General features: G+C 44.7%; 1 long non-coding RNA gene and 2 pseudogenes across 2 annotated transcripts; all 3 read left to right on the top strand.

The window, feature by feature from the left end:
- The first annotated feature begins 13069 nt into the window (after nt 1–13069).
- Nucleotides 13070–76693, top strand: LOC148161309 (uncharacterized). 2 transcript variants are annotated; one of them, XR_015767669.1, is made up of 5 exons: nt 13070–13151; nt 13690–13821; nt 54962–55055; nt 74980–75126; nt 76590–76693. It is a non-coding gene; the product is annotated as an uncharacterized LOC148161309 (long non-coding RNA). The 2 variants fall into 2 exon arrangements; XR_015767670.1 differs by lacking the exon at nt 54962–55055.
- Nucleotides 30824–32616, top strand: LOC148161311 (cationic amino acid transporter 3 pseudogene; annotated as a pseudogene).
- On the top strand, nt 64303–66218 carry LOC148161310 (cationic amino acid transporter 3 pseudogene; annotated as a pseudogene).
- Nucleotides 76694–101674: the final 24981 nt, after the last annotated feature.

Here is a 101674-nt window from a genome sequence, read left to right as displayed (position 1 = left end):
GCAGAAAAGGAGGTGAGACTCTTGGGGGGATCTTTGGCTTCCAAGTGGAGGCAGCAATCCCGACCCGCGCACACACAGGGTCATTGCTAAAGCGTGCGCCCTCTGCTGGGCTCTCAGCTGTCATTGATCTGCGGGGCAGAAAGATGCAGAGGCTGTGCAGGGTCCTTAAATCTGCGCTGGGAGCTGAGGGGGAGTCTCCCTCCAGCCGGAGGGGAGGCCAAGGTGGTGGGACGACCCGATGGGGAACAGTCACCATTTGCCTCTGTCCTCTCCTGAGACGGAGTGGCTTTGGGGTGACCAGGTCATAAAGCCATTTGGAGGTCCCAGGGGTGTCAAGGGTCCCTTCCTAACTGCGGCAGAGCAGAGCTGCGGGCTGGCGAAGCCTTGCCCCCGGAGGCTACTCAGGAGGGGGCCGGGCTCACGGTGGTGGGCGGGGCTTCCCCAGGTGGGCCTGAAGTGCCTGGCAGGTTGTCCCTGTTCAACCTCTTCCTCTGCGCACCCCCGCCCATCACTCTGCTGACGGGGAGATGTCTCTTCAGCTCAGCACGCGACCTGGTCTTCCTGTAGGAAGAGGGGGGAAGACAGGCAGAAGGCAGGAAAAGAGAGAAGGGGGCAAATGTCTTTCCTTTCATTGGGCTCCGAGACCTGCTCTAGTCCCTAGATTCTGAAGGGTGGGAGAGGTGTGAAAGCAGATGTAGAAATGACTCGAAATGGGGCAAAGTGGTAGCATGCAGCAGGCTGGAGAGATGGAGGTAATGGAAGGTGGAGCCCACTGGGAGGTGGGGTTGTCTGGGGAAGCGAGCCAGGAGGGGAGGGAGGCAGGCTGGGTTGGAGGGAAGGTTGTCCAGGTGGAAGGGGACGGAGTGGGAGGTGGGCAGGGAAGGGGTCAGAGGGATGGGGGTGGGCAGGAGGGGAGGTGGAGGCACCAGGATGGGGCAAGGCCAGAGGGAAACTCAGAGATGGTCAGGGCGACCAGCTGTCTGGAGGGAGGCCTGCAGGAGGATCCCACTGGGGGGAGGGGAAGCAGACAGCAGTTCAGCAGCAGTCAGAGCCTGGGAGGATGTGGGGAGTCAAGGCTGTGGCAGGGAAACAAGGGTGTTTGTGGGTCCTTGGAGGGTCCCAGGAAGGTGAAGGTAAGACCTCCAGAGCCACTTCCCGCTCAGGCTGAGGCCTGACCCTGGAGGGGAGCTGAGGAGGCCACCTGAGCAGCAGCGATGGGTGCGAACCCATCTCTCCCTTAGCTCAGGGCACCTGCAGAGGGTGCCCACCTGGGTGGGAGCAGGCTGGGCGCCTTCCCAGCTCTGAGCTCAGAATCTAGTGGGGTTTCTTTGGAGCGATTGTTTAGTAATCATGGGGTGACTCAAGCTCCCACATCGGCCTAGCAATCCCTGTCATATAACTGTCTCCCACATTGTCCATGAAGAATGTTTTAAAAGTGGTGTAATTCAAAGAAGTGAAGTAGGACTTTCCATGGGACAGCTCTGTGGAGGCTGATTAACCCTTCTTGGCCGTCTTATGTGCAGATACAGCGCCCCATCGGGAACATTTAGGCTCTGGTCAAATAACATTAAAGGTTATTATGGCAAATGAACCCTGTAAAGGGGCTAGAGGCATGATGGAATGGGAGGGGAGAGGTCAGTTTTAGGGCAGGGGAGTAGAATGGAGCTGGCCAAGTCAGAGATCAAGTTTCCCCAGGTTTGGGCCCCTGGGGTCTGAGGCTGAAGGAGATGGGGTTTCCATATCAGGGACAGCGGGACTGGAAGGGTGTTGGGGAGACGCTCACCACAGGGGAGGGGCGATGGAGTGGGGTGGCTGTCCACGGTGGCCACACTGCGGATGGAAGCTTTACCTGTCTTAATCTCACACATTAGGCAAATTTTATTAATCCCACTTTACAGGTGATGAAACTGAGTCTTAGAGAGATATGTCAAGGGCCCAAAGTAACAGGGCAAATGAAGAAGCAAAGGCAGGATTTGAACTCAGGTCCTTCACTCCTGAGCTCTTGCTCTTTCCCCCACATCACTGGGCAGCAGAACTTACTCTTTTATGCATCTGCCTCAGCCGCAGGCGGGGGGCGGGTGAGGTGGGGGGTGGCAGGTAGGTGCTCAAAAGTGTTTATTGTGTGAAAGACTGAGTTATGTCTGCAGGTTGCACTTCCGCGGTGTGGGCCACAGTCCCAGAGACTCTGGTGGCAGGAAGGGGATAGAGCAGAAGAGTGCCAGTGTGGGCCAGGAAAGTGGAACTAGCTTTCCTGCGGGTTTCCATGATTTCCCTGGACATTCTAGACCTCCAGGATCTAGAGCACTGGGCTCTGGCTCCTAGGAAGGCATAGAGTGGTGTGTATGTGTGCACATGTGTGCTTAAGGAGTGTATGAGAGTGTGTAAGTCTGGGTGTGCATGCCTGTCTGTAAATGTATGAGTGTGTGAGGATGTGTCTTTGTGTTGCATATACGTGAGAATGTTTGTGATGTGTGGGTGTGTATATGTGTGTATTTTGAAGGTATGTGTCTGTGTGTATGTACGAGTGTAAGCATCTGTGTGTATTTGCGTGTGTGTATGAGTATGTGTGTGTGTGTGTGTGTGTGTGTGTGTGTGTGTGTGTGTGTGTGTGTGTGCTGTCCCAGGGGAGCCTGAAGACTCCCAGCTGCAGATGTCTTTGATTTGTGCACATTTCCAGCAGGTTCCAGGCTGTGCTATGGGGTGGGGGAAGAGCGGGGCCCGGAACAGGAAGGCTGTCAGTGCTGGGGGCATGGGGGATGGGGAGCCTGAGCAGTGGGTGTCTCTGTCCTGCCAGGCACAGGGGGATGGTGTCATGGTCCTGGGTCAGAGGCTGGGTGGAGACTGGGTCCTGAGGCCTGTGCTCAGGGCTGTATTTGAAGAGCCCAGAGGCCCTGCTTTGACCAGGGAGGGCCATAAAGAGGGGGGGCCAGGGTGGGAGGGGGGATAGACAGTGGAGGGTTCAGGCCTTCTCTCTCCCTGCTCCCACCCCCAGGAATTGGGAATGATGGAACCAGGCTGCAGTCCCTAACTCTAGACAGCACCCATTCTGCCTGAGGGCCTTAGAGTCCCCAGAAGTCCCTGTGTGCCCCCTGCTGAGGCCGGGATGACCAGAGTCACACTGAAAACCTCTGTCTCTGGTCAGTACTACCCAGACAGGTCCAGAACAAGTCCTTGTCTGTTGGAGGCCTCTGGTAGTGCCATGGGTGCATTCTTCCTGAATGTCACACAGGCTGAGGCTTTCAGATCCATTGTGCTGGGAAGTTCTTACTGAGTCTAAATCAAGTCCTCTTGTTGCACTTTGTGCCCTATAAGCCCAAGCTGAGTTTCTAAAATTGGAGCCCAGCACCACAACCCCGAGCATGGAAGTAGTTTCTTCTGGACAGGGAAGAGGGTCAGAGTGTAGGGACACTGAGAGGATGTGGGGGAAAGCCTGGTGGATCACAGATGGTCAGACCTTTCCTGCGCAGGAGGGTGGTGATCAGCAGAGCAGATTCAGAGAAGAGAGCTCAGAGCCCACTCCAGAGGCTCCTCACAGCTGCAGACAGGGACGCCCTTTCCCTGTTCCAATCTGCTCCCTCCACCCACAGCCCCTGTTTCCAGTTCCCCTGGCACTGCCTGGAGTGACAGGGGAAACAGGGGGGAAACTGAACACAGGGCAAAGAGCAAATGATGAATGAGGAGAAGTTCCTCTCACAACTCAGGAAGAAGCAGGAGAGGGGCAGAGGCTGTGGGACTCTGAAGAGCAGAGGGGGGTGTGTGCCGAGGAAGGGGGTGTGCACAGCACGGTGTGCGTGGCCGACATGTCTGTGCTCCGTGGTGAACAGTCCTCTGTGCCCCAGTTCTGTGTGTAAGCATACGTCACATGGGGAAGGGGGAGCTCTGACATCGGTGTGTAAACCCAGGGCTGTGAGCTGGCTTCCCGCTGGGGCCTACGAAGTATGCTTTGCCCTTAGGAGCAGGGGTCAGCACCGATGGGAAGACCCTGGACCGGGAATCAAGAACACGTGGGTTCCAGTTGGCTCTAGTTCTCAGCTGGGCCCCTGTGAGGCATCACCTCTGGGGGCTGGGATGTCACCTGCTGTCCAACCATAAGGAAAAGCCAGGTGGCCCTTCTGTGTCAGCAGCCCCAGGGCTGGGGACCTGGAAAGGGAAGGGGGCCGGAGCGGGGGATGACAACCCAGGGAACGAAGGGAATAAGGGATACCAGCGGGAAGGGCGGCAGGAGGGGTTTCCTGAACTGGAAATTCCTGGGTTCTTGCTGGAGCCCCAGACCCCCCAGCCTGGGCAGCCCAGCCCTGTCTCAGCGCCCAGGGCCCAGGGTTGGCTCTGCAGGGAGCGCCGTTCTCTGCCGCCCTCTTGTGGCCGCCGAGCCCTTCGCAGGTGCTGCTGAGAAGTTTCCCCTCAAGTCCTCAGGGCTGAGTCTCTTGCCCCCAGACGGAAATTGCATTTATCAGGAAAAGAGATCTTTGGTCTCCCAAGTCCACCTTTTCCCCCATCTCCTCTGGTTTCTGGGGGCACTCAGGACCTCCTTAAAGCTAGGAAAGTCTTCCTGAGATTTCACCCCCTTTGCCATTGCCTGAAGGGTTAAGTTGTGGTTTTGAGGATGTGGAGTAGAGACAAAGGGTTGAGATGCAGATATTGAGCTGAGAGAGCAATTTCTCTTCCTCCTTGGGTTCCATCTACAACCTCAGCTCCCAGGGTCGTCGGGAGTTTTCAAAGAAAGCGACAGGAGTATGACAGTCCTGGGGAAAGTGGGTCTGGAGCAGACCAGGCGTTATGAGTCTAGGCTTCTGCGAATTTGCACCCGAGCTCAGTCCATCAGCCTCAGCAGGAGATGGATTGGCAGGAGGCGGGAGGGAAGAGACAGTGATGCTGGAGGGAGACGGCATATGTGACAGATGCTGACAGGACTCCTTATCTCTAGCTCTGGAATCCCTTCCCCCTCACCAGGCTGCCCTTGGCCCTCCCCTGCTGGTGCTCAGTGCTCATTAGTGATAGGAGGGACAACAGGTAGATGAGGGAGGAGGAGGGGTTGGTATGACTGATACTTGAGCTGGGGTCCCATGATCACTGGGTGCTGGGAAGGCTTGGCAGGGGACACTGTCCTGGGCGCAGACACTGAGGGGCTGGGGGTGAGGGAGTGGGGGTGGGGGTGGGAAGGAATATCGAAAAGGATTGAGTTGTACTGATTTAGGTCCTTAATTTGGGAGATCTGGTGAAATAGGAGCCACTGACTTTATGGAGAGCTTCCTATGTGCAAGGAAGGGTTACAGGTGCCTTGAGGGGATAAAAGAGGGACACACATATTTTCTGTTCCCCTTCCTGTACTTGAAGACCTGCTGCATCTCCTCCCTGGACTGGTGGCCCCACATGTGCCTGTCTGAGGGGGGTGCAAGGAGCCACTGGGCACCTCTCTTCGAGGATGAGGAGGTAGAGCTCCCATGCTTTCTGTTCTGCTCACCCCTGCACCCCTCTGGCAAAGCATCTCCAGTGGGCTTCCCTCCTGTTCTCACACCTCTTCCTACAGATGGTCTAGAGTATAGATACTTTGCCAAGAGGGACCAGGATTGCCCTCCCAGAATTTCCAGTGGCTCCCAATGGATGAATGGGGAAGGACAAGGCTAAGCCTCAAGGCCTGACTGATCAGTATAACAACAGACAGAGAGACTACCAGAATCTGGAGACAGAGAATGTTCTGGGGTGAGGAGAGAGCTGTAGTCAAAGCCTGCAGTGTGTCATAATCTGCCATCTGGCTTTCACACAGAGGGCTAAATACCACCATGTGTCCATGCCCTATGTGCTAGTCCACCCTGGAACCCTGGGATGGGGGGCAGGGTGAGGCAGAGAAGATTGGAGATGGAAAGAGGTACAGGGGCAGAAATGCCCAGTAAATTGACTCCAAGACTACAGATGGGAAAAATAAGGCAGAGCTGGTCAGAGCCTCCTAGAGAGTACAAGAGACCAAGACACAGAGTCAACAGAGACAGACAGTGGGCAGCTGAACAGAGAGACAGGGAGACAGAGCCAGAGACAGGAGAGAGGAGAGAGGAGCCTCCAGAGAGCAGAGGCAAAGATCCAAGACAGACACAGAGAGACACCCAGAGGCCAGAGATAGCAGAGACAGACAGGGTCTCAAGGACAACAGAGGTACCCAGCTCAGGGGGTGGGAAAGCCATGGGCCCAGAGTGAAAGACACGGGGCCAGGGTGAGGACACAGCCAGAGAAGTGTGCACAGAGAGGGAGGGAGAGGGAGACAGAGGAGGGAAAGGAGGAGGTGGGGGCAGCGGGGAGGCAGGGAGAAGGGGCAGGTGGAGGGGGCAGAGGGGGGTGCAGACTCTGAGTCAGGGCTCTGCTGGCCTCTCAGGACCTGGGGCGCTGGTGGGTGGAGAGGCTCCTGTGTGTGTGTGTGTGTGTGTGTGCGCGCGTGCGCGCGCGCCCATGTGTCAGGAACCCAGCAGTTCAGAGCTCTAGTCACAAGGCCAGAGTCCTGTGGTGCTGAAGGGACCCCCCCACCCCTCCCTCTGCAGCCCCTGCTCTGAGCAGTAGCGGGGAGGGGGACAGAAACAAGATGCAGGTTAGAGACAGACTGAGCCTGGAAAGAAATGGCAGAGCCCAGACTGAGATCAGAGGGAGAGAAGCTGAGAGTGAGAAAGGGAGCAGAGAAAGGGACAGAGGACAGAGAGGGACAGAAGTGGGGAAGGACACTGCTGAAGGCAGGGGTGCAGGAGAGACGGGGGAGGGAGGGCGTCTCTCACTGCAGGAGGGAGATGGGGGCAGGGGGAGCAGAGCTGTGGAGGAGCAGATCAGGGGCAGGAGGGAAGCAAGCAGGGCTCTTGTCTCCCCAGAGAGCTGGGCTGGGCTCAGACAACCCTGGGGTGAGGTGGGGAGGCGGTCCTGAGTGCTTCTCAGGGTGACCTTGTGCCTCTCTCCTGTGTTCAGTGCAGTGGGTCTGTCCTCCTGCCTGTCACCTTCCCAGTGGCACTGACAGCCACCCCTGCAGGAGGCTGGCTCCTGCTGGCTTCCTTTGTGGGGAATCCCTTCCCAGCCTGCAGGGCCGCTCCTGAGCCTCCTCACCAGGGGCACAGGGGTGTCCTTTAGGGCGGGTCTCAGTGTTGAGAATGGCCCCGTGTTCTCCGAGGCTGGAGAAGAAGGTGAGGACCCAGCGGGGAAGCAGTATTTCCAGTGGAAAACCAGGTGGATGTGGGCAGACACAGTGGAGGACGCGCCTCCTCCCACATGGCTCCGAAGGGTCATTGTGAAGGAGACACTTGCAGCCTGTGACCGAAGGGGACATTCCTGGTGGCTGCTGGAGCCCCAGTGTCATTTTTCTGTGTGTTCGTTAAAACCAGGTAGCAGTTCTCCCAGCAACGGGTTGCTGGAGGGGGAGGCCTGGCATGGCCTGAAATACTTGGTCGAGGGGTCCTGCCCTTGGGGAGCTGACAGTCCCCTCCCTGCCCACTCATATGCACAGTAACCCGGTGACACTCACCCAGCACAGACCCACAAGTGCAAAGGACTAGGGCAAATTCAGAATCAGAGCTGGTTAGTTCATCAGGGTAGGCTGCCCGGAGGAGGGGAGTCATGAGTGGTGTAGAAGGAGAAACCCAGCAGGGCGGGGAATGGAGGAGGAGAAGAGGAAGAGAACCCCCCTCTGTTGCTTCTGAAGCAGGATGAGCCAACCCTAAGCCAGGCAGGAGCCAGCTGTGCTGGCCTGGAATAAACAGCTGGATTGGGGAACCAGCAGGAAGGGGCAGGGAGGGAGGCAGATGTTCAGAGCCAGGCTGGGGGTTCTGAAGTTGCTGGCATTGGAATTGAGGCCACTGGAGGGAGCCCTGAGATGTGTTAGGCAGTGATGTGTATGTGCACAGTTGTCTGGAGACGTGTGCGCCCAAGTGAGCATGTCCTCTGTGTGCGTGTGTGTGTGTGTGTGTGTGTGTGTGTGCGTGTGCGTGTGTGTGTGTGTGTGTGTGTGTGTGCACGCGCGCGCACTCCCCCCTTTACTCCTTTACCAATTCTGCCAAGTCCCTTCCTCCCCCTTCACACCTTTTTGTGGCTGACTCCAGCTCCCCCTCTCTGTGCAAGCTGCCCCTACCCCTGGGTCCCTCTGTGTCTCATTCTCATCTCTCCTCCACAGGCTCTCTCCCTCCCTCCTGCTTTCCATCCTCTCCCCTGGACTTTATCTTTCCTCCCCATGCCCCTGCTATCACTCCCTCCCTGCGTACTAGACTCTGTAGCCTGGTTCCTCCCTGTCACCACCCTTCTATTCTGTCCACACCCGCCTTGGCTTCCCCCTGCAGATTTCACTTCTACCTTCCCTTGCCTCACCACCTCCCAGTTCCCCTCCAGGCCCTCCCTGTGTTTCTGCACTGGTTCTTTCTTGTACTGGCCCTTCTCCCACTCATTGACCACAGGAGGGAAGATGGAGGCAAACACAGAAGTCTAGAAGGTTTCCGAGGAGACAAGGAGAATGATGTCCAGCTGGTTAGCAGGAGCAGGAACATGGAGAGGATCAGAGAAGTCAGATTTCTCAGGAAGTGCATGACCTTGGGGGAGGGAATATGAACCCAGGAGACAGATGAGGAGGGAGTGTGTGTGTGTGTGTGTGTGTGTGTGTGTGTGTGTGTGTGTGTGTGTGTGTGTGTGTTGGGGAATGTGTGTCAGGGAGGCAGAGGGATGCAGGAGGCAGGGTCTGATGGGTGCGGAGCCACAATGTAAACTGTCCAGGGTTGTAGCTCCACGGTGACCCTGGGCTGGGCGGGCAGGACACTGGGAGCGAGGCTGACTCCTGGCCTTGCTGTGACCTCCTAGGCTGTGAGGATGATGAGCCTGGACCACACAGGCTAGGGAGCCATGGCTAGGGGGGGGGGAGACAGCGCCCAGGGCCTGGATAGATGAGGAAGAGGCCCCTGCGGGTCAGGAGACAGAAAGAGGGAGAGGGAGACAGGGAGGGGGTAAGGAGGGTCACGGGAAGAATGAAGGCTCTGAGACCTTTCTCCAGGCTCTCCCTTCACCCACCCCTTTCATGGACTGAATTCTGTGTTTAAACCTCAAAGACGTGCCATAAATGATATGGTTTAGCCTCTTATCTTTACAGGGTGAGGTATTCCTTCCCCACTTCCCAGCTGAGGCCTCAACTTGGCAAAGCTCTCCCGGGCAGGACACGCTGAGAAGGGCCCCAGGAGGCAGGTCTTTGGCCCTCTGGGGAGAACCTTGTCCCTTCCACACCTGGACCCCAAGCCTGGCTGCTTCTCAGGGCAGAGCCTGCAGGAGGGGCCCCACAGTGCAGTCATGTGCTTCTCTGCTCTGCCCCTCACCTGCTCTGGGACTTGAGGCAAGTTACTTACCCTCTCTGTGCCTTAATTTCATTACCTGTAAAATAGCAATATTAGTGCCTGCTTCTGTAGCTTGTTGTTAAGGATAAAATGAATTTTATGCAAAAGAACTGTGTACAGTTTTAACAATTTCTAGGTTCTGCCTCAGTGTGTTCCTAAAAGATGTGTGTCCATGGCAGACTGGGAGGGTAAAGGGTTCAAAGAGGAGGAGAAATGTAATTGCCAACTCCTGGCTTTAATCACATGGTAACCCTGTCCATTCTGAACCTTATTACACTTCTAAGTGTCCACGGGAGTGGGATGAAACTGGTGGGTTTTGCTCCCTGGTCTTCTCTGCAGGATTTCTCTGGAAGGTTCTCCTTCCACCATCCTTCCTGCTATTACAGAGACTCCTTGGACTCTAGCTGTCACCAGACATCTGGCCTCCTGGACCTTCAAGTGTGGCTGCAGGGAAGGGGTTGGGCACAACTATTTCCCTTTACATTGCTTGAGTTAATGTTCTTAGGGTCTCCTCTGGCCCTGACAGGAGCTGGGGGAACTGGTCTTTGCAGAGCCCCAAGAAAGCCTGGGGAGAAAGGCAAGGTCCAGCTTGCCATGCTGTCTTAGATCTTCACACACTTGGCTGGTTGCTTCATTTCTGGGCCCTTAAAACCTAGATTCAAGCATGTACACTGGCCTCAAGGTCTCTATTCTCTGCCTCAGTTTCTCCTTTTGTGGGTCTCATATGTGTATTTGTGGGGGCCCTTTAGTGAGGAGCTGCTTGAAGGCATTGATCGTGACTGCTCAGAATGTGTCTATACCATCGACCCCAAATGAATGGACAGTCACTAGTAGGTTATTTTGTTCATACTGTGAGTGGTGCTTCTTCAGCTCTCTATGCAGACCCAGTCCCAGGCCTGAACCTCTCCTCCCTCTCCTCCATGGGATCCCTAACCAGTCTGTCCCAGCACCTTCTCCAGACCTCGTCAGCCCCCCTTGCCTGACTGCCTCAGTTTCTCTTTCTCCTTGGCCCCCACTCCCCTGCACTGGGTCTGCCAGGCCGCGTGACCTCTGAGAAATCAGGGCTGAGCTCAGGCCTCCTGTGATGGCAGCATTGCGGGGGGAGGGGAGGGGAGGCGGTGTCCATATGCATGTGGGGCTTCTGGGACCCGGGTGGGCACTGGGAGGGACCCCCAGGTGGGCACTGGGAGGGAGCCTGGGGCAGCCCTGGCAGCAGCCTCGCCCTCTCAGCTTTCTGGGCCCATCGAGCAGCTGCAGCTCCTGAGAGGGGCCGGGCTCAGCAGGAGCCAGGTGAGAGGGAAGAGGCTCCTGGAGCCAATATGCAGCCCCCTCCCTGGCCTGGCTCCCCCTCCTGCTGCACACCTGCCTCCTTCTCTCTCTCTCTGTCTGCTCCCTTCCCCTCCTCCCTGCAGCCCTGGCTTCTTCCTTCCATCTTGGCCTCCTTCACCTTCATCTCTGTCAGCACATCTGTCTGTCTGTGGGCCTGTCTGTCTCTCTGAGTCCAGATATTCTCTGGTCTGAGGTGTCCCAGGACTGGGTCTGCCCTCAGCTCTCCCTTCTGGCTGTCCCTCCCTCAGTGTCTGAGGGTCTCTCTTCCCATCACATCTGCCTGAGTCTCACCCTGGGAGCCTTTCAGTGTCTCTCCCATCCCTGCATCTCCTGTCTGTCTCCTGTGCTGCCTCCCCCATCCCTGATCCCTCTCTGCCCTCCCTCCCAGCTCTCTCCCTGCTTCTCTTATCTCTGTGTCTCTCAGCCTCTTCCCCTGTCTCTGGCTCACACCTCTGCCTCCTCCCCTCCTCCCTCATCCCACCCCTCAAGGTTCAGATACCTCAGGAGAAATCACTCGGATGGGCCAGAACCCTCAGTTCCCCCCATCGGTACCCCTCTTCCATGAGAAACTTATGGTCCTAACTCTGTGTCCTCTGCACGCCCCCAGCCCTGGGCCAGTTCTTTTCCTCACCTGGTGACTGGGGGCCCTGGCATATTCCTCAGCCTCCCACCCTCTACCCAACAGGCAGTGAGTAGCACAGGGAGAAAGGGGAAGACATTGCTCTGGGGCCTAGATGCAGGGACAGACAGACCTTCCCCTGCACCTGCCCTTCTTGCTGGGTTGTCCCACAGATTGTCCCACATCTGGGACAATCCCAGCTTGAGACAAGGGAAGACAGCCTAGGACAGTTGGAACAGACACAAATCAAACACCCAGATGTCCTTCCCCTCCTGTTCTATCACGACAATCATCCTGCCAATCCTGCCTGTCTCCTCTGCCTCTAGGAATTCTGGCTCTGTACTCTTGGCTGGGCCACTCATCCCCTACCCAGCATTGCACCTGGGACACAGCAGGTGCTCAATTAGTGCCCTTGGCCCATGCATACTGGAGATGTGTTAGGGCAGGGTCAATGGGATTTGCAGGTTTTCCTCAGTTGGAAGTTCTTCCTGAGATCTGGAGCAATTCTTTCTGCTCCAAGTTCAATGCTCTCTTTTTGAATCATTCTTACAGACTCTGTCCCTTTAGGGACCTACTGCTACCCTTCTCTCCCCTCCCTCCACCTCCACCCCAGTCTTTGTGGAACCTAATTTAGGGTTTAGAGAAATCTCAGCACTATCTAGTAGAGGCAGAGGTACCCCTTTTCCTTGAGACCCATGGCTTCCTGGGCCCATCACTTGTACATTCAGCCCTCTGTCTCTAAGTAAACCCCACCTTTTCCAGCTCTGAGAAGTCTTGCCTCTGCAGGTTAATGTTCTGGGAAGACTGAAGCACCTTCCTTTGGTCACTGTTTCAAAGGCTTGGAAGCCCTATGTTTTTATGTCCAGAGCAAGAAGCTCTCTATGCAGAAACTATATATTTTCCTTTACTTCCTCCAGCACAGGGCTCAATGCACATTCAATTAGAATATGCTATGAACACTGAATGATGGTCTCAGGAAATCCCTTAGGTGAAGCTAAGACTTAGGCCTTTTCATTTTATTCCTGGAGTGGGAGGAAACATGAATGAGGGGAAAGGGATGGATGGTGGTGGTAGAAGAACCTGGTCGGAGATTCCGGGAGAGGCAGCTGGGGAGGGTGTGCTTCTACCCTTGTTTAAAGAACTCCTGAGGGTCACCTGGGTGGCTTAGTCAGTTAAGTGTCAGACTCATGATTATTGGCTCAGGTCATGATCTCAGGGCTGTGAGATTGAGCCCCACATCAGGCTCCATGGATTCTCTCTCTCTCTCCCCCTCTGCACCTCTCCCTGCTCACACTCTTTCTCAAAGGAAAGGAAAGGAAAGGAAAGGAAAAAAAGAAAGAAAAGAAAGAAAAGAAAAGAAAAGAAGGAAAGAAACTCACTTCTGACTGGGCTCTTTAGCGGGGTCTGAGACTGACCTCCAAACCTCCACAGGCTGTGCTCTACCGGGCTCCCTACACTCTCCTCCTTCCAGCCAGGACCTCCTCTATACCCAGGACCTTGGAAAGCTTGTTTACCTCTAAGTTCACATCTTCCTGCCAACAAAGTCTCCAGCGAAGTCCCATTTAAGCCCTCAGTCAACCACCTCACCCAGACAGGGCCCCACTAGTCTTGCATTGCCTACCTCTGGCTTTTCTCCTGGATTCTGGCTATGCCATCTTCTTAACACTTTCCCACTGTTCCCAAAGCCATGGCCTCCCCGAAGCCACGCCTCCCAGAGGCTCCGCCTCCCTGAGTGCCCCTCCTCCTGCTGCCTCTGCTAAACTCCACTCAAGTCCTGACTTGGCTTGGCCAATCCTTTCCCAGTCTCTGGGTTTGGCTTGCACTTTCTTCTCAGATCTCTCTCCTCTGAGGCCAAAAAAGCCCATCCATCGGTAAGTGACTTCTCATTTTTATAGAGTTGGCAAAAAAACTGAGACCGAGCCAGAGAGGAAGAAGCCTGGGCTTGGAATGCCACCGGCTCTAGAACCCCTGTGGGGTTTTAGCAGAGGGTATTTCATGGCTAGACTTTGGATTGGGGGGTGCAGACCAGAGGCCTTATATGAGTTTAGGGAGGGCAGGTAGGTTTGCTAGGGTCAGAGTGATGTAGAGGTCTACACTCTGTTCTCCTCCAGACCAGAAACGTTCTTAGCTCTGTTAAAGAACATATAAGTTAGGGGAGGATATTTCTTGGTGCTTCTCCTCCAGGGTCCTTAGCTCTTTGCCCTGCCCTATTCCTGGCCTTTCCTTTCTGACCTGGTGCAGAGCTTGCTTTCTTCATCTTTGTCTTTCGCACATGGCCTACCACATAGTATGCTTAGACATGTTCTTTGAATCAGTTAAGATTCTTTCATCTGACTCTGTTGCTTCCTTCATGTTTTGCCACACCCTCTCACTGGAGATTCTGAAAGTCTCTGTGTCATATCTTCTTAGGGAGGACATTGGTGTGCACTTTGCTGAATAGCAGCTCCAGTTTCATAAGGTGGTCCCCCAACACCAGAGAGGACTTCAGGGGATCTCTTCCATGCTCAAGGAGCTAGGTATCAATTTTTACAGCTGCTGAAGGTATCTCCCTGCCTTTCTTATCTAATTTAAAAAAAGGTGTGGTGGGGGTGGATTATAGGCCTGGTCAGGCTGATTACCAAGTTTCCCTGGGGTGTGGCTGCCTAGTGGCCTTTAAAATACTGGGTCTCCAGGAGGGAGTTTGCTGTTATCAGAAAACGTGTCTGCAACTCTTTTTTAAAAGCCTAGAGAATCTTAAAATGTTCTCCCCCTTTCCCTGCTCCGCACAGCCATGTACACTGTGGGCAGCATCCCAATGCCTGAAGTCCAGACAACACTTATCCATGCATAATATGTGGCAAATGTTGATTTCTAGGTTGTCTTTCTCTTGCCCTCTAGCAGTTCTTGGGCTACTTCTCTCCATTATCAATTAATATGTATTATGTGCTTCCAGAAGGCAGGTTCATTTTAATGTTAATGTATGCAAAATCATGTGGAAAGGCCAATTTCTGTCACCAAGTACATCCCAAATTGATAACTATGAATTTTGGATTATATTCTTTTGGTTTATTCTTCTCCCTTTTTTCTTTTATTGTCACAGAAATTACAAAGCAGAATGGGGATTAGAAAGAACAAGTCTAGGAGTAGAAGCAGAAGCTCAGACATTTCTCATTTGCCAGTTAGATCATCTTGTTTTGGTGTGATAGAAATGTTAAGAATTTCCAAAAGTGGATTCTGACTGAAACTAAACCTGTAAGTGTATCAAATCATGAATGAGGAACATTGCATTTAACTGTCTTCTCTGCAGTTATCTTAGAGGGACTAAGAAAAGTCACCTTGTTCACAACCATCCCAGAATGATACTAGATAACATGGACTTTATACAGCCTCTACAGAAGCTCTGGTGTATGATTGTTTATCCAAATAATAGTACAATGATACTAGTGTGGTGTCTGCACGTAGCAGGGACTCCATAGGTATTGTGGGAAGGAAGCAAATATTTTTTTCTACATCTACCTAGATTTTTGTCTGCATTTGGGTAAATGGATTTGATCTACATACAGTTGGTACGGTATATGTTAGTCTGCATCTAGTTGCATTTTAGTGACTTGAAATTCAGCCTCTGCCAGACTGGGATGGAATTTGGGAGTGGTAGTGCAGGGGGTGGGGGTGGTAGGGTAGGTAGGTGAGTTAGAAGAGGTGGCTGTGTTTCCTCTTGGTCTAATGAGCACAGACAAGTTCAAGTCTTGGTTGCGCTTAGTAATAAGGCTTATGATTGCCTGATTCTCATGGTTCCTTCCCCATTCTGACATTCTACCCTAATCTGTCTTTGCAGTCCTTAATTTCATGAGGTTCCAGAACTGTGCCCTTTATCTCCAGGTCAGTTCTTGATTATCCACAACAATGGTGGGAATAACCAAAATAGTGAATGATACTAAAATGACTTTTGTTTAAATTTTAAGTGATCCAGTTCTGCCTAGGGTTAATCCAGAAAATGAACAGCTTCAGTGAAAGCAATCTATCATGTCACTCCCGATGGGTGGCTGTATGGCATCTCTTCCTTGGCATCTAGAGAGGGAGGCAGATACAAGAACTCAGTTTGTTCAGCCCTTACTGGTTGTCAGATACACTAGACATCTCTTGAGAACCTGCAAAACCTGTCTCCATGCCATGTTTTCAAACTCTGGAGGAGGCTTTTCCTTAGTTTGAGAGACCAATAATTAGTTCACAGAACATGAAAATCGGTAGGCAACATGTGAAACTCTCAGTATTTATAGGGTTTCCATCACACCCAGAGCAACAGCCAAAGTCCTCACAGTGATGCTCAGGCCATATGTGAAAAATCTGTCTTCCAGATTTCTCTCTGATCTCATCCCCTACTGCTTCCCCCTCAGTGACTGTGTCCTGCCCCCACAGGCTTCCTTGTTACTCCTCAAAAATAGTCAAGTACCACTTCACACACAGTAGGATGGCTGCTATTAAAAAGCAGAGGATCACGAGTGTTGGTGAGGATGTGGAGAAATTGGGACACTTGTGCATTGCTGGTGGGAATGTAAAATGGGGCAGCTGTTGTGGAAAACAATATGGGGATGTCTTAAAAAATTACATACAACTACTCTATGATCCAGTGATCCCACTTCTGGGTATATATATCCCAATGAAGTGAAAGCAGAGACTCAAAAAGACGTTTGTACACCCATATTCATAACAGCATTGTTCACAACAGCTAATAGGTGAAACAACCAGCATGGCCCTCAGTGTATGAATGGAGCAAGATGTGGAATATACATACAACAGAATATTATTCAGCCTTAAAGAGGAAGGACATTCTGACACATGCTACAACATGGATTGAACCTTGAAGACATTATGCTAAATGAAATAAGTTGGTCACAAAAGGACAATATTGCATGACTCCATGTAGGGGTACCTCGATTAGTCAATTCAGAGAGACAGAAAGTAGAATGGTGGTTGCCAGAGGCTGCAGGAGGGAACAATGGGGAGCTACTGTTTAATGGGTACAGAGTTTCAGCTGAGGAAGATGAACAAATTCTGGAGATGGATGGTGGTGATGGCTGCACAACAGTGTGAAGAAGAGGCTGTCTTGAACCCCCCATTTTAAAATCACAAAACCCACTCTGAGCACATCCTAACCTTTTCTTACTTTCCCTTTCTCTATAGCATTGATTGCAAACCCAATACGATATATATTTTTATTACTTGTTTAGTTTTTGCTTCCTACCACAGGAATGTAACCAACTTGAGTGGAGGGATGTTTGTGTTTTCTTTGCTTTATCCACAATGCTTAATATTCGGGGACCAGCTGAGGGTTGCTGGAGGGGAGGTGGGTGGGGGGATGGGATAACTAGGTGATGGGCATTAAAGAGGGCACAGGATGTAATTTCACTAGGTTTAATGCCCACAGGATGGGAATTAAAGAGGGCACAGGGTGTTATATGAAACTTATGAATAACTGAACTCTACATCTGAAAGTAATGATACACTATATGTTAGTTAATTGAATTTAAATAAAATTAGATAAAAATTTAAAAAAAAATACTAAAATGCCCTCCAGAAAGTCATGCCTGTACTGGGTAGGGTTGTCAGATAGTGTAATTGATTTGCCCAATTAATTTGAATTTCAAATAAACAGTGAATAATTTTTTATATAAAAAAAATTGGGGGACCAGTATATTTGTTGAATGAATAAATGAACGACCATGATTGGGAACAGCATTCTAGAGAAGGCAGAAAGAGAAAGAGAAAATGGGAACATCCCATTCTTCATTTAGTTGTGTTAACTAAATTTTTCTACCCTTAGATATGAGCTCGACCCCAGCAATCAGGTGGCTTTCACTCTGTTTACCTTTTCGTATGTATTCTAAACTGTTTTGACTTTGAAAGTGTTGGTGTACACATGCACTACACTTACTATTATTTCAAGCTCTCGTCCTGAACGCAAAGCCTCTACTCTTGTATTCATGACTGCCCTCTACCTGATTTGCAGGGATGCTTGAGTTAGGGCTTCAGAAACCCTAAGGAACCTCAGCTATCCAAAAAGCTTTATACTTGTATGTTTGGGAGCTACTGGTTTGTTTGAGTCCAGAGATTTCATTCTCTGGAATTTTTTTTTATGTTATGTTAATCACCATACATCATTAATTTTTTTTTTATTTATTTGGCAGAGAGAGCACAAGCAGAGGGAGAGAGAGGGAGAAGCAGGCTCCCTGCTGAGCAAGGAGCCCGATGTGGGACTCGATCCCAGGACCCTGGGATCATGACTCGGGCCGAAGGCAGCCGCTTAACCAACTGAGCCACCCAGGCGTCCCCATCATTAGTTTTTGATGTAGTGTTCCATGATTCATCGTTTGTGCATAACACCCAGTGCTCCACGGAGAACGTGCCCTCTTTAATACCCATCACCAGGCTAACCCATCCCCCCACCCCCCTCCCCTCTAGAACCCTCGGTTTGTTTCTCAGAGTCCATAGTCTCTCATGGTTTGTCTCCCCCTCCAATTCCGCCCCCCTTCATTTTTCCCTTCTGACTATCTTCTTTTTTTTTTTTTAACATAAAATGCATTATTTGTTTCCGAGGTACAGATCTGTGATTCAACAGTCTTACACAATTCACAGCGCTCACCATAGCACATACCCTCCCCAGTGTCTATCACCCAGCCACCCCATCCCTCCCACCCCCACCACTCCAGCAACCCTCAGTTTATTTCCTGAGATTAAGAATTCCTCATATCAGTGAGATCATATGATACATGTCTTTCTCTGATTGACTTATTTCGCTGAGCATAATACCTGCTAGTTCCATCCATGTCATTGCAAATGGCAAGATTTCGGTTTTTTTATGGCTGCACAATATCCCATTGTATATATATACCACATCTTCTTTATCCATCTGTCGATGGACATCTTGGCTCTTCCCATAGTTTGGCTATTGTGGACATTGCTGCTATAAACATCGGGGTGCACATACCCCTTCGGATCACTACATTTGTATCTTTGGGGTAAATACCCAGTAGTGCAATTGCTGGGTCATAGGGTAGCTCTATTTTCAACTTTTTGAGGAACCTCCATACTCTTTTCCAGAGTGGCTGCACTAGCTTGCATTACCAACAACAGTGTAGGAGGGTTCCCCTTTCTCCGCATCCTTGCCAGCATCTGTCATTTCCTAACTTGTTAATTTTAGCCATTCTGACTGATGTGAGGGGGTATCTCCCTGAGGTTTTGATTTGGATTTCCCTGATGCCAAGCGATGTTGAGTACTTTTTCATGTGTCTGTTGGCCATTTGGATGTCTTCTTTGGAAAAATGTCCATTCATGTCTTCTGCCCATTTCTTGATTGGATCATTTGTTCTTTGGGTGTTGAGTTTGATAAGTTCTTTTTTTTTAAAAAAAAATTTTATTTATCTGTTTGAGACAGAGAGAATGAAAGAGAGCACGTGAGAGGGGTTAGGGTCAGAGGGAGGAGCAGACTCCCTGCCGAGCAGGGAGCCCGACGCGGGACTCGATCCAGGGACTCCAGGATCATGACCTGAGCCGAAGGCCGTCGCTTAACCAACTGAGCCACCCAGGCGCCCCAAGTTTGATAAGTTCTTTATACATTTTGGATACTAGCCCTTTATCTGCTATGTCATTTGCAAATATCTTCTCCCATTCTGTCAGTTGTCTCTTGGTTTTGTTGACTGTTTCCTTTGCCGTGCAAAAGCTTTTTTCTTGATGAAGTCCCAATAGTTCATTTTTGCCTTTGCTTCCCTTGCCTTTGGTGATGTTTCTAGGAAGAAGTTGCTACGGCTGAGGTCGAAGAGGTTGCTGCCTGTGTTCTCCTCTAGGATCTTTTTTTTTTTTTTTTTAAGATTTTATTTATTTGAGAGAGAGAGAGCACATGAGAGGGGGGAGGGGCAGAGGGAGAAGCAGACCCCCCGCCGAGCGGGGAGCCCGATGCGGGACTCGATCCAGGGACCCCAGGATCATGACCTGAGCCGAAGGCAGCCGCTTAACCAACTGAGCCACCCAGGCGCCCCTCCTCTAGGATCTTGATGGACTCCTGTCTCACATTTAGGTTTTTCATCCATTTTGAGTCTATTTTGTAAGGAAGTGGTCCAGTTTCATTCTTCTGCATATGGCTGTCCAATTTTCCCAACACCATTTGTTGAAGAGACTATCTTCTTTCCCTTGGACATTCTTTCCTGCTTTGTCGAAGATTAGTTGACCATAGAGTTGAGGGTCCATTTCTGGGCTCTCTATTCTGTTCCATTGATCTATGTGTCTGTTTTTGTGCCAGTACCATACTGTCTTGATGATGACAGCTTTGGAATAGAGCTGGAAGTCTGGAATTGTGATGCCACCAACTTTGGTTTTCTTTTTCAACATTCCTCTGGCTATTTGGGTCTTTTCTGGTTCCATACAAATTTTAGAATTATTTGTTCCATTTCTTTGAAAAAAGTGGATGGTATTTTGATAGGGATTGCATTAAATGTGTAGATTGCTCTAGGTAGCATTGACATCTTCACAATATTTGTTCTTCCAATCCATGAGCATGGAACATTTTTCCATTTCTTTGTATCTTCCTCAATTTCTTTCATGAGTATTTCATAGGTTTCTGAGTACAGATTCTTTGCCTCTTTGGTTAGATTTATTCCTAGGTATCTTATGGTTTTGGGTGCAGTTGTAAATGGGATCGACACCTTAATTTCTCTTTCTTCTGTCTTGGTGGTGGTGTATAAAAATGCCACTGATTTCTGTGCATTGATTTTATATCCTGCCACTTTACAGAATTCCTGTATGAGTTCTAGCAGTTTTGGGTTGGAGTCTTTTGGGTTTTCCACATAAAGTATCATATCATCTGCAAAGAGTGAGAGTTTGACTTCTTCTTTGCCAATTCAGATGCCTTTTATTTCTTTTTGTTGTCTGATTGCTGTGGGTAGGACTTCTAATACTATGTTGAATAGCAGTGGTGATAGTGGACATCCCTGCTATGTTCCTGACCTTAGGGGGAAAGCTCTCAGTTTTTCCCCATTGAGAATGATATTCACTGTGGGTTTTTCATAGATATTTTATGATATTGAGGTATGTACCCTCTATCCCTACACTCTGAAGAGTTTTAATCAAGAAAAGATGCTGTACTTTGTCAAATGCTTTTTCTGCATCTATTGAGAGGATCATATGGTTCTTGTTCTTTCTTTTATTAATGTATTGTATCACATTGATTGATTTGCAGATGTTCAACCAACCTTGCAGCCCAGGAATAAATCCACTTGGTCGTGGTGAATAATCCTTTTAATGTACTGTTGGATCCTATTGGCTAGGATTTTGGTGAGAATTTTTGCATCCATGTTCATCAGGAATATTGGTCTGTAATCCTCCTTTTTGACGAGGTTGTTGTCCGATTTGGGGATCAAGGTAATGCTGGCCTCATAAAATGAGTTTGGAAGTTTTCCTTCCATTTCTATTTTCTGGAACAGTTTCAGAGGAATAGGTATTAATTCTTCTTGAAATGTTTGGTAGAATTCCCCTGGGAAGCCATCTGGCCCTGGGCTCTTGTTTGTTGGGAGATTTTTGATGACTGCTTCAATGTCCTTAGTGGTTATAGGTCTGTTCGGGTTTTCTAGTTCTTCCTGGTTCAGTTTTGGTAGTTGATACATCCCTAGGAATGCATCCATTTCTTCCAGATTATCTAATTTGCTGGCATAGTATTGCTCATAGTATGTTTTTATAATTGTTAGTATTTCTTTGGTGTTGGTTGTGATCTCTCCTCTTTCATTCATGGTTTTATTTATTTGGGTCATTTCTCTTTTTGATAAGTCTGGCTAGGGTTTCATCATTCTTATTCTTTCAAAGAACCAGCTCCTAGTTTCATTGATCTGTTCTACTGTTCTTTTGGTTTCTATTTCATTGATTTCTGCTCTGATCTTTATTATTTCTCTTCTCCTGCTGGGTTTAGACTTTATTTGCTCTTCTTTCTCCAGCTCCTTTAGGTGTAGGATTAGGTTGTGTATTTGAGAGCTTTCTTGTTTCTTGAGAAAGGCTTGTATTGCTATATACTTTCCTCTTAGGACTGCCTTTGCTGTATCCCAAAGATTTTGAACAGTTCTGTTTTCATTTTCATTGTTTTCCATGAATTTTTTTAATTCTTTAATTTCCTGGTTGACCCATTCATTCTTTAGTAGGATGCTCTATAGCCTCCTTGTATTTGAGTTCTTTCCAAATTTCCTCTTGTGATTGAGTTCTAGTTTCAAAGCATTGTGGTCTGAAAATATGCAGGGAATGATCCCCATCTTTTGGTACCAGTTGAGACCTGATTTGTGACCTAGGATGTGATCTCTTCTGGAGAGTGTTCCATGGGCACTAGAGAAGAATGTATATTCTGTTGCTTTGGGATGGAATGTTCTGAATATATCTGTGAAGTCCATTTGGTCCAGTGTGTCATTTAAAGTCTTTATTTCCTTGTTGATCTTTTGCTTAGATGATCTGTCCATTTCAGTGAGGGGGTGTTAAAGTCCCCTACTATTATTGTATTGTTGCTGATGTGTTTCTTTGATTTTGTTATTAATTAGCTTATATACTTGGCTGCTCCCATGTTAGGGGCATAGATATTTACAATTGTTAGATCTTCTTGTTGGATAGACCCTTTAAGTATGATAGAGTGTCCTTCCTCATCTCTTATAGTCTGTGGCTTAAAATCTAATTCGTCTGATATAAGGATTGCCACCCTAGCTTTCTTTTGATGTCCATTAGCATGGTAAATGATTTTCCACCCCCTCACTTTCAATCTGGAGGTGTCTTTGCATGTAAAATGAGTCTCTTGCAGACAGCATATCAATGGGTATTGTTTTTTTATCCAATCTGATAGCCTATGTCTTTAATTGGGGCATTTAGCCCATTTACATTCTGGGTAACTATTGAAAGGTATGAATTTTGTGCCATTGTATTGCCTGTAAGGTGACTGTTACTGTATATTGTCTGTGTTCCTTTCTGGTCTATGTTACTTTTAGGCTCTCTCTTTGCTTAGAGGACCCGTTTCAATATTTCTTGTAGGGCTGGTTTTGTGTTTGCAAATTCTTTTAGTTTTTGTTTGTTCTGTAAGTTTTTTATCTCTCCTTCTAGTTTCAGTGACAGCCTGGCTGGATATAGTATTCTTGGCTACATATTTTTCTCGTTTAGTGCTCTGAATATATCATGTCAGTCATTTCTGGCCTGCCAGGTCTCTGTGGATAGGTCTGTTGCCAATCTAATGTTTCTACCATTGTAGGTTACAGACCTCTTCTCCTGAGCTGCTTTCAGGATTTTCTCTTTGTCTCTGAGACTCGTAAATTTTACTATTAGATGTCGGGGGTGTTGACCCATTTTTATTGATTTTGAGGGGGGTTCTCTGTGCCTCCTGGAGTTTGATGTCTGTGTCCTTCCCCAAATTAGGGAAGTTCTCTGCTATAATTTGCTCCAGTATACCTTCTGCCCCTCTCTTTCTTCTTCTTCTGGGATCCCAATTATTCTAATATTGTTTCATCTTATGGTATCACTTATCTCTCGAGTTCTGCCCTTGTGATCCAGCAGTTGTTTATCTCTCTTTTTCTCAGCTTCTTTATTTTCCACCATTTGGTCTTCTATATCACTAATTCTCTCTTCTGCCTCATTTATCCTAGCAGTTGGAGCCTCCATTTTTGACTGCACTTCATGAATAGCCTTTTTGATTTCGACTTGGTTAGATTTTAGTTCCTTTATTTCTCCAGAAAGGGTTTCTCTAGTATCTTCCATGCTTTTTTCAAGCCCAGCTAGTATCTTTAAAATCATCATTCTGAACTCTAGTTCCGACATCATACTACTGTCTGTATTGATTAGGTCCCTGGCAGTCAGTACTGCCTCTTGTTCTTTTTTTTGAGGTGAGTTTTTCCGTCTTGTCATTTGTCCAGAGCAGAATAGATGGATGAGAGAACAAAATGCTAACAGGGTAACAATGACCCCCCAAAAATATACACCAAACAAATCAGATGAGACCTGAAACTGGGGGGGTGGGGGGAAGAAAGGGAAAGAAAGAAAAAAAAATGATCAAATATGATCAGGCTGGTGAATAGATCAGTGCCACACACTAGATTTTGGGTGCATTTTGGTCTGTTAAAAGAAAGTGCCTCCCAAAATTTTAAAGAAAGAAAAACTTATATATGTACAAAAATATGGGTAAATACATTGAAGGGATGGAATATGATTGTAAAGATGAAAATTATAAGAGATTTTACAAAAGGAATTGATAAGAAAAGAAGTTGGTTGAAAAAAGAAAGAAGAGAAATTTAAAAAAAAAGGGAGAGAATGTGATCAGGCAGGAGAGTAGAACAAAGCCATACACTAGAGATTTAGGGTATATTTTGGTCTGTTAGAAGAAACTGTATCCCAAAATTTTAAGGAGAGAAGTATATATATCAAAAATAAGGTTAACTACAATGAAGGGATAGAATATGACACTAAAATTGAAAAATAAAAAATATTTTTAAAGAAGGGATTGATAAGATGTTGAAAAAGGGAAAAAGAAAATTTCAAAAAAAAAGAAAAAGAAAATTAAAAAAATTAACTTTGAAAGACTAAAGAATCATGGGAAAAAAAGCCATGAAGTCTATGTGCAGTATTCCCCTAGCGCTGGCGTTCTGCCGTTCTCATTGATCAGCAAACTTGGTCTTGGCTGGCTGTTCTTGCTGATCTTCTGGGGGAGGGGCCTGTTGCTGTGGTTCCCAAATGTCTTTGCGGAGGCGGAATTGCCCCGCCCTTGTCCGCCCTTGTCCGTCCGGGCTAAGCAAGCTGCTCGGGTTTGCTCTCGGGAGCTTTTGTTCTCTGCAAGCTCTCGGTACAGCTTTGGAGGACGAGAGTGAAAATGGCAGCCTCCCAATCCGTGCCCCGGAGGAGCAGAGAACTCGGGGCCCCGCTCCTCAGTCCTCCCCCAGAGAAAAGCTGTCGCTCCCGTCTCCCCGGTCTCCGGCCGCACTCCGTGCTCACCCAGCCTGTGACCGAGCATTTCTGTCTCTGGCACCCGACCCCCGTGTGGAGTCTCCAAACCCAGCAGATCCCTGCGCGCTCCCACGCCGCTCCTCCCGGGGGAGGAAGTGGAGTCTCCCTGGCTCTGCCGCTTGTTGGGTCCCTGCTGGAGGAGCAGTGGCCCAACTGGGCCGCAGATCAGTTTATGGCAACCCCGAGCTGAGAGCCCGTGCCTCGGCTCCGTCTCTGCAGCCGGTTTCCCCGCTCCGATACCTGGGAGCTCTGCCGCACTCAGGCTCCCCCGGTCTTTCTGTGACCCCGAGGGTCCTGCGACCACACTGTCCCGCGAGGGTTCCACTCCCCGCTTAGCCCCTGGAGCGATGTTCCTCAGCGGAGCCGACTTCTAAAAGTTCCGATTTTGTGCTCCGTGGCTCTATCACCTGCCAGAAACGGCTGACGGAGGCCCCCTTCCCTCCGTCTTTCTTCCCAAATATCGCCTCAGATTCACTTCTCCAAATGTCCCACTTTCCAGAAAGTGGCCGCTTTTCTGTTCCGAGAGTTGCTGCTATTGTTTTCTTCGATCTCCTGTTGAGTTCGTAGGTGTTCAGAATGGTTTGATCCCTATCCAGCTGAATTCTTGGGACCGGGTGAAATTTAGGTCTCCTACTCCTCTGCCATCTTGCTCCTCCCCTATCTGGAAATTTTAAGGAGGATGAGATAATTTACATAATTTGGGATCATGAAGTTGCTGTGCCTGGATACAAAGGGATTGCTGTAATCTCTGGAGATGTTGCATTTAAGGTCTACTTCTTAGAAACTTTGAGAACTTGAAAATAATTATTGAACAGCTTCATTACCCTTTCTTTCAATTCTGTATCAAACTTCTAGCAAAGCAACTGGTATCCAAACTATCTTTGAAGCTCTTCAGGAGGAGCCACAAGGCCAACTTCCTGATTGGCAAGAGTGGTGACACCCAACCACAGGAATTAGTGGAACTTATAGCCTTGTAAAAATTTTTGAAAAGAAAAGGTCCAAAGTGGGGGCAATACACAATGACTTCCAGAACAAAGGAGAGTGGGGGGGGGGACAGTGCTGGCTGGGAAAGCAAGAAAGCCTGCAATTTAGTGGATGTGTGTTGGACTTGACAGTTCTTTTGGGAGACTTGGTTGAGAACTTAGTTTTGGAGTTTGGAACGATCTCAGAGACTGCGAGAAAAACACAGGGAGGAGAGGGAGGGAAGTGCAGCCAGAGGCATTAGGGAATTCATACAAGCTGCCTTCATGTTCCCTGGACCCTCTTTGTATTGTTTCATCACAACCCCTGAGTGGGGACCTCCTTTGGGAGAGACTGTTTCCTAATTAAACTGAGATTCAAAGACCCAGGGCATTCACTGGGAAATGTCCCAAGGAAACAGTCTTGAAATAAATACTGGTACATGTTCTAGTCTCCTGTTCTCACCTGGGATTGGCCCTTTATTTCTTCCAAAGGAAAAAATCCTATTTCTAGGAATTTCAAGATATCCTGGTCAATTAATACATCTATATATTCATTTTCTCTGTCCTAAATGACTCTTATGGTTGATTGGTACAATTAGGAGCAGATCCTTGACCTGGGTAGTGAGCGTTTAGTATGGGATTGTGGAATTCAGAAGGAGGAGGCACATGGATCCTGGTCCTGCCCTCTGGAAGCTTTTAGACCGTTAAGGACTTCAAGTGACAAACACAGAACACCAACAGACAGAAAGGGAAAATTATTTCAGCTGAGCATCAAGATTTGTAAGTCCTGACAGGAGGCAAAGAAGGTTGGAGATGGGGATCAGTCAGGAAGTTTTAGGAAAGGCTTCCTAGACAGGGGGGCAGGATGTAGAATAAGGTTGAGAAGATCTAGAGGGTCAAGACAGGACAGAAAGGAGTGAGGAGGGCATCCCTGGCAGGGCAGGTACTTACCCAGGCCAAAGGCTCATCCCAGGAAGGGTAAGTCAGGATGTAAGGAGCTGAGTTAGGAAGGAGGTGATGTATCTGAAGGTAGGGGGAGAATTAGGGCAAGGCTCTGACACCTGGGTCAGAGTCTGGACTGAATAGAAACCGTTGGAATCATCTCAGATTATTTCATGGAGAAAAGCCCTTTCTGAACATAGCATTTGAGGACGATGTTTGTCTGTGTTGTTATAAGCTGGGTTTGTGGAAGGCATTCTCAGGATTCCCAATCATGGGTTTGCTTTCTCTTCCGTGCATTTGGTTGTTCACTTGTTTGTACTGCCTCCTTCTGTTGGACTCATAAAATATGATTATTTAATTCCCAGGTGTTTTGTTCTTCAGGTTGCTTCTCTGGCGTATTCATACTTAGGCTGTAGGCCCATTTTCCCTCATCTTCAGTAAAAGTGAGAAGAGCACAAGGACCACCGTGCACAACACAGTTCAGGGAAACAGAAATTATCAAAAGCATTAGCCTTCTCCAATCCTGCCATTCAGCTGGTCCTCCTTTGGGATTCCTGCTTAGGGTCACTGTATGGACTTCAGAAGACTGTATGACATTTTTTTTTTTTTTTTGAGGTGACCAACCTCAGAGGGGTCTGTGATTCAACAAATGTGAAGAACTACTGTTGTACTCTTTGTTGGGAGGTAGGTGGCTGGGCATGGTTCCCCAGAGAGAGAAACATGGTACCAGCATCCTTAGTGCCAACTACAGGAGCCTCCAAGGACAGTTGAAGGGGCTGAAAGAGAGAGAGGAATTGGGAAAAGGGAAGTGGGTTCAGCGGGAACCAGTAGGAGGGGTGCCCCATCTTCCCTTGTTCTGAACTCTCTTTCTAGCAGGTATTCCTTCTTTGTCTTCTCCATATTCTGACAATTACAGGATTCCACTTCCCCTTCAGTTTAAATCTACTGAATGCCTGCCATATATCAGGCTCTGTACCAGGTCCACTCACAGCATTATCTCCTGCAATTCCTGTGTTGAAGCTGCAGTGAGAGCACAGAGTGGAGTCAGTCCCTCCCTCTGTCATTGTGTGTTCGCACCATTGCTTCCTGTCAGGCCCCTTTTCAGTGCATTTTATTATCCCCTTTCATTCTTATCTCTATTCTCATATCCTCCTCACTGGCGGCATTTGCTTTAGTGTATTTAACAAATGCTCTTCCAGCCCATGCTCTATATGTGTATTTAGATATATTCCTCCATTCCACAAATACAGTGCTACATGTCAGGCACAGTTGTAGATGCGGGGAATATAGTCAGGAGCCAAACAGTTTAAAAAGTCCTGCTTTCAAGAAGCTTATATTCTTATACAGTGAGATATAATGAACAAATAAGTAAAACATACCATACCTTAATTAGTGACAAGTGCTATGGAATAATGAAGGGCTGGGGATAAGGTCTGTTGTGCATGGTTAGGAGTAGATTGCAGTTATTACGTGGGGTGAATCAGGAAGGCCATGCTTTAAACATTCTATTTCACCAAATACAGTGAAGGGAAGAACCATGTGGATATCTGGGTGAGAAGTGGACAGCCAGTGCAAAGGCCCTGAGGTAGGGTCTTGCCTGGTAAGTTAGGAGGCCAGAATATTTAGGAGGCCACTGACAGAGAGAAATGTGTGGGAAGAGACAGAAACAGAAGGCCGAGAAGTAGCTGGATCAGTGACAAATACTGTAGGACTCTGTAGGCCATTGTAAATGCAGACCTTGGCTTTACTCTGAATGAAAACGCAACAGAAAAAGGTTTTCAGCAGAGGAATAATATGACATTTTTAATAGATGCATGTGAATCCTTCACAAATGTACAGTGTCTTCTGACTGTGTTTTTAAAGGTACATGAATGGCATTGTTCTGTACACCTCATGCTGCTTTTACTTTTCCTACTTGTTACTATTTCTGAGATCTACCCGAGTTGCTCTCTGTAAATGTACTTTATTATCTCTGACTGCCGTGTCATATTTCATTGTGCACACACGGCACGTTTTACTTATATGTTCCTCCAGGAACAGACACCGGCACAGCTCCCACTTCCTGCCTCCATAGACAGTCCTGTGAGGAACGTGCTCACATGGGCTCCTTATGGACTCAGGAGAGAGTCTCCTTGGGGTGTGCACCTCGGAGAGGGATCGCAGGGAGGGTGTGTGCGTTCTTAATTCCACTGAGATTGTGCCTCAGGATGGTGCCGCAGTGACGCTCCCACCAGCAGTGTGGGATTGTTTGTATCTCCTCACTGAATTCTCATGCTGATCCAGTGAGGGGGGTCAGGTGAGGTCCTTGTGGGTGAGGAGACTGAGGCTTAGAGAGAGTGAGCCAGTTGCCCAAGTTCATGTAGTCACATGGAAGGGCCAGGGCTCACATCCAGCATTTCTGACATAATGGTCGTTGCTCTTACCTCTATAGTACCCAGCACTGCCTGTTCCAGAAATAAGATGAGGCATATGCAGGCAAAGAGACTCTTATTATTATTATTATTGGTTTTGTTATTATTACTATTATTATTGCATTTTTTGATGTCTGGTCTAACTCAGTAAGCCTATGACCTGTCATAACTCACACCCAATGTGTTTAGCACTAGGAGATGACACTAGAGGAGCAAGTCTAAGTCAGATTATGAAGGAAGGAGAGTGGGGAACCCCTGAAGGGTTTAAAGCCTAAGGGTGGGTGGGGGACACCTCAATCACATACATAGCTAAGAATTGACCATCCTTTTCTATCCTGAGTGAGTCGGTAAATCATAACACTGGAACTAGTGAGTGGCAAATAGGGAGTCTAGATGGATTTGTAGACAGAAGGTCTGACCCGTAAGTCAAAGATTCCTTTTGACAATGTATAGAGAAGACTTTCCCATTATTTTCTTGTTTTTTTATTTCAATTTTTTATTTAAGTTCTACTTAGTTAACATATATGGTAATATTGATTATTGATTTCAAGACTAGAATTTAGTGATTCATTACTTATATATAACACCCAGTCCTCATCACAAGTGCCCTCCTTAATACCCATTACCCTTTTACCCCATACCTGCCTACCTCCCTCCATTAGCCCTCAGTGGGTTCTGTATAAGACTTTTCAACTTTGACTTGATCTTTCTGTCCTTAAAAACCTCTGTAAACATTTCCTAAAATTCCTCAAAACCAAAGCCTGAATAGGGGGGACAGTGGGGACTATCTCACTTTGTTTTCTCTGTGCTTCAGAGTCCTTTTCTGGGCATTTCTGTGAATTGTTCATCCAAAGCCTTGATCTCCTCCTGGGAACTGATCATTTGAATAGCAGTAGGGGAGGAGGGGAAAAGAGAAACCACATGTGGGATTCATTCATTAAGAATATGTATTTAACATATTCGGCAATGTTTTGAGTGAGTTAAAAATAATTCCTTGTGAAAAATTAATAGGGAGTTAAAAGTGAATATCTTAATACAAGCTCAGAGAGCAGGGCAGATTCTCCAGGCCCCTGGCAGCGGACATCCCAGATGGCGCAGGGTGAGTGTGGAGCACAGTGTGGCCAGTGAGGAGACTGTCTGCAGAAGTGCGCTCACCTTCTCTCCTGGAGCCCAGAGACGGAAGAACAGAAGGAATTGTTTAGGTTGTGAGCTACTGAGCTAGGTGACTTATTTCTTTTCTCCCTATCCATCACACTTCACAGCTGTGGATATAAAAACTGTAATTAATTTTTGTCTGGCTGCTCTGGGTGAGGTTTATTAAATGTCAGAATTCAGAGAATTGTCAAAATGTCAAAAAGACTACTTTCCTGGCTCCTCTCCCTTCTCAGTCAGGGACCCTGGGTTGGCTGCTGCCCCCATTTCTCCAGTGTTTCCTTCCCAGGCAGCCTGGTCCTCTCCTTCTTGCAGGTGGTTATGGAGTCCCTGCCCCTTTCTCTCTCCTCCCCTCTGTTCACAGCGCGCCTGTGGGCCTAGGTGGGGAAAGCGAAAGGGTGGCCATTAGCACAGCTGAATGGATGATGCAGACTGAGGAGAAAAGGGGCCACAGTGCCATCTGACCTTGACTACCTGATGTAGGGGCTATGGGTTTATGACTGGGGGTCCAAACTTACATTTTAACCTTAGATGTTATTTTCAAAATGGGTCTGTAATTGCAACGAGGCTGACCAGTCCATGAATTAATCTGTCATAACTCACCCAAGCGCCACTCACACGTCCCATGTGAGAATTACTCTCCAGCAATTCATGCCCTGTTGTGTCTTATAGCTTAATGAGTACATGACACTACCTGAGTTAGATGAACCCAAGTTGGAATATATCAAGTGGTATGTTAAAAAGCAGAATGTTGGGAGCCATTGGCCCCTTTACTGGAGGGAAGGCAATATCGATTTTCCTCTGATGTCTTTGGTGTCAGTTTCTAAGATATTTGTGCTGCAACAACTTCTGAGCTTTAGTTGCTTGGTTGAACACCATTGTTCAGTAAATATTTATTGTTTACGTAGGGATTATGGAGGGATAGCACATAACAGAAAAAAAGATGAAACAGTAGATTTGAAGCCTGAGCAACAGAACTTGGCAGCCCCAACCCAACTCAGCTTAACTCAGCCTCATTGAACCTGATCCCAGACTCTCCACTCCTGGGCTTGCTACAGATCTCTGATCCTAGAATCCTCTTCACTTCCAGCTAGAATGCTGTGTCAGGTCCTTCGCAGAATTGGTCAAAAGCTGGTACGCAGACGAAAGTTGGAGGAAGACATGAATGAGATGGCCCCTGCCAGAAGACTGACCACTCTGGATTTAGTGGCACTGGGTGTGGGCTGCACAGTGGGAGTAGGTGTGTTTGTCCTGGCTGGTGAGGTGGTTAGAGATATAACAGGACCGTCCATTGTGATCTGTTTGTTGGTAGCCAGCCTATCTTCTATATTGGCTGGGCTGTGCTATGCAGAGTTTGGTGTCCAGGTTCCCTATGCTGGCTCTTCATATCTCTACACTTATGTCACTATGGGTGAACTCTGGGCTTTCATCACTGGCTGGAACCTTATCATCTTCTTTGTTGCTCATACAGCCACTGTGGCCCAGGTTTGGACCTTAGCTTTTGACAATCTGCTTGGGAAGCAGATCTCTCAGACCCTGCATGAGAGCATCTCACCGAATATTCTCCAGGTCCTTGGAGAAATTCTAGGCTTCATTGTTGTGGGCCTTATGTTGTTGCTCATGGAATTGCTGACACTGAGGAATAGGTGGATTTTCCTGGTTTCCAAAGTGTTCACATTGGTGAAAGTTTTGGTTCTCAGTTTTGTTATCATGTCTGGCTTCATGAAGGGGGACCTGCACAACTGGAAGCTCACAGAAGAGGACTACGTAAAGACTGGACTCAATGACACCTCTAGCGTGGGGCCTCTGGGCTCTGGTGGATTCGTGCCTTTTGGCTTCAAGGGGATTCTCCGTGGAGTAGCTATCTGTTTCTATGCATTTATTGGTTTCAGCATTATTATTACCAGAGTTGAAGAAGTCCAGAATCCTGAGCGTTCCATCCCCATGGGAATTGTGATTTCACTGCTCATCTGCTTTTTGGTGTATTTTGGTGTCTCTGCGGCACTTACACTCATGGTGCCTTACTACCTGCTTCGACCTGGGAGCACCTTGCCTGAGGCATTTCTCCATATTGGCTGGACAACTGCCTACTATATTGTAACTTTTGTATTCCTCTGTAGTCTTTCTGTCAGCCTCTTTGGCTTTGTGTTCCCCATTCGTAATCTGATATACATGATGGCACAGGATGGCCTCCTGTTCCCTGTCCTTGCCAGAATCCAAACCAGCACGTACATGCCCAATGTGTCCACTATAATCTTGGGCATTATCATAGGAATCATGGCATTCTTCTTTGGACTCACTGATCTTCTGGATCTCATGTCAGTTGGGGCCCTGCTAGCTTACTCCCTGATGGCTCTTTGTGTTCTCATCCTCAGGTATCAGCCTGAGAGGAGGACTGGGGTAAAAGAAGTACAGGTGCAAGAGGGGAACGGACCTGCTGCTGAGGCGCTGACTCTACAGGGACTATTCTTTCCAGGCAGCCCCACCCCCACTCCACTCTCTGGCCGGGTTGTCGTTGTTTGCTCCTCACTGCTGGTTCTGCTGCTGACTCTTCTCTGCCTGGTGCTGACCCAGTGGCCGGGTCTGCTCTCTGGAGACCCAGCGCCAATCACAGCGGTTGTGCTGCTCCTGGTGCTCATCACTGGGATCACTGGGGTCATATGGAGACAGCCACAGAGCTCCACTCCTCTTCACTTTAAGGTCCCTGCTGTGCCTCTCCTCCCACTCCTGAGCATCTTTGTGAATGTTTGCCTTATGATGCAGATGACAGCTGGAACCTGGCTGAGATTTGGTGTCTGGATGCTGATTGGGTTTGCTCTCTACTTCGGGTATGGGATCCAGCACAGCTTGGTCCCTTCACCCCACTTCAGTTAGGTCCAAAACTGTAGACTCAGCAGTGAACTCAGCAGTGCCAGTCTGTATTTGGGTTGACATTATCACACCTGAATGTAGTCTGACCCCCTGCAATAACGGAGTACTTTTGAGCACATGGAAAGCTTGGCTTCCCATGGGTAGCTGGTGGGAGAACACTAATACAGCTCTGTATTTATTGTGAAATGAAGGATGTGTCTTTGCTCTTTCTCCCCCTATTTTTTTTGTCTACTTTTCAATTGTGTCTGTGCTGCATACTGGGTTTTAAAAAGTTATTATTAAAAGAAACTAGAAAAAGTGTTTTTGTTTTCTTTCAGTTAATATTCAGTAGTGGAAATACTGGATTTTTTCTCTACAACCTCATCAACAGTTGCTATTTCTTGCCTTTTTATTTTAACATTCGGTCAGGTGTAAAATGATATCTCAGGGTAGTTCTAATATACATTTCCTGATGAATAGTGATGCTGACCATTTTTCATGTGTCTGTTAGCCATCTGGTATGTCTTCTTTGGAAAATGTTTATTCAAGCCCTCTGTCCAGTTTTTATTGGATTAGTTGGTTTTTTTTGGTGTTGAGTTGTATAGTTCTTTATATACTTTGGATAGTAACACTTTTTTAGATATATCAAGTGTCCTGTGGTTAAGTTGATGCTGGATAAAAAAAGAAACCCAACAAAAAAGTGAAAGCGGCTGAGCTGGGTATGCTCGTTGCTGTCTCTTTAACTCACTAATCAAAGTCACAGTGAAGGGGGATGTGAAGACAGAGGCCAGGAATACTACTCTGCTCAGTGGTGCTCAAATTTCAGCAGGTGCCACCTCACCTGGAGAGCTTGTGAAAACAGATTGCTGGGCCCCACCCCCAGCCTTTGGAGTTCAGTAGGTCAGCGTGGCGCCCAGAACTTGTACTTCTAACAAGTTCCCAGGTAAGGCGGATATGCTGGTCCAGGGAACACAATTGAAAACCAAAGCTCCAGCTGACGACCTTGAGAATGTAAAGATTAAGTGAAGGAAACAAAGGTGCGCTTTGCACATTTACTTTCATTTAATGAGACATTTAGATTAAAATACCATCCATTAATCCTTTCCCAGTGGGGAAATCAGAGTGAATCATTTCACAATGTATGTGTATATCAAATTACCACAATGTACTCATTAAATATCTTATAATTTTATATGTCAGTTATACCTCAATAAAGCTGAAATTTTAAAAATGAAATATCACGGTTATCTATGTATCTTTATTTTCTTTATGATTGTAAATCATAGGTAAGGAGTGTGCCTTGTTTACTGCTGAGAGCATCCAGCTGGGGCCAGGCACATAATGAGCATTTAATAAATTCATGTTCAATTGAATTGAGCCTTACACATTTCACTGGTACTGAAAATTCTCCTTCCTTTCAGGCTAGGGCTATGTTATTCCTTTAAAACTATCTTCTGGGGAACTTCCTTGACAAACAGCATTTCTCTCCATCCAGAACTAAATCTAGAGCTGCCTCTAGACCTGTACCGAGCTATTGCCAAGTTTTGCCTTTGTGTGGCGTTGCCTGAGTTCTGGTGACTGTCCTGTCTGTTCCATCAGAGTGGAATCTTGCTCAAAGCAAGGAGTAGGTTCTCTCCTTCCTCTAGACCCAACATTAAGAACAGTGTTGTTCATTCAAAGAGCAACGGGAAAAATACAGACCTGGGGCAGAAGAATACCTGACATGACCTCTACTGGCCCTGCTCCATCTCTTCCCACGGAATATGGGGAGGGGCCAGAAGTAGTGAAATTGATAGAAGGCCCAACTTGCTCTGACTCCAGGGAACCCCAGAAGGTTAAGACTGGCTCCAGTGTGGGCACGACAAGCATCTTTCTTGATGCAGTCTATGGTTGGAATAGAAGGGCCGGTGTTTTTTCTGTTGTATTTATGCATGGGGCCTGCCCTAGGAGGGAGGGCTAGGAAGCTACTTTCTTACTCGCGGAATTTCTTATTTTCCCAACAGGGAGTAGGTGACTCCAAGGAAGCCTGATAGAGGCAGGATTACTCATATGTTTACATGCTCCTTTAGTTGCTTCTTTGAAGGACTGGTGCAAAAACCTTGTGAGAGCATCTAAGATATCTTGGTAAGAGAGAACGTACACCCCAAGTGGGGAGGGAAATGGACTGACATAGAAGGAATTAATAACTGGATAGGGATTAAGGCATCATTACTTTGGAAGGAAACGTGTGCACAGAAACTGAGAAAGAGGTATTAGTCAAGGGACACTTCCTGGAGGAGGATGCTTGTGGCGCGATTGGGGAAATAAAAGAGAGGTGAGTTGGAAGAGAAATGGGACAGTAATTCTAGGCATATGGACCTTTAAGAGTCCTGAAAGAATGAGACTCTTGTGAGGGATGTGTTTTTTCACATTTGAAGGGAATTTATGAGCCAGGTTTGTATTGTGTATTGTGCCATGGAATGAGATTCCTGAATCAAGAAGGGATGAGATGTGATTCTCACAGCCATCTGGAGGATAGACAGACAGAAGGATGTGGACAGATAGACTCTTCCTGGGAGACATTGTAGAAATGCAAATCCATTGTAGCAACTGCTGTATCATCTAGATCCTTGCTCTAGCAGCATGGGTGTTACCTGGGAGCTTGTAGAAATGCAAATCCTTAGGACCCAACCCAGACCTACTGAATCAGAATCTGCATTTTTAGCAGGCTCCCAAGTGATTTGTATGTTCTTTCATGTTTGAGAAGCACTGGCCTGAGGTGATCAATGATAGGTGTCTGGCCTCAGAGGGACACTATGGAAGGTCTGAAAACTTTGGAATTCGGAGTACAAGAGGATGAGCCTCGGCTGGGGGAGTTGAATTTGGGGAAGAGGGAGAAGTATGGGCATTGGCTTCCTTCTTGTCTCCAGGCCTCCCATACTGCTCACTATGGCAGGTTTTGGCACTCTGCCCACTTTGGGACACTGCCTGTTGTGCCCTCCCAGGAGCCTACTTGGTCTTCAAAGGCTCCCCTGGGACAAGAGTTTCATGGTTGGAGACTGCTGCCCATTCTCTTACCCCTTCTTCATATGATGGCCTTAAAGGGACTGGGGAGGTCATAATAGTCATGCCCCGACTCAGGGTTGTACTGTCCCCTAATCAAATGAGTGATAATGTGATGATACTAATTGAGGAGGCTCTGGAGGTTGGGGGATTGAAGTAGGAGTTCCTTAGTATCTGTCCTGGAAATTAGGATACTTTCATCTTTCAAAAGCTTTAAGGAGAGACCAGATGACTGCATGAGCAGTTATACACTGACAGGGACCAAATTAATGCTTTTTAAGGGATCTTTTAATGATTCTTCATGGGTTGATAATGAACTATATAATTCCAGAGACCTGGAGTGATAGGCAGTGGAACAATGTTACCAGGTGGACATTTGAGAATTTTCTTACACTTTTGATGTAGTTAGATGTTAGATGATGTAGGTTAGTGTACCTGTTCCCCAATCAGAATGAGTGATAAAGACAGGCCAATATTGAAGGAAAACAGATTGAGATTCTGAGATTAGCAAGGTAATGGGGGACATGGGAGGGTGCAGGCTCTCTGGCTGTGCGCATGGCTGTCTCACTTGGCTGTGGAATGCCTCAGATGGGCTCCTGCCCAGAAACAGGGAAATGTACACAATGAGCTCTCAAAATCTTTGTTATCCCAAGAAATCTCTAGTCAACTTGTTAAGTGAAAGAGTGGGGTGGACGTGTGGTGTATATAAGGTGGTGAAGCATAGGGATGATGAATGACAAAAGAAAAAACATTAGAGCATTGAAATCAGCTAAAAATTGTAATCGGGTCTCAGATTTAGGAGAATAAGTTGCATGTTAGGGCTTAAAGAAGAATTTTAGGTTTCCATCTTTCCATGTATTTATATTATCTCATGGATGAGATTTAAAAAACCTCCTAAGGGAATAGAACATCTCTTTTATATATTACTTCTTTATATCTCCAATGCCCACAGAGTGGTGATGAAAATAATAGCTACCATTTACTGAGTACTATGCCTTCTGCTTTGTTCCAAGCACTTTACAAAATCACCTATTTAATACAAAAGTTGTAGGAGTTGAGTATCGTTATGCTCACTTTACAAAAGCTGAAACTGAGGCTCAGAGAGGTGCAAAGTGCAGTGAAGTAATTTGTGCCAAGTGAATACTGAAGCTAAGATTTGTACCAAGTTTGAGCAAAGCTCGTGCTGGTAACCCCTCCCTGAGCTGTTCTCTGCACAGAGTAGCCACTCAGTGAGGGATAGATGATCATTGAAACTTGATGGCATAGAGGTAATTGAAAGACAATGGATAATTCCAAATAGTGAATAATGAATAAACAATTTCTATTGTTTGGGGCATGTAGTCAGAGTCACACTTAGTGACACATGCAAGCTTATACTCAGACATTCTCTCACCTTCACTGTGCCCCACCCTGCAGTCAGGAGCTTGGAAAGGGGAGAGGCTGGATGTATTATACTGATAAAGCACCTCATTGAAAGTCATGTGTGTGTGCCAGATATATGGACATATGTCATTGAAGTTCAGTGGAAATAAGCACCAAGGAATGGGGTACATTTTCCTTGGTAGGTCTATAAATATGACTGTGTTTGTTAGGTATGATGTGTGTGCCTGTGTGTGTGTGTGTGTGTGTGTGTGTGTGTGTGTGTGTGTGTGTGTGTGCGCATGCACAAATCCTGAAGGAGTTCAGGCAGCTATAAGAAACTAGCTGCCTTCCTTCCTTGGCCCTGGTTTGTGTGTTTATACTAAATCCTGTTATTAACTTTTCATCTACTTTCAAGGGAACCTCAGTGAGTTTCTTTCTGGGAAGTTCATGGCTAAGAGGCTGGGCTGCTTTGGAGCCCCTATAAATCTGCTATGGTCAGGAGAGGTTTTCAGAGAAACAGCGGCCAAAAAACAATCCCCTCTTGACTTTTCTTTCTAGCCTAATACATAGCCACCCTTGTATGTACACCACCCATGTAACCACCTCCCCTCTCCTAGAACTCCCTGATGAAAAGTACTAAAAGAAGCTATTTTATTTACATCTTCGCTTTCAAATGGGACTTTCTATTTGAGCCATCCCGGAAAGAGGAGAATTAAAAGTTATATTAATTAAGGAATGTGGATTGAGATTGTGAGAAATGGGTGATTTGTGAAACTAACTTCATAGAAAGCAACGAGCTTTGACAGAAGTAAGGATGGTAAGAGGAGCTGAATGTCTCTGTTTCCTTCTTTAGAAAACCTGAAGCAAAGCTCCTGGAAGCAGGAGGCAGGATGACCTGAACATGGTTGGAAGGCAGACAAAGCACAGGAACTCCTTCCTCCACCTTCCAATGCCAGTGCTTGGGAGACTGTTTTATGAGGGATTTTTATGACAAACTTTACATCTGACATTTAATAGCCTCTCTTGTCCAGTGAAGGAGGAAATATAGATATTTATTGACATATAGTGTCTAAAGAGCAAGGAAAATTGACTATGGAGATGGAAGGAGGAAGGTTTTCTCTCGTTCCCTCAGGTATGCAAATTACCCAACTTAATTTGTGTGGTATATGCTTTTCTGTGCTTTGTGCTCTTCTCAGTAATGAGATTAAGAAATCCTTTCATTGTTAATAAGGAACTCAATGGAGGGAGAATGGAGATGAGAGACATATAGATAGAGGCATAATTGGTACCCTGTTCCATTTGAACCATACAGACCTTCAATAAGATCAGGTGCAAGAGAAGGGGGGATAAATGGACGCTGGGACCCAGGTCCTGGCCTTGTCTTCCCTATAGAAAGCTTCCAGCTTCTGCAGTTTTACCTTGAATTTCATGGTCCTTGCATTTCACTCTTTCATGATGATCAGAAGTTCAACATCAAATGATGCCCAAAGTCAAGAAATCCTTCCCAGTAACTATGTCTTTTCCTTGGAATTCCATCCTCCCAATCTCTGACTACTGAAATCCTCCACAATCATCATAGTCCAAATTTAAATGTTACTTCTTGCATACACCTTCCTGGATAACTAGCATCAGAAGCAATTTATTTCCTTCGACCACCTTTACTCCTTTGTGTCAATCTACCGTAGTTATCTCTCCACACGCTGTCTTCGGTTATAGTTACCCTGTGTCTTCCTTGTCCCTTACTCAACTCTAAGCTTTTGGAGTGGAGAGACTGTGCCCTGTATACTTTTATATTCTCTCTTCCGGGCACAACACAGAGCCTAAGAATTGTTAAATAACTTTCATGTAAGGTATACAGTTATCGGGAAAGAGGCCATGGGTAGAGATGTAGAAGTAGGTGCATTATGAATATTGATTAAGGATATTGTTAGTATGGGTCTGGTCATAATACTTTCAGGTATAATCATATTATTAGGAAATTTTTACCCAACCAGTAGATTTATTCCCATATAATATGTTTATTCATCATTCATTCTTTCTATCATTCAAATATAGAAATTTTCCTACTGGGAAATAGACAATAAGGAAGGAAAAGGAGTTCAAAAAATCACAGTGTGATGAACATGAAAGGAAATAAACAGGGTCTTGTGATAAAAAAAATAACAGGGAATGTTCTTTTGATAGGGAGGATAGGAAAGGCCTTTATGGTCACTGTCATATATTTACCCTACTATGATCCCGACTTAACTGAATTTTATTTTTTTTAAGATTTATTTATTTATTTGACAGAGAGAGACACAGTGAGAGAGGAACACAAGCAGGGGGAGTGGGAGAGAGAGAAGCAGGCTTCCCGCTGAGCAGGGAGCCCGATGCGGGGCTCGATCCCAGGACCCTGGGATCATGACCAGAGCTGATGGCAGATGCTTAACAACTGAGGCACCCAGGCGCCCCTAATTCAATTTTAATCTGAAGAGCAATAATAATAAAATCAGTCACAGAATGAGAAGAACAGCCATTCCACTAGTGGGTGTGTTTGTCAACCCAACTTTAGGATTGGTTTCTCTTTGGTCCAACTTCCCAATCTCCCTGCTGCCTTGGGAAAGAGGGGAAGTCAGGGCCCTCCCCTTGCCTCAGGATGGACCCTGCTCCCTCTTCTCCAGCTGAGGATTTGGCAAGCAGAGCAGGAGTTATGAGCTTTGATCTTGCTAGAGACTTGGAGACAGATCAAGACAGAGGCCTCTGAAATAAAGCCCCAGGATGTGAGGAGCTGGGGAAGAGATGGAGACAGAAGTTCACAAAGAGAGAGGCTAATTGCTGTCACAGAGACTCCCTCTCACCTCCCACCTCAACGGGTTCTGGGCTCTGTTCTCCTTGGGGGAGATAGTCAGGGCTTTTGGGCTTCTGGTTGGGGGAGATATCCCCTGAGTGACTTTCGAGACCCCTACCCTCTGCCGCAGTCATTCCTGGATCCCTGCTCCAAGGTTGAAGACAACCCAGGCTGTGAGGAGCAGGCCATCCACCAGTGTCTCAACAGCCTCAGCTAGGTCTTTCATTACCAGGGCCTTCTTTTGGCTAATTTCCTGCCCCCTCCTCCAGCCACAAGTTGGTAGCATTAGCTTCTGGGTCTTGCAGATCAGTGGTCACATTAGAAAAGGCTTGGGAGTGGGTAACAGGAATCTGAGACTGGTACCTGGCACTTTTACATCCACTCACCCTTTCCTGACCCTGCTTCCTGTTGGGACATGTTTTGGTCAGTCCCAAGTTCAAGACTAATGGTTCCCCTTCTCATGAAGGCCTTGACCTTGGTGGAGTTGGGGATAATGTTCTATACATTTCACTCCCTGTACTTGTGCTTCTTCAGTCTTTTGATGCTCCTCCTGCAACCTGTCTCTCCCTCCCTCCCAACATTTTCACTCATCTCTACCCCCTGCCTGGTCAGTTCTTCCTGCCTTCTTTCTATGTCAGTTTGCTTGTTTTCCTCTCAACCTTCTTTATCTATGATTCCAACCTTGAGGAGATGTGAGGATGAGCTTTAAGGGCAGCATCTATGAGGAAGTGGGTTTTGGACACAGCAAGAGGCATGGTGGTCAGACATCAGGATGAACCTAATAGACACTGACAAAGTGGCTCAGTGCTTCCTGACCCATTTTCCCTAATGGATGGGGTGAGATGCAAGTGACAGAGACTTAAATAAAATTGCTTGGATTAAGGGGTCAACAAGCCCTCTTTACCTGATATGTAGACTTAACAATATCCTAATTATGAGGAATCATTGGCAAGTGGGAGAAGATCCGTTTGGGGACATGGGTGTCCCCAAGTGCATCCTCTCTCCAGTCATAAGGAAAGTGGGGCATCCACTCCTTCCACAAGTTCACAGTTAACCCCATGGAGTGGGGTACACTCGGGCTTTTAAGAACCGATTTTGTTATCCCAGTCGCATAGACCTATTAAAGGTGATAGTCGAATCACATAATTGTCAGGGAATCCAACCTATTTTTATGTTGTTCAAGTAATCATATGCCCATGGGGTCCCATTATTATCCCCACAGAGTGACAAGCATGAAAATTGCCTGCACATGAACTATTATGGCAATTTCTCTGAAGTTTACCTCAAATTGTCTAGCTTAGGCAAACAGCAAACATTCAAAGACAGTTAAGCAGAACTAGAATTTAACATCCACAAAAGTGTGTTTGAAACATAACTTTTCTCTCTAAAATCACCCTCATTTCCAAAGAAAGCCAAATTGAGACCTCATTTGAAAAACAAGCCCAATTTTAACAAAGCTGGCCTAATTATTTAAATAAGCCCAGCAAGAATAGCGATAGACCTTATAGATTCTTTCAAACTTGCTTCACTGGAACCTTTCAGAAGGAATCTCTAGACTGAACTTTTAACAAAGAGGCCAGAAGCCAAACCTGCCATCAGACTTGCCTTCAATACCTGTAGATTTGTGTGAATTCCTCTTCTCCACGTCCCCCAAATATCCTGAGGTTTCCTGCACTTGGCAGGAAGTGACATTCTTTACCCACCTGGTAAGGCTGCTGGGCACTCTGTAAGCAAGGGATCTGGCCAACTTTTCCAAGGGGCTTTATTGACTCTCTAAAGTAACCTTAGTTCCTTAACGCTGTCTAGTCTATCTGAGTCTATGCTTGTCTCTCTCAAATATGACATTCCAGTCATGAGCCTTGGTAAAGTAACAAATGTTTCCACTGGTGTCCTGTTACAAGGAGAACAGATTCTTACTGAACTTCTGGAAACAAATGCAATTGTCATAAAAGAAAGAATACTCACGGACAGTTTCCGAATTTGGAGCGTTCAGGTGGAGAAAAATGTTAAAGGTTTCAATTTGTTCACAAGAGAATATTTTATCATGTTTCTATAAGTCATGGGTATCTTAAGAGAAAGTCTATTTAAATCTGATAGAGCCAACATAGAGAACCAGCAACATTTCAAACAAGGTCACAAAAACTATAACCATCTTCCTCGATTTATTCAGCCCCATGTTCCTAATTCTCGTTCTGTTTGAATGCAGCTTTTCCATTAGTTCCAGAAAATCTTACCCAGTTTAGTTTTATGATTTTAAAGATATCAAAACCCTGTATTTGTCAAAAGTCCTTTCCATGAATCTCCTCGAAGAGGAAACACATTTTGTCAGAGCCTCACAACAGTAAATATAAATAACAGAAGACTCAAAAATGGACATGGTAAGAATTCACTATAATGCAGTTGTCAGGAAATCTGGTTATTTCTGTGACACACAACATTTCAATAATAGAATGTCAGGTGATAACTCTATACCAGGACATATTCCCAGCCTGCAGGGCCGTTCTGAGCCTCCTCACCAGGGACACATGGGTGTCCTTTAGGGCGGGTCTCAGTGTTGAGAATTGCCCAATGTTCTCTGAGGCTGGAGAAGAAGGTGAGGACCCAGCGGGGAAACAGTATTTCCAGTGGAAAACCAGGTGGATGTGGGCAGACACAGTGGAGGACGCGCCTCCTCTCACACGGCTCTGAAGGGTCATTGTGAAGGAGACACTTGCAACGTGTGACCGAAGGGGACATTCCTGGTGGCTGCTGGAGCCCCAGTGTCATTTTTCTGTGTTTCTGTTACAACCAGGTGGCCGTGCTCCCAGGATCATCCCCAGCCTGGTGCTGGAGGGGGAGGCCTGGCATGGCCTGAAATACTTGGTCGAGGGGTCCTGCCCTTGGGGAGCTGACAGTCCCCTCCCTGCCCACTCATATGCACAGTAACCCGGTGACACTCACCCAGCACAGACCCACAAGTGCAAAGGACTAGGGCAAATTCAGAATCAGAGCTGGTTAGTTCATCAGGGTAGGCTGCCCGGAGGAGGGGAGTCATGAGTGGTGTAGAAGGAGAAACCCAGCAGGGCGGGGAATGGAGGAGGAGAAGAGGAAGAGAACCCCCCTCTGTTGCTTCTGAAGCAGGATGAGCCAACCCTAAGCCAGGCAGGAGCCAGCTGTGCTGGCCTGGAATAAACAGCTGGATTGGGGAACCAGCAGGAAGGGGCAGGGAGGGAGGCAGATGTTCAGAGCCAGGCTGGGGGTTCTGAAGTTGCTGGCATTGGAATTGAGGCCACTGGAGGGAGCCCTGAGATGTGTTAGGCAGTGATGTGTATGTGCACAGTTGTCTGGAGACGTGTGCGCCCAAGTGAGCATGTCCTCTGTGTGCGTGTCTGTGTGTGCGTGTGTGTGTGTGTGTGTGTGTGTGTGTGTATGTTTCTCTAGTTCTAGCATTTACCAACCATAGCTCTAAGGAAGTCCTTTTTAAGTGTTGTCTAAATTTCTTTTGCTGAAATTAAGTCCATCTCTTTAGTGGAGGCACTATCTAAAGTCCAGGATCTGGTTCAAAGTGTTTCATAAAAAAATGTGTGTCTATGGGGGAGGAAGAAGGTAAAGGGTAGAACTTGAAGAAGAAATTTAAGTACCAAGCTCCTGGCTTTAATTACTAGGAAGCCCTGGACATTCTGAACTTTATTACACTTTATATCCATGCAGGTGGAATGACCCGGTGTGTTTTGCTCCCTGGTTTTCTCTGCTGGACTTTCTCTGGTTCCCTGTCAACCTTCCCTCCTGTTACTAATGAAACTCCTTGGGCTCTAGCTGTAACCAGATATGTGGCCTCTGGGACCCTGCAGGGAAGGGGGCCAAGAGAACAATTTCGCTTTAGATTGCTTGATTTAATGTTCTTAGGGCCTCCCCTGGCCCTGAGAGGAGCTCGAAGAAAGCCTGTAGAGCTTTCAGAGCCCCAAGAAAGCCTGTAGAAAAAGCAGGGTCCAGCTTGCCAGGTTAATTCTTACATCTTCACACACTTGGCTGATTCCTTCATCACTTGTCCCTTAAAACCTAGATTCAAGCATGTACACTGGCCTCGAGGTCGCTATTGTCTGCCTCAGTTTCTCCTTTTGTGGGTGTCATATGTGTATTTGTGGGGCCCTTTAGTGAGGATCTGCTTGAAGACATTGATCCTGACTGCTCAGAACGTGTCTACACTCTTGACCCCCAATTAATGGACAGTCACTAGTAGGTTATTTTGTTCATACTGTGTGGTGCTTCTTCAGCTCTCAATGCAGACCCAGTCCCAGGCCTGAACCTCTCCTCCCTCTCCTCCATGGGATCCCTAACCAGTCTGTCCCAGCACCTTCTCCAGACCTTACCAGCCCCCCTTGCCTGACTGCCTCAGTTTCTCTTCCTCCTTGGCCCCCACTCCCCTGCACTGGGTCTGCCAGGCTGCGTGACCTCTGAGAAATCAGGGCTGAGCTCAGGCCTCTTGTGATGGCAGCATTGTTGGGGGAGGGAAGGGGAGGCAGTGTCCTTACCCATTTGGAGCCTCTGGGACCCCAGGTGGGCACTGGGAGGGAGCCTGGGGCAGCCCTGGCAGCAGCCTCGCCCTCTCAGCTTTCTGGGCCCATCGAGCAGCTGCAGCTCCTGAGAGGGGCCCAGGCTCAGCAGGAGCCAGGTGAGAGGGAAGAGGCTCCTGGAGCCAATATGCAGCCCCCTCCCTGGCCTGGCTCCCCCTCCTGCTGCACACCTGCCTCCTTCTCTCTCTCTGTCTGCTCCCTTCCCCTCCTCCCTGCAGCCCTGGCTTCTCCCTGCCTTTTTTTTTTTTTTTTTTTTAAGACTTTATTTATTTATTTGAGAGAGAGAATGAGCAGTGGGGAGGGGCAGCGGGGGAGAGAGAGAGAGAGAGAGAGAGAGAGAGAAGCAGGCTCCCTGCTGAGCACGGAGCCCGATGCGGGACTTGATCCCAGGACCGGGGAGACCATGACCTGAGCTGAAGGCAGACACTTACCTGAGCCACCCAGGCACCCCTCTCCCTGCCATCTTGGCCTCCTTCACCTTCATCTCTGTCAGCACATCTGTCTGTCTGTGGGCCTGTCTGTCTGTCTCTTTGACTCCAGATATTCTGTGGTCTGAGATGTCCCAGGACTGGGTCTGCCCTCAGCTCTCCGTTCTGGCTGTCCCTCCCTCAGTGTCTGAGAGTCTCTCTTCCCATCACATCTGTGTGAGTCTCACCCTGGGAGCCTTTCAGTGTCTCCCCTGCATCTCCTCCTGTCTGTCTCCTGTGCTGCCTCCCCCTTCCCTGGTCCCTCTCTGCCCACCCTCTTGGCTCTCTCCCTGCTTCTCTTATCTCTGTGTCTCTAAGCCTCTCCCCCTGTCTCTGCCCCCCTCTTCCATTTTCCCACCCCTCAAGGTTCAGATACTTCATATAAAATCACCTAGATGGACTCTAACTGCCAGGTCCCCCATCTGTGCCCCCTCCTCCAGGAGAGACTTACGGTCCCTACTCTGCATCCCCCAGCCCTGGGCCAGTTCTCTTCATCACCTGGTGACTGGGGGCCCTGACGTTGTCCCCAGCCTCCTACCCTCTACCCAGCAGGCAGTGAATAGCACAGGGAGAAGGGGGAGCAGAATGCTCTGGGGACCAGATGCAGGGATAGACAGACCCTCCCCTGAACCTACCCTTTTTGCCCTCAACAGATGCACATCTGGGGAAATCCCAGCTTGAGGCAGCGGAGACAGCCTAGGACTGTTGGAACAGACACAGATCGAACACCCAGATGCCCCTTCCCTACTGTCCTGTCGTGACACCCATCCAGCCAATCCTGCCTGTCTCCTTTGCCTCTAGGAATTCTGGCTCTGTAGTCTTGGCTGGGCCACTGTCCACTCCCGAGCATAACACCTGGATCTTGGTCCATGCTTAGTGGAGATGTGTTAGGGCAGGGTCGGTGTGATTTGTAGGTGTTCCTCAGGCGAAGGGTCTTCCTGAGATCTGGGGCAATTCTTTCTGTTCCAAGTTCAATGCTTTGTCTTAGTATAGTTAGTAAAGACTCTGTCCCTTTAGGGACCTGCTGCTACCCCTCTCTCCTCTCCCTCCACCTCCACCTGTCTTTAAGGAACCTGTTTTGGGTTTAAAGGACTCTCAGCACTATCAGGTAGAAGCAGTGATGCCCCTTTTCCTTGAGACCAATGGCTTCTTGGGCCCATCACTTGTGGATTCAACCCTGGGTCTCTAAGTAGACCCCACCTTCTCCAGTTCTGAGAAGTCTTGCCTCTGTTTGAAGATTAATGGTCCTGAAAGGAGCAGGCACCTTCCTTTGGTCACTGCTTCAGGGTCTTGTGAGTACTACATTTTGAATATCTGGAACAGGAAGTTCTCTAAGAAGTGACTCTATCTTCTTCGTTACTTCCCCCAGCAGACTGCTCAATGTATATTCAGTTAGAGTATGCTATGAACGCTGAATGACTGTCTCAGGAATCCTCCTGGTGAAGTTTAAGCCAGAACCTTTTTGGTTTTATTCCTGGAGTTACAGGAAAAGTGGGTGAGAAGGCTGGGATGGATGGCGGTGGTAGAGGAATTTAGTAGAAGATTCTTGGAGAGGCGGTTGGCGGGGGGCGGGGGCGGGGAGGGAAGGGTGCTTCTGTCTTTGTTTACAGGACTGCTGAGTAGTCGCTTTAGCTGGACCTGGGACTGGCCTCCAAATCAGCACAGGCTGGGCTCCACCTGGCTCCCCACACTCTCCTCTTGCCAGCCAGGAACTCCTTCATACACAGGACCCTAGAAAGCTTGTCTACCTCTAAATTCACATTTTGCTGCCAACAAAGTCTCCGGAAAAGTCCCATTTAAGCCCTCAGTCCACCTCCTCACCCATGCAGAGCCTTAGTCTTCCATTGCCCACCTCAGCTTTATCCTAGGAGTCTAGCTAAACACCTCCTTCACCCTTCCCCACCCTTCTCATGTATCTGCCTCCCAATTGCCCCAACTCTCTGAGGCTCAGCCTTGCTAGGACCCTACCTCCCAAGGGCCCCGCCTCCCAGAGGGCCTGGCTTCCCAAGGGCTCCAACTCCCCGAGGGCCCAGCTGAGCTCCACTCCAAGTCCTGACTCTTTGGCCAAGTTCCTTACCTGTCCCTGGGTTTGGCTTGCACTTTCTTCTCAAGTCTTTCTCCTCTGAGACCAAAAAAGCCCATTGGTAAGTGATTTCTTGTGTTTATAGAGTTGGCAAGAAAGCTGAGACAGAGCCAGAGTAGAAGAAGGCTGGGCTTGGAGTGCCACTGGCTGTGGCAGCCGTTGGCATTTGAGCAGAGTGTATTTCTTGGAACCAGAGCTAGTCTTTGGATTGGGGATGCAGACCAGAGGCCTTGAAAGTTTAGGAAGGGCAGGTAAATTTGCTGGGATCAGAGTGATTTGGAGACCTCCACTCTGTTCTCCTTCAGACCAGAGGTTCTCAACTCTGCTGAAGAAAATATGAGTTAAGGGAGGTTATTCCTTGGTGCTTCTCCTCCAGTTCCTTCCTACCTGTTTGCCTTGCTGTCCTTCCTGGCCTTTCCCTTATGACCTGCTGCAGAGCTTGCTTTCTTCACTTTTTCCTTTCCCACAGGCCCCAGCACACAGTATGCTTACTTATACATGTTCTTTGAATGAATGAAGATTCTTCCAACTGGCTTTGTTGCCTCCTTCATGTTTTCCCATGCTTTCTCACTTGAGATCTGAAAGTCTCTTTATTTTATACTCTTAGGGAGAGCATTGGTGTGGACAGTTTGATAAAGTGGTCCACCATCAGGATAGAGGATTTGAGAATCTTGTTCCTCCGTGCTCAAGGAGCGAGATATCTATTTTTACAGCTGCTAAAGGTATCTCCTTTCCTTTCTTATCTAATTTTAAAAAAGCTGTTGTGGGGATGGATTATACGCCAGGTCACGCTGTAGGAGGAAAGATTACCAAGTTCCCCTGGGGTGTGGCTTCCTACTGGTCTTAAAACACTGGGTCTCTAAGAGGCAGTTTGCTGTTATCACAAAACATATTTGCAACTCTTTAATTCGAAAGGCCCTTGGGTCCAATGAGCAGTTGGTGGGGGGGCTGCCATGCCTTCAAGTCTTGGTTGCACCTAGTAATATTTACTTGCAGAATTAGGGTTTCTATCCTCATTGAGAAACATGAAGCAGGTTCTACCTTGAGGAGGTTTTATTTTAGAAAGGGAGACAACGGCTTCTTGCAAGTAACAGGCAAACAGAATACAGTACAAAGGAAGACCATAGAAGGGACGATGCCTGGTAAGTGATCCATTTGGTAAAGTTGTTCTCAGAAGACTCCTGGGAGATAATTTGGGATATTTATTTTCTTTAGTATGAGCTGAAGTTGGTTGCTTCAGCCTTCTTTCCAACCTTTCAGGGAAGCTATGTGACCTTTCCTTCTCTTTCCCCTAGGGGAGAAGTTACACATTTATTACTCCTGCAATGGTTTCTCTTTCTTTTCCTTTTCTGCACAGACCAAAGCTGAGAATTATTATTATTATTTATATTATATCTTAATATCTAGATCTGTATCAATATCTGTAGCATATATTTACCTGGATCTGTCTAGCTGGGCAAACTGGATTTATGGTTCAAGGTGTGGTGGAGTTTGTGTTTTTGGTGGAGGGCATGGAAGGAAGGCCTAAAAGAGGCTCTATTTATTGGATCATGGCCAAAGCTGAAGATGTAGCTTGAACTGATGTTTTCCTGGGAAACAGTTATATACAATGCCAAGATGGGGTAATTCCCCCCTCTTCCATGCAGACTTCTCAGGCTGACCCACAGTGCACAGAAGATTCTCGCTAGTTCTGTCAACACCAGAAACTGAGGTCCTTACTGCTCTTACCTTCCATCAACTAGGAAGCCATCTGGGATCTTGACATGCCCTTGCCCTGACTGTTCATTTCTTACTTAGGAATATCCTTCCACATTCATAGTTCATGTTTCTTTTATCTATTTTGGTAGGGCAGGTGTTCACAAAATGCCCTTAATTGTATGTTCCCAGAGAGGGGAATTCTCTGCCACCATTGTCTTGCACTGTGTGTAACTAAGTGAGTGAGTGATGATTTGGGGGTAATGATGGTGGTGTTGATAATTTAGGGGGAAGAAAAATTTTGTTTTTGCTTGAGTTCTTTTGCAAAAGAATCACTGTGGTGCCTGAATTTTCTAATTTGGAATTTGCCTTTGCATTCATTTACACTTAGTTGAAATCACCTTTAATAGATTGAATCCAATCTTTCCCAGTTAGAAACTTTTTGTGGTTTCTACTTGAGGGACCATCAGATTTCTCATTTTAGACCCAACACAAAGTACACTGAACATATCTGTGGTTATTTACGGACCATACAGGAAAAATGGTAGCAAATACAGAAAATTCTGTTTTTTTTGAGAGCTTATACTATAAATGGGCATTTCATGGATACTTCTTCATCCTCCTGAAACAAGTGAAATCCTATTCTACACACCATTCAATCTGTTGACTATTAACACTCCTCCATTCCGCAAGCTAGCTTTACATGTCATTATTGCAGTTTGAGTCTCATGTCATGTTGCCTAATGCCAAAGCATTAGATGGCTTATTTTCCAAATAAAGTAAAGCAGTGAAAGTAATAAAACTCAGTGTTGTGCATATGTTCAGTAGTTGCACATCAAGGGGATGACACTGGAGGAAATCACAATCAGCTGACTTAGGCTACTTCCTCTCTACTTTCACTTTGTTGTGATGAAAGAGATTTGGACCTTGGTTATTGTGTCAGATCTCTGACATTGCCAAACTGGGTGTAGATCCTAGGCGTACTTCTTTGGCTGTGGCCAGTTAACTCTTTGCATACCAGGCTTCAGCTGGGGAAGGAAAGGCAAGCTGAAAAGCAGTATGAGACAGAAGCTCTGCTCCTCAGTCCACCTCACCACCTGCTACTCCTACTCTCTTCCCTAACTGGGTGTTCTCCCAGGGCAAAGTACAAAGCCAGGGAGTTATACCACTGCACATTAATGAGGGGAGAGAAGGGAGTAAGGGAGCATACTGGAGAGAGCATATACTTCTCCGAAGTTGTGGCCAGAGAAGCTTGGGGAAGGAGGGTCTTGTTGAACAGGATTTGGAAAGAGTGTTCTAGGCAGAGAGGGACAGTCTCTGTGAGCGCTGATGTTAACGCCAGCAAGATGTACATGTGTGGGGAAAGATTTGTCTTGTTGAAGCAGGAGCGACAGAAAAGGTTAATAGTAGGAGTAAGTGGTCAGTCCCATTGTTTCTGGACATACTTGGGGTTTTCTTCATTTCAAACTAAAATAGAAAGACAATCCTTTATCTTCTCTGTTGTTCTTCCTATTCAAATAGCATGTTCAGAATACTCATTATTTCTTATCTCAAGTCCATATTTGTTAATAACTTTAAACAAATAGTAAGGAGATCCAAAACCAGACAACATTTTCTGTACTGATGCTTGATATCCATTGGTCTTTGTGCTTATATCCATGGGTAATGAGAAATATTAACAATGCTCTAGGCACTGTGATCTGACAACTGGTCACAGACATGGTTCACAATGGGAAACACCAATGTCCATTTTATGTATTCTACTAGGTCATGTCTCTGGTTGCAAATAACAACCAAGCCAGAATGGTCAGTCTTACATGGCTGAAGTCCTATTACCAGCATTGCTTTGCTATTTTAGCTCTGAAAAGGAATTTATCATATTTTGGAGTGGCTGTCCAGCTGACATTTTTCTGGCACTGGTTTTTCTGGGTTAAGGATATAGAGAACATTGCCATTATCTGGCAAGCATTCCCAGTCTGCTCTTGATTGGCAGCCAAGTCTAGGGAGCAAAGGGCCAAGGGAATTAGGAAGCTTAAAAAGATGTTTTGTTAAACTATCCTTGTTAAACCGGCACCATCTGCCTTCCTACCCTCCTTTGTTACATCTGGGGATGTCCTTTGGGACAGGTGTTTCCTAATGGTGCGTGTTGGCAGCATCAGGAAGTCATGGGTGATGACTGAGGTTTGAGAAGCCCAAACTGGAGATATTTAAGTTGTCAGGGAAATTGCAACAATCTTCCTGCCATTGGGCTCCCATTTTAGAAAATGTCTCTTCCCCACCCCCATCTTCCTTTCCACAATGAGAATCAAAGTTTCATTTTCTTTTCTAGCACTCCCTAACTGCATGAACATGGGGTTTTTTCTTCTTAAGAATGAGGTAGTGACTAGGGCGCCTGGGTGGCTCAGATGGTTAAGCGTCTGCCTTTGGCTCAGGTCATGATCCCAGGGTCCTGGGATCGAGTCCCGCATCGGGCTCCCTGCTCCTTGGGAGCCTGCTTCTCCCTCTGCTTCTCTCTCTCTCTCTCTCTCTCTCTCTCCCTCTCCCCCTCTCCCCCTCTGTCTCTCATGAATAAAAGAAAAAAAGAATGAGGTAGTGACTAGAAAAGATTTGGAATAGAATGATGAAAAAAATAGGATGATGAAAAAAGTATCAGGACAGTGACTTATGTTTGGCATCTAGAGATCTATTTCCCTATATTTCAACTAAAAGCCAAGCAAGAGGAGATGGGTAAAAGTCATGAGCAGGAATTACAATTACCTGTAAAATCATATCTGGGAACTATTGACGTAGATATGGGTGTGCTTTGGAATATTTCTTGGCATTTAAAAGGATAGTCTGGAAACATTTTGGTCCTGATTATGTTTGGATTCTAATAAGATAATGTTTAGATGAAGACTCAGATTTAAGATTCCAGTACTTTAGCTCTGGCCCATCAGTATCTATTCGGGAGGAAAGGGAAGACATCAGCAGAGGGTGACCTGAGCACAAAGGTAAGAACTGGCTTAAATACTCCTTTACTAGCCATGCCCTAGAGTCTTGACTCTTTAGAAGGTAGGGTGCTGTAGTAGAAAGAACATGGTCTTTGAAGTAAAAAAGAACCAAGGTCAAATTCCAGCTCGTCTTTTTACTGGCTATATGAGTTTGAGACAGTTGTCTGAACTCTCAGTGTGTAAAGTGGAACGATAATACTTATTTCTTTGGGCTGTTCTGGGGGTTAAATGAAATAAAATATGTGCATTATTTATACATCAACAAATTCTGATTCTGTTTCGCCCTTCTTTCCATGTATCCCTGAATTTTGCACATATACCTCGTACCCCAAATTGCCAGATACCATTTTTCTCTGCCTCCAGCCTCTGCACATGTTCCCAGGGCCTCTAGAGTCAGGGCCCTGGTTTATTATTTTGTGGTAGTCCCACAAAATGATAGTAAGAGTATGGACTTTTTATAACAATACAAACATAAGCCAACATTGTGGTTTCTTGCCAGGCATTTTTGCTTGCTTGTAACTTTAGTTATAAGTCAAAGACAGGGATGTTGTAACCTCCCATCCGCTCCTCTGATCTAAAGTTCGTGATCTGGGGCTAGATCATTCTGGGTGAGGATTTGGTTCCAACCAAAAGTGATGGCAAGCTTGTTTATAAAGGGCATTTAGGGAAGGAGAAACCATAACCTTTACTAATGGGACATTCTTGTTTTCCTCCCACCTTTTTAGTTTGAAAAATATCCAAACGGCAGAAGTTGCAAGAATAGTATAATTAACACCCAAATATTATTCACCAGTATTGACCAACTGTTAAAATTTTGGCACATTTGCTTGCTCTCTCCAATGTGTGTGTGTGTGTGTGGGTGTGTGTGTGTGTGTAAAATATGGTCCATATTCTAAGTTTATTAATTGTCCAATTTTTTTAAGTAACACGTTTCTCCCTGATCCAGATGCAATCCAGGGTTCTTGCATCTCACAATGATGTCTATTTATTGTGCTTTAATCTACAACAGTTCCTCATCCTGTCATCCCTGACATTGGCAGTTCTGAACAGCACAGTTCGGTTGTTTCATAGAGTCAATGTTCTTTGGAAAGTTGTTTTGTAGACTGATCATTTTTATCATTAAATTCAAGTTACACATTTTGAGCAGGAATGTTATATAAGAACATTCTTAACAACAATGAGTGCCATGTTGACAGGGAACACATCTTTTTCCTCCCCGTTTTCTCTGTAGCATTAAGCACTAGGACTGGCATTTAGGAGGTGCTTAGGATTTATTGAATGAATACATGGATGAATGACCTAAGACTGTCACTGCCACTGAGGTCTATTACTTTTCTACTTGAGGAGAGGAGGAAGAGCAGACTTCTATATTCTAGTTCCATTTTTATTATGTATGTTTGAAGGTTAAAGGTAACCCAGGACTTATGTAAAGAGCCCACAAAGAAGGGAAATGAGATGGGGATTATGACATAAGGCAAGTGTGGAGTCTCTTTACCCTGGGGGTGGGTGGTGATCATACTATGTTGAGAGTGGAGGATGAATAAGGTGGTCCTCAGCTGGAAAGAAACACAGCACACAGAAGCTAGGAGCACATGGCCTGTATTCTTGCTGAGAGAAATTGGTTCTTTAGATTTCCAGATTTTACTATACTTCCCTTCCCTAACCCTCATTTGAATCCTAAGAATGTCATTGTGAAAACTCATTTCTGTCTCTCCACCTATCCTAGTGTGGGCAACACCATAATTCTCTCCTTCTCTACCCTACATCTCCCCCTGCAACAAACACACACAAGTGTGTATTTTCTAACATTTATAAATGGTGGTTGGGCAGCCATTCTCTCCAGATTATTTGTGTTGAGAAAGTATATAGCTCCTTGGACTTCTCATTTGGATGTAGAATCTTTCATTCCTCTTTTCAAGGGGAAGTGAGGTCATGAGAGCTACTCTTTGCCTCACAGAAATGTGTTTTCAGGCCTCCCTTTGGGGATCCTATGTCAGATATTTCTGACAGTTCTTCCTGAGACATCTCAGGCTTGGGACTGGATTCATCTATTTAATTCTACACTTGTTGAATGCCTGATTCACACGGTTCCTCTCCCCTTCCTGGGAGCCTGTCTACCCTTTTCTTTGCAGTCCTTAATTTCACCAGGATCCAGAAAAAGCACCCTTTGTCTCCATCCCAGCTCTTGATTATCCACAATAATGGTGGGAATAACCTAAAATAGTGAATGATACTAAAATGACTTTTGTTTGATATTAAACTGATTGAGTTCTGCCTAGAATTAATCTAGAAAGTGAGTAGTTACAATCAAAGCAATCCATCATGTCACTCTCCCGTGGGTGGCCTCATGTGAAACAGTCACTTTTTGTAGTGTCTCCATCACACCCAGAGTAACAACCAAAGTCCTCACTGTGACACTCACACCCAACTTGAAGGATCTCGCTTCCTGCTTTTTCTCTGACCTTATCCCCTCCTGCTTCCCTCTTACTCTGCCCTGGCCCCACAGGCCTCCTTGTTATTCCCCCAAAATAGCTAAGTACCATTTCACACCTGTTAGGTAGCTATTAAATAAACATAATACAACGAGTGTTAGCGAGGATGTGGAGAAATTGGGACGCTTGCACATTGCTGGTGGGAATGTAAAATGGGGCAGCTGCTGTGAAAACAGTATGGTGATTTCTCAAAAAATTAAGTATACACTTACCATATGATCCAGCCATCCCACTTCTGGGTATATATCCGAAGGAATCGAAAGCAGGAACTCAAAAAGATATTTGTAACCCATATTCATAATGACATTATCCACAACAGCCCTCAGCTTGTCAGTGGATGAACAGATAAACAAGATGTGAGACATACACACAACAGAATATTATTCAGCCTTAAAGAGGAAGGATATTTTAAAATCTGCTGCAACCTAGTTGACCCTTGAAGACATTATGCCAAGTGAAATCATAATATTATATGATTCTACATCTCTGAGGTACTTTGATTAGTCAAATTCATAGAGACAGGACATAGAGTGGTGGTTGCCAGCGACTGCAGGAGGGAAGATGGGGAGCTACTGTTTAATAGGTACAGGGTTTCAGCTGAGGAAGATGAACAAGTTCTAGAGATGGATGGTGATGATGGTTCCACAACAGAGTGAAGGTAAGGCTGGGTTGGACCACCCATTTTAAAATCACGACACCCACTCTGAGCACCTCCTAACCTTTTCTTGCTTTCCTTTTCTCTGCAGCACTATTGCAAATCCAACACAGTATATATCCTTATCACTTATTTGTTTATTGTTTGCTTCCTACTACAGGAATGTAAGAAATTTGAATGGAATCATTTTTTGTGTTTTTCTTTGCTTTATCCACAGTGCCGAATAAATGGGGCCAGTGTATTTGTTGAATGAATAAATGAAGGAACATGACTGGACAGACCTCTAGAGAAGGCATAAAGAGAAAGAGAAAGTAGGAACATTCTATTTTTTCATTTGGTTTTGTTAACCAATTTCTTCTACCTTTGAATATGAGACTCAGCCTCAGTGTTCATGGTGTTTTCTGCTCTGTTCACTTTTTTGTATGTATTTTGAACTATTTCCACTATGGAAGTGTTGATGTACACATGCACCACACTTAACTACTACTTCAAGCGCTCGCTCTGAACTCAAAGGATCTACTCTTGTGTTCCTAACTGCTTCCTACCGGAGTAGCAGGGCTGTTTGATTTAGAAGTTTGGAAACTCTGGGGAAGTTCAGCTATTCAAAAGGCTTTGGGGCGCCTGAGTGGCTCAGTTGGTTAAGCGACTGCCTTCGGCCCAGGTCATGATCCTGGAGTCCCGGGATCGAGTCCCGCATCGGGCTCCCTGCTCAGCGAGAAACCTGCTTCTCCCTCCGGCCCTCCCTCCTCTCATGTGCACTCTCTCTCTCTCTCTCTCTCATTCTCACTCTCTCAAAATAAATAAATAAATCTTTAAAAAAAAACAAAAAGCTTTGTACTTGTTTGTTTGGGGGCCACTGGTTTGATTGAAACTGGAGTTTTCATAGTCTGGAAATTTTAAGGACGAGAGAATTTTTATACTTTGGGATCAGGAGGGAGCTGTGCTTGGATACCAGAGGATGGATACTATCTCTGGAAATGTTTGGTTTACTCCATTTCTCTGAAACTTTGAGAACTTGCAGATAATTATTTAACACCCTCATTAGCCTTCCTCTCAAGTTTTTGTCAGACTTCTAGCAAAGCAACTGTATCTAAACTATATTGGAAGCTATTCAGGAGGAGCCACAAGGCCAGCTTCCTGATTAACAGGAGTATTAAAACCCAACCACAGGGGCGCCTGGGTGGCTCAGTCGTTGAGCGTCTGCCTTCGGCTCAGGTCATGATCTCAGGATCCTGGGATCGGGCCCCGCATCGGGCTCCCTGCTCAGCGGGAAGCCTGCTTCTCCCTCTCCCACTCCCTCTGCTTGTGTTCCCTCTCTCGCTGTGTCTCTCTCTGTCAAATAAATAAAATCTTTAAAAAAAAAAAAAAAACCCAGCCACGGGAACCAATGGAACTTACTGCCTTGGAAAAATGTTTTGAAAAGGAAAAGTCCAGAGTGAGGGCAGTACCCTTCTCAGAGACAGAGGAGTGAACACAGTGACCTTCAGGACAAAGGAGGATGGATGGGGCTGGCTGGGAAAGCAAGACAGACTTTGATTTAGTTAGTGGATTGTCCCATTTGACAGGAGTTCTTCTGGGAAACTTGGGATGAAACTTTTGTTTTGGAATTTGAAAGGAGCTCAGAGACTGAGAGAAACACAGGGAGGAGAAGGAGGGAAGGGGAAGCTGGGGACATTATGGAATTCATACAAGTTGGCTTCGCGTTCCTTGGCCCCTCTCTGCATTTCTTTAAACACATCCCCTGAGCAAGCACTTCTTTTGGGAGAGACTGTTTCCTAATTACACAGAGGTTCAGAGACCCAAGGCCCTCATTAGGAAATGTCCTCAGGAAATGCCCTTGGAAGACATGAGGGTGCATGTTCTAGTCTCCTGTTTACACCTCTGTTTGGTCCTTTCTCTCCTTCAAAAAAAAAAAAAAAATCCTACTTCTAGGAATCTCAAGATATAGCAGTCAATCAATACACCTATCTCTGTATATTCATCTTCTCTGTCCTAAATGCCTCTTTTGGTTGCTTGGTGAAATTATGAACACATCCTTGCCCTGAGGAGTGAGGCTTGGGTGTGGGAGTATAGAATTCAGAAGAAAGAGAAGGTACATGGATCCTGGTTCTGCCCTCTGGAAGCTTTTAGATTATCAAGGAATTTAAGTGACAAACCCAGGACACGGGCAGACAGAAAGGGAAAATTAGTTTCAGGTGAGCATCAGGTTGGGCTGTAAGTGCTGGCGGGAAGTGGAGGATGGTTGGAAGTGGAGATCGGTCAGGATGGCTTAGGAAAGTCTTCCTAGACATAGTGGGGAAAGGTTGTAGAACAGGGTGAAGAGCTAGAGCATCAGGACTGGAAAGAAGGAGTGAGGATGGCATTCCTGGCAGGGCAGGTACTTACCCAGGCCGAATGCTCATCCCAGGAAGGGGTGGTCAAGATGCGAGGAGCTGAGTTAGGAAGGAGGTGATGGGTCTGAGGGTAGGGGGTGACTTGAGGTGGGGCAGATAGCTGGGGCAGAGATCTGGACTGAATAGAAACTATTGGAATACTTGATTATTTCACGGAGAAAGGGCATTTCTGAAGATGGTGTTTGAGGACCATGTTTCTCTGTGTTGTTATGAGCTGGATTTGTGATAGGTTCTCTCAGGATTCCCAATCATCGTTTTGCTCTCGCTTCTCTATGTTTCCTTGTTCATTTGTTTGTTCTACCTGCTTCTGTTGGAGTCATAAAACATGACTATTTAATTCCCAGATGTTTTGTTCTTTGGGTTGCTTCTCTGGTATCTTCATACTTTGTCTGTAGCCCACTTTCCCTCGTCTTCAGTATAAGTGGGAAGAGCATAAGGACCACCACAGTTGGGGGAAACAGAAATTATTAAAGCATTACCCCTCTCCGACCCTGCCATTCAGATGGTACTCCTCTGGGATTCCTGCTTAGGGTCCATGGATGGACTTCAACAGAGTGCATGGCCTTTTTTGAGGTGACCAACCTCAGAGGCATCTGTGACTCAACAAATGTGAAGAACCACTGTTGTGTCTTTTTTGGGAGGTAGGTGGCTGGGGATGGTTCCCCAGAGAGAAACACAATACAAGCATCCTTAGTGCCAACTACAGGAGCCTCCAAAGGTTGGAGGGGCTGAAGGAGAAAGAGGAATTGGGAAAAAAGGAAATGGGTTCAGAGAGAACTAGTAAAAGGGGTGCCCATCTTCCCTGTTCTTCACTCTTTTTTTTAAATTTTTTATTGTTATGTTAATCACCATATATTACATAATTTGTTTTGGTGTAGTGTTCCATGATTCATTGTTTGTTCATAACACCCAGTGCTCCATGCAGAATGTGCCCTCTTTAATACCCATCACCAGGTTAACCCATCCCCCTACCCTCCTCCCCTCTAGAACCCTCAGTTTGTTTTTCAGAGTCCATCATCTCTCCTGGTTCGTCTTGTTCTTCACTCTTTCTAGCAGGTATTCCTTCTTTGCACTCTCCATATCCTAGCAATTACAGGATTCTGGTTCCCCCTCATGTTAAATCTACTGAGAGCCTGCCATTTATCAAGCTCTGTACGAGGTGCTCTCACAACATTATCTCCTACAATCCTGTGTTGAACCTGCAGTGCACAGAGTGGAGTCAGTCCCTCCCTCAGTCATGGTGTGTTTGCACCATTGCTTTCTGTCAGGCCCCTTTTCAATGCTGTTTATTTTCCCCTTTCATCCTTATCTCTATTCTCATTTCCCTTCCTCACTGGAGGCACTGGCTTTAGCGTCTTTAACAAATGCTCTTCCAATCCATGCTTTGTATGTGTATTTAGATACATTCATCCATTCCACAAATACAGGGCTGACTATGTGTCAGGCACAGTTGCAAGTGCGGGGAATATAGCCAGGAGCAAAACAATACAAAAAGTCCTGTTTTCATGGAGCTTACATTGTTATTAAGTGAGACAAAACATGAACAAATAAATAAGTAAAACATATAGTACTTTAAATAGTGACAAGTGCTGTGGAAAAATGAAGAGTAGGGTGATGGGGTCTATTGTGTGTGGTTAGGAATGGACTGCGGTTGTATGTGGGGGATTCAGGAAGGCCGTGCTACAAACATGCTATTTCACCAAATGCAGTGAAGGGAGCCACCCTGTGAACATCTGGGCTAGAAGTGGTACAGTTAGAGGGGGCAGCCAGTGCAAAGGCCCTAGGGTAGGGTCTTGCCTGGTATGTTAGGAGGCCAGAATGGTTAGGAGGCCAGTGGCTAGAGTGAAATGAGTGGAAGAGAGAGAAACAGGAGGCTGAGAGGTAGCTGGGTCAGTGACAAATATTGTAGGACTTTGTAGGCCATTGTAAATGCAGACTTTGGCTTCTACTCTGAATAAAAAGGAAAACCAGTGGAAGGTTTTGAGCACAGAAATGACATGACATTTGTAACAGCTATTTGTATATCCTTGAAATATGTGGTGCTCTTTCAGTTTTAATTTTTTTAATTTATTTTTTATTGAGGTATAATTGATGCATATTATGTCAGTTTCAGGAGTAAAACACAATGATTCAATATATGTATACATTGCAAAATGATCACTATAATGAGACTACTTAACATCCATCACCATACATAGTTACAAAAACTTTTTTTCTTGTGATGAGAATATTTTAAGTTTACTCTCTCAACATCTTTCAAATATACAATGCAGTATTATTAACCATAGTCGCCATGCTATATATTTCACCCCCATGACTTATTTTAAAACTGGAAGTTTGTACCTTTTGACCCCATTCCCCCATTCCCCCCACCTCTGGCAACCACCAACCTGTTCGCTGTTATCTATGAGCTTGTGTTTTTGTTTTTTGTTTGTTTTTTAAGATTTCACATATAAGCGAAATCATAAGAGTATTTGTCTTTGTCTGACTTTTTTCACTTAGCATAATGCCCTTTTGGTCCATACATGTTGTTGCAAATGGCAAGATTTCTTTCACTGTTTTTTAAAGGTAAAGAATGGCATTGTGCTGTACACCTCATCCTGTTTTTACTTTTGCTATCTAACATAGTTTCTGAGATCTACCCAATTTGCTCTCTGTAAATCTGCTTTATTATCTCCGACTGCCGTGTCATATTTCATTGTGCACACACGGCACATTTTACTTATATGTTCCTCCAGGAACAGACACCGGCACAGCTCCCACTTCCTGCCTCCATAGACAGTCCTGTGAGGAACGTGCTCACATGGGCTCCTTATGGACTCAGGAGAGAGTCTCCTTGGGGTGTACACCTCGGAGAGGGATCGCAGGGAGGGTGTGTGCGTTCTTAATTCCACTGAGATTGTGCCTCAGGATGGTGCCGCAGTGACGCTCCCACCAGCAGTGTGGGATTGTTTGTATCTCCTCACTGAATTCTCATGCTGATCCAGTGAGGGGGGTCAGGTGAGGTCCTTGTGGGTGAGGAGACTGAGGCTTAGAGAGAGTGAACCAATTTCCCAAGTTCATATAGTCACATGGAAGGGCCAGGCCTCACATCCAGCATTTCTGACATAATGGTCGTTGCTCTTACCTCTATAGTACCCAGCACTGCCTGTTCCAGAAATAAGATGAGGCATCTGTAGGCACAGATATTATTCTTATTTTAATTGTGATTATTGTTATTGTCTTTGAGCCTTGCATTTTTTTGATGTCTGCTCTAACTCAGTGAGCCTAGGCACCCCTACGTGTTAGCATCAGCATGGATGTGGGTGTCTAGCTGGAGTCCTTAGTGTTTCAAGGCAAAATATATGGAATAAACTATTTTCATTGTCTTATGATGGCTAGCTAACAGGTTTGAGTTTTATTGGGTGATTTTTGAGGCCAGACATTTATAAAGACTAATTGATTCTCAGAGTTTGGGGACATTGGATCAGATTTCATTATGAAGTGTTAGGTAGATGATATTAAGTCCGTATTGTTTGCTACGTACTGAGCTACATACTTTACAGGCATCATTTCACTTACTCCTCACAACTATCCTATAAGGTATTTACTTTTACTCCCATTTGACTATTGTGGCAACTAAAGCCCCAAGAGGTAAACGAATTTGTCCAGAGTCACCAGCTGTGAGGTTGAGTTGGATTTGAATCTGAACAGTCTACCTGCAGAACCTTACTCCTAATGACTCAACTGTGCTGCCTTCCTGTGAAGGAAGCTTTTAGAATCTCTTCCCTTTAAAATTGAGGACAGAGGTGCCTGGGTGGCTCAGTCGGTTGAGCATCTGCCTTCAGCTCAGGTCATGGGCCCGGGGTCCTGGGATGGAGCCCCGCATCGGGCTCCCTGCTCAGCGGGAAGCCTGCTTCTCCCTCTCCCACTGCCTGCCGCTCTGCCTGCTTGTGGGCTCTTTCTCTCTGTCAAATGAGTAAATAAATAATCTGTTTCTTGGTTTCTCTCTCTCTCTCTTTAGAAAGAAAAAAATAATAAAATAAAATCGAGGACAATTTCTTGTCAGGTGATTTGGAGCAGTCATGGGAAGTACAGGGCTAGTGGACAAGAATCTCTAAGGGAGAGATCTGAAGTTTGAAAATGTCCCCAGCTGTCTTCATTAGGCCTCCCTCTGTCTCCTGTAGTGAGAACCTCTGCCTTAGAACATCCTACCTGGATTATAGGGCCTGGGCATGATGCCTTCAAAAAAGTCTAGCTTCTGTAACTGGGCGTGGGTGGTTGGTTCCTTATAACCACCGGCAGCCTGATATTTTTTTAAACAAGTGTCCTCAAGGGCAAATGATTCTTTATCACCCAGTGTGGCTAATACCTGCCATGAATGATGGGCAGTCAAGGTTTTATCACAGTTGGTTTCCCCTTCCCACTATGCATTTTGCTCACCTTCCACAAGGAAGGTAATACCAGGTATATCTTTACCTGAGCCAAGTTTAAAAAGGTTGCTTGGCTACAAATTATGTATCTCAATTCCAATATATAGATATTCTGGATTTCGTGCTCTTTCAGGTTTCTCTTTTCAATTTGGTCATATGTTCAACAAATATTTATTGAGCCCCTAACTCACAGTCTGATGGAGGAGACCAACAGCTGACCTGGAATTTGGATACATTAGGATCAGTGGCACATGGCGGAAGCCGGGTGCTAGGAGAGCACATGGGAAGGGCAACATAAGAGTCAGGGGAGCCTTCCTGGGGAAGCAACTGCGGAGCTGGGAACTGAATGAGAAGTGGGGGTAGCTAAGTGAAGGGGCCAAGTGGGCAGTAGAGGCAGGGGAACAGGGTGAGATTCAAATCTCGCAGCTGGAGCAGGAACTGGGCAGGGGATGAGGCTGGAGGAATAAGCACAGGTCAGATTAGGAAGGAAGGAAGGATTGTGAAGGAAGGGCAGTGGGAAACCACTGAAGGGTTTGAAGCCTGGGGGTTGGTGGGGGACACTTCAATCACATTTGTAGTGTAGAAAGATTCCATGAGTTAAGATTTGACCCTCCTTTTCTATCTTGCATGCTTTTTGGTAAATCATAACACTGGAACTGATGAGTGGTAAATAAGGAGTCTAGATGAATTTGTAGATGGAAGTGCTGACCCAGAGCCCAAGGGTTCCTTTTGATCATCTATAGAGAAGACTTTTCAATTTTGATTTGATCTTTCTGTCTTTAAACACCTCTGACAACTTTTCCTAAAACTCTCTCAAAACCAAAGCCTGAGTAGGGAGGAGAATGGGGGATGCATGACTTTGTTCTCTCTGTTCTCCACTACTCATTCTTGGAGAATTGCTGTAAATTGTTCATCAAAAGCCTTTCTCAGATGGAGGGGACCATTTGAATAGCAGCAGGGGAGGAGGGGGAAAGAGGAACCACACGAAAGTTTCCTTCATTCAGAAAACATATTTGGCATATTTTGAGCAAGTTAAGAATAACTGCTTATGAAAAATTAATACGGAGTTACAAGTGTTTTTTTTAAGATTTTATTTATTTATTTGGGAGAGAGAGTAAAGCCAGAGAGAGAGGGAGAGAGAGAGAGAGAGAGAGCGCGCGCAGGTGCACGTGAGCAGGGGGAGGAGCAGAGGGAGAGGGACAAGCAGACTCCCCACTGAGCAGGGAGCGTGATGTGGGGTTTGATGCAGTGGATCCCAGGACCCTGGAGTCCTGACCTGAGCCAAAGGCAGACACTTAATTGACTGAGCCACCCAGGCAGCCTGGGAGTTCCAAGTGTTTTAATACAAGCTCACAGAGCAGGGCAGATTCTCCAGGCCCTGGCAGCTGACATCCCAGATGGTGCAGGGTGAGTATAGAACACAGTGTGGTCAGTGAGGAGACTGTTTGCAGAAGTGCGCTCACCTTCTCTTCTGGAGCCCAGAGAGGGAGAAGACGGAAGGAATTGTCTTGGTTGTGAACTACTGAGCTAGGTGACTCATTTCTTTTTTTTTTTTTTTAAGATTTTATTTATTTATTTGAGAGAGAAAGAGAGAGCATGAGAGGGGGGAGGGTCAGAGGGAGAAGCAGACTCCCTGCTGAGCAGGAAGCCCGATGCGGGACTCGATCCAGGGACTCCAGGATCATGACCTGAGCCGAAGGCAGTCGCTTAACCAACTGAGCCACCCAGGCGCCCCTAGGTGACTCATTTCTTTTCTCCCTACCCATCACACTCTCGTAACTACGGACATAAAACTTGTAGTGAATTTTGTCTGGTTGCTTTGGATGAGTTTATTAAATGTCAGAATTCATAAAACCACCTTCCTGGCTCCTCTCCCTTCTCAGTCATGGACGCTGGGTTGGCTGCTGCCCCCATTTCTCCAGTGTTTCCTTCCCAGGCAGCCTGGTCCTCTCCTTCTTGCAGGTGGTTATGAAGGCCCTGCCCCCTTTCTCCCTCCTCCTCTCTGTTCACAGTGTGCCTGTGGGCCTAGGTGGGGAAAGGGAAGGGATGGACTATACATTCCTGACCATCAGTACAGCTAAATGAATGATGCAGAATGAGAAGAAAGGGGGCCCAAGTTCCATCTGACCTTGGCTAGCTGATTTTGGGGCTAAAGGTTTTAAGACCTGGGGACCAATATTTGGTATTTTATACTCAGATAATATCTAAAAAATGGGTCTGTAAGTGCAATGAGCCCCACTGGTCCAGGAATTAATGTGTCATGACTCATGCTCTAGCACAGCACACACAACCAGCATGTGAATTATTGCACAATACATTCATTCCCTGCTGTGTCTTACAGCTTCATTAGTACATGAAGCTACATGAGATGAACCCAAATTGGATTGCTATGTAGTTCATAAAAAAGCAGAATGTTGTGAGGTATTTGGCACTTTTCTGGGGGAAAGCAGGGTTGATTTGTCTATGATGTCCTTTGGTGTCATCTTCTGTGATACTTGGGCTGGAACAGGTAACATGCAACTTCTAAGCATTGGTTGGTTGAACACCATTGTTCAGTAAGTATTTATTGTTTACTTAGGCATTATGGAGGGACAGCCTATAGAAGATGAAATATGAAGCAGCAGCTTTGAAGCCTGAACAAAGGAACTCAGCAGCACCAACCATACTCAGCTTCACTCAGCCCCAGAGAACTCTATCCCAGACTCTGGCTCCCTGGGCTTGCTATAGCTCTCTGATCCTAGAATACTCTTCAATTCCCGGCTACAATGCTGCGTCAGACACTTTGCAGGTTTGGTCAAACACTGGTATACAGACGTAAGCCAAAACAACCAGTGGCTGGGACTGCCCCTGCCAGGAGCCTGAGCACTCTCAATTTAGTGGCCCTGGGTGTGTGCTGCACAGTGGGTGTATTTGTGTATGTCATAGCTGGTGAGGTGGCTAGAGAAAAAGCAGGACCATCTATTGTGATCTGCTTTTTGGCAGCCAGCCTAACTTCCACATTGATTGGGTTGTGCTGTGCAGAGATTGCTGCCCAGGTTCCCTATTTTGGCTCTGCATATCTCTACACCTATGTCACTGTAGGTGAACTCTAGGCTTTCATCACTGGCTGGAATCTCATCTTCTCCTATGTTGCTGGTACAGCCATTGTGCCTGGAGATTAGCTTTTGGCAACCTGTTTTGGAACCAGATCTCTCAGATCCTGCATGAAAACATCTTACTTCATGTTCCCCAGGTCCTTGCAGAAATTCTAGGTTTCTTTCTTGTTTGCCCTGTGTTGTTGCTCACTGGACTGCTGACTTTGAGGGCCAGGGAGTCAGTACTGTTTACCAAAGTGGTTACATTGGTAAGCCTTTTGGTTCTCAGTTTTGTCATCATCTCTGGCTTCATGAAGGGGGACCTGCACAACTGGAAGCTCGGAGAAGAGGACTACATATAGGCTGGACTCAATGACACCTCTGGCTTGCGCCCTCTGGGCTCTGGTGGATTCGTGCCTTTTGGCTTCCAGGGGATTCTCTGTGGGTCAGCTACCTGTTTCTATGCGTTTATTGGTTTTGACAACATTGTTATCAGAGTTGAAGAAGCCCAGAATCCCAAGCGTTCCATCCCCAAGGGCATTATGATTTCACTGCTCATCTGCTTTTTGGTGTATTTTGGTGTCTCTGCAGCACTTACACTCATGGTGCCTTACTACCTGCTTCGACCTGGGAGCACCTTGTCTGAGGCATTTCTCCATATTGGCTGGGCCCCTGCCTACTGTGTTGTAGCTTTTGCAACTTTCTGTAGTATTTTTGTCAGCATCTATCAGGGCTTTATGCTCCCTATACATCATCAGATACACATGCTGGCACAGGATGGTCTCCTGTTCCCTGTGCTTGCCAGGATCCATACCGGCACATACACCAACATCATGGCCACAGTGATCTTTGTCGCTATTGTAGCAACCATGGCATTCTTCTTTGGACTTACTGATCTTCTGGAACTCATGTCAGTTGGGAACCTGCTTACTTACTCCCTGGTTGCTTTTTGTGTTCTCATCATCAGGTATCAGCCTGAGAGGAAGAATAGGGGTAATGAAGCAGAGATGCAGGAGGAGACTGAGGGAAATGAAGCACAGGTGCGGGAAGAGACTTGGGGAAATGAAGCACAGGTGCAGGAGGAGAATGAGCGAAATGAAGCGCAGATGCAGGAGGAAAATTTGGGAAATGAAGCGCAGCTGCAGGAGGAGAATGGACCTGCAGCAGAGAAGCTGACTCTACAGGGACTATTCTTTCCAGGCAGCCACACCCCCACTCCACTCTCTGGCCGGGTTGTTGTTTGCTCCTCACTGCTTGCTCTGCTGCTGACTCTTCTCTGCCTGGTGCTGGCCCAGCGGCCAGGTCTGCTCTCTGGAGACCCAGCGCCGATCACAGCAGTTGTGGGGCTCCTGGTGCTCATCACTGGGATCACTGGGGTCATCTGGAGACAGCCACAGAGCTCCACTTCCCTTCCCTGTAAGGTCCCTGCTGTGCCTCTCCTCCCACTCCTGAGCATCTTTGTGAATGTTTGCCTTATGACGCAGATGACAGCTGCCACCTGGGCCAGAGTTGGTGTCTGGATGCTGATTGGGTTTGCTCTCTACTTTGGCTATGGGATCCGGCACAGCCTGGTTGCACAAACCCACTTCAGTTAGGGCCCAAACTGTAGACTTTGAACTCGGTGCCAGTCTGTATTTGGTTTGACATCAACACACCTGAAAGCACTCTAGACCCTCTGCTCAATAATGAAGAATATTCTCAAAGTCACAGTTAGGGGTGGGTAGAGAGAAGCCAGAAATAGTACTCTGCTCAGTGGTGCTCAAACTTCAGCAGACATCACCTCACCTGGAGAACTTCTGAGAACAGATTGCTGGGCCCTGCCCCCAGTGTTTGAAATTCACTAGGTCTGACTGGGGCCCAGAATTTCTACTTCTAACAAGTTCCCAGGTGATGCTGATGTTGCTGGTCCAGGGACCACACTTTGAAAACCAGAGCTCCAGCTAAAGCCTCTCCGCATGTAAAGATGAAGGGAGGGAAACAAAGGTGCCCTTTTAACACTTATCTTCCTTTAATGGAATACTTAGATTAAAATATCATGGTTAATCCTTTGACAGTGGGGAAATCATAGTGAATCACTTTATAATGTATACACATATCAAACCACCACGATATATACTTTATATTATCTTACAGTTTTATATGTCAGGTGGACCTCAATAAAGCTGAAATAAAAAAAATAAAATACCATAGTTATCTGAGTGTCTTTATTTTCTTTATTTTGTTCCCTGATTGTAGACCACAGGTAAGGAGTGTATCTTGTTCACATTCCCAGAGCATCCAGCTGGGCGCCAGGCATATAGTGAGCATTTAATAAATTTATGTCAAATTGAATTGAGCCTCACACATTTCTTTGGTACAGAAAATTCTCCTTCCTTTTAGGCTAGCACCGTGCTTCTCCTTTAAAACTATCTTCTGAGAGACCTCCTTGACAAACAGTATTTCTCTCCATCCAGAGCTGTCTGTGCCCAACATCTAGAACTGTACCCAGGCACTTCTAATTTTGCCTTTGTTTGGCTATGCCTGAGTTCCTGTGACTATCCTGTCTTTTCCATCAGAGTGGAATCTTGCTCAGGGCAAAGAGTAAGTTCTCCCCTTCCTCTAGACTCAACCTTAAGAACAGTGCTGTTCGTTCAAAGAGCAACAGGAAAAATGCAGCCCTGGGTCAGGAGAGTGCCTGAAAGGACCTCCCTTGGTTCAGCTCCATCTATTCCCCTGCAATCTGGGGAGGGGCCAGAAGTAGTGAAAGTCACAGAAGGCCCAACCTGCTCTGACTCCAGGGAATCCCTAAAGAGGAGACTGGCTCCAGTGTGGGCACAACAGGCATCCTTCTTGATGCAGTCAGTTTTATGCTTTGGTATAAGAGGGCCAGTGTTTTTCTATTGTATTTACATATGGGGCCTGCCCCAGGAGGGAGGGATAGGAAGCTACTTTCTTACTTGTGGAATTTCTCATGTTCCCAACAAGGATTAGGTGACTCCAGAGGCAGCATTACCCATATACTTACCCAATCCTTTAGGTGCTTTTTTGAGGGACTGATGCAAAAACCTTGTGAAAGCATCTAAGATCATTTAGGGAGAGAGAATTTACACCCCAGATGGGGAGAAAAACCCACTTAAATAGGATGAATTGAAGACTAGATAGGGATTGAGGCATCATCACTCTGGAAGGGAAGGTATGAGTAGAAACTGAGAAAGAGGTATTGGTCAAGAGAGACTTCCTGGAGGAGAATGCCTATGGAGCCATTTGGGAAGTAAAAGAGAGAGAGGTGAGTTAGAAAAGAAAAGGGGACAGTAATTTTAGGCTACACAGACCTTTAAGAGTCATGAACGATGAGACTTTTGTGAGGGATATGTTTTTTTCACGTTTGAAAGGAATTTATGAGCCAGGTTTGTATTGTGTATCGTGCCATGGAGTGAGATTCCTGAATCAGGAAGGGATGAGATATGACTTTTGCAGCTATCTGGAGGATAGACAGACAGAAGGATTTGGACAAGCAGACTCTTCCTGGGAGATGTAGCAACTGCTACAGTCATCTAGATCCTTGCTCTTCAGAGTATGGTCCATGGACCAGCAATATTGTTGTCACCTGGGAGCTTATTAGAAATGCAGAATCTTAGGCTCCAACCCAGAACTACCAATACAGAATCTGCCTTTTCAAAAGGCTCCTAAATGATTTGTATGGTATTTCCAGTTTGAGAAGCACCAGCCTTAGATAACTGATGATAGGTGTCTAGCCTCGGATGAACACTATGGAAGGTGTGAAAACTTTGGAATTGGAAGTCAAGAGGAGGTGTCTGGAAAACTGAATTTGGGGAAGTGGGAGAAGTGTGGGGTCTGACTGCCCTCCTGTCTCCAGGCCTCCCACATCAGTCACTATGCCAGGGTTTGGCATTTTGGGAAAATGCCTGCTGACCTCATGCTAGAGTCTGCCTGGTCCTCAGGGGCTCCCCTGGGGCAAGCATTAGGTGGGTGGAGACTGCTGCCAATTCTGTTACTCCTACTTAATATGACGGCCTGAAAGGGACTGGGGAGGTCATATTAGTCATGCCTCACCTCAGGGTCATACTGTCTTAAACAGATTGGTGAGAACATGATGATACTAATTGAGGAGACCATGGAGGTTGGGGGATTAAAATAGGAGTTCTTAATGATCTGTCTAGGATATTAGTATTCTTCCATCTTTCAAAAGCTTTAAGGAGAGACCAGATGATGTCTTAACAGGTTATACCCCAATAGGGACCAAATTAATGCTTTTTTAGGGATTTTTTTAATTATTTTTAACGGGTTAATAACAAAATATATGAGACCTATAATTCCAGAGTCCTAGACTGTTAGGCAAAGGAATAATATTACCAGGTGAAAATTATGAGATTTTAAGAATTTTCTTATACTTTTTAGGGTTTGTGTACTTTATTCTCAATCAGAATAACGGATGAAAAGAGGCCAACATTGAAGGAAAACAGTTTGAGATTGAACATAAGGAAGAATTTTCTGAGATTAGAGGGTGATGGGGGAGATGGGAGGGCACAGGCTCTCTGGCTTTGCACATGGCTGTCTCACTTGGGTTTAGAATGCCTCAGATGCGCTCCTTTCAGAGACAGGGAAATGTTCAAAACGAACTCTCAAAATCTTTGTTATTCCCCAAATTCTCCAGTCCACTTCTGAAATGAAAGGCTGAGGTGTATGTAATGTGGTGAGGCTTGGGGATGATGAATGACAGAAGAAAAATAGCAATCTTATTAGAGAATTGAAATCTGCTAAAAAATTTAAAATAGGACTTGGATTTAGTAGAGTTGCATGTTAGCTCTCAAATAAGAGTTTTAGGTTTCCATATCCTTTTACTCTCCATATATTTATCTTGACTCATTGATTGAATTTTTAAACCTCCTAAGGGAAAAGAACATCTCTTTTATGAATTACTGTTCTTTTCTCCAATGTCTCCAAATGATGATGAAAATAATAGCTTAATTTGCTGAGTACTATGTCCTACGATTTTTTCCAAACACTTTACATAATTACCTATTTAATACAAAAGTTGTATGAGGTGAGTGTCGTTATGCTCATTTTCCAAAAGTTGAAACTAAGACTCGGGGGGTTAAGTTATTTGTGCAAAGTGAGTAGTGAAACTCGGATTTGTACCAAGTTTGAGCAAAGCTCCTGCCACTAACCCCCAAGGTATATTCTGCATGGAGTAGTGGATCAATAAGGGATAGATGATCATTAAATCTTGAAGGTATAGAGATAATTGAAAGACAGTGGATAATTCCAAATAGTGAATAATGAAAAATAATTTCTATTTGTTTTGTGGAATGTGTCAGAGAAACATTTAGTGACACCTACAGCTTATACTCAAGACATTCTCTCCTTCACCTTCACTGTACCCACCCTGCAGTCAGGGGCTTTGAAAGGGAGCAAGGCTAGGTTAATATATTCATAAAGCACCTCATTGAAAAGTCATGTGTGTGTGCCTACTATATGGACATATGTGTTTGAATTTGAGTGGAAATATGCCCAAGGAGTGGGGTATGTTTATCCCGGTAGGTCTATAAGGATAAGCGTATTTGTTGGACTATTTTGGGTATGGTGTGTGTGTGCACAGGTGTGTGTGTGTGCACAAATCCTGAAGGAGTTTAACCAGCTATAAGATACTAGCTGCCTTCCATCACTGGCCCTGGTTGGTGTGTTTGTATCAAAACCTGATATTTATTTTTCATTATTTTCAAGGAAACCTCAATGAGTTTTCTTTCTGGGAAATTTATGACTAAGATTCTGAGCTGCTGTGGAGCCCCTATATATCTGCTACAATCAGAAGAGGTTTGCAGAGAAAGAGAAACAGCAGTTACAAGGCAATCCCCTCCTGTCTTTTACTTTCTAGCCTAATACACAGCCACCCCTTATGTACACCACCCATGTAACCACTGCCCTCTCCTGGAACCCCCTGATGGAAGGTACTAAGAGAAGCCATTTTATTTATTTTTTTTTATCACATGAGACTCTATTTGAGCCACCCCAGAAAGAGGAGAATTAAACATTATACTAATTAAGGAATAGAGTTGAGATTATGAAAATTATGAAATTATTATGAAATTATGAGATTATTTTAATTATGAAAATGAGATTAGTCATTTGTGGAACTAATTTCATAAAAAAACAATGAGCTTTGACAGAGCAAGATTGGTAAAGAGTCGAATGTCTCTGTTTTTTTTAATTTAATTTAATTTTATTATGTTATGTTAGTCACCATACAATACATCATTAGATTTTGATGTAGTGTTCCATGATTCATTGTTTTCATATAACACCCAGTGCTCCATGCAGTATGTGCCCTCCCTAATACCCATCACTGGGCTAGCCCATCCCCCACCCCCTCCCCTCTAGAACCCTCCATTTGTTTCTCAGAGTCCATAGTCTCTCATGGTTCGTCTCCCCCTCCGATTCCCCCCCTCATTTTCCCCTTCCTTCTCCTAATGTCCTCCATGCTCTTCCTTATGTTCCACAAATAAGTGAAACCATATGATAATTGACTTTCTCTGCTTGACTTATTTCACTTAGCATAATCTCCTCCAGGCCCATCCATGTTGATGTAAAAGTTGAGTATTCATCCTTTCTGATGGCTGAGTAGTTTACTCTTTACTTGGTTTCCCTCTATAGAAAACCTGAAGCAAAGCTCCTGCAAGCAGGAGGCAGGACAACCTGTACGCGGTTTGAAGGCAGACACAGCGTAGGAACCCCTCCTCCACCTTCCAATGCCAGTGCTTGGGAGACTGAGGGATTTTTATGACAAACTTTACTTTACATCTGATATTTCACAGCATCTCTTGTCCAGAGAAGTAGGAAAGATAGATATTTATTGACATATAGCGTCAGAAGATCAAGGAAAATTGACTATGGAAGTGGAAGGAGGAGCGGGTTCTCTCTTTCCCCAGATGTGCAAATTACCTAACAATTTGCATGGTATATCCTTTTTTGTGCTTTGTGCTCTTCTCAAGTAATGAGATTAAGAAATCCTTTCATAGTTAATAAAGAATTGAGTGGGTGGAAAGAAGAGATGAGAGATAAATGGATGGAGGCATAATGGGTACCTTCTCCCATTTGAACTGTACACCCTTCAATAAGATCAGGTGGAAGAGAAATAGGGATAAATGGAACCTGAGCTGGGACCCAGGTCCTGGCTCCTGTCTTCCGTATTGAAAGCCTCCAGCTTCTGCAGTTTTACCTTGAGTTTCACTGCTCCCTGAATTTCACTCTTTCACGATAAACAGAAGTTCAGTATCAAATGATGCCCAAAGTCAAGAAATCGTTCTCAGTAGCTATGTGTTTTCCTTGGAATACCATCCTCCCAATCTCTTTCTCCTGAAATCCTGCACAGTCATCACAGTTCAGTTTAAATGTTACCTCCTACCCACACCTTCCTGGATAATCTGTAAGGAGCAATTTATTTCCTTTGGCCTCCTCTACTCTTTTGTGTCAGTCTTATTGTAGCTCTGTACTCCTTGGGGGAGCTGTCAGGTCTTTTGGACTTTTGGGGAGGGGGAAAATAACCCCTGAGTGACTTTTGAGTCTCCCACCTTCTGCCCCTGGTCATTCCTGGATCTCTGGTCCAAGGCTGAAGACAACCAAGGTTGTGAGGAGCAGGCAGTGCACCAGTGTCCCAGCAGCCTCAGATAGCTCTTTCATTTACCAGCGTCTTCCTTTGACTACTTTCCTGCCCCACTGCTGGCACAAGTTGGTAGCGTTAGTTTCTGACTTGCAGAGGAGTGGTTGCGTTAGGAAAGGTTTGGGAGTGAGTAAGAAAAATCTGACAGTGGACCCTGGGCTTTTATACCCACTAACCCTTTCCCAACCCTGCTTCCTGTTGGAATAACACCTTTTGGTTCCTAGCTCAACAGTAACGGTTTCCCTTTTCAAAAGGCCCTGCCCTCCTTGGTCATGCTGAAGAACCCTTCAGACTGTTGAGAGGGTCTTATGTAGGTTACCATAATTGAAGTTGTAGCTTTCACTGTCTTTAGTCTTCCCTCACCCCATTGGGACCAGCTTCTCTGCAAGTGGTATCCTGTACAAGGGTAAAGGTTGTACTTATACTTTAAGAGGAACCCCACCTCTCTGCTCCATAGTCCAGAATTGTGCCTAGAGGACTCACACTGCTTTGTTTTGAAGAGATCTTGTTGGAGGAGGAAGAACTATACTTCCTTCTAGCTGCTCAGGGCATACACAAGACACTCTTTTGTTCCTCAGAGATTGATAGGCACTGTGGAGTAGTTGTACATACATATCCCTTGAAGTCAAACAACCAAGTTCTCTTTCCTTTTTTTATGTCTTTATTTAAATCCCAGTTAGTTAATATACAGTGTAATATTAGTTTTGGGTGCACAATATAGTGATTCAACACTTCCATACAACACCCGGAGCTCATCACAGAAAGTACACTCTCTAATCCCCATCACCTATTTTATCCATTCCCCCAGTCACCTCCCTTATAGTAACCATGAGTTCATTCTCTATAGTTAAGAGTCTATTTCTTGGTTTGCCTCTCTCTCTTTATTTTTCCTTTTGCTTATTTGCTTTGTTCCTTAAATTCTACATATGAATGAAATCATATGGTATTTGTCTTTTGCTGAGTTACTTATTTCACTAAACAATATTTTCTAACCCCATCCAGGTTGTAGCAAATGGCAAGATTACATTTTTTTTTTTTTTATGGCTGAGGGTTATGCCATTGTATATATATATACTACATCTTCTTTATCCATTCATCAATTGATGGACAACTGGACTGTTTCCATAATTTGGCTATTGTAGGTAATGCTGGTATAAACATAGGGGTGCACGTATCCTTTTGAATTAGTATTTTTCTATTTGGGTAAATACGTAGTAGTGTGATTGCTGGATTGTAGGGTAGTTATATTTTTAACTTTTTGAGGAAACTCCAAACTGTTTTCTACAGTGGCTGCACCAGTTTGCATTCCCACCAACAGTGCACCAGGGTTCCCCCTTCTCCACAACCTCAACAATACCTGTTGTTTCTTGTATTGTTGATTTTAGCCATTCTGACAGGTATGGGATGATATTTCATTGTAGTTTTGATTTTGCAGTTCCCTGATGATAAGTGATTTTGAGCATCTTTTTATGTGTCTGTTAGCCATCCATATGTCTTCTTTGCAAAAATGTCTACTCATGTCTTCTGCCCATTTTTAATTGGATTATTCACTTTTTGGGTGTTGAATTTTATATGTTCTTTTTATATTTTGGATACTAACCTTTTATCAGTGTGTCATTTACAAATATCTTCTCCCATTCTGTAGGTTGCCTTTCAGTTTAGATTGTTTCCTTCATTATGCAGAAGCTTTTTATTTTTATGTGGCTCCAACAGTTTATTTTTGCTTTTATTTCCTTTGCCTCAGGAAACATATCTAAAAAGAAGTTGTTACAGCCGATGTCAAAGAAGTTACTGTCTGTGTTCTCTTTTAGGACTTTTATGGTTTCAGGTCTCACATTTGGGTCTTTAATCCATTTTGAATTTCGTTTTGTTTATGGTATAAGAAAGTGACCAAATTTCATTCCTTTGCAGGTGGCTGTCCAGTTTTCACAGTTATTTGTTGAAGAGACAGTCTTTCCAATTAGATATTCTTTACTGCCTCATCAAAAATTAACTGATCATATCATTGTGGATTCATTTGTGGGTTTTCTATTCTGTTCTATTGATCTATGTTGTCTATTTTGTGCCAGTGCCATACTGTTTTGATTACTACAGTTCTGTAATATAACTTGAAGTCCAGAATTGTGATACCTCCCACTTTCCTTTCCTTTTTCAAGGGTGCTTTGTCTATTTGGGGCTTTTGTGGTCCCATACAAATTTTAGGATTCTTTGTTCTAACTCTGTGAAAAATGCTGTTGCTATTTTGATAGGGATTACATTAATGTGTAGATTGCTTCGGGTAGGATAGACATTTTAACAGTATTTCTTCTCCCAATCCATGAACGTGGAATGTCTTTCCATTTCTTCGTGTCATCTTCACTTTCTTTCATCAGTATTTCATAGTTTTCAGAGTACAGTTCTTTCACCTCTTTGGTTAGGTTTATTGCTAGATATCTTATTGTTTTTGGTGCAATTGTAAATGGGTTTGACTCCTTAATTTTCTCTTTCTGCTGCTTCATTATTGATGTATAGAAATGCAACAGATTTCTGCACATTGATTTTGTATCTTGAAACTTTACTGAATTTATTTATCAGTTCTAGGATTTTTTTGATGGAGTCTTTCAAGTTTTTTATATATAATATCATGTCATCCACAAAGAGTTTTACTTGTTCCTTGCTGATTTGGATTCCTTTCATTTATTTTTGTTGTCTGATTGCAGTAGCTGGACTTCCAGTACTATGTTGAATAAAAGTGGTGAGAGTGGACATCCCTGTCTTGTTCCTGACCGTAGAGGAAAATCTCTCAGTTTTGCCCCAGTGAAGATATTAGCCATGGGCTTTTCATATATGGCCCTTATTATGTTGAGGTATGTTCCCTCTAAATCTATTTTGTTGAGGGTTTTTATCATGAATGGATGTCGTACTTTGTCAAATGCCTTTTCTGCATCTATTGAAATGATCATATGGTTCTTATCCTTTCTTTTATTAATGCGATGTATGAGGTTGATTGGTTTGTGAATATTGAATCACCCTTATAACCAGGAATAAATCCCACTTGATCATGGTGAATGATTTTTTAATGTATTGTTGGATTCCACTTGCTAGTATTTTGTTGAGGATTTTTGTACTTATGTTCATCAGAGATATTGACCTGTAGTCCTCTTTTATTGTGGTGTTTTATCTGTTTTTGGTAACAAGGTAATACTAGCTGAATAGAATGAATTTGGCAGTTTTTCCTCTTTTTTTATTTTTTGGAATAGTTTGGGAAGATAAGTATCAACTGTTCTTTAAACATTTGGTAGAATTTACCTGTAAAGCCATCCAGTCCTGGACTTTTGTTTGTTAGCAGTTTTTTGATTACTGATTCAATTTCTTCCCTGGTTATTGATCTGTTTAAGTTTTCTATTTTTTTCCTGTTTCAGTTTTGATAATTTATATGTTTCTGGGCATCTATCCATTACTTCTAGTGTATCCAATTTGTTGGCATATAGCTTTTCACAATATTCTCTTACAATTTTTTTTTTAATTTCTGTGGTGTTGGGGTTATTTCTCCTCTCTCCTTTCTGATTTTATTTGTTTGGGTTCTTTCTCTTTTCTTTTTGATAAGTCTGGCTAGAAGTTTATCCATTTTATTAATTTTTTCAAAGAATCAGCTCCTGATATCATTGATCTGTCCTATTATTTCTTAGTTTCTATGTTATTTATTTCTGCTTTGATATTTATTATTTCCTTCCTTCTGCTGGCTTTAGGCTTTGTCAAATAATCAAGTACTTGTCCAAGCTGGGCCACTTGCTGTGCCTGAAGCAGAAGGTATATCTTCTTACATCTGCACTAAGGCCAGTGCCCGAAATGAGCTGTAGCGTATTTTAGATCTGGCAAGGGACTTCGTGCTATGCATGCAGAGAAATGAGGTGGAAAAGAATGAACACTGCTTGGAAGAGGGAAAGGAAAAGTGAGGCCACAATATACATGGAGTCAAGGAAATGGTGAAGCTGCTTGCTGAACCCAGGGAGCCCAGATTTATATCTGGGACAGAGTTCATAATCTGTAAGCTGTACTAATTTTCTAGTTCCTAGCTGAAGGGCATTTCTGGAGTCACTCCCTCAGTGGGCAGCAGCATTATTCGATGATAATAATAAAGGCAAAAGATGGAGCAGAAGAGGATGGAAGATAGAGAAAGGAAGAGGGTCCGATTATCTCTTTTCATTCACTGGGTTAGGGGTGAGAGAGAAGGAGAGGCTTCAGTCAGAATCACGGTATCCATTAACTGCTATGCTTTCATACTTTGCCCTTTTCAACCACAATCTACCTTTTCCCTTGGCACCCCCAGTTCTTGCCTCCCACCCATTAGCTGCTACAAGGAGCTAGAGAACTTGGAGTGAATGACAATATGGAGAAACAACCACAGCTTGAAGATCTAAGTGGCTCTAAAGAAGACAGGTAAGAAAATCAGTGCATAATAAAAACTACAGGTGAAGCCACATTGATGGAGGGCAGGTGGCTCTCTCTTCCTGCCCTCATTAGTTTCTCTGGGCTCAAGGCTTTCATCTTTTTTTTTTTTTAAGATTTTGTTTATTTAGTTGAGAGAGAGAGCACACAAGCAGGGGGTAGGGCCAGAGGGAGAGGGAGAAGCAGACTCTCCACCGAGCAGAGAGCCCAACTCGGGGCTCGATCCCAGAACCCTGGGATCATGACCTGAGCTGAAGGCAGATGCTTAACTGACTGAGCCACCCAGGTGCCCTCAAGTTTTCCATCTTAGCCCAGTGTCCTCTTCTTCCTTCTTTCCATCTACTTTTACTGGTTTAGGGAGGGTTGTTTGCCTTTGGGGTGGAAAAATGGAGAAAGGAACCCAGAAGAGAAGAAAACAGTATATTCAGGGTGTATGTGTGGGTACTGGGATAAGAGGTGACGAGGGATAAGGTAGGAATTATAAGAGAGAAACTTTGAATGGAAATGAGTTTAAATTGCACCATAAAGTACTGTCCTTAGTCAAAAGAAAAACCTTAAAAATGGAAGTAGAAAGGCCCCATGTGAAATGTGTCAAGTTACCCTCTCTGATGGATATTAAAGAAAAAAGTATAAGCAATCTTTCTGGAAGGGCTGGATTGGAGATTTGGCTTGCATAATGAAATAATATATGTATAAGAACCTACTACTGGAACATAGTAGGGATATAAGAAATATTACTTTCCTTGTTTCTCAGAAGCAAGGGATGGAGGAAAAGACATTTTAGAGGTCCATGTTGGCTTGAGAATGTGTGGAAAACTTCTGTGCCTATGAATGGTTTTGGCTCTTACTATCTTCCCATCCACACAGTCAAGAAGTTGTTTCTGATATCAGACTTTACCCCATTCTATTGAAATTAAAGCATTTGATCAGTTAATCAACCCTTTATTCCTTAGTGTTTAATGAGCACCGGCTATGTGCCAGACACAGGAGCACAGTCTATTTATGGTACAGGATTTAACTATTATACACATAGAGTGGAACAGAAATTCAGTATGGAGTGGGGTTCTCAAATGATAACAGATATATATATATCAGATATATGAGAGTGCTTTGAAAACTGTGAGGTGTGCCACAGTTTGTAAAGGTTATTGATGAACAGATTTATTTCAGGGTTTGATTTCCTGCATTCCACTATGAGAAAAAGAGGTCCTGGGGGTGGAACCCATTCAAAGCAGGCCAGTCTTGTTGGGAACAGTGCTCCTTTCCAGGGAGCTATTACAGTGCTAACTGGTGGAGGATTGAGAAGGGAGCAGAACACTTCCCCCTACCCCTACACCCAGCCCCAGTCTTATCTGCTATGAGCCTCTTCTCCTTGTATGCTTTCAATTTTCTCTCTTTAGCAAGCCATCTTTCCTATCCTCCAAAGCATTCCAAAAGTTCCTTCATTTCAGGATATCTTCCAAGATTAGAGGAGAGCTGGTGACTTCCTTGGGATCACTATGGCAGAATTGGACCCCTGCCTCCAGCCTCATACTATATCCCTTCCTGACTCCATTTTTCCAAACTCTGTCTTCCCCTCTCATTTTGCACACATCTTTGTCTCTATTCTCAGTTACACTTACTTCTGATTTCTGTGGGCTGTTATTTAATATTTTGGCCTTCTTATTTTTCCTTTTTGATTTTTTGGGTTCTTCTTTCCTTCATTTGTTATATCATTATTACCATATTATGAGACTTGAACATGCAGGAAGGCCATCTGTGTAATTTCTTTTTGTATAACCCAGCCCAGAAGTATATGTAGATAGATGATGAAGAAAAGCTTAATGACTGTGCTCTTGTGTTAGGTTACCTCTTAGATCTCTATATCCCACATTCCCACATTCATGATCTTCCATCCATTACTGTTCCTATCTCCCCAGGTTGCCTACTCTGTTTTTTATAACTCTGTAGCTCGAACTCTTTTTACGCTTCATTCTGAACATAAAACTTTCAAAAATTATTGAGGGGGAGGAGGCATATCAGGCTACACAAGTAGAGTCCGACAGACAAATACATGAAATTGCAAAGTGGACACCAGATACCAATAGTACATAATGTAAAAGAGAGCTTGGAATTGGAAATTTGACTTACTTAAGGAGGGGCCTTCTGGTGGAAGAGAATACCAAGCAGGGTTTGAAATAAAGGAAGGGATAGACCTAGGTAAAAAAGAGAAAGTATGTGCCAGACAGAGGTCAGTGTGAGGGTTTGGAGGCAGAGAATAAAACAGCTTGCTTTGCTTAAAGCAAAGAGGGCATTGTGGAATTGCAGCCTGAAGCTTAAACTCTAAAGCTTAAGATGAGAGATAATGATTTAAGATTAGGGATGATTGTGAAACACTAATGGCCCTTGAGAAGAAGAAAGATCAGGATGATGGTGAAGGTTATGTTTGATCACTGTGGAATGACCAGATGGAAGCCAGAGGCTCTTAGTAAGCTTCTCTCGTTGTCCTGATTCTGACCAGAGACCTGGTCAATGACTGGGCTAGGCTGTGGCGAGAATGGGTGAAGGGTAAGAGGGTGAAGATACAGGGAGCACATTGTTTCCCCAGAGCTTTCCTCACAGACTTCTTCTCCTTGAACAAAACCCTCTGTTTCTAGCTTCTGCTGACTCATCCCTTCCTTTACCTGTCTCCCTATTGGAGGAGCTCTCCTGGCCCCTGTGAAGATCTACTGTGGCTGCTTGAGGTGGCAGTGATAGGAGAGGAGGCCTCTGCCTCTGCTGGGCCAGGACTCCAGGGTTTTCCCTTTTTTTTTTTTTTTTTTTTTTTTACCCTTACCTGAATCTAAAGAAAAACTGAAAGAAACTTTTTGTCACTTCCCCTCCTTCTGGGATGGATGACTCTTGACTTCAACTGCACAGAGAGGTGCTGGACTTTCCTGAGCATTCCATGGCCACATCATTGCTCAGATCACTGTCCTGTGATTTCTCACAATATCTGTGAGATGTTGGGAGAAGTGATGGTTGAGGTTGATGAGAAGAATGGGCACTTTGAAGGGAAGCTGAGACCCTATGACCTAATACCCTAGAAGGCTTAAACATTTTCAGAAAAGATTAATTGATAATGTCAGGCCTAGGAAATGGGAGGTTGGAGAAAATCAATTCTCCAGACCTGGAGTTCTGGGACTAATTTTCTAGCTTGGGGAATACTGGGTGAAAGTTGAGTGAGAAACTTCCTAGAGAATGGGGGTTGGGATGTAACAAATGTGATTATAAGTTACGTAAATTATGGAGAGAAAGCCAGCAGTGATTGAGTAGGTTAGTGCTTCTCTCTCAGTTGTGTTCCTAAGACCTACACAGGCTAAAGCTGGAAGGCCCAAAGGAGGTTATTCCATACAACATGTTGTCTTAACAGAATCAAACTGAAATAAATGAAGAAACAAATATTTACTGAGCATTTATTTATAGGTGCTAGGCACTGGTTTACTCTTTCTAAATGTTTTCTCATAAAGTTAAATCCTCATAAAACCCCACATAGCAGGTTCAGAATTTAAGGTCTCAGCTAATAACTGGTGGAGCTAGGAGGCAAACTCACTTCTTCTAACTTCAGAACCATTGCTTTTTCTAGAACACTACAGTGCATTTTCATTCTAGAAATTCAATTGTTCAGTTGGCTGGTATGGTGTCTCTAAATATATTATATGCACAATCATGTGTATAAGGAACTGTGCTAAATGCCTTGGGGTGACAAAAAGAAAGGCAGTGTCCCTACCTCCCAGTGGTTGAAGTCATTTGGGGAGATTAAATGTATATCATATATAATACATATAATTGAGTAGTATAATTAATATATTACATATAATATATAATACTTACAGTGTGTATTTAAGTATAGCATTGGCAAACTATACATCGAGGCAGTAAGACGATGCCCAGGTACAGACAATTAAATGCTACTAGAATTTTGAGAAAGGAGGGAGAATTGTGATAGGGAAATCTTCATGGAAGTGGTAGGATTTTAAGGAAAAATTTAAGACTATACAGAACATTCTACATGAATGGAATGGCACAAAGTTATGGGAGCAGGAAAGCAAAAAATATTTTTTGGGGGGGAGATTCTGGGGATACTAAACAGAGCTTTCTCTGAACTTCTTAAGGTTAAAGGTGATATATATTCACATTTGCTTTCTCAACATGCCAAAAATACAGTAGCTAGATGTTATATTCATATTTGTTGAATAAATGAATGAGTGAATGACTCATTTATCTGGCACAGAACATTCATGTGCGGGTCTTTTAAGAGATATGAATAGAACTGTAGGCTGTAGTGGAGGGGATGAACTGACATGCAAAGAGGTTTAAATGAGATTATTCTTGAGTCAGTGGGAAGTTAAGCCTGGAGAAGAGACAGAGGCAGGGAGACCAGTCAGGATGCTAATGTGGAAGTATAGATGAGAAATGCTACAAAACTAAACTAGGATAATGGCACAGGAATAGACATGAAAGGGTGGAGGTGCCAGCATTGTGAAAGCATGATGAACAGACCCAGTCATTGAGGGACTTTGATGGTCTAGTGGTGGGGAGGGCGGGTAAGATGGGGGAAGAGGGAAAAAGAAAGAGGAGTCAAAGATGAAGCAGGAGGTTCTCATATCTTCTGATTAGTAGAATAGTGGTGCCTCTGACAGAAAAAGAACAAGTTAGAAGAGGCTGGTTTTGGAAGGAATATGAACTACGTTTTAGATTAAATTGCTGGTAGAACCCCCCCTAGGAAAATTCATCATACATTGAAAGTGGAAGAGTAAAGAGAATGTGGTCATGTCTAGAAGGACAGGTTCAGAATTCACTGACATATAAATAATCACTGAAGCTAAGAAAATGGATGAGATAATTGAGAAAAAAAAAGTGTCCGCAGGAAAAACTAGAAAGTTGAACGTATCTTTGAAAAGGAGAGAGTACATTATAAGGCCACCTCTAATGTCTTCTGGTGTTGTCGCCAGTTTACTTGTCTTGTTTTTGAGAGGTGAGGTTAAATAACTCTATAGAAATATAAAAGACCCTCTGCTTACCTTCTCTTACAGATCTCTTCTCCACCAAATTCTTGATCTTGACCAGGATAGTAATAAGCTGGATGTTCCCAGAAAATTTTTAGCTGATCTGGCTGAAGCAGACAGTCTATTCTAAATACATGTGTCTGTTTTCTCAATTTTCAAATCCCTAGAGAAGTAAATACTTGGGCAGTTCCGTTTAGGCTAGCTTGAAGTGCTCATGCTTCGATGCTCTTTTGCACCCATTTATGAAAGATTAAGAAACTTAGTCCGGGAAGTTGGTGAGTGGGGTGGACAGGGATTTGCTCCTGAGCCCCAGATGCTTCAGCTGAGTTTTTCACAATAACCCACCCTTTTTAGTTTTCATCTAGAGATCTCAAAGCTCTAACAAGTCTTTATTCTTCCCTGACCCTCTGAATCATCTTCTACTTCCACTTTCCCAGATAGGGGTGGGGGCGGTGGGATGCCACATTTGGAGATGGGTGCTTGGTGGGTGGGTGGGAAGGTGGGGGAGAAGCGGTGGGGATCTAGTTGCCCCTTCCCAATCACACAGTGGGGCTAGGGGCAGGCTTCAAAGTGGTTTTATGTAGTTTGGTTTCAACTTGTCCTTCTACGGTTGTTTTATGACTGAAGAGATTCAGATAAAAAGGCTGAACTGGAGAAACTGAAGAACAAATGAAGCCATAAAAGATGCCAGTAAAATTTCCGACAGCTCAGAATAGTCTTTGGAGCCACTCTGAAGAATCTCAGCACAATCTGGAAAGGGTAATTAAGTCTCACAGCCCCCAGAGGGGACCAGGGCTGGATCAGGGCCGCACTAAGGTTAGGAGAAGGGAGCACTGAGAGAATTCCTTTCTCTCTTTCTTCTCTTAAGGGGCCCTGGTGTTCAAACATCCAGTTTGGAGACTGAATTAAGACTGAGAGGGAAAAGGAGAATGGATAATGGGAAATACTGATATTTTGTAAGAACCCTTTTTAGGGAGTTTTTGAGAACCTGGGAGCAGGATAAGTGATGAGGAATCCGAATCAGAGGACATTAAGAATGGAGGCTCTGGGACATGAAAATAGGGGGTACTCCCCATAGGAGTGATATGAAGAATGGGTCTAGATAGGGGTGAAGGCACCTGGCCTGAGAGAATGGCAGAGGGTGAGCAGATCTGCACTGAGGGCTTATGAAGCTAAAGAATCTATATTTGGGGAGGAATAGAACAGGAGTTCTGGATGAGGGGGAGCTGTGTGGCAATAGGGAGAAGGGGTCAGAGGGGTGGTGAGGTTGGATGGTAGGAGTTAGGAGGAGCATCTGTGCAAGAGAAAAAGAGGGGTGATGATAAGGGAAGGTACCTCAGCTGAGGTGAGTGGTTAGAAAGACTTTTTTCCCCAAACCGGCAATTCTTCTGTTCTTTGCTACAAATGAATTGGTGTATTGGCCATAAAGAAATCTTTTTCTTTATTATGTTATGTTAATCAACATACATTATGTCATTAGTTTTTTTCTTTTTATTTTTTTATTATGTTATGTTAATCATCATACATTACATCATTAGTTTGGATGTAGTGTTCCATAAATCATTGTTCACGTATAACACCCAGTGCTCCATGCAGAACGTGCCTTAATACCCATCACCAGGCTAACCCATCCCCACACCACCCTCCCCTCTAGAACACTCAGTTTGTTTTTTAGAGTCCATAGTCTCTCATGGTTCGTCCCCCCCTCCGATTTCCTCCCCTTCATTCTTCCCTTCCTGCTATCTTTTTTTTTTAACATATAATGTATTATTTGTTTCAGAGGTACAGGTCTGTGATTCAACAGTCTTACACAATTCACAGCACTCATCATAGCACATACCCTCCCCAATGTCTATCACCCAGCCACCCCATCCCTCCCACCCCCCACAACTCCAGCAACCCTCGGTTTGTTTCCAGAGATTAAGAATTCTTCATATCAGGGAGATCATATGATACATGTCTTTCTCTGATTGACTTATTTTGCTCATCATAATACCCTCCAGTTCCATCCAAGTTGTTGCAAAAGGTAAGATTTCATTCCTTTTGATGGCTGCATAATATTCCATCGTGTATATATATATATATATATATATATATATATATATATATATATATATATACCACTTCTTCTTTATCCATTCTTCTGTTGATGGACATCTTGGCTCTTTCCATAGTTTGGCTCTTGTGGACGTTGCTCCTATAAACATCGGGGTGTACAAAGCCCTTAGGATCACTACATTTGTATCTTTGGGGTAAATACCCAGTACTGCAATTGCTGGGTCATAAGGCAGCTATATTTTCAACTCTTTGAGGAAACTCCACACTGTTTTCCACAGTGGCTACACTAGCTTGCATTCCCCCCAACAGTGTAAGAAGGTTCCCCTTTCTCCGCAACCCCGCCAACATCTGTCATTTCCTGACTTGTTAATTGTAGCCATTTGACTGGTGTGAGGTGGTATCTCATTGGGGTTTTGATTTGGATTTCCCTGATGCTGAGTGATGTGGAGCACTTTTTCATGTGTCTGTTGGCCATTTGGATGTCTTCTTTGGAAAAATGTCTGTTCATGTCTTCTGCCCATTTCTTAATTGGATTATTTGTTCTTTGGGTGTTGAGTTTGATAAGTTCTTTATAGATTTTGGATACTAGCCCTTTATCTGATATGTCATTTGCAAATATCTTCTCCCATTCTGTTGGTTGTCTTTTGGTTTTGTTGACTGTTTCCTTTGCCGTGCAAAAGCTTTTTACCTTGATGAAGTCCCAATAGTTCATTTTTGCCCTTGCTTCCCTTGCCTTTGGCGATGTGTCTAGGAAGAAGTTGCTGTGGCTGAGGTCGAAGAGGTTGCTTCTCCTCTCGGATTTTGATGGACTCCTGTCTCACATTGAGGACTTTCATCCATTTTGAGCTTATTTTTGTGTGTGGTGTAAGGAAATGGTCCAGTTTCATTCTTCTTCATGTGGCTGTCCAATTTTCACAACACCCTTTGTTGAAGAGACTGTCTTTTTCCCATTGGACATTCTTTCCTGCTTTGTCGAAGATTAGTTGACCATAGAGTTGAGGGTCCATTTCTGGGCTCTCTATTCTGTTCCATTGATCTATATGCCTGTTTTTGTGCCAGTACCATACTGTCTTGATGATGACAGCTTTGTAATAGGGCTAGAAGTCTGGAATTGTGATGCCACCAGCTTTGCTTTTCTTTTTCAATATTCCTCCAGCTATTCGAGTCTTTTCTGGTTCCATACAAATTTTAGAATTATTTGTTCTGATTAATTGAAAAAAGTTGATGGTATTTTGATAGGGATTGCGTTAAATGTGTAGATTGCTCGAGGTAGCATTGACATCTTCACAATATTTGTTCTTCCAATCCATGAGCATGGAATGTTTTTCCATTTCTTTGTGTCTTCCTCAATTTCTTTCATGAGTATTTTATAGTTTTTTGAGTACAGATTCTTTGCCTCTTTGGTTAGATTTATTCCTAGGTATCTTATGGTTTTGGGTGCAGTTGTAAATGGGATCGACTCCTTAATTTCTCTTTCTTCTGTCTTGTTGTTGGTGTATCGGAATGCCACTGATTTCTGTGCATTGATTTTATATCCTTCCACTTTACTGAATTCCTGGAATGAGTTCTAGCAGTTTTGGGGGTGGAGTCTTTTAGGTTTTCCACATAACGTATCAGATCATCTGCAAAGAGTGAGATTTTAACTTCTTCTTTGCCAATTCAGATGCCTTTTATTTCTTTTTGTTGTCTGATTGTTGTGGCTAGGACTTCTAATACTATGTTGAATAGCAGTGGGGATAGTGGACATCCCTGCCATGTTCCTGATCTTAGGGGGAAAACTCTCAGTTTTTCCCCATTGAGAATGATATTCGCTATGGGTTTTTCATAGATGGCTTTTAAGATATTGAGGTATGTGCCCTCTATCCCTATACTCTGAAGAGTTCTAATCAAGAAAGATGCTATCCTTTGTCAAATGCTTTTTCTGCATCTATTGAGAGGATCATATGGTTCTTGTTTATCTTTATGTATTGTATCATATTGATTGATTTGCGGATGTTGAACCAACCTTGCAGCCCAGGGATAAATCCACTTGGTCGTGGTGAATAATGCTTTTAATGTACTGTTGGATCCTATTGGCTAGTATTTTGGTGAGAATTTTTGCATCCATGTTCATCAGGAATATTGGTCTGTAATCCTCCCTTTTGATGGGGTCTTTGTCTGGTTTTGGGATGAAGGTAATGGTGGCCTCATAAAACGAGTTTGGAAGTTTTCCTTCCATTTCTATTTTTTGGAACAATTTCAGGAGAATAGGTATTAATTCTTCTTTAAATGTTTGGTAGAATTCCCCTGAGAAGCCATCTGGCCCTGGGCTTTTGGTTTTTGGGAGATTTTTGATTACTGCTTCAATTTCCTTAGTGGTTATGGGTCTGTTCAGGTTTTCTATTTCTTCCTGGTTCAGTTTTGGTAGTTGATACATCCCTGGGAATGCATCCATTTTTTCCGGATAATCTAATTTGCTGGCATAGTGTTGCTCATAATATGTTCTTATAATTGTTTGTATTTCTTTGGTGTTGGTTGGGATCTCTCCTCTTTCATTCATGATTTTATTTATTTGGGTCCTTTCTCTTTACTTTTTGGTAAGTCTGGCCAGGAATCAATCTTATTCTTTCAAAGAACCAGCTCCCAGTTTCACTGATCTGTTCTACTGTTCTTTTGGTTTCTATTTCATTGATTTCTGCTCTGATCTTTATTATTTCTCTTCTCCTGCTGGGTTTAGGCTTTATTTGCTGTTCTCTCTCCAGCTCCTTTAGGTGTAGGGTTAGGTTGTGTATTTGAGCCTTTTCTTGTTTCTTGAGAAAGCCTTGCATTACTATATACTTTCCTCTTAGGATTGCCTTTGCTGCATCCCAAAGATTTTGAACAGTTTTGTTTTAATTTTCATTTGTTTCCACGAATTTTTTAAAGTTCCTTTTTAATTTCCTGGTTGACCCATTCATCCTTTAGTAGGATGTTCTTTAGCCTCCATGTATTTGAGTTCTTTCTGACTTTCCTCTTGTGATTGAGTTCTAGTTTCAAAGCATTGTGGTCTGAAAATATGCAGGGAATGATCCAAATCTTTTGGTACCAGTTGAGACCTGATTTGTGACCTAGGATGTGATCTATTCTGGAGAATGTTCCATGGGCACTGGAGAAGAATGTGTATTCTGTTTTTTTGGGATGGAGTGTTCTGAATATATCTGTCAAGTCCATTTCAGTGAGTTAAAGTCCCTTTCTATTATTGTATTTTTGTCAGTGTGTTTCTTTGCTTTTGTTACTAATTGGCTTTTATAATTGGCTGCTCCCATGTTAGGGGCATAGATATTTACAATTGTTAGACATTCTTTTTGGACAGACCCTTTAAGTATGATATAGTGTCCTTCCTCATCTCTCATTATAGTCTTTGGTTTAAAATCTAATTTGTCTGATATAAGAATTGCTACCCCAGCTTTCTTTTGGTGTCCATTAGCATGGTAAATGGTTTTTCCACCCCCTCACTTTCAATCTAGAGGTGACTTTGGGTCTAAAATGAGTCTCTTGCAGACAGTATATCAATGGGTCTTGTTTTTTTTTTTTTTTTATTATCCAATCTAATACCCTGTGTCTTTAGATTGGGGCCTTTAGCCCATTTACATTCGGGGTCACTATTGAAAGATACAAATTTAGTGCCATTGTATTCCTGTAAGGTGACTCTTACTGTATATTGCCTGTGTTCCTTTCTTGTCTATGTTCCTTTTAGGCTCTCTCTTTGCTTAGAGGACCCCTTTCAATATTTCTTGTAGGGCTGGTTTCGTGTTTGCAAATTCCTTTAGTTTTTTTTTTGTCCTGGAAGCTTTTTATCTCTCCTTCTATTTTCAATGACAGCCTAGCTGGATATAGTATTCTTAGATGCATATTTTTCTCATTTAGTGCTCTGAATATTGCCAGGTCTCTGTAGATAGGTCTGTTGCCAATCTAATGTTTCTACCATTGTAGGTTACAGACCTCTTCTCCCGAGCTACTTTCAGGATTTTCTCTTTGTCTCTGAGACTCGTAAGTTTTACTATTAGATGTTGGGGGGTTGACCTATTTTTATTGATTTTGAGGGGGGTTCTCTGTGCCTCCTGGAGTTTGATGCCTGTGTCCTTCCCCAAATTAGGGAAGTTCTCTGCTATAATTTGCTCCAATATACCTTCTGCCCCTCTCTCTCTTTCTTCTTTCTGGGCTCCCAATTATTCTAATCTTGTTGCATCTTATGGTATCACCTATCTCTCGAATTCTGCCCTCATGATCCTGTAGTAAACAACTCTTTTTCTCAGCTTCTTTATTTTCCATCATTTGGTCTTCTATATCACTGATTCTCTCTTCTGCCTCATTTATCCTAGCAGTTAGAGCCTTCACTTTTGATTGCACCTCATTAATAGCCTTTTTGATTTCAACTTGGTTAGATTTTAGTTCTTTAATTTCTCCAGAGAGGGTTTCTCTAATATCTTCCATGCTTTTTTCAAGCCCAGCTAGTATCTTTATAATCGTCATTCTGAACTCTAGTTCTGACACCTTACTAATGTCCATATTGATTAGGTCCCTGGCAGTCGGTACTGCCTCTTGTTCTTTTTTTTGAGGTGATTTTTTCGTCTTGTCATTTTGTCCAGAGGACAACAGATGAATGAGAGAACAAAATGCTAACATGATTAGGCTGGTGCATAGATCAGTGCCACACACTAGATTTGGGGCATATTTTGGTCTTTAGAAAAAACTGCCTCCCAAAATTTTAAAGAAAAGAAAACTTATATATGTACAAAAATAAGGGCAAATACGATGAAGGGATGGAATATGACTGTAAAGATGAAAAGTATAAAAGATTTTATAAAAGGAATTGATAAGAAGTTGGCTGAAAAAAGAAAGAAGAGGAATTTAAAAAAAGAGAGAGAGAGAATGTGATCAGGCAGGAGACTAGAACAAAGCCATATACTAGAGATTTAGGGTATATTTTGGTCTGTTAGAAGAAACAGTATCCCAAAATTTTAAAGAGACAGCAACTTATATATATATACCAAAAATAAGGTTAACTACTATGAAGGGATAGAATATGACTCTAAAAATGAAAAATAAAAAAGATTTTAAAAAAAAGGATTGGTAAGATGTTGGTTGTAAAAGGGAAAAAGGAAAATTCAAGAAGAAAAAGAAAAAGAAACTTAAAAAAATTAAGTTTGAAAGACTAAAGAATCATGGGGAAAAAAGCCATGAATTCTGTGTGCAGTATTCCCCTAGCGCTAGAGTTCTGCCGTTCTCATTGATCGGTAAACTTGGTCTTGGCTGGCTATTCTTGCCGATCTTCTGGGGGAGGGGCCTGTTGCCGTGGTTCCCAAATGTCTTTGCGGGAGGTGGAATTGCCCCACCCTTGACGGTCTGGGCTAAGTAATCTGCTCAGGTTTGCTCTTGGGAGCTTTTGTTCCCTGCAAGCTTTCCGTACAGCTTTGGAGGACGAGAGTGAAATGGTGGCCTCCCAATCTCTGCCCTGGAGGAGCTGAGAACTTGGGGCCCCACTCCTCAGTGTGCCCCCAGAGAAAAGCAGTCAGTCACTCCCGTGTCCCTGGTCTCCGGCTGCACTCCGTGCTCACCCGGCCTGTGACCGAGCGTTTTTATCTCTGGGACATGACCCCGTGTGGAGTCTCCAAACCCAGAAGATCCCTGCCGTGCACACTCGCGCCACTCCTCCCAGGGGGAGGAAGGGGAGTCTCCCCGGATCTGCTGCTTGTTGGGTCCCTGCTGAAGGAGCAGTGGCCCGACTGAGCTGTGGATCACAGTTTATGGCAACCCCGAGCTGAGAGCCCGTGCCTTGGCTCCGTCTCTGCAGCCGGCTTCCCCGCTCCGATACCTGGGAGCTCTGCCGCACTCAGGCACCCCCAGTCTTTCTGTGGCCCCGAGGGTCCTGAGACCACACTGTCCTAGCAAGGGTTCCACCCCCTACTTAGCCATCGATGCGACGTCCCTCAGTGGAGCCGACTTCTAAAAGTTCCGATTTTGTGCTCCATGGCTCTATCCCTTGCCGGTAGCAGCTGACAGAGGCTCCCTCCCCCGCCGTCAATCCTCCCGAATGTCGCCTCGGATTCACTTCTCCTCACATCCTACCTTCCAGAAAATGGTCGCTTTTCTGTTCAGAGAGTTGCTGCTATTGTTTTCTTCAATCTCCTGTTTGGTTCATAGTGTTCAGGATGGTTTGATCCCTATCTAGCTGAATTCCTGGGGCCAGACGAAATTTAGGTCTCCTACTCCTCCACCATCTTGCTCCTCCTGGCCATAAAGAAATCTTATTAGCTGATGTGACTTCGAGGTGGGAGGGAAGGTAGTGGTGGGGGGAGTGCGAGGGGGAGCTGGAGAGACAGCCAGTTTCCATGCTGATGGCCAAAATCTTCATTTCTGTTCTGATTTCTGCAGCAGGTCAGGATAAGCTGTAAGGGAGAGCTGCTTCTTTTCCACCTCTTCAAAAGAATCAAGATCTAGAGTGGGCAGGGAGTTGGTGAGCGTAGGGATCTTTGGTAGGGGTAGAGTTTCTAGTTCCATGATTAACTGAGTTATCTCCTCTGATATCTCTAGTTACATTTAGGAAGTCTGTGCATGGAAATTTGCAGCAGAAGCCAGAGACTGTTCTTACCAGTGGGAGTCCTTCAAGCAGTGCCATCCTGATCTGAGTATAGCCAGATAGGCCTCTCCTCTGAAACCAGCAACCAAGTTTGGGTAGCTACAGTCCAATGATCCTTCCTGAAATTTCCTTTGCATCAGTATGGACCTACTTCTGAGTCTCTTCAGCTCTTCAAGGAGCCTCAACACAGCCTGGCTGCTGTTGGGCATTGAGCATTGAATCACGGGAGAAGAGCTTGATGACAGTAGGTGGGTAGAAAAGGCCAGGGAAGAAGCTGTTTGCTTCTATGGTTCAAGATTCACAGGCATAAGACCTAGATATTGTAAAGCTCCTGGCTGTACAATTTTGTTTACTTTCCCTGGGAGGGTTTGAGAACTCAAGTGACTTACCAAAAGACACCTAGCATATCAAGGATTCAAACTTGCTTTCTGTCCCAGAGTACCCTGACTTTTGCTCCCTTCTTACCCCCTTTATAATCAGCTCTGAGTCGAAGTGGGTGCCCAGGTCCCCAGCATAATGAGATCATATCTTAGGCATAGTAGCTTCTGCGTGATTTCCAAATTCCTTCTGCCTGCCTGACTTGTCTGGGGACTTCAGAGTTTGGCAGCTGTCCAAGCTGGCTCCTTCATCCATGGAGATTTGCTACAGGATATTTGCTGAAAAAACATGTCTCCTGCTTGTCTGTCCTGTACTCAGTTCTTCCTAGTCATCATATCCTTAGCATCTAACTTGGCTCCTGACTTAGAAGGTTCCTGAGAAGGTACCTCCTTCAATAGTAGGCACCAACTGTGAGGCTATAAGGGAATGCCTTGTGCAGAAATTTCCTCATACTTTCTCTTTTCACCATGACCCTGCCTCCATTCTGGTTCCACTGGGATCCTGGTGGCCCTAGTTCTCTTTCTCCTATGCCCCTCAATGCTTGTTTCTCCTCTGCTGGTATACTGTAGCTCCTGCACCTTTTCCTATGTCCCCGGTACTGTCTCCCTACAATGTCCTCAGCCCTGCCTAGGCTCCTTTTCTCTCTCCATCCCCTTTCCTTCACCAGATATTTATTGAGTACCTATTATGTGCCGTGTCCTCTGGTTGGTTCTGAGGGCACACAGGCTGAGCGATTTGCGGAAGCACAAAGTACAACAGCAATTTTTATATAATGTGACAAGTGAAGCTCCCAGGCCTTCTTCCAGAGTCCTCTTTTGTTTGTGACAAGTTGGATTGACTCACATCCCTTAGTAGTGCATTTCAATGCTTCACAGTTCCTACAGATGGTAAGTTCTTCCCAATGCCTAGACTTAGTTACTCTGCAGGTAAGATCATTCCCTGGGCTTCTGTTTACTTACTCACATATATATATATATATATATATATATATATATATATATATATATATATTTTAAACGGAGCACCATAATACTAATGCCAACTTTCCTCATTCCTATACAGGATGGTTGTGAAGACTGGTTGAAATAATGGGTGTAAAAGTTCTCTAAATAAATTTTGTGAATGTTAGGTAGTGATTCCCTCTTAACTTCTCAGTAGAAAGAGAGCCTTTTCTCCTATGAATAGTAACAGCTCAAAAGATAATTTTAAATAATTATGAGTTTTATCAACCTTTAGTCTCTTTTCTATTGACTCATTTGTAGATGGCAATTCCTTGATCTCTGCTGCCAATGAGATCCATGTCTCTTTATTTTTTTATTATTTTTTAATTTAAATTCAATTAGCCAACATATAGTACATCATTAGTTTCAGAAGTTGTGTTCAATAATTCATCACTTGCATATAACACCGAGTGCTTATCACATCACATGCCCTCCTTAATGTCCATCACCCACTTAACACATCTCCCCATCCATCAACCCGCTAGCAGCCCTGTTTGTTTCCCAGAGTCAAGAATCTCTTATGGTTTGTCTCCATCTCTGATTTCTTCCCATTCAGTTATCTCTCCCTTCCCCTATGTTCCTCTGTGCTATTTCTTATATTCCACATGTGAGTGAAACCATATGATAATTGTCTTTCTGATTGACTTATTTCACTTAGCATAATACCCTTCAGTTCCATCCACAGTGATGTAAATGACAGGTATTCATCTTTTCTGATTGCCGAGTAATATTCCATCGTATATATAAACCACATCTTCTTTATCCATTCAGCTGCTGAAGGACATTTCATCTTCTTCCACAGTTTGGCTATTGTGGACATTGCTGGTATGAACATTGGAGGGCAGGTGCCCCTTCGTCTCACTACATCTGTATCTTTGGGGTAAATACCCAGTAGTGCAATTGCTGGGTCATAGGGTAGCTCTATTTTTAACCTCTTGAGGAACTTCCATACCGTTTTCCAGAGTGGCTGTACCAGTTTGCATTCTCACCATCAGTGTAAGAGGACTCCCCTTTCTCCACATCCTCGCCAACATTTGCTTTTTCCTGTCTTGTTCATTTTAGCCATTCTAACTGGTGTAAGGTTGTACCTCATTGTGGTTTTTTTAAATTAAGATTTTATTTATTTATTTGAGAGAGGGAGAGGGAGGGAAGAAGCACAGAGGGAGAGTGACAGGGAGAAGCAGACTCTCCACTGAGCAGAGAGCCCAGTGTGGGGCTCAATCCCAGGACCCTGAGATCATGACCTTAGCCGAAGGCAGACAACCAACTGACTGAGCCACCCAGGAGCCCCTCATTGTGGTTTTGATTTGTATTTCTCTGATGACAAGTGATGTTGAGCATTTTTTTAATGTGTCTGTTGGCCATTTGTATGTCTTCTTTGGAGAAATGTCTGTTCATGTCTTCTGCCCATTTCTTGACTAGATTATTTGGTTTTTGGGTGTTGAGTTTGAGAAGTTCTTTCTAGATCTTGGATACCAGCCCTTTATCTGATATGTCATTTGTAAGTATCTTCTCCTATTCCATAGGTTGCCTTTTAGCTTTGACTCTTTCCTTTGCTATGCAGAAGCTTTTAATCTTGATGAAGTCCCAAAAGTTCATTTTTGCTTCTGTTTCTTGTGGCCTTTAGAGATGTGTCTTGCAAGAAATTGCTGTGGCCAAGGTTGAAGAGGTTGCTGCCTGTGTTTTCCTTTAAGATTTTGATGGATTCCTTTCTCACATTTAGGTCTTTCATCCATTTTGAGTTTATCTTTGTGTAGATCCATGTCTCGTTAAAAATTTCCTTGAAGAAAACAAATGCTTTTCAATGTAGTAATAGGCATTGTGGGCAGACTTCAGAAAGGAGCCCTTAACCACCTAAGTATGAGGACATAAATAATAGGAGAAATCTTCCCCAGTCACAACGCAATTCCTTGCATTACCGTTGGAGACCAGGGGATTGCTATGATGGCTGGGGAGGAGCCCGAGGAATACATAAGTGCTATGACACTTGATCCTAGATGATAGATTTCCAAAAAGAAATTAAGAGTCTGTTTAGGCTGCACTGAGTCAGGAAATACCATCAAGCTCTGCTCCTATTACTGATTTAAAAGCAGCTGGCTGGATTCACCATTACCTACAGAGGGTGGAGGCAGAGAGCAGGGGCAGAAGCTGATCAGGGGCAGAGACCTTCTCTGGATCCCAGGATGGGAAGCCAGCCTCTTCTCAGCTCCTTGAAGCGCTTGCTGACTGGGCTTACCCTTATGGGTAGGTTGCAATGGGGTATCACTCTGGTGCTTCCCTATTGGATGGATCAGTGAAATGGGTTTCAGGCAACTGCCTGACTTCTGCAACTTTTCCTTTCTCCTCTATCTGCATTCAGACTGACCCAAAGAAAGGTTTTTGGTTTTCCAATCTCCCTTCTCAGCATCCTCCCACCCCCAGCACATACCCCATAATCCTGTCAGGAATTTCTTCCAATTATCTAGCCTGAGGCTCATCGTTTATTTATAGGCAAGCCTACTTCACAGCCTGTGCCTGGTAGAAACATTTGCACATTGCACTGGTGTTCTGTTGTGTAGCCCCTTCTCTAGCCAAAGCTGCACTTCCCACTTCCCCACCCACCATCCTGGTTTGGTCTGTGTCTTCCGTGCCTCTGACTTTAGGCAGAGCAGTTTCTTTGCTTCTCTGGCCTCTTCCAGTAATCACCACTATTTTCTTCCTGGGAATATTTCCAATTTTAATTGTTGGTAGGTTCTTTTCCTTCTCTACCAGTCCAACTCATCCCTTTTTCTCCTCATTTCCTTGGGGAATTAGAAAACAGCTGTGTACCCCCCAGAACTCTGAGCCTGGGCATTTTCAGAGCTCACCTTTTCTCACTGTTAGCCTGATTCTTTCATCTGCTGGCTACAGAGCAAGGGGATCCACGCATGGCACCCACAGAGCAGCTCCTAGTGACTCAAGCTGAGTGATTGAGCTCAAAGGCACAACAGAAACCCATCTGTAACGTGGTTGTTTTTCTTTCAAATCCTTAAGAACATAAGTGAACTGTCCTATGGTAATAGTGAAATGAGAGGGGCGGGGTGGGGCTGAGAGGTGGTTCCAAATTTTAATTTGACTTCAGGAGGCCCATTTTTCAGCATCTCCTCAGCCTACAGTGGGCTTGGATCTTAGTCATATTTAGATAGTAGCACCAACTTCTTATGGCCTCCACCTCCACTATGATTTTTTATTGTGGTATAATAATACATAACATAAAATTGAGTATTTTAACCATTTTCAGGTGTGCAGTTCAGTGGCACTAAGTACATTCACACTGCTGTGCAACTGTCACCACCCTCCATCTCCAGAACTTTTTCATTTTCCTAAACTGAGACTCTGTCCCTATTAAACAGTAATTCCCCATTCCCCTGTTGCCCCAGCCCCTGGCACACCTTTACTGTGATATTACTTAGTTTCTTAAAGCACCATTCTGACCACAGAGCCTCTATTTCTTCTGTGAAATCTCAGCAACTCAGACTGAATTTCAAGACCCTTCACTGGTGCCTACAGACTCACTCCAATGAGCCCCTATCATTTCTTGGCCCAGAATCCTGCTCTCAGAGGTGAATCGGGGCTCATGCCCTTCTTTCCCACCTGATCCTTTGCACATGTTGGTCTTGAGTCTTCCCTGCAGTCCAGTTGGCCCTTAACCTTCATATTCTGTTCATAAATCTCCTGTTTTAAGACAACCTCCCTGATGTCCTAAGATGTCCAGGCTCTATTATATGGCTCCCCTTTCCAATCTCTGGAGTATTCTGCCTGGTTGCTCTTACCCTGTGTCTTGGTTCCCTCTCAGACTGGAGGCCACCTCAGGGCAGGAGGTGAAATTCATTCTGGGTTCATGTACTCTGTTTTAGGTCTTCAACACTCAGAGCGTGGTCTGGGTTCTAGGGCATTAGCCTCACTCCAGAGCTTGTTAAAAATGCAGAATCTCAGACTCCATCCCAGACCTACTGAGTCAGAGTCTGCATTTTTAACAGGATCCCCAGATTACTGACATGTACATTAAGTGAGATAAGCACTGCTGGAGGAGGGCTGATAAGTAATTCATAATGTATATTTACATTGTATAATTTATAATTTATATTGTAGGTGTGTGTGCTTTTTAGGGTATGAGGGACTATAAAGGAACTGGAGGGCAAAGTACCTGGGGGTGAACTGGGAAGAAGAGGTGATATGTTGAGTGGGAAAATAATGTAATGAGAGGTTTCCCCCCAGAGTCATGGAAAAGATTCCTCTGAGTTTTTCCCACATTTTTATGGGTCTCTGGATTTTGCTCTACTGGTGGAGCCATGGATTTCTTGGTCTTCTCTTAGAGGTGACTTCTAGAGGAAAGGCCTTCAGATTACAGCCTTAGCAAAGAACTCATGTGTATCTCTTCATCTTTCCAAAAATATTTACCCTCAGAAGCAGTGCCCTTTGAACTTTACCACATGCTCTGATCTAGTCCTTGAGTATCACTGCATAACAGGGAGTGGTAGGGTGAGTCTTTGGGGCCTAGTGGTCAGGACCAGGAGGGAGTGTAGCCCAGGCCTTTCAGAATATAGTTTCCAGGAATTTCAGTCATTCAGAGTGAATAATAATACCCTTCACCTCTCTCTTCTCTGTGAGGCAGCATGGGGTTGGACATTTCGTCTCTCATCAGGATATCTCTCTTGTACTTTGAATCAGACCTGGGACTTGAGAACTACTCCTCCAGCATTCAGTGCAGTATTTCAGTGTCCTAAACTTGTCCATTTTCTCCATCAGGCTGAAGGTTTCCTTTAAGGAATCCTACCTTTCTACTTCAAAAGTTATCTAAGATATGGACTTATTTGCACACAGTTCCATTATTGGAGAGGTTATCAGGTTTTGTTTTTTTTTTTTTTTTAACTCCTTAACTTCTACATCAGGTTGTGTTGGTTCAGTTGAGTAGGACTTCCGAGGCTGGAGCTTTGTGTCTCTATTCTGTCTTGGGCTTCTTTCTGGAGCTCTCAATGTTTTGAATACAAAGTTGGGGGATATTGCTGATGACTGGGATATGGAGAAGTCATGAAATTCTAGCCAGGAGAAGCTATCTCAGAAATCTAAGTGTGTATGTTGTTATTTCTTTTCCAACAGGCTGCATAATTTTTATGGCCAATTATCCCATTTGTAACAATGCTGAGATAACAGATCCTATCTCATGATCCATGGCACACACCAGGCACTCATGGGAGCCAGAAGATACCACCCCTTATGCAATTGGATGGCTGGAGCGGTTGGACCAAGACTCAGTTCCAGCAGGAGACAGACAGGGGTGCTAATGGAATCTCTGTGATAGGAAGGGTGTGAAATACTGGGAGCCAGGCATGGAGGGGACTGTAGTTTTAAAACTGCAGAATCTTTCCCATCTATCTGCCCTCTTACTATTTTCTCTGTGTTTTTTTTTTTTTCCCTGCTTATTAATTAAGGGTTAGATATTTGAAGCCAGCAGGCCTAAGTTTGAATCCTTGCTCTACCACTTAGTATTGTATTACTTAGACTCTTCAATCTTGTTTTCCCATCTGTAAAATGGGGATACTAAGACCTATTTCTTAGACGAGTTTTAAGGGTTAAATAAGAGAATGTCTCTCTCTGTGCTCTCCGGCCCATGGACACACAGTTACGGTTTAAGGAACAGATAATGAAAATGAAGTAGAGGCAGAGAGAACGTGAAAGATATGCACATGGAGAGGAGTAATGAAAGGTAAGAGAATGAAGAGAGATAAAGTCAGATGGAAAGGCAAAGACATGAGTGAAAGCCAAACATGAACTGTCAGAGGACAGAGGTAGATGTTTCATTTGTAGAAGCTGGCAATAAGATCCCAAGCCAAGATCCTGCTTTCTTCTTGCCCTTTGCCACCGGGGGACTCAAGTTCTAAGTCCCTGTCCCCCTCCTGCACCTCCCTGCACTGTGATCATCACAGATCTGGCTCTACCCTGAAGCCGGAACAGCCCTGCCCTGTGCTTGTTCACATATCTCGGCCTGCACCATCATAGTTACCCAAGTCCATAGGCATTTTTCATTTTGAACACAACTGTTTGGAGTGCAAAAGCATCATGGTGTCAGCCAGTCAGTGCAATAACCAGGGGGAGTTTTATAGTCACTCCCATGATGATAGTAGCACTTTCATGTATCTCTGGCTGTGACAGGCAATTTTCTTTCAAAGATTGTTTTTTTTTCTGGAGCCCGGGATTTCTACTCTTGTCTCCATCATCTGGGATATTAAAACAGGGTCAGTGGCTTGGCAGGCTGACTAATTTCTGGTCTTTCCTAGCTCCTCTTTTCACCCTCCCTTGTTGTCACTTCTCCCATCTTGGCATCCCTCTACCTCTGCACCCCATCTAGTTAGGCTACACGGAAATGGCTTCTGTGGCCCTCCCTACTGAGTAGTATTGTCATGTGTCTAACCTGAAGAGTAGAGGCTGAGTGGGGTGCAGCTGAAGATCCAAGAGAGGGTTCACCTTCTAAGCCTCACCCCTGTTCTCCATGGCCCCCACTCCCCCATGCTGTTCTGGGATGGAGCTGTCAGTTCCTTTCCACAAAAATATTGGAGCTTATTTTCCAGGGGGAACATTTTGAAGAAATTGGTGAATTGAACAAAGATTTAACATTAAGGAATTTTTCTATGCTAGAGACTGGGGGTGGGGTGAGGCAGCTAGTGTAATGTCTTTTTTTCTGGAAAATTCAGAAAAATTCCCATATAGATTAAGGACTGGGTGAGGAGAAATCTGGCATATGGGCAAGGGATATGGCAACCTTTGGATCCCTGCGTCCCTAAAGAGAGACTCTATGACTCTGCTCTTGCTGCCAAAAGTAGACTCTTCCATTGTTTGCTGGTGTGGCAGTTGCTGGCCAGCAAAATCGTTTCCCTATTTCACCCAGGTAGGGTTATTCTTAGAAGAAAGAACTAAACCTGCTTTGGGGGCTGCCCATTTGAGGAATTTTTCTATTCCCTTCCTTGGCCCATGGTCTGATGCCAAAATCCTTTCTGAAGTCCTAACTCCTGTTCCTCTTGCTTTGCCAACAGATCAAATCCTCTTGAAAATCAACATGACACCACACACTCCCCCTCCTCACTCATATCATCTCTTGTTTTTATTAAATAAAAGTGGAGCTATAAGATGTGATTGGCCTGGATCCTGGCTTCATAAAACAAAACGAACACCCTCTTTATCAAGGGGCTCAAGTATCCAGAGATTTCTTAGGCTGTTTTGCCATCATGTAAATGGGAATCAATATTCAATAAGCCCTTGATGCACTTCACTAGTGGTTTACTTAATACCGGCTCCTAGTACAGTAAGTGGCATTGATATAGGGAGGACTTTTTAAAATAGCACGGCAGTCCTCACCTTCTGGATACTGGACCTGGTTTCCCCAAGAGAGAAGACTCAAGACACTGAACATGCAGGAAAGTCATCTTGCCAGGCTTGCTGCCTCAGCATAGACGCTCCTATAACTTAGCTTAAAAAAGAAAACAGATTCTATGTGTTTTATAGCAACCAGTGTAAGATATTCTAGAGGTTAATAGGCCTACACTCCTATTAGGAAGTTTTCCACTATGTCTGGTCTGATTGCCTCCCCACTTCCAATCAATTAGTCAAACTGAAACCAACTGAAGGACAGAATTGATTCCACCATTAACAGGTAAGAGTAGACTCTCCAGTGCTCTCAGAGCGTACAGGGGTTAGTAATAATACCTCATTTCTCTGAGCCCCTGTGTTTGCTGCAGGGGAAGACTGATGGCTGCCTGGCCCCCTGGTGGATGCATGGTAGATCTGGGTTTCTCTGTGCCTAGTGACTGAGAGTTTGGCAGGAAACTGAATAACAAAGATAAATCTTCTATAAAAATTACACATAATATATTTTAGACCCAAATGGATTTTTGAAAACTTATCAACAGTTTTGGATTGTCTGTGCTGTTGTTCTCCATTCTCAGTGGTCACAGAATATAGGAATTTACAATCCCGGGTAGAAGTGGAATCTTACAGAGATTTATCCTGCGTTATGGTCTTGGCTAGGTCTCATCCCATTTAGGGGGTTTGACAGTTTGGAGGAAGCTAGGGGTAGAAGATTTTTCCATTTTACTGTTTGGGGATACAGATCTCTCCGCTGTCTGCAGTAACCCTGTAGTTGTCTCTACACAGAGAGGTCCTGGCTTAAGTCTCGTAGAGCCATTTTAGACCAGACCTTTAGGAAGTCCCAACCTGCTGCAGACAAGTTTAGTGAACCTAAAGCAAGAGACTGGCATTTGGCCTCTCTGTTTGCGCACACATAACAGGAGTGAGCCGTCCTCGTGTTTGCTCCTATTGTCTTTTATGGGGTGAGTTCTCCAAGGATATTTAGTGGATGTTTTGAAGGAGAGATGTAAATAAACTCTTGTGGGCTTCTTGTCTTCAAAGTTCCTCACCTGGCAAAGAATACCCAGAGTGCTGAGTTTAGAAGGGCCTCAGAGATATGATAATGTGGCTTGGGGCTTTTACAACCAGTTTCTGGGGTACATAAGGGAAGGAGAAGGGTCTTTCTTTTCTTCTTTTCCAAATAACAGGAAAAGAGATCATTTAAAGCTGGAGGTGCTGAGGTTAAACTTAGTAAAGGACTTCCTAACAGTAAGCACAACATGACCAACTCATTTAGTTTAGAGGTCATTCTGGCCTTCCTCCCTGACCTTCATTTCTGCTGCCCTGCTTCGGATGCAAAGGCCAAGCATCATTATGGCATCTCTTACCACATCAACATTCAGAGTTGACTGGATGGGTCTCCCTACCTCCCTCTCCCTTCATGTCCATCCCTCTTGCAGCTGTATACTTAAAAAAAAAAAAATTGTGACGTGCTTTTCTTTGGTTAAAACTGCTTTCTTTGGTTACACAGAAGCAGTCTTCCCCGCCAAGCCTCCAAACAAGCTTCCATTGTTTTGTATTGTTTTGTTTTTTGCTTCTACTTTTTTTAAATATATTCATCTGGGAGAGAGAGAGAGATCGCACGCTCATGAGCAGGGGAAGGGCAGGGGATGAGGGAGAGAATCCCAAACAGACTCAACTTGAATCCAACCTTAAGACTACACTTTAAAAATACAACACTCTAAATGAAGTTATTTTCAATAGACTTTAATTTTTAAAATCTTGAAAATCAAAGTTAGTTAAGCAGAATAAGAAACTCAAAGCGTGGCAGATAAAGCGAAGACAAAAAGACAATCATGACCATTGAAAAGGATAGGACCCACATGGTTCGGCAGACATGGAAATACAAAAATTCTTAAGACTGACAAAACGGTAGAAAAGTAGAAGTGTTACAATGAAAGAAATGGAAACAAATAGCAATGCTAACCTTAGACATAAGATAGGCCCGGAGAACTCTGTGGTAGGCAGAAAGATGCCAAAATAATAAAACAAGCCAAAGCACAATATACAACTTTAAGGAAAAAAATCATTTAACTGAACATAAAGTGGCATTTTACTACGGCGGAAACAGGTGGTAGAAAAGTGAAGTTTCAAGGAATTTTTGGAAAGCTGTTTCCAAGGGTGGCAAAAAGGAAAATAATACAAATATTTAAGTATACGCATATTTATGAAAAATCCAAAACCTCTAATAGGGGAGTTTAAAATCCCGTCTCCCAAAGAAACGGCCAGTAACTTGTAGAGGACGCTCAGTTTGTCATGTGCACAAACGTTCCCAAGAGTGAACCACGGGCACCGCGCATCAAACTTTCTCCTGTGGCCACCTGCAGGAACAACGCGCCCATCTAACTGGGAGGGAGAGCCCCGCGACGCTGGTTCAAGACAGACGCTCAGAAGGCTTCCTCCTCCCCAGATCCCATCGACCTCCTCCTCCCAGGCCAGGTCTGCCACTGCAAATCCAGCTCCCGCCCCCTCAAGGCAGCCCTAC

This window comes from Eumetopias jubatus, unplaced genomic scaffold (assembly GCF_037043125.1).
Source record: "Eumetopias jubatus isolate StellerSeaLion01/CBP00866 unplaced genomic scaffold, mEumJub1_p1.0 scaffold_226, whole genome shotgun sequence".
Lineage (NCBI taxonomy): Eukaryota > Metazoa > Chordata > Mammalia > Carnivora > Otariidae > Eumetopias > Eumetopias jubatus.
The sequence above is the reverse complement of the archived record's forward strand: the minus strand, read 5'-3'. Positions and strand labels throughout refer to the sequence as shown.